This window comes from Camellia sinensis, chromosome 11, assembly GCF_055761805.1.
Source record: "Camellia sinensis isolate YWXY chromosome 11, ASM5576180v1, whole genome shotgun sequence".
Classification (NCBI taxonomy): Eukaryota; Viridiplantae; Streptophyta; class Magnoliopsida; order Ericales; family Theaceae; genus Camellia; species Camellia sinensis.
The window spans coordinates 14,698,527-14,842,705 of record NC_138971.1 but is presented as its reverse complement, the minus strand read 5'-3'; the positions used below and the strand labels follow the sequence as shown (position 1 = coordinate 14,842,705).

The following is a 144,179-nucleotide window of genomic DNA, read 5'->3' as shown; positions in this document are numbered from 1 at the left end:
TACAAAGCTCAGAGCAAAATAAAGCAAACAGAGCAACAACAGAAGTGCAAGATCTAGAAGAACTCTCTAATTCATCTCCAACAAACTTCAATTGCAACTTGCAGGTGATCACATAAATACATATTTTCATTACCAAAACACAAAATGATAAATACCCATTGTTGGAATACAAACACAATACCCATATACTTCACTTTTTGTGAGAAACTGCAAATGAATCCAGCTGACCAAGATTGATTGTCACAAAAAACATAAACAAATAAAAGAAATCCCCAAATTACAACCAACGAAAACATATGCAAATCCCCAACCTATATATGCGATTTTAAATCTAGTTCAGTGGGAGTGTAAGGATTAAAGCCTCCATATAATCTAATTTTAGGGTTTTGGGTTAAAGAAAATCTCAAAAAAAGCGAAATCTTTGGAAGAAGATAGATGGAACTAAATATAACTAGACATAGCAGGTTTTCCACTTACTAAAATTCCAAGCAAAATAGCAGAGACCCGCAATGCAACAAAATAGCAGGTTTTCCACTTACTGAAATTCCAAGCAAAATCCAATTCCACTAATCCTAGTTTGAGGAGGCAGCAGTGAAACTATAGAGAAATTGGAGCAACACTACACTACAACCAGTAGACGTAGATCCCCTACACAACCCGTAGGGATAGGTGGAGGCAAAACAAAATCAATATGGATAGCACCTGGTGCGGTTCAATAGAAACACGGTTCCTCAACTGCATACCTGCAGGGTATATTACAAAATAGCTAATAGAAAAAATAACAAACATCGGACATTCTCTATGAGGGATAACATTTAGACTGGCACACTCCTATAGCCTGGTCCTCATGATTGCTAAACTAGTTAAAAGGGTGGAATGTTCAAAGTTTTATGTTTGATGATAAATGTTCTTTAATTATGTCTTTAGATTCAAAAAAAAAAAAAAAAGGTGTACATAAATGTTGAATTTCCTCTAATCACATTATTAAGCCAACAAAACATTACAAGCTGTGCATTAAATTCATGGACAACAATTTTCTCCATTGTGGCATTTTATCAAATACCTAGCATACATAATAGACAGAGATGACCCACCTCTAGCCCAACTCAAACCCAACAAAATGCAAAACAAATCAAAAGCTAAGTTTCAAAAAAAAAAAAAAAAAAACTTTAAAAGCACTGTAATGTATTACCAATTCCATAGACCTTTTTGTTAGTTTTACTCACTAATAGTATTTGGTGGTTGGGTGAGTATGGATTTAGACTTCGTTCATCACAAGCAAACAATATATATGGACTAAATGTAATGTTGTTTGATACTAGTATATATATTTTCATCTCTGTCTATTAGATTTCTCGGCATTGATATATTCTTATTCAAACACCTTTGCTTTAAATTTCAACCTACAAATCCATGAAAATCTGTGGGTTAAAATAATTTTGAAATTTCTTTTTGTTTGTTTGTATTTTAAACAAGGCCACAACATTACCTGATGAATATCATAGATGAAACAGAGACTAGAAGAAAGCAGAGAGGGGTAGAGAGAGAAACAGAGAGACCAGAAGAAAGAGAGAGGGGTAGAGAGAGAAACTGAGAGACCAGAAGAAAGAGACGGGCAGAGAAAGAGAAATAGAGAAAGCAGACTGACCTTCAAATCACAGTGGTGCTGTAGCTTGACGCCGTTGATACACCGGTGGAGAATGAACGAAGGCTCAATGATGAAGTGTTGCAACTAGGGCACACAATCGAGGCTTGAAGGAGTTGAACGGTTTTTTTTGGGACTGATTCTGATATGTTATTCACCCCAAAAAAAAAAAAAAACAACACAAAACAAAACAAATCAGAGCGCGAAATTAGATTTATTTTGGCGCCCGTTGATTTTCCTTGGCTTATTGTAGCGGTTGAGTCCAAACTGTCACTACAAAAAAATATATAGCAGCACTTTAGCGAAAAACTGTGACTAAAATTGGATTTTTTAACAGTGGTCAACAACCGTTACAATAGCCCATTTATAGCAGCGTTTTTCGGGCTGCTGCAATAAAAAACGCTGGTAAAACTCGATTTTCTTGTAGTGATTGTTATATAATATGATGAAGCCTTCACAATTGTATCAATTGAACTTTATAAATTATTTTAGGCTATAAGTGAGAAATTCAAAAAGATAATGTGAGATAGATAATAAATCCTTAACTTGTGTTTTGCTCTTGTATGTTCGATTAGGTGATATATTGGCAGTGGATTTGAAATGCTGTAATCCAACTCAATTTTGTTTGCTCGTCCATGTGGCACATTTTTACTTAATAACTAGCTCACACACTAACCCAAATCTTGTGTCAAAGCATCAACTCTAGCGAGGATACTCTCCATTATGCACCAATAACCATTTTTTTTGTGTTGATTGATTTACTCAAGTAATCTCATTAATTTGACACTCTTTTAAATTAAATTAAAGTTATTGACCTGAAAATTAATTATTTGTGTATTCTTGAATGATATCATCTTTTTTTTTTTCTTTTTTGTTTTTTTCCATTTGGTATTAAACCAAAGTCGAATCCCTTGTGATTGTGGATTGTTTAATTATTCACCCTTAGTTTTTAAACGCCTTTAATTTATTATTCTTTCACAATTGCCATCGTTATTCACCCTTAATTTTTAAACGCCTTTAATTTATTATTCCTTCACAGTTGCTATCGCGAAGAGGGATCAAATTTGTTTAAGAAGCAAGCTTGAAGGATGAGAAATTTGTAGGTAAAGAAGTGGGGTATTCGATAGAGGTGGTTATTTTGATTTTTAGGTGGCTACATTTGGAAGTTAAGTTGTTTATTTTTATTTTGGTACATTACACAGACAACGTAATTACTTTGGATGGATTTGTTATCCATTAATTATGATGGTACTATTTTTTATGCCATGGATGATAATATATATATATTTTTATAATATTGTGAGTTCCAGGCTTTTCAATGTTGATGTTGAATGGAATAGGATATTTTTACAACTATGCTATCATAGGGGCTTTCTATAGCATCACAAAAATGCTAACACTAAAAGTGTTGGTACACTTTATTATAAGATAGTATTTATTGCATGTTGTAAAAAAGGTAAATTATGCCAATGGTCCTTGAAATTTACACGATGTGTCAATTTGATCTTTATTGTTTTAATTTGTTCAATTTTGTCATTTAATTTAATAGATTGTGTCATATTGGTCCAATAAACAACGACCGTTAAGTTTGGTGGACGGAAAATCGTCACGTGCTCAAATGCTGTGTCAATTTGGTCCCTGTTATTTTAATTTACTCGATTTTTACGGGAATCAAATTGTAGGGACTAAATTAACACATCGTTTGAGTTTCCGTTCACCAAACCTAACAACTATTATTTATTAGACTAATATGACACAATTCGTTAAATTAAAGAGGAAAATTGAACAAATTAAAACAATAAAGACTAAATTGGCACATCATGTAAATTATAAGGACCATTCGTATAATTTATCCTTGTAAAAAGTGATATTTGTTGTAGTGTTCTTCAATGTAAGCCCATGTCATTGCAAATTGTTCAGCTACAGTACCCTCAAAAACCTTAATTTTTGTGCTTCTAACTTTCTGTATGTCAACCTTCATATTGTGCTTACTTGAAATTGTCTCTGCCAATTACTGAATTGGCCAAGTAGGATTTAACCTTAGGTTTCGTTTGGCAATATCACTTTTTAGCCAAAAAGTCACTATCAAAAAGCCAACAACCTATATCAAAAAGTCAAAGATTCTTTTTTTTTTCTCTACTTTTTACACATCTTTTCATAAAAAATTATAAAATCATCCCAAACATACTACTAATTTTTTTTACCTTATATTTTAGTTAAAAAATAAAAAATTTCTAAAATAACTTATTTCCAAATGAGCCCTTATTATCTCAAAATACCTGTTCACAGTCCATTTGCAGCTCACATGTGGTACATCAATGTTTTGACCTTCTACGCCCCATCACCTTTTACATAAAAAGCATAACAAACCCAACCCAGCAAAAACATTAACCTTGTAGTAATAGTTATTAGATGCACTGTATCCTAATTCCTTGGCCATAGCACACAACTCCACTCCATAATAGAAATTTCATGAGAATGACAAAAGTCAAAATAACTTACCAATCCACCAATATAAACCTTCTGAAGATTATAGCTAACTACACTCACATGATGCATTTTGATGGTGAAATAACATGATCATTTCTCTACATTTTTAAATAGTAAATAATGCTATTATAGAGTGATTACGCTAATAGAACAATAAAATTACTATTAAACTAGTCCATATAAAAAAGAAACAGACAAGATTTTATTCCCAAAAAAATAAATGGCACATTAAATTAGTATTAAATCACAAATCGATTTTCAAGAACCATAAAATCAAGAAATAAATTAATATTTAACATAAATACCATAAACAGGTTTCTTCCACCGCCATTATTCTCTATTTGAATCCAAACCATCATTCAATACCAAATTTCAATGTGACTTTGTGACCTTATTAGTTGAATGCTACCTTGATTCTGATATTGTGAGATAAATTTGAAAACCCTAATTTTGATTTAGAAGACAAAGGAACCCTAGTTTCTACCGTTGAATTTTGTGAGCGAAAAGCCTTTTATATCTCTAAAAGTTTAGATATAAAATTAAAATAATCAAAAGTTCTAGGGTCAAATTGATTTTCACGCAATAATTTGGAAGTGAAATAATTTTCCTCTACTTAAAAATACTTAAAGTGATACCAACCAAAAAGAATTAAAAATACTTAACTATTGCTTGTTATAACTTTATCTTCTTCCACTGAATAACGTTACTTTGCCTCCTTAGAGTATTGAAATTTAAAGTTGGAAAAATTAAGTGATCCAATTAACAATTGACATGTTGCTGTTGTATTTATTCTATTGTCTTCAGTTTGACTTAGTTCATTCTGAAAAGGCAATGGTGGCATTATAATTAAGTTGCCTTGTTCTTTTCATGACTAATGTACATATGAGACATCTTAATTTCCTACATCACATTGTGGAGTCAGCTATAGGGTTGGGGAATGCTGATATTTTATTTGAACATTTTGATTTCTTTTAATTTTTGTATGCTTTGACATTTGGTAAAAAAAAATGTTTTTAAAAACTTCACCAATACTTTATAATTGTACTAATTATATCAGATATTACACAATTTAGACAAGGTATTCTTCTTTTCTTTTTGGGAAATACACATAATATAAGCAAATAGAATTTCACCAATCTACTAGAGCCAACAGTCAAGGTCCATAAGTCTTGCTTCTTATTTTGAAGAATATTAATAATAATATTAATAATTGCATGAATGAGGTAAGACATCATCACGTCACACTTTATTAACGAAAAATAGTTAATGAATGGTTAATTAAAAAACAAAAATGATTTGAACCCACACAGGGGAGGCACCCCCACGACCCCATATGGCTGTGATTGGCTAGTTTTCTTTTTTTTTCTTTTCCTCCAATCATCAGCCCCCACGTGTATGTGGGGGTGGTGGAGATGGTGATTAGAGGGATCTCAATCACTTCTCATTAAAAAAAACTCAAAAAAAATTACAATGGGTGCAATTGCTGCAGTCAATCAAGTGTTCCTCTTTTCTGTATTGCCCCTTGTAAATGGTTCTTCAATTTGAAGAACATCTAAATGCCCCATTTGTTTGATTAGAGTGAAAAATATAATGAAAAAGTGAAAGTGATAAAAAGTGAAGTGAAAAAAAAAATATATTAAATTATTTTCTAGTATGCATTTGGGTAGGATGAAATTTTTGTGAGAAAGTTATAACAGTTGACTACTTTGATGATATACATATATTGCTCAAAAAGTTGTCATGTTGATATGGGTTATACAAGAAATTTATTTTCTTGCATTTTTCACTACTCTCATATTGAATAAATGCAAGTGAAGTTTCAGTTTTTTTTTTTTTTTTTTTTTTTTTTCTGCCTCACACTTTCCAGCACTTTCATCCTAATCAAACTCAACCCAAGAGAGATAAATAAAAGACTTGATATGTTGGTCAACCGATCTAAAAGAGTAATCTGTGTGGTCACCATCTTAGATGTGTTTGTATAAGTTGTAAGATGCCTGGAGTTTTAATCAATTAGAGTGTTTCCCAGTTCAAAAGTAGTAGTTAAATATGTTGCATATATATATACAAAATTTACAGCCAAAACACATACCTCAATTTTCATGGAATCAAAGGTTATGGCAGGCTAGTGTTAACCCAATAACAACAATGGAAGTAAGATTATTTATTTATTTTTGTCTTCAAATATGCAAGTTGATAAGAATTATTGGAAATCTATTAAATTTGTAATTTTGTGTATTCTATTGGTGGCATTTATCAAATTGTCATATACTTTTCAGAATTAATTTATACGTATTAGGAATTGTAATTTCTTCCTTCACATTGTGGAGTCAGTTTTGGGGTTAGGAAATGTTGATAATACATTCAAAGATTAATTTCTTCCAATTTTTGTGTGTTTTGACATTTGGGAACAAAAGGTTTTCTGTAGGAATCCGGATCCTCGGCCGCCCTACCCAGCAGCCCTACCCGGCAAGCCCCCAAAACGACGTCGTTTTGGGGGTTTTTTGTTTTTTTGTTTTTCTTTTCTTCTTCTTCGTTTTGGCTTTCTCTCTCTTCGAAACCAGAGGGGAGGGGAGAGGGAGAAGAGGGAGGAAGGAGGAGGGAGGAGGCTGCGAGCTCGCCATCGCAGCTCGTCGCCTCACCGCCGGCCGTCGCAGCCGTCCTATTGTCGCCCGATCCGGATCGTCGCAGCAGCTGCACCGCCGTCGCCGCAGCTGCACCGCCGTCGCCTCCGCCTCCGCCTCCTCCTCCTCCTCCTTCCCCACTGGTTATGGCCCCCTCCAGTCCGGCCCTTCCCTCCCTCCTCCTCCTCCTCCTCCTCCCTCCTCCTTCCTCCCTCTTCCTCTCCTTCCTCCCTCTCTTCCTCTGCGTCTTTTTTTTTTCGAAAATTTGCCCCCAAAACGACGTCGTTTTGGGGGCTGCCGGGTAGGACGGCCGAGAATCCGGACTCTTTTGTGTAGTGCTTTATTATTGTACTATTATATCAGACATGACATAAAGCCCAGGATTATCCTCAACTAACAGAGGAACATGTCAGAGCTTAGGCAAGTTTTACCCACAAAAATAAATATTTTCTTCTTTTATTTTTGGTGAAGACAAAAATAAATAAACTTCAACCAATCTACTGGAGTCAACAATCAATGTCCAATAGTCTTGTTTCTAATTTTGAAGAATACTAATAAATAATCATAATAATATTAACAATGAAAGGGATGAAACAAGACATCACCACATTGATCTATTCGCATGAATATAAATTAATGAATGATTATTTCAAAAAAAAAAAACAAAACTCGCAATCATGACAGATATAAAGGCTACAATTAACCAGGTGTACCTCTGTTTGCATTGTCCCCAGTTGGTATTGATCACAAAGCTATTTAATTTGATGAACATCTAAAGTCATCTAGGGACAAAATTAGAAGACTTGATCTATTAGTCAATCGATCTAAAAGAATACTGTGTGTGGTCATTACCAGTAAATTGTTATAAGGTGCTAGGTATTTTAGTAATTAGACTGTTTTCCCATATTAGAAGTAGTAGTCAAATTTGTTGCCTATATATACACAACATGATTTAGAACCAAAACATACAGCAACTTTTTTACTTTCAAATGGCACAACGTTTTTTGAGTTTAAGCCTGATCTTCCCCCCATCCTTGCTAGTTGTTTTTTTCTTGATCCTAGACTTGTTACTTTCAGAGTCTGTCTTGACAAACTTACTCTCAAACCAAACTGATAAACTTGCACTGCTCGAGTTTAAATCCCTAATAAATTATCAAACTGTAGGAGCATTGGCCTCTTGGAATGATTCAACGCCACTTTGCCAGTGGGTTGGAGTCACATGTGGCCTCAAACACCAAAGGGTCACCAGCTTGAACCTGTTTGATCAGATGTTGGTTGGGACTATATCACCCAACATCGGAAATCTCTCTTTCCTCCACTCCCTCAACCTCGGAACCAATACCTTCTATGGTGAAATCCCCTTAGAAGTTGGCCGCTTGATTAGGCTGCGAGATTTGATCTTGACCAATAACTTTTTGCAAGGACAAATCCCTGTCAATTTGTCTCAATGTACCAACCTCATCAATCTTGCATTAGACAACAACCGCCTTGAAGGTCCAATTCCTTTCGAGCTTGGATCATTGTCAAGGCTTGTGACATTCTCACTCTATCACAACAATCTGACAGGAAAAATTCCAACTTCCATTGGTAATCTATCGGCTCTCCAAGTGTTTATAATAGCAAATAACAATTTGGAGGGAGAAATTCCGGATGCAATTTCCCAAATGACAAGTTTAAAAGATTTCCAAGTGGGAGTAAATAAATTTTCCGGTCCGTTTCCTCCTCTTTACAATCTTTCATCACTCATAGCACTAACTTTGCCTTTTATCATTTTTTATGGTAAACTCAGGGTCGACATGGGCTTTCTTCTTCCAAATCTTTAATTCTTCTTTCGTCAAGTAATCGATTACTGGACCTATACCAGTTTCTTTATCCAACGCTTCAAATCTTCAAGAAGTTTAGTTTGGTGGAAACATATTTATTAGAAACATACCCATAAATCTTTGCAATTTAAAGATTTTATATCGACTTTCCCTCGCAAATAATATTCTTGGAACTGGGTTAGATGATATGAGTTTTCTCACTTTTTTGACCAATTGCAGCCAACTGTAATATATTGATATAAGCAAAATCAGTTCGAGGGTGCATTGCCTAACTCAATTTCCAATATGTCAATCCAATTGACTTGGCTACATGTTGGAGAGAACATTATTAGTGAAAGTAGGGATGATCACGGGTGAGGTTTGGGACAGGTTTGTTGTAATTCGCCCCTGCCCCGTTTCATATCGGGTGCAAGGCAAATTGGGGGTGGTGGTAATGGGGCGAGGACGGGTTTTTTTATAAGTTGAAAATTAAAAATATTAATTAAAATTGTAGTAAATTATGGATAATAATTTATACTTAATAAGAATTATAACAAATAAAAATATATATATATGATTAAAAATTAATATTAAGTATAACATTCTAGTGTTTTAATTTTATTATAATGAAAAAAAATTAAATTATATATTATATACATATAAATATATTTAATAAATCTAATCGGGGAGGGAGAAGCAAAACCCCGTCCCCACTTCACTTCCTCGATGGGGCAGGAAAACCCATGCGGGGCGGGGGATGCGATTTGTGGGGCGGAGTGGGAGAAAATGCCCATCCCTAGGTGGAAGCATTCCTAACGAGATTCAAAATCTTATTAACCTAAATGTACTAGGGATGGAATATAATTTGTTGATAGGTATCATGGGGAAACTTTCAAACTTGAAAAGTTTGTATTTAAGAGGGAACCATCTAATGGGGGAAATCCCCTCTAACATCGGTAACATGACTCAACTTTTTCATCTTCTTTTGAATAATAATAGCTTACAAGGAAACATACCTGAAAATAAACTCAATGACACCATACCTGAACTTCTCATGAATCTCTCATCACTTTCTGTAGGCCTTGACATATTATACAATTCCTTAACAGGCACATTGCCCGTAGAAGTTGGAAACTTGAAGGAACTTCTTATCCTAGATGTTTCATACAATAAATTGTCTGGCGAGATTCCTAGCGCACTAGGGAGATGTTTGGCCTTGGTGCAATTGTATATGCAACAAAACCTCTTCCATGGGATCATTCCTTCAATTAGTCAGTTAACGGGCCTTCAATATTTAGATCTCTCTAGCAATAAATTTTCAGGCCAAATTCCACAATACATGGTGAATCTTTCCTTTCTTCTAAATTTGAATTTGTCCAACAACAATCTTGAAGGTGAGGTACCCACACAAGGAGTTTTCAGCAATGCAAGTGCTGTTGAAATCTACAACAACGTTAAGCTTTGTGGGGGAATCCCAAAGCTGCACCTACACCGATGCCCTACTCAAGAACTTCAAAAACCAGGGAAGCATACTACTTTAAAGTTAGTACTGGTGATTGTCATTCCTATTTTTTTAATAGGCTTGACGTTGTTTTTGCTTTCATTTTACCCGATAAGAAAATTGAAGCAAAAATCTCTAGAAACATATTCATTTGGACGCTTCTTTCCAAAAATCTCTTACACAGATCTCCTCAAAGCAACTGATGGATTCTCTACTGAGAATTTGATTGGATCTGGTCATCATGGAAGAGTGTACAAAGGAATGCTCAGTCCTGATGAAACAACTGTGGCGGTTAAAGTACTCAATCTTCATCAACAAGGAGCAGCCAAAAGCTTCGTGGCTGAATGCCAAGTTTTGAGAAACATTAGACACCGTAACCTTGTCAAGGTCCTGACTGCTTGCTCCAGTACTGATTATGAAGGCAATGAATTTAAAGCTCTAGTATATGAGTTCATGCCAAATGGAACTTTAGAAAGCTGGTTGCATCCAAGAGATGGTCAATCGCAAACAAGAAAATTAAACTTTCTCCAGAGGATAAACATTGCAATAGATGTGGCTTTCGCATTGCATTATCTTCATAATGAATGTCAAATGCCTATTGTTCACTGTGATATAAAGCCAAGCAATATTCTTCTTGACAATGACCTTACAGCTCATGTAAGTGATTTTGGTTTGGCAAGGCTTCTAAATGTGTATGTACCTATAGGTATACTTCTCTCTCTCTCTCACACACACACACACACACACACATTGGATTTATTTTCTATATTGAAACTTCTATCATAAGATGCATTTAAATTTCAAAAGAATTAGAGCTTCACAGAAAAGAATGGCCTCTTATCATGATTAAGAAAAAAATTCAGTATATCATTTATTACAAAGTATTTGTATGGTTGACCAATTTCATGACTTCTATCACATTGTTTAAGACATGAGTAAAGCTATAAGATCAAAATTTTTATACAAAATTCTCATATAGAATGATTTGCAATTTTGTAAAAAAAAAAATTCAAACTAAAACATCCATTATTGTGGCTCACAATTTCAAAATGTCATTACAATATCTAGTTGAGTTTTTATGTATAAAAAATTAGTTTGTTGATCACTTTTCTTAGCCAGTATGAGATAATTATAAAACTATGTTATGGGTGAAGAGGTGTCAACTCGTGGGGACACGTATAGCTTTGGAATCCTCTTGTTGGAGATGTTTACTGGTAGAAGGCCTACTGACGAGCTATTCAAAGACGATTTGAACCTTCACAACTTTGCTAAAATGGCATTGTGTGGGCGAGTAACAGAGACTGTTGACCAATTCCTATCAAGTGAGGTGACGCAAGGAGTTCATGATTGCACTGGAAGTTCGAGTGAGCATACAAGGATAGAATGCTTAGTTTCTGTATTTCAAATTGGAGTGGCATGCTCATATGATTTTCCAATAGATAGAATGAACATGAGTGATGTTGTCTTGGAATTGCTCTTAGTCAAAGACAAATTTCTTGGAAATGGAGTGCGCGATAACACAACCCAGTTTACAAGTGAAATCTCTGAAGCTATAGTATAGTATGGTCGGTAGATTAATTTGTTCTGTTTTGTTTTGTTTACTAGGCATAAATTTCTTAAATTCTTATTTTCCTTTCAATTTCAAAGGTTTTGTTTGCATGTAATAAGGTTTTGTTTGTATGTAAAGTTTCCTATATAAATGGGTTTCTCTTTGTGGAGTATCGCGTATCAATGTCAAGAACGCTATAAGTTGTTGATTAAAATTGAAATTCTCCTCATGTTTTAATCTTGTCAGTTTCTTATTTTTGTTTAGTTAAATTACACCAATAGCCTTTATAGTTTATAGTTTAGCGAAGTGTAACTTTAGTCCCTGCAGATTTGAAAAAATGTAACCCCTACACTTTCAATTTTGTTGCAACGTAGTGGTCCATCTGTGACTCATTGTTAACGTTTTGAACGGAAAAGATCACGTGCAAAATTAGAGAGACCAAAGTGAATTCAAAACAAACGATAGGGACCACTGGTATGTTGATATACAAGGCAAATTACGCTAATAGTCTCTGTATTTTGGTCTTTCTGTCATTTTGGTCCCTATAATTCTAATTAGCTCGATTTTGATTCTAAATTTATAATTTTGTCTCAATTTAATCCAATTACTTACAATTGTTATTTTTTTTAATAAAAAAAATATGCAAGTGACATACGTCATGCTTTTAAAGGCAAAATTATAAATATGCTCAACTTAGTGTGTTAACCTTAGCCAATTTAGTGATCAATTTTTGCCAAACACACTAACAACGTTATCAATTACATCAAATTGACACTGAGAGAATAAATTTCACTACAAGAACTATGGAATCCCAACAATGTCACATGGCATAGTTATGGATTATCCCGCATAAGGCAATGGTTAAGACCTAATCAAACACTACAACAATATTATACGTGGAGTAGTTTTCATCATGAGATGATATTGTATTAATACAGAAGTCCTAAACAATCGGAAATTGTTTGAGAAATGACTTCTGCAGCACTTAAACTACTTGCTAGATAAGACCACACCCCCATGGATTAAGGTACGTTATTTTCTCTATTTAATTTGTCCACTAAATATTTTTTTAATATTGGAGGACAAACTTGGGCGTCGAAAGACCCCTAACCATTCAATGGATGTAGTGTGGGGTCAAAATTGAACCAATTGAAAGTGTATAGACCAAAATGACACGAGACAAAATGTAGGGATTACCGGTATAATTTTTCCTTTTTCTAATATTTTTTAATGGGTTATAATTTATGAAATTTTTTTTTCAAAAAATATAGTTTGTGTTTAGTTATGATCTTGAAACTAATATACTAGTGATGGTTTTGGTGGTAATAGTGAGGTGGTGGTGGTGGTGGTGGTGGTGGTGGTTGATGTGATGGTGGTGATGGTAGCAGTGGCAGTTGTGAAGTGATGGATGTGAGGTGGTGGTGGTAGTAATGTGGTGGTATTGGAAGAATTTTAGTCTAGAAAATATTTTCTACATTTCAAAAGTGAAAATCATTTATTTATTTTTAGTAGGGATGAGTAAAAAATTTGAAAAATCATTTTTGTATGTCAACTTTCATATTGTGCTCACTTGAAATTGTCTCTGCCAATGACTGAATTGGCCATGTAGGATTTAACCTTCAGTTTCGTTTGGCAATATCACTTTTTAGCCAAAAAGTCACTAAATTAATAGGCCAACAACTTATACCAAAAAGTCAAAGATTTTCTTTTTTCTCTACTTTTTGCACATCTTTTTATAAAAAACTAAAAAGTCATCTCAAACATACTAATTTTTTTTACCTTATATTTTAACCAAAAAGTCAAAAAATTACTAAAATAACATATTTCCAAATGAGGCCTTATTCTTTCAAAATACCTCTTCACAATCCATTTGGAACTCACATATGGTACATCAATGTTTTGATCTTCTACACCCCATCACCTTTTACATAAAAAGCATGACAAACCCAACCCAGCAAAAACATTAACCCTGTAGTAATAGTTATTGGATGCACTATATCCTAATTCCTTGGCCATAGCACAGAACTCCATAATTGAAATTTCATGAGAATGACATAAGTCAAAATAACTTACCAATACACCAAGATAAACCTTCTAAGGATTATAGCTAACTACACCCGCATGATACATTTTGATTGTGAAATAACAAGATCATTTCTCTACATTTTTTAATAGTAAATAATGCTATTATAGAGTGATTACGCTAATAGAACAATAAAATTACTATTAAACTAGTCCATATAAAAAAGAAACAGACAAGATTTTATTCCCCCCAAAAAAAAATGGCACATTAAATTAGTATTAAATCACAAATCGATTTTCAAGAACCATAAAGTCAAGAAATAAATTAATATTTAACATAAATACCATAAACAGGTTTCTTCCACCGCCATTATTCTCTATTTGAATCCAAACCATCATTCAATACCAAATTTCAATGTGACTTTGTGACCTTATTAGTTGAATGTTAAACCTTGATTATGATATTGTGAGATAAATTTGAAAACCCTAATTTTGATTTGAAAGACAAAGGAACCCTAGTTTCTACCGTTGAATTTTGTGAGCGAAGAGCCTTTTATATCTCTAAAAGTTTAGGTATAAAATTAAAATAATCAAAAGTTCAAGAGTCAAATTGATTTTCACGCAATAATTTGGAAGTGAAATAATTTTCCTCTACTTAAAAATACTTAAAGTGATACCAAGCAAAAAGAATTAAAAATATTGCTTGTTATAACTTTATCTTCTTCCACTGAATAACGTTACTTTTCCTCCTTAGAGTATTGAAATTTAAAGTTGGAAAAATTAAGTGACCCAATTAACAATTGACATGTTGCTTTTATTGTATTTATTATTGTCTTCAGTTTGACTTAGTTCATTCTGAAAAGGCAATGGTGGCATTAATTAAGTTGCCTTGTTCTTTTCATGACTAATGTACATATGAGACATCTTAATTTCCTACATCACATTGTGGAGTCAGCTATAGGGTTGGGGAATGCTGATATTTTATTTGAACATTTTGATTTCTTTTAATTTTTGTATGTTTTGACATTTGGTAAAAAAAAATGTTTTTAAAAACTTCACCAATACTTTATAATTGTACTAATTATATCAGACATTACACAATTTAGACAAGGTATTCTTCTTTTCTTTTTGGGGAATACATATAATATAAGCAAATAGAATTTCACCAATCTACTGGAGCTAACAGTCAAGGTCCATAAGTCTCGCTTCTTATTTTGAAGAATATTAATAATAATATTAATAATTGCATGAATGAGGTAAGACATCATCACGTCACACTTTATTAACGAAAAATAGTTAATGAATGGTTAATTAAAAAACAAAAATGATTTGAACCCCCACAGGGGAGGCACCCCCACGACCTCATCTGGCTGTGATTGGCTAGTTTTCTTTTTTTTTTCTTCTCCTCCAATCATCAACCCTCACGTGTATGTGGTGGTGGTGGGGGTGGTGATTGGAGGGGTCTCAATCACTTCTCATTAAAAAAAACTCAAAAAAAATTACAATGGGTGCAATTGCTGCGGTCAATCAAGTGTTCCTCTTTTCCGTATTGCCCCTTATAAATGGTTCTTCAATTTGAAGAACATCTAAATGCCCCATTTGTTTGATTAGAGTGAAAAATATAATGAAAAAGTGAAAGTGATAAAAAGTGAAGTGAAAAAAAAAAAATATTAAATTATTTTCTAGTATGCATTTGGGTAGGATGAAATTTTTGTGAGAAAGTTATAACAGTTGACTACTTTGATGATAAACATATATTGCTCAAAAAGTTGTCATGTTGATATGGGTTATACAAGAAATTTATTTTCTTGCATTTTTCACTACTCTCATATTAAATAAATGCAAGTGAAGTTTCAGTTTTTTTTTTTTTTTTCCTGCCTCACACTTTCCACCACTTTCATCCTAATCAAACTCAACCCAAGAGAGATAAATAAAAGACTTGATATGTTGGTCAACTGATCTAAAAGAGTAATCTGTGTGGTCACCATCTTAGATGTGTTTGTATAAGTTGTAAGATGCCTGGAATTTTAATCAATTAGAGTGTTTCCCAGTTCAAAAGTAATAGTTAAATATGTTGCATATATATACACACAAAATTTACAGCCAAAACACATTCCTCAACTTTCATGGAATCAAAGGTTATGGCAGGCTAGTGTTAACCCAATAACAACACTGGAAGTAAGATTATTTATTTATTTTTGTCTTCAAATATGTAAGTTGATAAGAATTATTGGAAATCTATTAAATTTGTAATTGTGTATTCTATTGGTGGCATTTGTCAAATTGTCTTATACTTTTCAGAATTAATTTATACGTATTAGGAATCGTAATTTCTTGCTTCACATTGTGGAGTCAGTTTTGGGGTTAGGAAATTTTGATAATACATTCAAAGATTAATTTCTTCCAATTTTTGTGTGTTTTGACATTTGGGAACAAAAAGTTTTTGTATGGTGCTTTATTACTGTACTATTATATCAGACATGATATAAAGCCCAGGATTATCCTCAACTAACAGAGGAATATGTCAGAGCTTAGGCAAGTTTTACCCACAAAAATAAATATTTTCTTCTTTTATTTTTGGTGAAGACAAAAATAAATAGACATCAACCAATCTACTAGAGTCAACAGTTAATGTCCAATAGTCTTGTTTCTGTTGGGTATATCTCTTTATTGAAATGTGGGACCTAATTGATTTACTAAAAGAGTTTTAATTTGATTTGATTTAGGTATAATATATTTTTATATATTATATCTAATTTTGTGGAGACCCAATTCAATTTGGAAACAACTAAGATTTGATAAAAAACCCTAAATTCAATATATTATTGGGATTTTGGTTTTGCCAAAGAAAAAAAAGGAGAAGACAGTCGTTTGGCTTTGGTGAAAAAGCAACACATGTTTTTGATGATCTTTGGAGACAGTGCCTTGCTAATTCAATTTGTTGAATCATAGTGGCGGTGTGTATTCACTTTTTGGTGGCTAAGATTGGTCCGAGGTTTTGACCGATTTGGAGTTGTTATTTTAGGTCTTCTTCAATTTTGGTTCTGAAGATTTTGATTCTTCTATTTAGTGAGGTTTTTCCTCTTTGTTTATTTGTGATTATTTGGAATTCACCTAAGGATGGTTTTGTGAGACCATTAGTGTCTTGTTTGTAATCGTTTGAAACTTATTTGGTTGATACTGGAATCAGATTTCGATCCCGTGGACGTACCTCACATTGAGGGAACCACGTAAAAATTCTTGTGTTGCCTTTGATTTCATTTTTCCGCATTAGTTTTTATTCCCATTGATTGATTTACTTGTGGGGAATCATTGATTTTCCCTAACAACTGGTATCAGAGCATACGGTTTATTTGGGTTTAATTATTTGTGTAAATTAATGGAGGGGAATGGGGGTCGTATGTCTAGCTTCAATGGAAGCAATTGGGTAACTTGGAAAACTAAAATGGAGGACCTATTATTTTGTAAAGATTTGTATGGACCCATTGAGGGTGATTCTGGCAAACCCGAGGGTATGAAAGATGATGAATGGAATAGGCTTAATCGAAAAGCCGTTGATATTATCCGTCAATGGATTGATGACAGTGTGTTTCATCATGTTGCTACTGAAACTTCAGCACATGATTTATGGAAAAAATTAGAGGGCCTTTATGATAGAAAATCAGCTACAAATAAAGCTTTTCTGTTTCGTAAGTTGGTTAATTTAAAATATAAAGAGAGCAGCCCTATTCTGGAACATCTGAATGAAATAAAGAGTATTGTTAACCAACTTGCTTCTATGAAAATTGTTTTTGATGATGAGTTGCAGGCTTTGATACTACTTAGTTCTTTGCCCGAAAGTTGGGAGACTTTGGTTGTGACGGTTAGTAATTCGGCGCCCGATGGAGTTGTCACAATGGGCCAAGTCACTAGTAGCCTGTTGAATGAAGAAACTAGAAGAAAATCAGCGAGTTCCTCTCATTCGGAAGCATTTGTTGTGAGAGGCCGAAGCAAAACAAGGGGGAGGAATAAGACTCCTCATGGTCGTGATCAAAGCCGTGACAAATCAAGAGATGGTTCTTTTTCAAAGAAAGACATTGAGTGCTATTATTGTCATGAGAAAGGGCACATGAAGCGAGAATGCCGAAAACTTAAGAACAAGGAGAAAAGGCGTGATAAAAGTGTGGATAAGAAGCAAGAAGACACAACAGCAGTTATTACCAATGGTGATCTCATGGTCGTTTGTGAAGATGATTGTATTAATTTTGTGGGCCAAGAGAGCAATTGGGTGATTGATTCCGGTGCTTCTTTTCATGTGACTTCTCAAGTTGATTTCTTCACTATCTACACCGAAGGAGATTGTGGTTTTGTTCGAATGGGTAATGAAGGTTTGTCCAAGATTATTGGCATGGGTGATGTTTGCTTAGAAACAAATTTGGGCTGCAAGTTGTTACTTAAAGATGTGAGGCATGTTCCCGACATTCGCTTCAATTTGATCTCTATTGGAAAGCTAGATGATGAAGGCTTCAACAACAAATTTGGTGATGGAATATGGAAGCTCACAAAGGGTTCTTTGGTGGTGGCTAAATGCAAGAAGACTCATACACTTTATTCGGTGTAAGGAAAAATTTGTAAAGGTGTTGTCAATGCACTTGAAGAAGATACTTCTACCGAATTGTGGCACAAGCGGCTTGGCCATATGAGTGAAAAAGGGATGCAAGTTTTGTTCAAGAAAGAGCTTCTACCTGGTTTGAAAGGTACACATCTTAAAACTTGTGTTCATTGTTTGGCGGGTAAACAACATAGAGTTTCTTTTCATAAAAATGTTGCTTCTAGAAAAGAAAATGTTTTGGAGTTGATTCATTTGGCTGTTTGTGGTCCTTTAAAAGTTAGAACACATGGTGGTGCACTTTATTTTGTTACTTTCATTGATGATTATTCAAGGAAAGTTTGGGCTTTTCTATTAAAAGCTAAAGATCAAGTTCTAGAAGTATTTAAGCATTTTCAGGCCATGGTTGAAAGAGAAATAGGGCAGAAATTGAAGTGCATCCGATCAGATAATGGTGGTGAATACATTGGGCCATTTGATGAGTATTGTCGCAGCCAAGGTATTCGGCCCCAAAAGACAGTTAAGAAGACTCCTCAATAAAATGGAGTTGCCGAGAGAATGAACCGCACAATTGTGAAAAGAACAAGGTGTTTGCTTTCACAAGCTAAATTGCCAAGATCCTTTTGGGGTGAGGCATTGAGGACAGTGGTTGACGTGATCAATTTGTCTCCTTCATATCCTTTGAATGGTGATGTTCCAGAAAGAGTTTGGACCGGTAAAGATGTGTCTTATGAGCACTTGAAAGTGTTTGGTTGTCGAGCCTTTGTTCACATTCCAAAGGATGAGAGGTCCAAGCTTGACAGCAAGTCAAGACAATGTATCTTTCTTGGCTATGGGTGTGATGAATTTGGATATAGATTGTGGGATCCGGTCGACAAGAAAGTCATTCGAAGCCGTGATGTTGTGTTTCTTGAAGACCAAACAATTGAAGACTTTGGCAAAGGTGATCAACCGGAGCCAAAAACTAGTGATCTCATTGATGTGGATCCATCTCCTTCATCTTCAGTTGATGATGAAAACGGGGGAGATGTGCAACCACCTATTGAAGATGTAGAGGATGATGCTAATCCTAATGAAGTTGAGCCAGAAATTGAAGAAGAGCATCCAATTCAAGAACTACCACCACAACTTGAGTTGAGGAAATCTACAAGGGACCGGCAACCTTCAAGAAAGTATCCTCCCAATGAATTTGTGTTGATTTCTGATCAAGGGAAGCCTGAGAGCTACCAAGAAGCAATTGAGCATGCAAAGAAAGGTGATTGGAAAAAGGCCATGGACGAGGAGATGAATTCCTTGCTTGAAAACCAAACTTATGATTTAGTGAAGTTGCCTAAAGGGAGGAAAATTCTGAAAAATAAGTGGGTTTTCAAATTGAAGAATGATGGCAAGAATCTGAGGTACAAGGCACGTCTTGTTGTGAAAGGCTTTGGGCAAAAGAAAGGTATTGACTTTGATGAGATTTTCTCGCTAGTTGTGAAGATGTCTTCTATTTGGGTTGTACTTGGCATGACTGCAAGTATGAACCTTGAAGTTGAACAACTTGATGTGAAGACCGCATTTCTTCATGGTGATCTTGAAGAATAAATTTACATGGAGCAACCGGAAGGCTTTGTGGAAAAAGGGAAAGAGAAATTTGTTTGCAGATTGAAGAAAAGTTTGTATGGCCTCAAGCAAGCCCCGCGGCAATGGTACAAAAAATTTGACTCTTTCATGATGAATAATGGTTTTTCTAAAACCACTTCGGACCATTGTGTGTTTGTGAAAAAAATTTCGGATGGTAAATTTATTATTCTTTTGCTTTATGTTGATGACATGCTAATTGTGGGTCAAGATTCTACCATGATAAACAGGTTGAAATTGGAGTTGAGCAAGTCTTTTGCTATGAAAGATTTGGGACCGGCAAAGCAAATACTTGGTATGAAAATTGTTCGTGATCGCAAAGAGGGGCTGATTTGGTTGTCTCAAGAAAGCTACATTGAGAAAGTTCTTGAGAGGTTCAACATGAATAAAGCAAAGCCGGTTGGTTGTCCACTTGCGGGTCACTTCAAGCTTAGTTCGAATCAATGTCCTACAAGTGAGAAAGACAAGGAAGAGATGCTGAAAGTTCCTTATGCTTCAGCAGTTGGTTCTTTGATGTACGCTATGGTTTGTACAAGGCCGGATATTGCTTACGCCGTTGGTGTGGTGAGTCGTTTTCTCTCTAATCCGGGTAAAGAACATTGGGCAGCGGTAAAATGGATTCTAAGGTATCTTCGAGGGACTTCGAAGGTGTGTTTGTGTTTTGGGGATGGTAAGCCGATGCTTGATGGGTTCACAGATTCTGACATGGTTGGTGATGTTGATTCTAGGAAATCTACTTCGGGGTATTTGATGACATTTGCAGGGGGAGCTGTGGCATGGCAATCTAAATTACAAAATTGTGTTGCTCTCTCAACTACCGAAGCTGAATTTATTGCCATTACGGAAGCTTGCAAAGAAGAGTTATGGTTGAAGAAATTTTTGCAAGAGTTGGGTTTGAAGCAAGAAAAGTATGTGCTTTATTGTGATAGTCAAAGTGCTATTCACTTGAGTAAAAATTCTACTTTTCATTCGAGATCGAAACACATTGATGTGAGATACCATTGGATTCGTGATGTGTTAGATTCGAAATTGTTACAACTCGAAAAGGTTCACACGGATGATAATATTTCAGATATGTTGACTAAGACTTTGTCGAGGGACAAACATTTGAAGTGTCGAACTTTGGCGGGTATGGTTGATATCTCCACCTAAGTTGGTAGGGGGAGAATTGTTGGGTATACCTCCTTATTGGAGTGTGGGACCCAATTGGTTTACTAAAAGAGTTTTAATTTGGTTTGGTTCAGGTATAATATATTTTTATATATTATATCTAATTTTGTGGAGACCCAATCCAATTTGAAAACAACTAAGGTTTGATAAAAAAACCCTAGATTCAATATATTATTGGGATTTTGGTTTTGCCAAAGAAAAAAAAGGAGAAGACAGCCGTTTGGCTTTGGTGAAAAAGCAACACATGTTTTTGATGATCTTTGGAGACAGTGCCTTGCTAATTCAATTTGTTGAATCATAGTGGCAGTGTGTATTCACTTTTTGGTGGCTAAGATTGGTCCGAGGTTTTGACCGATTTGGAGTTGTTATTTTGGGTCTTCTTCAATTCTGGTTTTGAAGATTTTGATTCTTCTATTTGGTGAGGTTTTTCCTCTTTGTTTATTTGTGATTATTTGGAATTCACCTAAGGGTGGTTTTGTGAGACCATTAGTGTCTCGTTTGTAATCATTTGAAACTTATTTGGTTGATAGTGGAATCGGATTTCGATCCCGTGGACGTACCTCACATTGAGGGAACCACGTAAAAATTCTTGTGTTGCCTTTGATTTAATTTTTCCGCATTAGTTTTTATTCCCATTGATTGATTTACTTGTAAGGAATCATTGATTTTCCTTAACAGTTTCTAATTTTGAAGAATATTAATAAATAATCATAATAATATTAACAATGAAAGGGACGAAACAAGACATCACCACATTGATCTATGCGATCTATTCGCATGAATATAAATTAATGAATGATTATTTCAAAAAAAAAAAAACAAAACAAAACTCGCAATCATGACGGATATAAAGGCTACAATTAACCAGGTGTACCTCTGTTTATATTGTCCCCAGTTGGTATTGATCATAAAGCTATTTTAATTTGATGAACATCTAAAGTCATCTAGGGACAAAATTAGAAGACTTGTTCTGTTAGTAAATTGATCTAAAAGAATACCGTGTGTGGTCACTACCAATAAATTATAAGGTGCTAGGCATTTTAGTGATTAGACTATGTGGGAGTTGAATATCAGGGGACGCAGATAGGCCGAGTACATAATTAGAAAATCAGGATACATATTATATTTACTCCCGTCTCGTACGTTCCAGATGCCAAGTATCCTAATCGGCCATAAAGCCAGTTGAGCGAGGAGCTGAGTAAAAGTTGGAATACGACAAAGGAAGGGCCGAGTGAACAATCACACGACAGATTAAGAGTGGGACCTACCCTGAGGACCAGGAGCGTTTATAAATAGAGGAACAACAGCTAAGGAGAGGTATGCGAGAATAAGTAAGTATAACTTGAGATATAAGCAACCAAGAGAGTATACACTGACTTATTCGTCGGAGTGCTAATTCCGGCACTCCCGACCGGAGTGTTCATTCCTTTTCAGGTGACTAGCTGAGGGTCATGAGCGTCCCCCACGATCCAAAGAGTATTTTCGAACCACTTCTCCACAATTCGCGCCGTCTGTGGGAATACTCCAGCATATCCATGGCGGGCATGACAGAAGATCCTCCGGTAGTCGCTGACGACCTTACACCACGAGATGATACCACTCCAAGCAACATGCTTGGACCAGAGAATATTACCGCACGAAGGGCCTGAACTTCGACTCACCTTTGACTTCAGTGCATGAGACAATGCAAGCGATTATGGATGAGGCGAAGCAAAACGAACAGAGGTTGGAAAACATGACGGCTAAGAACAAACGCCTTCGACAGGATTTGGCCTTCGACATCAATTAAGAGCTTTCATCAACTCCAAAAATCCTTCAGGGCAAGGTTCATCACCAATGAGATCCAGCCGAAGCAAGCCGATTCTCTCTGGGCAATGCAAATCCAACCAGGAGAAACCTTACGTGCGTATTTGGCGTGCTATTGGGAATGCTTTAATCTCGTAGATGATGTCTGCAATGACTCCATGGCCATCACAGCCTTTAAAATGGGATTGCATCCTGATAATGTCCTCCGCAGTTCCTTGACCAAAAGGCCCCCTAAAATAGTCTGGTCGTTAATGAAGAAAGTCGAGGAATACTGCAAAGTGGAAGATGACGCCTTACGGGTGAAAGCCGGGCACAAGGCCAACAAGACGGCCCCATCTGAAATCGTTCAGCCGATAAATTCTGTACCATCACGGAGCCCTGAACCACGAAATTGGGCTAAACGAGACAAAAGACGAGATTCACGCCGATCAAATGACCAATGTTCCCACCGAGCTAATGAATAGCTTCAAGTGGATAGCAGGCGCACAAGGCGCACAGACAAGAAATATACGAAGTTGTCAGAACCGATCAGCACGGTTATGTCTAAAGTTCAACACCTTCCGTTCTTCAAATGGCCGCCCAAAATGGTGGGACCTCCTGACACGAGGAGACGGGATAGGCGGTGCGAATATCACAAGGACCACGATCATGATACCGACAGTTGTTATGCATTAAAGGATCACCTTGAGGAGTTGGTACAAGACGGTCGGCTTAAGCAATGTGTCCGAAAGAACAATTCAACCAAAACAGTTACTTTACGGCAGGATTCACCTCTACTCGGCGTCATTCATATGATATGCAGCTTGCCGACGGCATCTGCGGTACATACAATTCAGTCGCAGCCTAACCTCCAAAAGCAAATCACACCAGCGAAAAGGCCCCATGAAGTTGTGAATATTTCTTTCGATGATTCTGATTTGGTCAGCGTAACGCTCCCCTACATTGATCCCTTGGTCATCGAACTACGCGTAAACTGATTCGTCGTTGAACGTGTTCTCATTGACCAGGGGAGTACCTTGGAAGTTATGTACTACAAGACCTTCATCAAACTCGGCTTCACTGATTCGGACCTGTCCCCAGCTCCTTATCCATTATTCAGCTTCAACGCTAATCCAGAATATCTGTTGGGCAAAATCACGCTTCTAGTTCGAATGGGCTCCCGATCAGTGGATGTGGAATTTTTGGGTGTCAAGCTTCCTTCGCCATATAATCTCATCATGGGACGAACTTGGCTACATACCATGCAGGCCATGCCAAGCACCTATCGTCAACTACTTCTTTCCCAACTGAACGCGGCATTGAACAAATTCGTGGTTCCCAGAAATCGGCACAAGCATGTTATCGTCTTGCCGCAAAGACACCAAAAGAGCTGGAAGTGAATTCCATTGAGGTGCCGGATCGAGAGAGCCTCGACGATGTTGGGCGACTCCCAAGTGAAAAGGCAACTGAGGCCCTGGATCGAGTTAAAATTGACGGGAATCTTGACAAGTTCTTCATGGTCGGCGCTACCCTGAATAAAGTCGACAGGCAGCAGCTAATTTCCTTCTTACTTGGCAACCTTGATGTATTTGCATGGTCACCATATAAAATGCCAGGTGGTGGATCCATCTGTTTCTCAGCACCATTTAAACGTTGACCCCAAATGTAAATCGATTATTCATAAAAGCCGGGGGTCAGGCGCAGAACACATTGTTGCCGTTGTTGAAGATGTTGACCGGTTGCTTGATGTCGGGGCGATCCGGGAAGTGACCTATCCCACATGGTTGTCGAGCACTATGGTTGTAAAGAAGAAAAATGGGACTTGGCATGTTTGTGCGGATTTCCCGGACTTAAACAAAGCTTGTCCCAAGGATTGCTTTCCCCTCCCCAGAATAGACTAACTCGTCGATGCCACGGCACATCATCAACGTATGAGCTTCCTGGATGCCTACAAGGGCTACCATCAAATTGTCATGCACCCGGAGGACCAAGACAAAACTGCGTTCTTCACCCCAAGAGGAACCTATTGCTATAAAGTTATACCTTTTGAGCTGAAGAATGTGGAGGCAACTTATCAAAGACTAGTCACTACTATGTTCAAGGAGCAGCTCGGCCCTATGGAAGTGTATATTGACGATATGGTGGTCAAGTCCAAAGAAGAGCAAACTCACCTAGCCGATCTGAAAGAGACATTTGGCATTCTATGCAAGTACAAAATGAAACTGAACGCCTCCAAATGTGCATTTGGGATCGGATCCGGCAAATTTCTTGGCTTCATTGTTAACCACCGCAGAATTGAAGCCAACCCGAGGCAAATCACAGTAATCCTAGAACTCGGCTCTCTTCGGTCGGTCAAAGAGGTTCAAAAGCTGATGGAGATGGCCGCCACACTCAACAGGTTCATCAGTCATTCCACAGATCACTGCCGACAATTCTTTCATACCCTTTGGCAGGGTAAAGCCTTTGAATGGACCTCCGAGTGCGAAGCCGCTTTGAACGGTTTGAAGACTTACCTCCGATCAGTTCCACTCTTGATAACACCTTTGGTAGGTGATCCGCTCATTTTATATCTGGCAGTTTCCGACCGGGCTGTCAGCACCGTACTGATAAAGGAAGAACTTGGGGAGCAGCGGCCAATTTATTATGTGAGCAAAACAATGGTTGACGCCAAAACCCGTTACCTTCTGTTGGAGAAACTCGTCCTTGCTCTCGTTATGGCAGCAAGAAAATTGATGCATTACTTTCAGGGGCATACCATTTGGGTACTAACAGACTACCCCCTCTGGTCAGTACTTCGTAGTACGGAAGCATCAGGGCGCATTTCAAAGTGGGCTCTCGAACTCGGCCAGTACAATATTCAATTTCTGCCTAGGACCTCAATCAAGGGGCAAGTGCTTGCCGACTTTGTGGCCGAATTCACTAGAGGCCTCGCCGACTTTAAGTATGATCAAATTTAACTTAAACCGATTTGGAGAATTTATGTTGGGAATATTTGTCAGTTGTATTATGACGGGTCGTCCAACCAACGAGGCAGTAGGGCGGGCGTAGTGATCATGGCTCCTGACGGGGCAATAATCGAGCAGGTTGTCAAACTAGGCTTCGAAGCATCGAACAATGAGGCCGAATATGAAGCATTGTTCACCGGCTTACGGAATGCACATCTCCTTGGTGCTCGGCGATTGCTTGTCTTCTGCGACTCAAAGCTGGTCATCAACTAATTGAAAGGGGAATACGCAGCTAAAAATGACCGTATGGCAGCTTACATGAAAACGACGAATTCTTTGCTGGCAAAATTCGACCATCATGAACTAAATCAAATAACCCAGGATCAAAATACACACGCCGACTGTAGACACCCCATTTTTGACTGACCTTAAGACTAATACGTCACCGACTGAGCACTCAGTGATGTTGCATATCGTACTCGTTCTGAGGTTGCGGAGTCTCGGCTGCGAGCCTTGCCTCCAGACTTCGAGGCTCTTTTGTGCTTTGCCTCGGTTTGCGAACCAGATCCTGTTTTCTCTGTTTTCTCTTCCTGAAGGGAGGGAGAGGTCTCGTAGACCATCTTTTAGTGGCCGTAGGCTACGTTTCGTGGTCGTAGGCCATTTTTCCCGTTTGGAGCCCTGTTTTCGATTTTCGGAGCCATCGGCCGTGCGGCTCGGTTCGCGACCGCTTAACTACCTCCGTTTGCTCCGATTTTTGGCACACACCTTGTTTCCTCCCTTTTGAGGGACACTGTGGCCCAGGAGACCACCTTCGTGGTCATGCGCCACTTCCGGTGCCTAACAGCCTGTTTTCGGGTCCTAGACTGCGCGTTTTGGCCCCCGAACCTTCGTTTTGCATCCATCTTGGTCCATTTTTGGTAGGGACCCTATTTTCATTGTTAGAGAGGTGGTAGGATGGTGGCCGGCCATATTTTCCCCTGAAAAGCCAGTTTTCTCATTTTCTCTTCAAAAGCCGATTTTTCTGACAGAAAGCTGGTTTTTCTCACTTTTGAGCCACATTTTCTGGCTTTTCTTACCAGCATTGTGTTATACTCACCTGGGAGGCCACCAATATGGGTAGGCCGACCAGTAATTCTTCTTGACCCTTTTGAACCCCTCTAAAAAGCTAGCTTTTCTCTCTCCTAGGTCACTTTTTTTGGTTTTTCTCCACAGGGTTGTGTTATGCTCATCTGGGAGGCCACCTTTCTGGGTAGGCTGACCAACAATTTTGCTTGACCCTTTTGACCCCTGGTCGGTCGACCAGGGGGAGTGGCCGGCCGGCCACCTCAACTGGCCGGCCTGCTTCCTGCTTTTTGCTCTCTCTGAATGCATCACAGTTGTGCCAGCTGTGAGGTAATTGGACCATCCTCCATACACGTGTATGGAGGATATGTGAGGCCTCTTGGAGATATTTTAAGGCCTCTCCTCTATAAAGGAGAGGCTTGGCTTTAATTGCAAGGGTTAGACATTTGGCCAAGGCACATACAGTCCACCCTCCATAGCCTTATTCTGCAAAGCTCCAAACCCTAATATTCTTGCACCATTTGCACACCAACCCTTAGTATAACACCTCCATCATCCATTCCAACACTTTGGGACTGATTTGAAAGGGTTGAAGGTTCACCAACTTGGTCCAGAAGCTGCTGGAAACCTGCTCTTCAAGGGTAAGTCTCTATTTCCCCTTTTCTTTCTTTTTCTTGCTTCATCTATGAGCTACACTTGCAAGCATTTCTAGGTTTCGACCTGAACTAAAAATAGTTTTATTTTGAGCTCATATTCATGTTTGATTAAAGACCATTTTCTGTTTGAGGTCTTCTACTCCCCCTTTGTGCCTTATTTCTCTTTTAGGGCTTATTTTGCATGATACATTAGCCTTATTTGTGAGCATTTCTGGGCTTCGAGCCAATATGTAAAATATCTTATTTTGAGCCCCTCTTCAACTTTGTTGAAGGACTCTTTTCTTTTTGAGGCCATCTACTACCCCTTGCCCTCTATCTTTCTTTTAGGGCCATTTTTGCATCATGTTTTAGCCTTACTTGTGAGCATTTTAGAGATTTTCTATAAAGTGGAAAAAGTCTTGTTTTGGCATCCTCTTCAAGTTTGGTTAAGGTCCCATTTATGTTTGGGGTCATCTTTCCCCTATGCATGCTTCATCTCTTCATGATTAGGGCCATGCATTAGAGCACTTGCATCGGCCATGGTTTGGACTCTTAGCCACTGAAATCCAGTGGATTTTCAGTGGCTTGGGTGTATTTGTGAGGGCCAAAAGAAGAGGGGGGTGACCCCCTCTCTCCTTGTTTTGTTTGGTGGTCTTTTGGGCCTTCCAAAGGGACCCTATTTTGCATGCATCGAAGTCACTTTCCAGGCCTCATTCTATGAGTTTTGAGGTCTGCCTTGGTGCTGTCCAAGGCCCTTTTGGCCATATTTCATGTCTACAATACATGTGTAGAGGAATCCTATTCAAGGCCTTTCAAAGAGGCCCTTCTTTTCATGTTTTCGAGACTGATTCCAGGGCCTATTTGGTGGGTTTTATGGCTATCATAACCCATTTCTAGAGTTGGTTTGGTCTTGCTAAGTGTCCATCTTGTATGTGCTTAATAATCCCTTGTATGGCCCTCTAAAGGAGCTCCTCATTTTTGCATGCATTGACTGCATTTCAGTGATTATTTAGACATATTTTGGCATGTTTTATTCACTGTTTTTGGCTGGTTTGATGAGTTCTCATTTGCTTCATATACATGCCATGTAAACCATGCTTGCTAGCCAATGTTGCATGCTATTTTTGTCCATCATGTTAGCATCTTTTGGCCATTCTTTAAACTAGAAATGTGCATGTTTTGGGACTGCCTTGGCTCTGTCTTTTGACTTCATGATCAAATAATGCTTGCTTTGTATACTTGTGGTTCAATGCATGTGCCTAGCTTTGGGTTTCGGGTTTTGTTTCATGCATCGGGTGCCATATTTCCATGTTTCGAGACCATTTAGCATCATGTTTCAGTGTTGGAAATTACATGTTTGTATGTCATCTTTCATGCTTTGCCATGCCTTGTTAGAGTTGCATGTTGTGCCTTAGGTCTGGTCCTCGGTTTGCGTGCATGTGTGCACGCATTTCGGTTGTCTCATTTTCATCTAATGGCTACTGATGCAGGTGTGGCTGAGGTCCACCCATGTTGGTGTAAGTCTATTATGCATTGTGTATGCCATTTCATAGCATTGCGTATGGTAGGTTGTATGTTAGAGCATTGTGTATGTCATGTTGCATCGTGCATTGTGTATGCCATTTCATAGCATTGTGTATGCTAGGTTGTATGTTAGTCGCATTGTGTATGCCATCTCATTTGCATTGTGTTTGGGATGGAAGTTAGCCCAAGCACGGGAAACGAGGGACGTTTCGTACTCCGAGTGACGGAACGTGTCTCAATTCCCGGTCGCCGGCACTCCGGATTACCCATGATGGAGTTTAGGTCTTTTTGTGTTTTCATGTGCATTCATTTCACATTGAGTCATGCAATTCGACCCCTCGGCCATCATGTATCGAGATGCGTGATTGGTGGCACGAGGATCGAGGACTACACTCCCTGAAGAGTAGTCATGCATACATATGTGAAAATACCTTGCCATGCCCCTTTGTTGCTCTCTGTTGCAGTAAATTAGAAATTAGCGGCCTTCTGGAGCATTGCGCGATATTCCAAGAACAATTGCAAACAGAGACAAACCAGGGCATCGCAATGGATTTCCGCGCCAGGCAACTCAAGCATGCATCATTCCATCATTCGGAACAGAGCTGGGGCAGTCTATAGGCTTGCATGCTAGTTTACTGCTTTCCTAGTTAAATTGATTAATTAATTAGGGTTTTGTAATATGTAATTATTCATTTGGACTGTAACTATTTATTCGGACTGTATATTATTTATTCGGACCCTCTGCGCGAGGGCAATGCTGTAATAAGTGTGCGTGTGTGTGATGTATGTCTTCCAACCCCACGTCTTTCTCCCTTTTATTTACCAGCTTATGATGGTTAGATTAGGGCATGTTTCAATTAGCATACTTATGGTCGCATGTTTGCATCATTCATCTGTCTTGCATGCACTGGGTTCGGCGCATCATACTAACTGCATTGTATTTCAAATTCCAAATTGAATACGTGTTAGCTGTAGCATCTCATATGTCATTCTCAGAATAGCCGAACTTATTGTAGTTACATTTTTGCGTGTGTTGCATTAGGCATTTATGTATAGTTAGGATCATGTATGGATTTCTAACATAGCTTCTATTTTTGGCTTGGAGTACTCGGTAAGTACTTATGCTTTAGCATCCTTGCATGCGTGTGTGTGACTGCCCTGATAGCATGCTTACCATGAGGCTACGTGTTTATGTGATATATCTGCCTGAATGCCTATGGGTGAAGGTTGGTTTATTTAGATTGGAACAATTCAATAAATATGAGTTTTAAGCCTACTAGATAGTGGCAAAATCATGTTTTCTAAGCCCACCCGAGGGTGGCAAAATCTGCATTTTAAGCCTACTTGGGAGTAGTAAACCGCTTTCAAAAACAAACATGAGATGTTTTGTTCCAATTCAGGAGATCCAGTCTATATTTGTATGTTGTGCGCATCACATAGTAATTCTAGGCTAATAACCGGAATAAGAACGCATAATGTTTTCAAAACTAGATATCATGGTTAGTAGAGGCCGATCTTTGATCGAGCGAGCGGAGGTGCTCACGAAGTGACCTTCCCTAATCGTACTCAAGTTCCCGAGCCGAGGCAACTTTGGTGATGACGGACACGTGACCTTAGGCAACGAGCCAGGGTTTCCTAAATTTTCCCAAAATAAAATATTTAGGTGGCGACTCTGTATCTGGCAAAGCAGTCCATGTTTGGCACTTCTTTCAAAAAATCTATTTTCAAAAACGATTTGCCGGATTTGGACTCTTTGATGATTCATCGGTCTTGCATTGCACTCCACGAGATTAGATACAGGACCGTGACACAAATTGAGTCCGAACTGTAGCGAGGCCCGAGGGCGCGTCTACAGTTTCTGGCGACTCTGCTGGGGAGTTTGGAGAACTTGACTCGAGCTCATGATATCTTGTTTTGACTACACTTATGTGTTTCTTTGCATTGCATTTTGCATTGGTGTGCCTAGGACACTGTGTTTGCCGTATGTTATTCCTGAACGGTTTGCCGGAGGCTTGCTTTGAGAAACGTGCCATAAGGCTGATCGGTTGCGGGCTCTGCCACGACGAGAACACAAACCCCGGTTTTACCGCGGCACCCTTTTTGACCATTCGACCTAGTGCATATTCGGAATCCGTAGTGACCATTCCAAGCTAGGACAGGTTGCTTACCTGATTGTAGGTTGTTTGAAACCGCTGTGTGGGTAGTGAAACCCTAGCTCCTGACAAAATAGGACAGGGAAGCCCTACCCCTCCATAGGGGTGTTTTGGCTCTTACTTGCTTGATACGTGCTGTTAAAGTGTGTCTCTACAGGTTGTATGTGTCAGTTTGCAAGTCTGGGTATCAGGCCTGCGGGCATCAGTATTTGGAAGAATCAGTTTTACCTGAAGGTATCAGTTTACTGGCAGAATTTTGGGCAGAATTCAGTAGAGAGCACACTCATTCAACTATGCTCATATCTGTTCAGGTGAAATCAGGCTGAGATGCTGTCTGTTTTCTCTTTTGCTAGGTAGTCTTGGAACCATAGCTTCTGAAGGCTCCAATATTCCCCGGGTACACCGAACTTGTGTTGATAGACTTTGTCGGGTCAGAGATTCAGTTCAAGGGCAATCAGTGTTCCTTTACTAGAGGCAGGGTGAAAAGGTCGGTTAGGCACAGACCACCAATATAGCAGCTACCAGCTCAGTGGTCTTTGAACAGCCAGGTTGAGGTTTCCGAGTCTACTGCAGAGATAGATATACTGGTGGTTCAATCAGATCAGGACAGTATGTCAGGCTTAGAAGAGATGGTGCACTAGCTCTAGGATAGTATGAAAGCCATGCAGCAAGATGTTGTCCGTCAAGCGGAATTCGCCAAGCAACAGGCCGTGGTCATAGCCCAACAGGTAGAGACAATTGCCAGGTTAGAGCAGCAAACTGGAGTATCTACTTCACACCAGGCTCCTCCCCCACCAAGAGTCCCCATACTCAGGGAGGCAACCCACGTCCAGGATGATGCGGACATTCCAGGCGGGCCAGCTCCGCCCCCGGTTCTACCCCAGCTATCTAAAACACCTACCAACCTACTAGACTCCCCCTTTGAGTTCGAGACGGACCCCACAGCATTGAAAGTGAGCAAGCTTGAGAAATTGTTCAAAAAGTCTCAGGGGGCCCACTCTATTCCTGATATAGAGGATGGTTATACTGACTTAGTGGTGACATTACCAGATCGGTTCAAGATGCCACATATCGGTCGATTCGATGGTTCTGAAGACCCAATGGTGCACCTCCAACTATTTTATGATATCTTGAGGCCAATGGGTTTGACCACAGCCCAGAAATTGTCACTATTCGGCCGAACCCTGTCTGGGATAGCCGTAATCTGGTATGCAAAATTGGAGAACTCTGTGAAACAGAACTGGGAAGAGCTGGCTGAGGCCTTCATTACTCAATACTCCTACAACACACAGATTGAGGTCACAACTCGTGATCTTGAAGTCACCCGCCAAGAGCCAAAGGAGGGTTTCTCAGAGTTCGTGACGAGATGGAGAGCAAAGGCCTCAATGATGACTACAAAACCTTCCGAAAAAGATCAGATCAGGATGATTGTTTGGAATCTGCATGGTAAGTTAATGCAAAAGATGGTCGTTCTACCTCTGTTTACCTTTCCAGCCCTTCATGAAATGGGGGTTCAAATTGAGGATGCCATCAGATAAGGGATCTTTGCAGAAGATAATGAGCCTTTGAAGAGGAATGTTGCTCGCAGTTCCAATGCTACTACTGATGGTAGCACAGCTGCGAAATGCTCAGAAGTAGACACTGTCACCACTTCCCTCAATGGCCAAAAACCAACCACTTCAACTCGGACCCAAGCCCGAAAATTCCATCCTCTTTACATGAGTCTCTCTCAAGCTTTGAAAAAGCTGCAAAAAGGACACCTAGAACTTCTAGAACCCCAACCCCTTCCAAACCCTCTTTCACCAAAATATGACCCAGCTAAATACTGTGCTTATCATCAACAGTACGGTCATGATACAAATCGTTGCATCTGCCTCCGTCATAAGATTCAGGATCTTATTGACGAAGAGACCCTAGCTCCACCAAAAGGACCTCAGGTTAGTACTGACCCGTCACCTCTACATCTCAACCTCATCCATATACTGCCATCCACCTACGACCCCAGCGTATACATCACCTCGGCCCATCTACCCAAGCCTGAGGTGTTTATCCCGGAAAGCATGGACTTATGCATGATGGGTGCATTTGAACCCCAATCATCCCAAACCCATGAACCCACTACTTCTGAGTTGATGAGGATGATCGAAGATCTTCAGAGAACTGTGGCAGATCTGGCCTTTGGAGTTTTGGCTCCGTCATCAACTACATCACATACCAGGGAGTTCATGTCAAAAAGCTCCCCAACCTTGGGACGGGCTACATTGGAAGAAGGCCGATCCCTTGGCAAAATGGAGGCAAGTGGTAAGAGAAAGGTAGGGGCAAGCATTAGTCCCCATGAACATCTTTTGTGGACTGTTGAGGCTTTGAAAGCCGAAGGGTTGAACAAATAGCAAATGCTTGCAGTGGTTGCAAAAACTGTGGATGATACTTTCGCCACTCAAGTTGAGAGCAGTTTAAGCCAAGGGGAAAATCGGGAGAAGGGCCATCGTACCAGAAATGATCCTATTAGCTCTAATCCTCCACTCAGAAGAGATCAGCAAACCAGGCCAACACCTGCCAATCCCTTTGCTGGTGCGTTCAGCAAAAATCCACAAACCTTGAAGTACCAACCCCGAGGCCGGAGGGTCTTCCATGCCCTCTATATGCCTTTGTCCAAAGCTCTCCAAATCCTTGTTGGACAAGGCCATCTCAAACCCTTTGAGCCTCGGCCTCTCCCAAATCCTCTTCCGACTATGCATGATGCTGCCCAATACTGTGCCTTCCATCAACAAACCGGTCATGGTACTGACAATTGCTCTCGTCTTCACCACGAAGTGCAAGATCTGATTGACAACAAGGTCATCGCCGCACCAGTCCAGCAAAGTCTATCGGCACTGGATCAGTGAACTTGTGAGGGATAATGTGATTATGTGATCGGGGGATGAACCACCTGCGGGCGACGCTCAGTTTACTCCGGATGTGGCGTATGGCACGCACTGTTTTGAGCATTTTGCAAATGCTAGTTTTTGTGCTTTCTGACTTGGGTATTGGGTCAGTCTTGTCGTTTTGTTTTGAGTCAGTTTTTTTTTCATACTGAGTCAGTTGGGTCTGTCTTTTTGTATCGAGTCAGTCCTGTTTTGTTAGAGTCGGGTGATTTCGGGGGTGTTACCTTGGACATCACTTGCTTGTTTTGTGTTTGTCTTTTCATTTTCTTTTGAGTCTGTTTCTGCCTTGGAGCCAGTAATGCCAACAGATCTGAATGAACAACAGTGGTTTTTCATGCTTTTGTGCTTGCTTCTGCCTTGTGCCAGAACGTTTGAATGAAACGGCAGTACTTTTCGCCTACTTTTCTGTGCCTCGAACTCATTATATTGACCTAAGTTTTTTAAAACTTTTTGAACATTGTGATGAAAATGAAGAGGAAGGAATTCCTCGGGATTTGCAAAATTTGATCAACTGAGAAAAAGAGAGGCATGCTAAGCCCTTAATGAATGAAATCATGTTTGTTAATGTGAGTACTGGGAAGGATCCTGGCTTGATCCAGATTGGTTCTACATTGTCCTCCGCGCTAGCGATTAGTCGCTTTCTTAAAAGGTTTCAAAAAAATATTTTGCGTAGTCCTACGAAGACCTGTGTAGAATCGCTCTTGAGATCGTACAGCTTAGGATCGCTCTCAGTCTCGAGACTCGTCCCCCCCTTGCTTTCAAACCTTGAACCTTAACTCAGAACGTTCAACGGTCAACCGCAATGTGAGGCCTGTGTGGCCAGATTTGAAGCAGTCCTCGAACTAGGGGCAAGAAAGTCAGATTAAGAAGATCAAGTGTTTTCAAAGGAAGCTTGCGAAGCTAGATCAAAAGCCCTCAAACTAGGGGCAAAACTGTCAGATGTGCTCGAAGAGTCAAAAAAATGGGGATGTTTCTCAAGCTAACAAAGATCGGCAAGAATGCCAAATCCCAGAAGGGAAGAAAGAAGAAAGTATTGCTGAAGGATAACCGAGTTCCTATCCACAACACTAGGGGCAAATTCAGCCCCCATGGGATGGACTCCTGCATCGTCAGCCAACAGCAGCCGTTCTCCTGGATTCAGATGGCTTCGAGATCTTAAACCGATCAACGTGGACAAAGGTACACTTTTACCCTTGAGAGACTCGCTGGGCCAAAAACCCGGAAGGGCGGCCCAGGCAAAAGTTAGAGCAAGAAAAGAAGAAAAAGAACAAAAAAAAAGAAAAATGCAAAGAAAAGAACAAAAAAAGAAAATAAAAAAAAGAAATGAAAAGAAATGAAATGAAAAGAAAGGAAAAACAGAGCTTGCAAGGTTGAAAACCCGGAAGGGCGGCCTTGGCAAAAGTTAGAGCACAAAAGGAGATGTTAAATACCCGAGTGTACCTTAACCCCGAACTACGTAAGGCTTGATTCCCATGTTTGGGATACGTAGGCAACTTTATTCTGAAGTCCAACCATAAACACTTCCAAATCGACTGTGTCCATTTAATGGTTTTGATCATCTTCGCTTTCTCTGAATTTGAGAATTTGGTTGTGTTTGTCACTCTGAGGATTGACTACAATACGCTGCGGTGCCATGCAAACAAGGGGCAACTTTCCGTTGCCATTCAATGCGCTGCGGTGCCGTTCAAACAAAGGGCAACTCTCCATTGCCATGCATCTCTCTTCGTGTAAGGGGCAATTTTCCTTCGGATCTGAGGTTGTGCATCTCAAGAGTAGGTTCCGTGCTCGTTGAGCAGTCACCGTTTGCAAAAACAATTTTTGAGAATTTTTACGGAGGTCGACTAATTTTCTCTCAAAAAGTATTCCATCTTTTCCAAAACTGGACCATTTCTTGGACCCGAAAAAGAAAAATTTTCAGTGCTCATAACCTGACTTGCATGATTTCAAATCAGAAAATCGAACAAGCGTGTTAATCTAACTCTCATTTTGGTTAAAATTGTTTTAGCAGAAGCAAAAAAACAAAAAATGGTCAAAATGATGAACTAGGGGCACAGTTGAGTCAGGCTTCCTGTCTTTTCCCTGTTGACAATGCATTTGCCAGAAAGGGCACTATACTTGCCAAGAAGGGCATCATACCTGCCGAAAAAGGGCACCACTGAAGCTAACTGCAAAAGGGCTAAAAGCTCTATCACCCTCCAAGCAGCGAGGTATCAAGCTAAGTGTGAAGCACGAATTGGAATGGATCAAGATATTCCACTTCCTCATCTGGATAGATCTGATCACGTCCAAACTCCCCAGCAAAGCATCATCAACCGATGTCAGCTGCAGATTTGCTACACACCCAGTTGTAGCGCAACCCTCTGTGGAAGAAACTCACTGTTGTGAACAAGAATAAGAATCTGGTAGAATGCCAGGGGCAAGAGCCCACAACTTCCTGCTTACCCATCAACCACCGAGGGGAGGGATTTAAAATGAGAGATTGAAGAATAGAGAGGTGTGCGCTGAGAGAAAAAGTGAGGAAAAGGACTTTTTCAAAAAAACAGAGCCTGACGGCCGAGTGATGTGAGAATCACAAATGAGAATGGGTGGGAAACAATGCCCGGAGAAACTAGCTCCTCGCGAACTGAGAGGTCTCTCGTCTTTGTAACACGTCTGGGTGTCGTGTCTTTTGTGTTGTTTGTCTCGATTCTTGCTTTAAGTCATTCCGAGTGTGTCTCGATGCGTTTAGGTTGTTTACCTTTTGTTTTCTGTTGTTCAGTCTTTTTCGCTGTGTTTAGTCGTAGGCTCAATACCTAGTTAAGAATTCATTTCTCAATTTCAAAATGATTCGTTTTGTGCTCAGGAGTGCCGTGCCGTTCTCCACATTTGTGCAAAACAAGATTTGTTCTTTCACAAAACCGCAGGGTTCAACCCAGATCGTGTGAAAATAGTAAAACCAGGACCTATCTGAGGCTATGAAAGTTTCGGGTTGCAAAGCAAAAGAAAAGAGGGAAAATGTCAGGCATCTGAGATTGTTGCAACTTCTGCAAGTTCCGTCATTGCCTCTTGTATGTTCAGAATGAGCAGTGTCTTGTATGAGCTGTGTGCCGAATAAACCAAATACTATGTTATAAGCTCCATGTTCAGAATAAGCAGTATGCTGATACGAGCTGTGTGTTCAAAGTGAACAGAATACTGTGTTGACTGTTTCACTATTTCAAGCCAGAATGGCGATCAGAAGTGCTCTCCCTGAGTACCATTCCCCGTCAAAGTAAAGCGGTTTACCGCCACTCACTCCATGAGGTACTTTCTAGAGTTCCGCTTTGTCTATTTATTGCATTCCCTAAACATCATGCTCTACATTGCTTGTAACATGTGTTGTATCATCGCACTTGTTATGTTTATTTGCATCTTGTGTTATCTTATATCCGTTTGCACCGTGTTGCGTTTAGAATCGTTGTCCTCCGGGACTTTCCCAGGATGCGTTGTAGACGTGGTGGGCGGATTGTTTGGACCTCCTCTCACGATTTCAGCGTGGTTTGAGTGTCCCCTTTCCTCACACGATTTCAGCGTGTTTGGAATTCATTTCAGGTTGCGTTGTGTACAAACCTGGGCAGTTGTTTTCAGGCCTCCTCTCACGATTTCAGCGTGGTTTGAGCGTCCCCTTTCCTCACACGATTTCAGCGTGTTTGGAATTTATCTCAGGTTACGTTGTGTACGAACCTGGGCGGTTGTTTTCAGGCCTCCTCTCACGATTTCAGCGTGGTTTGAGTGTCCCATTTCCTCACACGATTTCAGCGTGTTTGGAATTCATCTCAGGTTGCGTTGTGTACGCACCTGGGCGGTTGTTTTCAGGCCACCTCTCACAATTTCAGCGTGGTTTGAGTGTCCCCTTTCCTCACACGATTTCAGCGTGTTTGGAATTTATCTCAGGTTGCGTTGTGTATGCACCTGGGCGGTTGTTTTCAGGCCTCCTCTCACGATTTCAGCGTGGTTTGAGTGTCCCTTTTCCTCACACGATTTCAGCGTGTTTGGATTCATCTCAGGTTGCGTTGTGTACGCACCTGGGCGGTTGTTTTCAGGCCTCCTCTCACGATTTTAGCGTGGTTTGAGTGTCCCGTTCCTTACGCGATTTCAGCATGTTTGGAATTTATCTCAGGTTGCGTTGTGTACGAACATGGGCTGTTGTTTTCAGGCCTCCTCTCACGATTTCAGCGTGGTTTGAGTGTCCCGTTCCTTACGCGATTTCAGCGTGTTTGGAATTTATCTCGGGTTACGTTGTGCGCGCACCTAGGCGGTTGTTGTTTGGACCTCCTCTCACGACTTCAGCGTGGTTTGAGTGTCCCGTTCCTTACGCGATTTCAGCGTGTTTGGAATTTATCTCAGGTTGCGTTGTGCGCACACCTGGGCGGTTGTTGTTTGGACCTCCTCTCACGACTTCAGCGTGGTTTGAGTGTCCCGTTCCTTACGCGATTTCAGCGTGTTTGGAATTTATCTCAGGTTGCATTGTGCGCGCACCTGGGCAGTTGTTGTTTGGACCTCCTCTCACGATTTCAGCGTGGTTTGAGTGTCCCGATCCTTACGTGATTTTAGTGTATTTGGAATTTATCTCAGGTTGCGTTGTGCACGCACCTGGGCGGTTGTTGTTTGGACCTCCTCTCACGATTTCAGCGTGGTTTGAGTGTCCCGTTCCTTACGCGATTTCAGCGTGTTTGGAATTTATCTCAGGTTACGTTGTGCACGCACTTGGGCGGTTGTTGTTGGACCTCCTCTCACGATTTCAGCGTGGTTTGAGTGTCCCTTTCCTCACACGCTTTCAACGTATTTGGGATTCATCTCAGTTTGTGTTTGGTACACGCGCTGGGCGGGTTGTTTTGGACCTCCTTTCACGATTTCAGCGTGGTTTGAGTGCCCATTTCCTCACACGATTTCAGCGTGTTTGGAATTTGACTTAGGTTACGTCGTGTGCGTGCTTGATTGTTTGATTTTCCTCCTCTCATGATCCCAGCATGGTTGGAGTATTTTCCCCATTGCATTGTTCGCACTTTCGTGCGCATCTTACCTGCACTCATTTGTGCATTACATCGCACTGTTTTATGCACTTTATTTTTTTGTATCATTTGTACTGTCTTGTGCACTCACCTGGTCTAGAACACCTTAAATCCTCTGGTCTGGGAGACCTTAAATCATGCATCTTCATTCGCACTGTCTTGTGCATTCGCCGGTCTAGGAGACCTTAAATCCTCTAAAGGTACAATTCCTTTGGTGTTTGTCGTACCCGAACGACTTCTGGTGGTCTGGTATAGCCACCTGCCTGTGTTTGCGGTGAGTTCCTAGGAGACCAACTGAGACGGTGGAAACTAGAGTTCGAATGGCTCATGCCTAGAACGCAAAGGTTTGGGATTTCCGAGACTAAAGTTTGGTTTAAATACCCAGGGGTATATCCTCGGCTTGAAATCTGTATGGCAGCCCCATAGATTGAGATAGCATATGTATGCGCCTCAATTCTGGATATTGAATCAACCTAGTCTGTCACCCTGTTGGAGAATAGGGAAAGTTGCGACCATAGTCAGGGAGAAAAGTAGTACCTGCGGTTCAACCGAAAAGAAGGGGAAGGTCCCCGGCAACATGGGGCACGATATTGTATGTACGGTTCATTTGAAGCTAGCGCGACCAGACGAACCAGGTAGGTATTGTGTGTACTCTGCGTGAGACGCGGCGAGAATTGGATAATTCTCTTACATCCTTTCTGCATGTAATATAGTTTGTTTTGCATTCACCTGCTTAAAACTGTTGCATCTATTGTGAATATTTGCTTCATTACAGCTTGTTGTTTTGCATGATTATGAGTTATGCCCGGCTTTGTGCATATAATTTTGCATCTTGCCCCCTGCCTGCGGGCACATCTTTGTTATCTTACCTGTTTGTCTAAGTCTTCGGCCTTGTCAAAAATGGTTCGTCTTTGGGCTTTGACAATCACTCCCGTCAATTACGACTTTCGAGTTCTGTCAAAGAGGGGCAACTGTAGACACTCCATTTTTAACCGACCTTAAGACTCAGATGTCACCGACTGAGCGCTCGGTGATGTTGCATATCGTGCTCGTTCTGAGGTTGCAGAGTCTCGGCTGCGAGCCTTGCCTCCAGACTTCGGGGCTCTTTTGTGCTTTGCCTCGGTTTGCGAACCAGGCCCTATTTTCTCTGTTTTCTCTTCCCGAAGGAAGGGAGAGGTCTCGTAGACCATCTCTCAGTGGCCGTAGGCTACATTTCGTGGTCGTAGGCCATTTTTTCCGTTTGGAGCCCAGTTTTCAGTTTTCGGAGCCGTCGGCCGTGTGCCTCGGTTCGGGACTGCTTAATTACCTCCGTTTGCTCCGATTTTTGGCACACACCTTGTTTCCTCCCTTTTGAGGGACACTGTGGCTCAGGAGACCACCTTCGTGGTCATGTGCCACTTCCGGTGCCTAACAGCCTGTTTTCGAGGCCCCAGACTGCGCGTTTTGGCCCCCGAACCTTCGTTTTGCATCCATCTTGGTCCATTTTTGGTAGGGACCCTATTTTCATTGTTAGAGAGGTGGTAGGATGGTGGCCGGCCATATTTTCCCCTGAAAAGCCAGTTTTCTCATTTTCTCTCTCCAAAAGCCGATTTTTCTGACAGAAAGCTGGTTTTTCTCACTTTTGAGCCACATTTTCTGGCTTTTCTTACCAGCATTGTGTTGTACTCACCTGGGAGGCCACCAATATGGGTAGGCTGACCAGTAATTCTTCTTGACCCTTTTGAACCCCTCTAAAAAGCTGGCTTTTCTCTCTGCTAGGTCACTTTTTCTAGTTTTTCTCCACAGGGTTGTGTTGTGCTCATCTGGGAGGCCACCTTTCTGGGTAGGCCGACCAGCAATTTTGCTTGACCCTTTTGACCCCTGGTCGGCCGACCAGGGGGAGTGGCCGGCCGGCCACCTCAACTGGCCGGCCTGCTTCCTGCTTTTTGCTCTCTCTGAATGCATCATAGCTGTGCCAGCTGTGAGGCAATTGGACCATCCTCCATACATGTGTATGGAGGATATGTGAGGCCTCTTGGAGATATTTTAAGGCCTCTCCTCTATAAAGGAGAGGCTTGGCTTCATTTGCAAGGGTTAGACATTTGGCCAAGGCACATACACTCCACCCTCCATAGCCTTCTTCTCCAAAGCTCTAAACCCTAATATTCTTGCACCATTTGCACACCAACCCTTAGTATAACACCTCCATCATCCATTCCAACACTTTGGGACTGATTTGCAAGGGTTGAAGGTTCACCAACTTGGTCCAGAAGCTGCTGGAAACCTGCTCTTCAAGGGTAAGTCTCTATTTCCCCTTTTCTTGCCTTTTCTTGCTTTATCTATAAGCTATACTTGCAAGCATTTCTAGGTTTCGACCTGAACTGAAGATAGTTTTATTTTGAGCTCAACTTCATGTTTGATTAAGGACCTTTTTCTGTTTGAGGTCTTCTACTCCCTCTTTGTGCCTTATTTCTCTTTTAGGGCTTATTTTGCATGATACATTAGCCTTATTTGTGAGCATTTCTGGGCTTCGAGCCAAACTGTAAAATATCTTATTTTGAGCCCCTCTTCAACTTTGTTGAAGGACTCTTTGCTGTTTGAGGCCATATACTACCCCTTGCCCTCTATCTCTCTTTTAGGGCCATGTTTGCATCATGTTTTAGCCTTACTTGTGAGCATTTTCGAGATTTGATATAAAATGAAAAAAGTCTTTTTTTGACATCCTATTCAAGTTTGGTTAAGGTCCCATTTATGTTTGGGGTCATCTTCTCCCTATGCATGCTTCATCTCTTCATGATTAGGGCCATGCATTAGAGCACTTGCATCGGCCATGGTTTGGACTCTTAGCCACTGAAATCCAGTGGATTTTCAGTGGCTTGGATGTATTTGTGAGGGCCAAAATTAGAGGGGGGTGACCCCCTCTCTCCTTGTCTTGTTTGGTGGTCTTTTGGGCCTTCCAAAGGGACCCTATTTTGCATGCATCAAAGTCACTTTCCAGGCCTCATTCTGTGAGTTTTGAGGTCTACCTTGGTGCTATCCAAGGCCCTTTTGGCCATATCTCATGTCTACAATACATGTGTAGAGGAATCCTATTCAAGGCCTTTCAAAGAGGCCCTTCTTTTCATGTTTCCGGGACTGATTCCAGGGCCTATTTGGTGGGTTTTAGGGCTATCATAACCCATTTCCAGAGTTGGTTTGGTCTTCCTAAGTGTCCATCTTGTATGTGCTTAATAATCCCTTGTATGGCCCTCTAAAGGAGCTCATCATTTTTGCATGCATTGGCCGCATTTCAGTGATTATTTGGGCATATTTTGGCATGTTTTATTCACTGTTTTTGGCTGGTTTGATGAGTTCTCATTTGCTTCATATATATGCCATGTAAACCATGCTTGCTAGCCAATGTTGCATGCTATTTTTGTCCATCATGTTAGCATCTTTTGGCCATGCTTTAAACTAGAAATGTGCATGTTTTGGGATTTCCTTGGCTCTGTCTTTTGACTTCATGATCAAATAATGCTTGCTTTGTATACTTGTGGTTCAATGCATGTGCCTAGCTTTGGGTTTCGGATTTTGTTTCATGCATCGGGTGCCATATTTCCATGTTTTGAGACCATTTAGCATCATGTTTCAGTGCTGGAAATTACATGTTTGTATGCCATCTTTCATGCCTTGCCATGCCTTGTTAGAGTTGCATGTTGTGCCTTAGGTCCGGTCCTCGGTTTGCATGCATGTGTGCACACATTTCGGTTGTCTCATTTTCATCTAATGGCTACTGATGCGAGTGTGGCTGAGGTCCACTCATGTTGGTGTAAGTCTATTATGCATTGTGTATGCCATTTCATAGCATTGCGTATGGTAGGTTGTATGTTAGAGCATTGTGTATGTCATGTTGCATCGTGCATTGTGTATGCCATTTCATAGCATTGTGTATGCTAGGTTGTATGTTAGTCGCATTGTGTATGCCATCTCATTTGCATTGTGTTTGGGATGGGAGTTAGCCCAAGCACGGGAAACGAGGGACGTTTCGTACTCCGAGTGACGGAACATGTCTCAATTCCTGGTCGCCGGCACTCCGGATTACCCATGATGGAGTTTAGGTCTTTTTGTGTTTTCATGTGCATTCATTTCACATCGAGACATGCAATTCGACCCCTCGGCCATCATGTATCGAGATGCGTGATTGGTGGCACGAGGATCGAGGACTACACTCCCTGAAGAGTAGTCATGCATACATATGTGAAAATACCTTGCCATGCCCCTTTGTTGCTCTCTGTTGCAGTAAATCAGAAATCAGCGGCCTTTTGGAGTATTGCGCGATATTCCAATAACAATTGCAAACAGAGACAAACCAGGGCATCGCAATGGATTTCCGCGCCAGGCAACTCAAGCATGCATCATTCCATCATTCGGAACAGAGCTGGGGCAGTCTATAGGCTTGCATGCTAGTTTACTGCTTTCCTAGTTAAATTGATTAATTAATTAGGGTTTTGTATTATTTAATTATTCATTTGGACTGTAACTATTTATTCAGACTGTATATTATTTATTCGGACCCTCTGCGCGAGGGCAATGCTGTAATAAATGTGCGTGTGTGTGATGTATGTCTTCCAACCCCACGTCTTTCTCCCTTTTATTTACCAGCTTATGATGGTTAGATTAGGGCATGTTTCAATTAGCATTCTTATGGTCGCATGTTTGCATTCATTCATCTGTCTTGCATGCACCGGGCTCGGCGCATCATACTAACTGCATTGTATTTCAAATTCCAAGTTGAATACGTGTTAGCTGTAGCATCTCATATGTCATTCTTAGAATAGCCGAGCTTATTGTAGTTACATTTTTGCATGTGTTGCATTAGGCATTTCTGTATAGTTAGGATCATGCATGGATTTCTAACATAGCTTCTATTTTTGGCTTGGAGTACTCGGTAAGTACTGATGTTTTAGCATCCTTGCATGCGTGTGAGTGACTGCCATGATAGCATGCTTACCATGAGGCTACGTGCTTATGTGATATATCTGCCTGAATGCCTGTGGGTGAAGGTTGGGTTATTTGGATTGGAACAATTCATTAAATGTGAGTTTTAAGCCTACTAGATAGTGGCAAAATCATGTTTTCTAAGCCCACCCGAGGGTGGCAAAATCTGCATTTTAAGCCTACTTGCGAGTAGCAAACCGCTTTCAAAAACAAACATGAGATGTTTTGTTCCAATTCAGGCGATCCAGTCTATATTTGTATGTTGTGCGCATCACATAGTAATTCTAGGCTAATAACCAGAATAAGAACGCATAATGTTTTCAAAACTAGATATCATGGTTAGTAGAGGCCGATCTTTGATCGGGCGAGCGAGGGTGCTCACGAATTGACCTTCCCCAATCGTACCCAAGTTCCCGAGCCGAGGCAACTTTGGTGATGACGGACACGTGGCCTTAGGCTACGAGTCAGGGTTTTCTAAATTTTTCCAAAATAAAATATTTAGATGGCGACTCTGTATCTGGCAAAACAGTCCATGTTTGGCACTTCTTTCAAAAAATCTGTTTTCAAAACTGATTTGTCAGATTTGGACTCTTTGATGATTCATCGGTCCTGCATTGCACTCCGCGAGATTAGATACAGGACCGTGACACAAATTGAGTCCGAACTGTAGTGAGGCCCGAGGGCGCGTCTACACCAACACCCTGGCTTGCCTAGCCTCCGCCATCAACTCATAAATTAAACAGACAATTGAGGTAGGATTCATCCCTGAGCCGAGCATTGCCTCCTCAGAGTCAAGTCAGATCAATATCATAGAATCAAGTCCAAGTTGGATGGACCCTATCACTGCATTTCTATCTTCTGAACAGCTCCCGACGGACAAGAAAGAAGCGCACAAACTGCGAAACAAAGCCCTGTGGTATTACCTAGATCCACAGGGAAAGCTCTACAAAAAATCCCCTTCTGGTCTATACCTAAAATGCGTTCATTTGGATAAAGTCGAAGAACTCTTGACTGAAATACATTAAGGTAGTTGCGGTGCCCATTCCAGTGGGCGTTCTTTGGCTTATCGAGCCATAACTCAGGGGTACTACTGGCTGACCATGAGAGCTGATGCCGAGTGTTACGTCAAAAAATGTGAACAGTGGCAGAAGTTTTCCTCTTTAACACATTTGCTTGCTGAGGAGTTGAGCTCAATCATCAGCCCTTGGCCGTTTGCTCAATGGGGGCTTGATATCATCGGGCCATTGCCACAGGCCCCAGGGAATAGGCGATTCTTGATAGTCGCGACAGATTACTTCACAAAATGGGTCGAAGCGGAGGCACTAACACACATTCGAGATACTGATGTTAGGCGTTTTGTATGGAAGAATATCATAACGCGATTCGGCATTCCAAGAGCACTCATTTCAGACAATGGCACCCAGTTTGATTGTGGAGTCTACAGAGAATTATGCAACACGTATGGTATTTGGCCCTATTTGTCCATCCCGGCTTACCCACAGAGCAATGGTCAAGCTGAAGCCTCCAACAAAGTCATCTTGGACAGTATCAAGAAGAGGCTGGAGAAAGCTAAAGGCAGATGGCTCAAAGAATTGCCGAGTGTATTGTGGGCTCATCGCACTACTCCGAGGCGATCCACTGGAGAAACGCCATTTGCTTTATGCTTCGGAACCCAGGCAATCATTCCCCTGGAGATCGGCCTCCCAACCTTGAAATCGAAAGTTTTTTATATGGGCCGAAATGATATGATATTGGCCTTGGATTTGACTCTGATTGAAGAACGACGAGATCGTGCCCTTGCATCCATGTCACGGTATCAACAACAGCTTGCTAAGTCGTATAATCAACGTGTTCATCTACGCCGTTATACATCAGGAGAATTGGTCCTCAAGAAAGTACTCCCAGTTGCCAGGAATCCGGCTGACACTAGGACGACCTTTATCAAATCGATTCCATCGCGAGAATAGGGGCATATCGGCTCAAAGACATGTCCGGGAGGAATCTGCCGCGTCCTTGGAATTCCACACATTTGCGTAAATTCTATCATTAACCCAACTTGTGGGGCATGATAACTTCTTTTGAATGTTCGCTGTGTACAAACTTTCACTTTTATAATGCAAGATTACTTATCTCACTATATGAAATTTTATTTTGAATTTAAAAGCCTCCGGATTCGGAGCCCCATCCGTGCAAGACATGTTTGGACCGGATAAGCCTCCGAATTCGGAGCGCTTTCGTGGAAATCACGATTGGCCAAGTTTAAAGCCTCCAGATTCGGAGCCCCATCCGTGCAAGACACGTTTGGACCGAGTAAGCCTCCGGATTCGGAGCGCCCTTCGTGGAAATCACGATTGGCCAAGTTAAAAGCCTCTGAATTCGAAGCCCCATTCAAGCAAGACAGGTTTGGGCCGAGTAAGCCTCCGAATTCAGAGTGCCCTTCGTGGAAATCACGATTGGCCAAGTTAAAAGCCTCTGGATTCAGAGCCCCATCCGTGCAAGACACGTTTGGGCCGAGTAAGCCTCCGGATTCGGAGCGCCCTTCGTGGAAATCACGATTGGCCAAGTTAAAAGCCTCCAAATTTGGAGCCCCATCCGTGCAAGACATGTTTGGGCTGTGAAAGCCTCCGGATTCAGAGCGCCCTTCGTGGAAATCACGATTGGCCAAGTTAAAGCCTCTGGATTCGGAGCCCCATCCGTGCAAGACACGTTTGGGCCGAGTAAGCCTCTGGATTCGGAGCGCCCTTCGTGGAAATCACAATTAGCCAAGTTAAAAGCCTCTGAATTTAGAGCCCCATTCGTGCAAGACACGTTTGGGCCGAGTAAGCCTCCGAATTCGGAGCGCCCTTCATGGAAATCAGAGCCCCATTCAGAGCCCCATTCGTGCAAGACACGTTTGGGCCGAGTAAGCCTCCGGATTCAGAGCGCTCTTCATAGAAATCACGATTGGCCAAGTTAAAAGCCTCCGAATTCGGAACCCCATCGGAGCAAGACACGTTTGGGCCGAGTAAGCCTCCGAATTCAGAGCGCCATTCGTGGAATTCACGATTAGCCAGGTTAAAAGCCTCCGAATTCAGAGCCCCATCCGTGTAAGACATGTTTGGGCTGAGTAAGTCTCCGAATTCGGAGCGCCCTTCGTGGAAATCACGATTGGCCAAGTTAAAATCCTCCAAATTTGGAGCCCTATTCGTGCAAGACACATTTGGGCCGAGTAAGCCTCCGGATTCGGAGCGCCCCTTGTGGAATTCACGATTGGCCAAGTTAAAAGCCTCCGAATTCGGAGCCCCATCCGTGCAAGACATGTTTGGGCCGAGTAAGCCTCCAGATTCGGTGCGCCCTTCGTAGAATTCACGATTGGCCAAGTTAAAAGCCTTCGAATTCGGAGCCCCATATGTGAAAGACACGTTTGGGCCGAGTAAGCCTCCAGACTCAGAGCGCCCCTCGTGGAATTCACGATCAGCAAAGCTAGAAGCCTCCGAATTCGGGTCCTCCTCAGTCGGCATACTTTTCATATATTATGACTAACAAACATAAACGCAGTTGACAAAAAATGGAAGATTATCGATAATATGTTTAGGCATAAATTGAAACAACATGCAAACATTTAAAATAATATGTTTTATTGAATTCACTGAATTAATCGATAATACAAAATTCGCTCCCAATCTACGTTGGAGCGGTACAATATCTTAGGTTTTATTCGGCTTCCCCCTCGTCATTGCTCTTCTTGACTTCGAAAGTCGCAAAGGGAAAATGATGATTCTGATATAACGGCAACACCGAATCAACGCCTGCTACCCGAAGAGCCTCTGCGGCCTGAAGAGCCTTGATCCACCTGTGCTTAAATCCACGGTTCTCACATCAGCAGACCTCCTCGGCGAGCTTTTCCTTAGTCTTCTGTATCCTGACTTTTCGGCCATCGTGGAAGCCTTGTTCATAAGATCTGGCCTTTGCGGCCTCTATTGCAAACATGCTCGCCGTATCACGATCGGCAATTGTATTACTTATAAGTCGTTGGGTCACCCTTTCATCCACAATCGGGTTAGCTTGGCTGGCCGATTGAGTCTCCACGGTCTTGACTTTTCTTAACTCACATTCGGCCCTCTCCGGGCGAGCCTCTAAATTACGAATGCGTTCATCCTTCTGTTCGATCTCCCGCTGCGCGGCACGAAGGCGCATGCCGATCTCATAGGCGGTGTGCAGTCCTTTCACCGCTCCGTGAACGCCCTCTCGAAACACTTCGAAGTCTGATCAACCAACCATCGATTGCTGGACTTCTGAAGGGAAAATCTGTCGTGCAAATTCAACTGCCATATTTGGGTCGCGCACAATTGAATCCGCTTCCGTCATCGGTTTGTTCCCCACAAAAACTGAAAAACTCAACAGACGCGGAGTCGCACTGGTTTCTCCTCTCCAGCGTGGTTGAGGGGAGCTGCCCCGTTGCTGTTTTTCCCTTCTGGGTGATCTACTTCGGTGACACGGGGACCGGCATTTTTCACAATCCCTCGACGTCCTGCTCCCCGTGTGCGTTGGCTCGCCACCCTAGTTCATCTCTACGTCCAACTCCGCGAGTGTCCTCTCTTCTCCCATGCTGTTGAAGAATAATCTTCTTGCCATCCACAAATTGTCCACACTGCTCTTTCCCTCTCTAAATTTATTGACTATGAACGCAACAATGACCCCTCCGTGCACTCACCACCCGACCCATTTATACCTTACAGGTGCAGCACCCCCGAGGCGACATCATCAATGCTAAATTTCAAAACCTAGTGCCAATAATATCCTGTGCCCCAACCCCGTCATGAGCTAATATTGTTCGGCGTTCAAGTTCATACACCAGTTGGGGCAAGGGCAAATTCATTAATCTAATCGGCCATAGGGCAAGCCCTTGCGCCGATCGGGTTGAGTGCCCCAGCCGCTCCATGAGCTAATATTATTTGGCGTCCAAGTTCATGCACCAACTGGGGCAAGGGCAGATTCATTAATCTAATTGGCCATAGGGTAAGCCCTCGCACCGATCGGGTTGAGTGCCCCAGTCGCTCTATGAGCTAATGTCATTTGGCATTCAAGTTCATGCACCAGCTGGGGCAAGGGTAGATTCATTAATCTAATCGGCCATAGGGCAAGCCCTTGCGCTGATCAGGTTGAGTGCCCCAGCTGCTCCATGAGCTAATGTCATTCGGCGTTCAAGTTCATGCACTGTAGACACCCCATTTTTGACCGTCCTCAAGACTTGGATGTCACCGTTTGAACACTCGGTGATCATCCATGTCCGTGTTTGTTTTGAGTTTCCCGGAGGTCTTGGCTACGCGCCTTGCCTCAGGATCTCTGGACTTGCTTGCTCTGTGCTTGGTTTTACACCAAGGACTTGTTTGTTTTTGCACTTGAGGGTAGAGAGTAGCTTGTTAGCTACCCCTGGCACCCACCGGCCCTGGCTTGAGACCACCGGCCGTGTCTTCTTGCTACCAGCCATTAGTGAAATATACCATTGGCCGGTCGGCATTTGGTGTGGTCGGCCGACCATCTGTTTGGCCAATGGCCTCATTTTCTGGCCGATACCACCTTTTTGCCTTTTTTAGGCATAATGCATGCCAGCTGTGCCAGCTAGAATGCACGAACCCTGCCCCCCATGCACGAGTGTGGCTGTTTTGAACCTTTGCACCCTTTTGGTCCAAGCTCCCTAGAGAAGATTACACCTTTTGCTCAAGCTTCTTGAGGAAGCTTGACCCTTTGTCATAGCTTCCTCAAGAAGCTTGCACCCTTAGCTTAGCTTCCCTTGGAAGCCTTGACCCTTTTTGAATAGCTTCCCTTGGAAACTTAGTCTTGGCATTGTCTATATAAGAGCCCCATCCTCCTCCTTTGGGGAGGCTTAGCAAAAATCAGACCTAGAACATATATTTTCTGATACATATATCTTCTCTCTATATCTCTCCCTCTCTCTCTTCATTTGTGTGTGTTTAAGGACCTAAAAGGGTGATTTGTTATTACTTTTGCACTAAAACACACACCATTACACCATACCTTGACTTTGGGAGGTGTTGAGGGTTTATTCTTGAGGTTTTGAGCTGGTTTTGATAAGAAAAAGGTGGCTGGACTTGCTGTTCTTGAGGTGTTCTTCAAGGGTAACACTTTTGCTTTATATTCCCCAATCTTGCACTAGCTTTTGACCTGCTTTGCATACTAATTTGAGCTTCGTGTATAACTAAAAAAATTCTTGTATTTGCATTCTTAAGATACTTCATTAAGGTCATTTTGTTGTTTGGGGTCGATCCCCCTTCTTAGGCCTTGTTTGGCCCTTTTTTGTACTCTCTTTGTTAAGCCTTGGTTATCTTTGTGTATTGGCCTTCTCACTACTGAAATCCAGTGGATTTTTAGTGGTAAAGAAGAGGTTTTGAGGTCTTGCATAGGGGAGGGGCACCCCTCTCCCTTTGTCTCTCTTTTGTCCTTGTTTTTGGCTCATAAAGGTAGCATGCATGATTAGTTGTTCTTGGCTTCATTTCAGAGTTTTTTTGGGTGTTGTTGGGTCATATTATGCCTCTGTTTTGGCCGGATTAATGGCCCCTTTCATGTTTAATATACTTGCTTTGCATTCCTCTCTTTGGCCTAAAAGTGCATCATGCATTTAACCTACCATGCTCTCATGTTTTGGCCTAACTTTGTGAAGTTCTTAGCCATATCTTACCATGCTTGAGACCTGTTGGGTGCTATTTTGATCATATTTTCCATGTTTGGTATAGCCTCTTTGCATTTTGGCTCGTGAGCCTTGAGGGTGTGAGCCATGAGCATGCTTGAGTTGGGTTGTTTCAGTGGTTTGGAGTCATTTCCCATGCTATTTCAGTCCATAACCCATGCTCGTATGATTGCATTTATCATCCCTTTCATGCCTTGAAGAGTTGTTTTGTTGTGCCTTGAAATGAGCATTGTGCATGCTTAAGGGTTTAAGTCTTTGGGGCTGCCATATCAGTGGGTTTTGGGGGCTCATTTTGCATGTTGAAACTTTGTTTTTGGTTGTTTAATTCGTACCATGTGTGGTCATGATAGTGGTGGTAGAATGCTCTTTTTTTGTGCCTTAGTCTTAGGCTCATTGATGTGCATGTTTGCATGAACATTTGTCCACCATTTACACCATCTTTGGCCACTATTTTGGAGAGGGCTATGGCCTTCTCATTTCAGTATAAGTCCATCCTCGCATACTTTGCATGTTTGGCATGTTATATTGTATTGGTTGCATGCTTACATTGCATTACATTTGCATGTTTGCATGTTGTTTAGCTAGTTGCATTGCATGTTTGGACATTGCATGCTTGCATGATAGATTGCATTGCACTTGACATGTTTTACATCTTAACCTCATGTTGCATAACTTGAGCCATGTTTGTATACATGCATTGCATTGCTTGGTTTGGGGTGTCAAACCAAGCACGAGGGATGAGGTGTGTTCATACTCAAAGTGACGAAACACGTCTCAACCCTTGGGTCGCCAATGCCCTTGACCTCAATATGATAGGGTGTTGGCATTCATTTGTTTGTTCCATGCATTTACATTAAGAGGCAAACTTGGCCTCTTAGGCCATCACGCATCAAAATGCATAACTGATGGCCTGAGGGTTGAGGGTCATGCTCCCTTGAGTCCATTGCATGATAGGGAGTGTGGCCATGCTCACCTTCGCTAGAGAATTCCATGCCATACACTGCTTGTCCTCTGCTGCTGTCAACTGTAGGATTCTGCAGGAAGAAATAGCCGGCCGGCTACTTGGAGTGCCGACCGACCAAATACAATTAGTCGATAGCTCAACCTATGGTCGATGACCATTCCCTTCAGCCGATGATGTTCCCACTTGGTCGGTGATGCTCCCCAGTATTCAGAGAAGCATCATTGGGACTTGCGCAAATTTTCAGAAGAGCAAGGCAGTGTAAACAGAGGCAACAGTGGCATGGTACGGGTTTTCGGCGAGACGAGTCAAGCATGCACCATTCGCGCATTCCGAGGCAGGGCTGCGGCCATCTTCTTTCTATATTTTATTCGTTAATTAATTAGTTCTGTAATAATTAATTTAGCAGTATTCATTTGGTTGTGTAATATTATTTGGACCCTCCGAGCGGGGGCAATTGTGTAATAAGTGTGTGTGAGTGTGTGTATGTCTTTCAACCCCACTTCTTTCTTCCCTTTTATTTACTAGCTTTCGATGGTTAGTATTAGGACATTTAAATTAGCATACCTTATGTTATGCATGCGTGCATTTATACATTTGTCTTACATGCACCGGGCTCGGCGCATCATACTAACTGCATTCGTGTTTTAATCCCAAATTGAATACGTGTTAGTTGTAGCATTTCGCATGTCATTTTAGAATAGTCGAGCCTATTGTATTCGCATTCCTTCATGTGTTGCATTAGGCATTTCTGTATAGTTAGGATCACGCTTGGATTTCTAACATAGCTTTTGTTTTGGCTTGGAGTACTCGGTAAGCCTTTACGCTTTAGCATCCTTGCATGCGTGTGAAGGTTGCCATGACAGCATGATTACCATGAGGCTATTTGCTTATGTGATATAACTGCTTGAATGCCTGTGGATAGAGGTTGAATTACCTGAATTGGAATAATGCATTAAAACCGTGAGTTTTAAGCCCACTTGATAGTGGCAAAAACCATCTTTTCTAAAGCCCACTCGAGGGTGGCAAAACCTGCATTTTAGCCTACTTACGAGTAGCAAACTGCTTTAAAAAACAAACATGAAATGTTTTGTTCTAACTCAGGTGATTCAGTCTATACTAGTATGTTGTGCGTATCATATAGTAAATCTAGGCTAATAACCGGAATAAGAACGCATAATGTTTTCAAAACAAGATATCATGATTAGTAGAGGCCGATCTTTGGATCGGGCGAGAGGGAGTGCTCATAGCTGACCTTCCCCAATCGTACCCAAGTTCCCGAGCCGAGGCAACTCTGGTGATGACGAACACGTGGCCTTAGGCAAACGAGTCAGGGTTTCCTAAATTCTCCCAAAATAAAATATTTAGGTGGCGACTCTGTATTTGGCAAAGCAGTTCATGTTTGGCACTTCTTTACAAAAATCTATTTTTCAAAGCGATTTGTCAGATTTGGACTCTTTGGTTCAGATTAAGAACCGTGACAATTAGAGTCCGAACTGTAGTAAGCCCAAAACGAACAAAACGGGACTCATCCTCCCGGGGCGTTCGGGGACGTCTACATGCACCAACTGGGGCAAGGGAGGATTCATTAATCTAATCGGCCATAGGGGAAGCCCTTGCGCCGATCGGGTTGAGTGCCCAGCCGTTCCATGAGCTAATGTCATTCGGCGTTCCAATTCATGCACCAGCTAAGGGAAGGGCAAATTCAGTAATATAATTGGCCAGACGTTAAAGCCTTGAGCCGTTTTACTTGTTAGTTTATCGAAGTTTCATGCACCTTTCCAAATTGTTACCTGTTGATTCTTTTAGTTATTCGGCTAAATAGCAAAGAGGCAGAGGATGTTTAACTGATTCGGTTAACTTATCAGATATACTATTTACTCATAGCAAACAGAAAAGCATAAGGAATAGTCATTAACGCATTAAAGACAAATAGTATATGCAGTAAACTTGAGAGGATAGAAAATTTTCATTAATAAATTGAGCGCTAATAGCAGTCATTTTACACATGAAAATTAGCTTACATTTAAAGAAATGAAAATCTACTAACAAAAACCTACAAAAACTATGCATCTAAGATGCCTACCGTAAACCAAAATATGCCTTAATCAATCTTCAGGGTCAGATGTCAGCGGCTCAACGTCCACTTGCCGTATGGAATCGGCAGCGCCAATGTCACATTCGCAGCAGTGAGGGCTTTGACCCAGCCGTGTTTGAAACCCCGATTCTCAAACTTCGGCACTTCTTCCATGTAGTTTTCCAAGGCGGCATCCTTCCCAGCTTAGACCACTTTGGAAATCTCGAAGTCGGCTATTTCCTTTGCCTTCTTCGATTCTTCCAAGTCGGCTTCCAGCTTGGTGATCACCTCCTTGGCTAACTTAAACGCATCTTCACTCGCCTTTGCCCTCTCCTCGGCGGCAAACCTTAATTGGTCGGAATTCCTCCCTCGCTCGGCCTCAGAGTCGACCCTCGCTCTTTCCTCCGCTGCTTGCGCTGCCTCATAATCGGCCCTTTGAGAGGCTACCACAACCTTGTCCTTTTCACTGTCAATTTCAGCTTTCAAGGAGCCGATTTGTTCTATGGCGTCATGTTGACGGCAGCCGATCTCGGCTATCCTGCCCACCGTCTACAAAACAAGGAAATAAAGTTGCAACAAACAAATAATAAGAAAAATATTTATATATATATATATATATGTATGTATTTAGAAGGAAGACTGCAGATAAGGCAAGTAATGTACCAATAAAGCCGACTGAGCGGCCAAAGCAATTAGCATTAAATCTGGCTCTGCGCGAAATGTGGCTCTGTCAGCCAACAGGGATATTGAGGAGGCCATACTCGAGGCTACAACTGGGTCCTTCAAAGCTGACGCATCAGAGGCAATCGGCATATTCCTTATCCTTGGCTAAACAGTGAACGGAACAACCAAGTCCGATTCCTCAATGCGCGGCCGTTTGTCACTTTGGTCCTCATCATGCACGGCTTCTTTCTCAGCGAGGCGCTTTTCTCCCCTTTGCTTAGCCTCATCTGCCCGTTCTACTTGCTCCATCTCGACCGTTTCAGTCTGAGTCATTTCTTCCGCAATAACAGGCGGGGAAGACTCAGTGACCATGGCGGGTGGAGTTTCCGATCGGACGGCCTCGGCTCTCCTCCTGGCGGCCATCCTTTCGGCGTTTTTCCTCCGGGCATGTTGCGTGAGTGATTCCCCAGCCATATCCTCAGGATAAGCGCCGGGAAGGTCTCTGAAGTTCATAAAAATGTCTTCAAAGGAGACATCTTCTCGGCCTGATGTCGATGGAGGGTCGGACATATTGAGTCCGGCTTCCTCAAAGGCCAAGTTAAGAGCATCATCTACCTCGGCTTCCAACTAGTTCGGGTCCTCGGCGACCGGTTCGGTTGCTTGTTCTTCCATGTGTTCCGAATCGAAGGCTTCTAAACCAATCTGCCTTAGGTTTTTTAAACTGGGGAAAATAAAGGTTGTAAGATGATCTTCGCCTCTCGAAATTGGAATGTGGTCTACCGCCGAAAATGTTGCGTAAGTCAGTTCGTATTGCAAGAGAATGTGGGCCGCCCTCCTTTGTTTCTGAAGGTTTGGACGGCCAACGAATTGTAGTGCGATTTTAATTTCCGCAAGTACAGCATCGTCGGCTGAAGCCAACACTTTCTTAAAATTGTTGCCTGCATAAACAAAATGGTAAGTACATGGAAGGAGAGCCGAATACATAGACAGTAATAAAAAAAACAAAAATGAGCTATACGGCCACCTGGTTTGCATTTTCGCCTTGGCACGGGTTCTAGGCGATCTTCACCCTCGTCGAATTCCCAGTTGCCTCGGACAACGACCATCATGTCGTCAACACGCTTGCCAGAGCTGGCAAGCATAGTCACTAAGTGATGATCGGTATCCTTGGCCCTGAGAAAATAGCGTCTCAGCCGGCCAGTAGACTTGGCTAAGGCATAACAATGCCGAATTGCAGGTGTACCTAGGTTAATCCTAAGACAATGGTTCAACTCTATAATCCCCATTATGATGCGGAAAAAATTCACGTTAGGCTGGGAAGGAATTAGACCCCAGTGTCGAAGGACAACCCTTAAAAACGGGTGAAGGGGAAAACAGACTCTGCCCTCAGCAATTGATAGGAGAGGAAAGATGATTATACTCTCACCGGTCCTCTCCATATCAGTGGTGCTGTCTGCTATGAGTGACAGATAGACGTCATCAGGGATGGAATAATGGCGTCGGAAGCCAAAAATTCAATCCGCAAAAAGGAGCTCTTTCAGATGTTTTGCCATCCTAGCCAGCCTAAGGATTATGCAAAACTAAAAGTAAACAAGGAAATGGGATTGGAAGTGAAGGAGAAGAAAACTTACAAGGAGCAGAAGAGATAATGAGAAACATGAGGAAGTTACAGAGGTCACGAAGTGAAGCAGTTCCACTAGAAGGTGAACCAGAAACTTTGAGTATTCAAAACATACATTCGAAGAGACAGTTTTAAATCACATTAAATGAAGGAAGCGTACGAAGAGGCGGGAAATTGTAATAATGACCAAAAAGCGTGTGCGTTCTGACACACGTTGGAATGAGGGTAACCGCTGAATTTTTGACTTTTCAAGTTCGAAACCAAACACGCCGACTAACTGGTGTTAGTGGGGTGTTTGGGGGGCAATTGTGGGAGCCGAATATCAGGGGACACAAATAGGCCGAGTACATAATTAGAAAATCAGGATATATATTATATTCGCTCCACTCTCGTACGTTCTAGATGCCGAGTATCCTAATCGGCCATAAAGCCAGTTGAGCGAGGAGCCGAGTAAAAGTTGGAATACGACAAAGGAAGGGCTGAGTGAACAATCACACGACAGATTAAGAATGGGCCCTACCCTGATGACCAGGAGCGTACATAAATAGAGGAACAACAACTAAGGAGAGGTATGTGAGAACAAGTAAGTATAACTTGAGATATAAGCAACCAAGAGAGTATACATTGACTTATCCGTCAGAGTGCTAATTCCGGCACCCCCAACCGGAGTGTTCATTCCTTTTTAGGTGACTAACTGAGGGTCACGAACGTCCCCCAGGATCCAAAGAGTATTTCTGAACCACTTCTCCACAAACTGTTTTCCCATATTAGCAGTAGTAGTCAAATTTGTTGCCTATATATACACAACATGATTTAGAACCAAAGCAAACCTCAACTTTTCATTTCATATAACAATTCCTTTCTCTGTCCTAAATGGCATAACCTTTTTTGAGTTTAAGCTTGATCTTCCCCCCAACCTTGCTAGTTATCTATTTCTTGCTCCTAAACTTGTTACTTTTAGAGTCTGTCTTAACAAACTTACTCTCAAACCAAACTGATAAATTTGCACTGCTTAAGTTTAAATCCCTAATAAATTATCAAACTGTAGGAGCATTGGCCTCTTGGAATGATTCAATGCCACTTTGCCAGTGGGTTGGACTCACATGTGGCCTCAAACACCAAAGGGTCACCAGCTTGAACCTGTTTGATCAAATGTTAGTTGGGACCATATCACCCAACATGGGAAATCTCTTTTTCCTCCACTCCCTCAACCTTGGAACCAATTCCTTCTATGGTGAAATCCCCCTAGAAGTTGGCCGCTTGATTAGGCTACGAGATTTGACCTTGACCAATAACTTTTTGCAAGGACAAATCCCTGTCAATTTGTCTCAATGTTCCAACCTCATCAATCTTGCACTGGACAACAGCCGCCTTGAAGGTCCAATTCCTTTCGAGCTTGGATCATTGTCAAGGCTTGTGACATTCTCACTCTATCACAACAATCTGATAGGAAAAATCCTAACTTCCATTGGTAATCTATCAGCTCTCCGAGTGTTTATAATAGAAAATAACAATTTGGAGGGAGAAATTTCGGATGCAATTTCCCAAATGACAAGTTTAACAGATTTCCAAGTGGAAGTAAATAAATTTTCTGGTCCGTTTCCTTCTTTACAATCTTTCATCACTCATAACACTAACTTTGCCTTTTAACATTTTTTATGGTAAACTCAGGGTCAACATGGGCTTTCTTCTTCCAAATCTTTAATTCTTCTTTCGTCAAGTAATCGATTTACTGGACCTATACCAGTTTCTTTATCCAACGCTTCAAGTCTTCAAGAAGTTGAGTTTGGTAGAAACATATTTATTGGAAACATACCCATAAATCTTTGCAATTTAAAGATTTTATATCGGCTTTCCTTCACAAATTATATTCTTGGAACTGGGTTTGATGATACGAGTTTTCTCACTTTTTTGACCAATTGCAGCCAACTACAATATATTGATATAAGCAAAATCAGTTCGAGGGTGCACTGCCTAACTCAATTTCCAATATGTCAATCCAATTGACTTGGCTACATGTTGGAGAGAACATTATTAGTGGAAGTAGGGATGGTCACGGTCCGATTTGAGGCGAGTTTGTCGTAATCCGCCCCTGCCCCGTTTCATATTGGGTGCAGGGCAAATTGGGGGTGGTGGTAATGGGACGGTGGACAGTTTTTTTTATAAGTTGAAAAATAAAAATATTAATAAAAATTGTAGTGAATTATGGATAATAATTCATACTTAATAAGAATTACAACAAATGAAATAGAAAATAAATGATTAAAAATTAATATTAAGTATAACATTCTAGTGTTTTAATTTTATTATAATGAAAAAAATTAAATTATATATTATATACATATAAATATAAATATATTTAATAAATATAATCGAGGAGGGAGAAGCAAAACTCATCCCCGCCTCACTTCCTCGATTGGGCAGGAAAACCCATGCGGGGCGGGGGATGCGGATGCGGGGCGAAGCGAGAGAAAATGCCCATCCCTAGGTGGAAGCATTCCTAATGAGATTCAAAACCTTATTAACCTAAATGTACTCGGGATGGAGTATAATTTGTTGACCAGTATCGTCCCTGCTTCAATGGGGAAACTTTTAAACTTGAAAAGCCTGTATTTAAGAAGATACCATCTGATAGGGAAAATCCCCTCTAACATCAGTAACATGACTCAACTTTTTCATCTTCTTTTGAATAATAATAGCTTACAAGGAAACATACCTTCAACTTTGAAGAATTGTAGAAAACTACAATTGTCGATCCTCTCTCAAAATAAACTCAATGGCACCATACCTGAACTTCTCATGAATCTCTCATCACTTTCTGTAGGCCCTAACGTATTATACAATTCTTTAATAGGCACATTGCCTGTAGAAATTAGAAACCTGAAGGAACTTCTTATCCTAGATGTTGCATACAATAAATTGTCTGGCGAGATTCTTAGTGCACTAGGGAGATGTTTGGCCTTGGTGCAATTGTATATGCAACAAAACCTCTTCCATGGGACTATTCCTTCAATTGGTCAGTTGGCGGGCCTTCAATATTTAGATCTCTCTAGCTATAAATTTTCAAGCCAAATTCCACAATACATGGTGAATCTTTCCTTTCTTCTAAATTTGAATTTGTCCAACAACAATCTTGAAAGTGAGGTACCCACACAAAGAGTTTTCAACAATGCAAGTTCTTTTCAAATCTACAACAATGTTAAGCTTTGTGGGGGAATCCCAAAGCTGCTCCTACACCGATGCCCTACTCAAGAACTTCAAAAACCAGGGAAGCATACTACTCTAAAGTTAGTACTGGTGATTGTGATTCCTATTTTTTTAATAGGCTTGACGTTGTCTCTGCTTTCATTTTACCCAATAAGAAAATTGAAGCAAAAATCTCTAGAAACATATTCATTTGTGTTAGTGTCCAGCACCATTTCTCCACTGCCCAAATGGAGAACCCACTTGAAGAGAAGTGGGGTGGTAAGTGGGGGTGGCACCTCCCCATTAATGTGGGTGGCGGTGGCCACCTCCTCACTAATTGTTTGTGGCTCTCCTCTTCCTTAATTGTGTATAAATTGAGGTGAGGAGGAGAGGTTCAGAACACACAGAGATATAGAGATTGTGAGAGTTCAAGTGTAGTGAGAGTGCTATAGTGAGTGAGTGAGGTTTGAGTGGTGTAAACTCCCTCAGGGAAAATTCTATAGTGGATAGCTCTCCGTGGACGTAGGCAATTGCCGAACCACGTAAATATTCTTATGTTATTGTGTGTGATTGATTTCTGGTGTCTCACAGTCCCAACAAGTGGTATCAGAGCCGAATCGGTTGTGTTTCGGAAAAACAGAGTGCGTTTCTTCGAAACTGTCAGAAATCAAGTTGCTAAAAATCAGGTTTTGAGCATACTAGGAGGAAGCCCTCGACGAGAGGAGTTCGGCAGTGCAAAGAAGAACCCAAGAATATTATCCACGCGCCCTCACGCCCGGTTTGAAGCATGCGAGTGAATCTCATTCGCGACACGCGCTCTACGCGCCGTCCAGATCGCCGGCGCGTCATCCCAGTCACAGCACGCGCGTGATACGTGGCGGAACGAGGAAGATGAGCCACGTTGGTGACACTCCAGAGCCACGTCAGCGCCATGTGTTCGCCACGTCAGCGCCACGTGTTTGACACGTCATCTGCCACGTCAATGACTCGTGTCAGTGTATCAGCCACTTGGCAGCCACGTCATCACATCCCCATTGACCAGTCAACTACCAGAGGAATGATCCAGTGATTTGCGGCTAAGGTACACCTGCAGATCTGAACTGTCCAAACTGTTTTGGCTTGATCTGAGCCATTCGAAATCCGTTTCTGACAATCCAATAGTGCTTTCCAACTATTTGGAATATTCCGGACACATCTGTACGGTCAGATTTTTTCAAATCATATTTCAAAAATTTACAGTTTTTATTTGCACAATCCGAAGTGTTTTTTCGAGTAATTTAACTAGTCCAGACTCAACAGTGCAGCCTATTTTTCAGACAGAGATCATTTTCTGTATAGACAAGTGTTGATAGAGGAATCAACGTCGACTTCAGGATCTATGTTCAAGTTGACTCCTTCCAATTATGCAATTTAGAAGTCACGGATGGAAGACACGTTGTATTATAAAGACCTATTTGACCCTATTTTTATAAAAGGGGTTAAACCAGAAGCAGTGAAAGATGATGACTGGATAAAGATGAACCGCAAGACTATTGGTTGTATCAGACAATGGATAGACCACGGTGTGTACCATCACGTCGCCGAGGGGACAGATGCCTATGCTCTATGAACAATGTTAGACGACATGTATCGGTCAAAGACCACTCGGAACAAAGCCTTGGTGATGAGAAGGCTTGTCAATTTGAAATTAAAGAATGGTATGTCTGTCACTGAGCACACTAGTGAATTCAAATGTCTGGTGAATCAGCTTGCAACTGTCAAGATGCACTTAGACGATGAAATGCAAGCTATTCTACTGCTCAGTTCTTTACCGGATAGTTGGGAGACGTTGGTGGTTTCTCTCAGCAACTCTGCACCAGAAGGGAAACTGACCATGAGCATGGTCACTGACGCCATGTACAATGAAGAAACAAGGCGGAAAGACTTGGGTGGAGATCAATCCCATGCCCTCGTCACAGAAAATAAAGGTAGAGGCAGAGACAGAGGAAGAAGCAAAAGTAGAGGACGCAGCAATGGAAGATTTCAAGACAGATGGAAATCCAAAGAAGGTACGAGCCGGCCGAAGTTCAAGTGTTACCATTGTGGCCAAGAGGGCCACATAAAGAAATATTGCTATGCCTTGAAGGGAGAACAAAAACAAGGCAATAGACAGCCAAAGACAGAAGATGGGAACACTGCAGTTACCAGCTCAGAGGATATTGCACTATTCTCTATTGAAGAAGAAGAATGCCTCCATATGTCAGACAACGACACCGAGTGGGTGGTAGATACAGCAGCTTCCTACCACGCCACACCCCAGAAGGAGTTCTTCAGTACGTACCAAGCTGGAGATTTTGGTACAGTGAAGATGGGCAACTCCAGTTTTTCAAAGATTGTGAGAGTCGATGATGTTCGCATCCAAACCAAAGTTGGGTGCACGACTGTGTTGAAAGATGTTAGGCATGTTCCCGATTTACGCCTAAATCTTATCTCGGGGATAGCCTTAGATCGACAAGGCTATGAGAACTACTTCGGCAAAGGCATGTGGAAGTTGAAAAATGGATCTCTGGTGGTAGCCAGAGGATAGGCAAATGGCACGTTGTACAAGACTCGTATGGAGGTGCATTCAGATAGCCTCAACGCAGCAGAAGATGAGGCATCACCAAATTTGTGGCACAAAAGGCTGGGTCACATGAGTGAGAAAGGGTTGCAAATTCTAGAAAAGAAGTCACTTATTCCCTTTGCCAAAGATGCGAAATTGAACCCTTGTGACAACTGCTTGTTTGGGAAGCAACATAGAGTCGCTTTCCATTCATCATCCAGAAGACAATCAGAGTTGTTGAGTAGAGTATACTCTGATGTATGCGGTCCCATAGAAGTGGAATCTTGGGGTGGCAGAAAATACTTCCTAACGTTTATTGATAACGCATCACGGAAGGTATGAGTTTATGTCCTAAGAACCAAAGCTAAGGTGTTCCAGCATTTTCAAACATTTCATGCTATGATGGAAAGGGAGACCGGAAAGAAGCTGAAGTGTCTCCGAACAGACAATGGAGGCGAGTACACGTCAAAGAAGTTTGAAGCCTACTGTGCTACTCGCGATATCCGACATGAGAAGACTGTTCCTGGAACCCCACAACACAATGGTGTAGCCGAAAGAATGAACCGGACCATTGTGGAGAAGGTTAGATGTATGCTAAAAATGACAAAGCTGCCAAAGCCATTTTGGGGAGAAGCTATTCGTGTTGCATGCTATTTGATCAATAGATCGCCATCAGTTCCATTGAATTTTGAAATTCCAGAGAAAGTATGGTCTGGAAGGGAGATTTCTTACTCTCACTTGAGAGTGTTTGGGTGCAAAGCATTTGCACATGTATCCAAGAAGCACAGACAACAGCTAGATGATAAAGCTACTCAATGCATCTTTATTGGCTATGGAGATGAAGAATTTGGATACAGATTATGGGATCCGAAAAATAAAAAGGTCATTCAAAGCCGAGATATGGTATTTCAAGAAGGCCAGACCTTAGAAGACTTTGGGCAACCGGCCAAACCCAAAGTTAATGATGTTTTAGAAATTGTTCCCAATCCTACACCATCATAGCATGTCACTGATAAAGAAGAGCTCCCGCAGCATGCAGCTAATGATGTAGAGTTGCAGGATGAATTGCCAGAAGAAGAAGATCCAGAAGAAGAGGGTGTGGAGCAGGGGGAGCCATAACCCCCTCCGCCAGAGACTGTTAGTCCACAATTGCGAAGATCAACAAGAGAGTCTAAGCTGTCGTCAAAATACCCTACTGCTAATTATATTTTTCTTACAGATGAGGGGGAGCCAGAAAGTTTTCAAGAAGCTTAGAATCATAAGGAAAAGAGTAACTGGCATCAAGTTATGCAAGAAGAGATGCAGTCCTTGTAGAATAATCAGACTTATAATTTGGTAAAACCTCCCCAGGGTCGAAAACCATTGCAGAACAAATGGGTGTTCAAGTTGAAGAAAGATGGCAGCGGAAAGCTAGTCAAGTATAAGGCTCGATTAGTTGTCAAAGGTTTCGAGCAGAAGAAAGGTATTGATTTTGATGAAATCTTCTCGCCAGTTGTGAAAATGACATCCATTTGAGTAGTTTTGGGACTTGCAGCTAGTTTGAATTTGGAACTTGAACAGATGGATGTAAAGACGGCATTTCTCCATGGAGATCTGAAGGAAGAAATTTACATGGAGCAGCCAGAAGGTTTTGAAGTAAAAAGGAAAGAAAACTTAGTCTGCAGATTGAAGAAGAGTCTTTATGGCCTCAAACAAGCGCCTAGACAATGGTACGAGAAGTTTGACACATTCATGGTGGGTCATGAGTACAAGAGAACTGCTGCAGACCAGTGTGTCTATGTCAGGAAATTTCCCGATAGAAACTTCATCATACTCCTGCTTTATGTTGATGACATGCTGATTGTTGGATAGGATGCCACAGCAATCAGATCACTGAAGAAGGAGTTATCACAGTCCTTTAACATGAAGGACCTAGGCCTTGCATAGCAAATATTGGGCATGCAAATTGTGCGTGACAAGAAAGCCAAGAAATTATGGCTGTCACAGGAGAAGTACGTTGAATAGGTGATTGCAAAGTTCAACATGAAAGATTCCAAGCCAGTCAATACTCCGCTGGCTAATCATTTCAAGCTGAGCAAGAGTTCTTGTCCCTCCTCTACTAAAGAAAGAGAAGAGATGGAGGCTATTCCCTACTCATCCACCGTAGGGAGTTTCATGTATGCAATGGTGTCTACCTGACTAGATATTGCTCATACTGTTGGAGTAGTAAGCAGATTCCTTTCCAATCCAGGAAAAGAGCATTAGGAAGCAGTCAAGTGGATTCTGAGGTACCTCAAGGGTACAGCAAAAATGTGTTTGTGCTTTAGAGATGCTAAACCAGTCTTGGAAGGCTATACGGATTCCGATATGGCGGGAGATCTTGATGGTAGAAAATCTACATCAGGATTTCTGTTCACTTTCGCAGGGAGAGCGGTGTCTTGACAGCCCAAGTTGCAGAAGTGTGTTGCTTTATCCACAATCAAGGCAGAATATATTGCTGCAACGGAAGCTAGGAAAGAGATGTTGTGGTTTCAACGGTTTCTCCAGGAGTTGGGATTAAAACAAGAAAAGTTCATGGTACATTGTGATAGCCAGAGTGCCATAGACCTAAGCAAGAATTCAATGTACCATTCTCGCACAAAGCACATTGATATTCGGTATCATTGGATAAGCGAAGTGATGGAAAAACAGTTATTGGAACTGATCAAGATCCATACAGATAAGAATCCAGCTGACATACTGACAAAGGTGATCTCGAGAAACAAACTCGAAATCTGCAGAGACATTGCCGGGATGGACTTCAAGTGAGAAGTCAGTTCTCCATATGGGCGTGGAGGGGGAGAATTGTTAGTGTCCAGCACCATTTCTCCACTGCCCAAATGGAGAACCCACTTGAAGAGAAGTGGGGTGGTAAGTGGGGGTGGCACCTCCCCATTAATGTGGGTGGGGGTGGCCACCTCCCCACTAATTGTTTGTGGTTCTCCTCTTCTTCAATTGTGTATAAATTGAGGTGAGGAGGAGAGGTTCAGAACACACAGAGATATAGAGATTGTGAGAGTTCAAGTGTAGTGAGAGTGCTATAGTGAGTGAGTGAGGTTTGAGTGGTGTAAACTCCCTCCGAGAAAATTCTATAGTGGATAGCTCTCCGTGGACGTAGGCAATTGCTGAACCACGTAAATATTCTTGTGTTATTATGTGTGATTGATTTTTGGTGTCTCACAGTCCCAACAATTTGGGCACTTCTTTCCGAAAATCTCTTACACAGATCTCCTCAAAGCAACTGATGGATTCTCTACTGAGAATTTGATTGGATCTGGTCATTATGGAAGAGTGTACAAAGGAATGCTCAGTCCTGATGAAACAACTGTGGCGGTTAAAGTACTCAATCTTCATCAACGAGGAGCAGCCAAAAGCTTCATAACTGAATGCCAAGTTTTGAGAAACATTAGACACCGTAACCTTGTCAAGGTCCTGACTGCTTGCTCCAGTACTGATTATGAAGGCAATGAATTTAAAGCTCTAGTATATGAGTTCATGCCAAATGGAACTTTAGAAAGCTGGCTGCATCCAAGAGATGGTCAATTGCAAACCAGAAAATTAAACTTTTTCCAGAGGATAAACATTGCAATAGATGTGGCTTTCACACTGCATTATCTTCATAATGAATGTCAAATGCCTATTGTTCACTGTGATATAAAGCCAAGCAATATTCTTCTTGACAATGACCTTACAGCTCATGTAAGTGATTTTGGTTAGGCAAGGCTTCTAAATGTGTATGTACCTATAGGTATACTTCTCTCTCTCTCTCTCTCTCTCTCACACACACACACACACACACATACACATACATTGGATTTATTTCTATATTGAAACTTCTATCATAAGATGCATTTAAAACATACACATACATTGGATTTATTTTCTATATTGAAACTTCTATCATAAGATGCATTTAAATTTCAATAGAATTGGAGCTTCACATAAAAGAATGGCCTCTTACCATGATTAAGAAAAAAATTCAGTATATCATTTATTACATAGTATTTGTGTAGTTGACCAATTTCATGACTTCTATCACATTGTTTAAGACATGAGTAAAGCTATAAGATCAAAATTTTTATACAAAATTCTCATATAGAATGATTTGCTATTTTGTAAAAATTTTATTTCAAACTAAAACATCCATTATTGTGGCTCACAATTTCAAAATGTCATTATCACATTGGCCCTGTTTGGTAGAGCTGTGGGAAAGTGATTATAAATTATAGCCTAACAGCTTATAACTTATAGCTGTGAACATAAGCTGATTTTTGACTTATAAATTAAGCTTCTCCTCCCCCACTCAAAGAATAACTTGATTTTTGACTTACAAAAAGTTATAAGCTGTATTGTTAAGCTGAACCAAACACATCAAAATAGCTTAAATTAAGCTAAAAGCTGAAATAAGCTGGAAATAAGCCCTACCAAATAGGGCCATTATCTAGTTGAGTTTTTATGTATAAAAATTTAGTTTGTTGATCACTTTTCTTAACCAGTATGAGGTAATTACAAAACTATGTTATGGGTGAAGAGGTGTCAACTCGTGGGGACACGTATAGCTTTGGAATCCTCTTGTTGGAGATGTTTACTGGTAGAAGGCCTACTGACGAGCTATTCAAAGACGATTTGAACCTTCACAACTTTGCTAAAATGGCATTGTGTGGGCGAGTAACAGAGATTGTTGATCAATTCCTATCAAGTGAGGTGATGCAAGGAGTTCAAGATTGCATTGGAAGTTTGAGTGAGCATACAAGGATAGAATGCTTAGTTTCTGTATTTCAAATTGGAGTGGCATGCTCATATGATTTTCCAATAGATAGAATGAACATGAGTGATGTTGTCTTGGAATTTCTCTTAGTCAAAGACAAATTTCTTGGAAATGGAGTGCGCGATAACACAACCCAGTTTACAAGTGAAATCTCTGAAGCTATAGTATAGTATGGTCGACAAATTAATTTGTTTTGTTTTGTTTTTTTTTGTTTACTAGGCATAAATATCTTAAATTCTCATTTTCCTTTCAATTTCAAAGGTTTTGTTTGTATGTAAAGTTTAAGGTTTTGTTTGTATGTAAAGTTTCCTATATAAATGGGTTTCTCTTTGTGGAGTATCGCGTATCAATGTCAAGAACGCTAGAAGTTGTTGATTAAAATTGAAATTCTCCTCATGTTTTTAATCTTGTTTAGTTAAATTATACCAATAGCCTTTATAGTTTATAGTTTAGTGAATTGTAACTTTAGTCCCTGCAAATTTGAAAAAATATAACCCCTACACTTTCAATTTTGTTGCAATGTAGTGGTCCATTTGTGATTCATTGTTAACGTTTTGAACGGAAAAAATCACGTGCAAAATTAGAGAGACCAAAGTGAATTCAAAACAAACTATAGGGATCATTGGTATGTTGAATACAGTCCAATCTGACAGGTTTGGTGTGGTTTTCTTAATTCATGTTTTGATTCTGGCTTGAAAAATAAGGGAATCGGTCTCCATGAATCCATTCTGGATTTAAGTCGACAGTTCTGGATTGGAATCGAACCAGACCGTATATAACTTATGTCATATACCTACCATGCACCCTGATACATATAATCCTACCCTCTTATGTATAAATCAAACCAAAATCCATATCATTTCAGTTTTCTTTTCTCTTCTCTATGTTGCTAGAACTGATTTTTTAATTATTCAGCATAATTTTAGTTTTGTAATTGTTATTAATAGGGCAATCTTTATTTGATGGGAGTTTTATATTTGTTACATGTTGAACAAAATGTTTATTTACTAGATATTATGTTTGTTTAAGCTATGGTAGATCAATATGTTTATGTTTTGAAAAATCATGGATAGATTGGTTTATTAGTTTATTTGGTGAATGTTATATGATTTTTCTTGTGAATATATTATGTGAAATTGTGGTTTCAAACTGAATCAAAATGCTTTTAAATGGTTTGGTTCAGATTGGTTCTACGATTTAAATAGATTGGTTTGATTCCAATTTTTATAGAACCATAGATAACGGATTGGTTCTGACTTTATTCCAATCTAGACTATGCTCACCCCTAATTTTCAATTGATAACAAAAAATATTTTTCGTTACCTTAGCTTTTTTGAGGTTTAATTACTCAAAAGTCATATTTATAAGGTTGGCGCTCCATTAAATCCTATTTCATTATTTTAATCAATAAGGTCCCATGTTCAAAATATTTATATATATATGACTATTTTACACTTATTAAAAGGCAAAAGGAATTGAAAAGTGTCAATTCGATAAGTGTTAATAAAAAATTATTAGATGCTCCAAGTGCATTACATGACAATATTTTTTACCAATCACCAAGCATTATGTTTCATGTCCCAACACAAAATTGTGGGTCTCACCCTCTCCACCAACCATAAATCTTCTAGTAACCACCTGACCATATTCTAAAAGCACTAGATAATTTTTCATAGTTCAAATGGATACTACCGTTGTGATATTTACTTTTTTGAATTGTTATTTCAATATTTTAAAACTTTTATTATACACATCTATTTTTAATAAAAAAAAAATTATATTTGGAGTCTACACAACGAGACCTATCAAATAAGACCACTATTGAATATAAAACTTTATAAAAATAAAATATTATTTTTTTACCTATACAAAACTAACAATATCTTTGTTTCCGAAACGATCCAGTAAAACTCATAAATTTCTCAACTTTTTGCAGTGTTAAATGAGAAAATTATCAGTGATGGGCATGACCCGCATGGCCCAGGAAAGCCCAACCCACAACTGTCTTGGGTGACCCAAGTGGTCATTTAGTCATGGCCCAGTAGGTGAAACTCAACAGCAGGCCCACTCAAGACCCTACACTAGTCCAGGCCCTATGACATTTTGACACCTGTTAGATAGGGAGTTAGCCACGTAGCAGACAAAGATCCTGCATAGTTATTGAGCCCAGGTATCAGGTATTAAATAAGGTTGTCATGGCATAAAATGCAACACGATTTCTCATTCTCTAGTATGGTGAAACCACCATGACCGACGGTGGGTAGGCCATAGACTTTTGACCAATAAGACAACTTGAATGGACAAATAAATGATATAAGGATGCCGTGATCATGTTCACATGCATGCTCATATTCAAAACGACCTTTGGTCCAGTCAATTCTTCATTCAAAATGACCTTAAGTCCATTTAACAATCATACAAAGCGACCTTCAATCCAATTCATATGTAAGATAACCTTATGTCTATCTTGTCAAATATTCTAAATGGCCTTAGGCCCATTTCGTATCATTGTCAAATACATCAAACGGCTTCAGGCCCATTTCATATTCTCATCAAGCATACCAAATGGCCTTAAGCCCATTATGTATTCATACAAAATGACCTTTAGTCCAATCTTATAATTTCGTGCTTATCAAGCATGTTTCAAGTCCTTTACGAATCAGACAGGTAGAATATTCATTCATGATACAAATTCATGAGTTCGGAAAACTTACCACATAGGTAGTATTTAGAAAATAACATACATGAAAATATCTTTACTAAGATACTACTCACAGTATTCAATCGGCTGATTCGTCCTCAGAGTTGACCCTACACAATTTGTAACACATACAAAAATTGGATCACAATACAATTCAATCTGCTCTTTAATTCATTTATCTTTCTTAGGCTTCTTTCTAACTCTTTTGTTCATTTGGAATGCTCAATGTATGCCTAAGAATGCTCAGAAATGAAATAGAACGAAAATTGAAATATAAAACAGCTTTTCAAAGTTTCCTGAAACAGGGTACTTCGCTCAAGCGCACACTTGGTCGCTCAAGCAGTTTAACAATATGTAGAGGGTTCGCTCCAGCTCGCACTTGGTCACTCGAGCCGTCTGTAAAGATTGAAAAAGTACAAGATGCATGCGAAGTGCGCTCGAGCGACAAATTGTTCACTCAAGCGGTGAGGCAGAATTCTAGAATTTCTATAACAGAGTTAAAATTCAAACACATAGTTTAAAATCATGAATTTGCATGGCTTATCCACAACTTCAAAGCATACGTAGAAATTCTTTCAAAAACATGGATTACAAGGTTCATGCTCAAAGGATGAAACTCAACGTTCAAACCGAATGAATCTTTCCTCTCTTTTCTAATCATTCACTTATGTTGTTTCTTAGCTTATTGGTCCTTAGTAAGTCATAATTTACGCTTAAGAATGCTCGGAAAGAGATGGGACAAATATATGAACTTAAAGTGCCTTTTTGAAAACATGCTAAAAATGAACTGATGGCTAGAGCCATCTTTTGGTCGCTCGAGCCATCATTGGCTCGAGCTAACTTTTAGTTGCTTGAACCATCGTTCGCTCGAGCTAACTTTCGGTCGCTCGAGCCAACTTTTGCATAGTGAAAAATACTGTGAGCCATCTATGAAATTTTTGGGTTTCAAAGTACAAAGTTTGGCTTCCAAACACAAATTCAAAGCCTTGGGTCATGCTTGGATCATTCAAAAACATAAAATTACTTTAGAAAACATATATATATATATATATATATATGACCCCTTAAAAACCATTTGCTTTAAAACCTCATCAATTTGGCAAAATTGAGCTTAAAACCCTCATGTATGCAAGATTTTCAAACTCTTATATCAAAACTCAACTCCAAAGTGTATAAGCTTGCATGTTTAAACCAAACTCTTGAAATCACATGGAAATACATATGGATGAGCTCAACTTGAAACCATGAGCTCAAAAGTGTTATGAATTGCCAACATAAAACTTCTATACATGCATCAATTCAACTTCAATTCCCTTCCAAGACTTTCAAAACATGGAATTAATCTTCATAACTTTATAATTCATGATGCATGTAAGTGACAACTCCCAATTGAACATGGATTACAAAGTTCATGCATGCATAGCACCAATTTCCTCATTCCAAGCTCAATTCTTACATTCTGGTTCATTATCTTCTTGAATACACATAATAATTGACTTAAGCTCATAAATTAAGGTTCAAAAACCTACCTAGAGGCCTCAAGAACAATAATTCTAGCAAGATTATGAGTTGTCTTCTTCAATTCTTCAATCCTTGAGCAATTCTTAAAAGTTTTTGTTCTTTCTCTCTCCACAAGGATGATTCTCTCTTTTTCTAGAGCTCCAGCAGATTTTGTGTCTAAGTGTGAGTTCAAATAACATTGCTTATCATATATATAGTATGTAATTAGCTTAAGCTAATTAATTAAGGATTAGCCTAATTAATCAAGGCTCATTCTACTTAATTTAATCTAATTAATTTAATCAGAATCAATTTTTAATTAAACTTCACAATAGGCTCTAAAAATTACGTTGATCACAATAAATTCATCAATTTCGGTTTCTGTTACCTTTACGGCCCTCAATTTCATATTATGGCAGAGATTGTAACAGATTTTTCTACAATCAACAGATAAACATCAAAAAATCATATAGAACACATAATTAGCATTCAGATTAGACATGTAAACACATATATACTTAATGAATTAAAAGCTTAATACGGAACAGGGTTGTCACAATATTGCCCTACACTGCCCCACTCATACTCCCTTCCCATTATTTGAAATCGTAATACCTAGTTCAAAAAACCAATGTCGAACAAACGATGGTAGTTTGGATGTAAATCACTGAACTAGATTTTGGGAGATCGCTAAGGGATGTAGTTGTCACAAAGGTCAGTGGGGGAAATAATTGGATTTATGAAGACAAACTAAGAGATCACGATGTAATTTGAGTAAGAAGAGAGAGATCGAGATTGAAATGTGGGGTTTAGGTTTATGGTTTGATATGAGACAAAGAGCAAGGGAACGATGGCGACAGGCTATAGAGAATGAGGGGGAAGTAGCTACAGGTTGTAAAGACGAAGATAAGGTGGTTACAAGCTACGAGGAGGAAAATGGAAAGGGCTAATTGTTGCCAGAAATTGTGGTACTACAAAATATATATTTGGTGGCACGAAAGGTGGGGGGAGGTTGTGGTGGTGAGGGGCAAAGCTGGAATTAATTAGGATGCTTAAAAAAAATTGTAAAAATTTATCAAAGAAATGAGATGTCTAACAATAAATTTGGAGCCTCCTTTTTATTCATTTAACTAGTTTTCTACTCACGCTACGCACAGGTTGTGTTTGAATCTTCACTTTACGTAAATTTAGTTTTAACTTATGATTTTTTTAGTATGATTTTTTTTTTCTTCTTCTTTTTTTATTTATTTATTTATTTTATTTTTTTTGTTACAGGAAAATCCTTCCTACCCTCCCGCAGGTCCAAGGCAGCGCCCCTTGCAGAGATCACCAGGATGTCCTGTTAGCCGTTCCGAACGAGGAGACTATAACCTGGGAACTTGCCCCGATCTCCCAAGACAAGCTCCGCTTAAGTCAGGACTCACACAGTGGGGGAGCATTGAACACACACTAAGTGCTGATTAGACAACTTTAGGTCCAACTTCCTAACCAGCTGTACTTCGCCTAAGAGATTGGTTCAGGGGAGAGGGAATTGAACCTGTGACCTTGGGGCTTAAACCCCAAGCCTTAACCAAGTATGATTTTTTTCAATTAATTTTTTTTTTCAATTATAATATGTATGATTCTATTTTCATAAATAATAAAAAATAAATATAAATATTTTAGGCATGAACAAATATATTTTTTAATTTATGTTTTAAAAAAATTTCAAATATTTTATTCAAACCAAACGCGTTTGTAATTTATATATATTTTTTTAAAATAAACAAAAACCAGTTTATAAATTTTTTATAAACATAAACAAAAAAGTGTAAACGTTACTAAATATTACATAAGTAAATCAATTTTAATTTTTTTAAGATTGCATTTTGCTAGTAAATTTTTTTTTTAGGGGGGAGGTTGTTGACACCCAAGCTGATTAAAATGGAGGGCGTTCCATTCAAACCTCTAAAATTAAATTTTAAAAATATTACATATTTTTAAAAAATTATTAAAAATTTTATCAAATATTTTATATGAATATGAAATCCGCACAATATAAATTTCACACTTATATAAAATATTTGATAAAAACTTTTATAAAATTTTTAAAATCTCTAATAACACCCTTTAAATTTTGTTTGATCAAGATTTAAATATTAAAATATTTTGTTTAAAAAAATAAATTTAAACAAAATGACCAAATCAATACCCTCACCACCTGTTTTATTTCTATCTGACTCTTAAGAGCATCTCCAACGGTTCATCAAAATTTTCATCAAATCTGAATAAAAAAATGACTTTTTTCTCATTCTGATACGAAGGACTCCAATGGTTCATCAAATCAAATTTTCATCAAATCTGCACCGGGACAACCGGTTGGTTGACCGGCTGGTCGATCGGCTGGTCGACCAGTGAAGGCAAATTTTTTTTTTTTTTTTGAATTGTTTAAACCTTTTCAGTGAACTGTCTGAACCTTTTTCTGGGATGACCGGTTGGTCGACTGGTAAGACAAACTTTTTTTTTTTTAACTGTTTGAACTTTTTTTTTTGAACTGTTTAAACCCTTTAGTGGTCGACCAGTTGGCCAACCGGCTGGTCGACCGGTTGGTCTCCCCCCAACGGTCAGGAACAGTGATTTGATGAAATGCTGCGCCTGTTCTCATTTTAGTGAAAAGTTTGATGAATTCTCGATTTGATATCGATTTGGTGAAACCATTGGAGCTCAAAAAAGTGTTCAAAAAAAAAAATTGGTGAAAAGTCACTTTTTTGAGCTCCAATGGTTTCACCAAATCGATATCACATCGAGAATTCACCAAATCTTTCACCAAAATGAGAACAGTCGCAGCATTTCACCAAATCACTGTTCCTGACCGTTGGGGGAGACCAACCGGTCGACCAGTTGGTTGACCACTAAAGGGTTTAAACAGTTCAAGCAGTTACAAAAAAAAAAAAAAAAAAAAAAATTCCCTTACCAGTCAACCAACCGGTCGTCCCAGAAAAAGGTTCAAACAATTCAAAAAAAAAAAAATTTGCCTTCACTGGTCAACCAGCCGGTCGATCAATCGGTTGTCCCGGCGCAGATTTGATAAAAATTTAATTTGATGAACCATTGAAGTCCTTCGGATGAAAAATTTGATGCCAGATTTAGTAAAACGTTAAAGATGGTCTAACATCTCTCTCATCAGATCTCTCACTCCTCAGTTCTCTCTCTCTCCCTCCTCCGCTGATGGCGTAGTCCTCCCTCTTCCGCCCCTTCTATCCGGCCAGAAAGTCTCCATCTACGTCAGCAACAATAGTGCCGCCGCCAGCAATGGCGGAGCTTCGCCACTGACCACCGCCGGAGGAGCAACTCTCTCTCATTTGATCTCACTCGCACCCTCTCTCACTCTCACTCCTCAGATCTCTCTCTCTCCCTCTCTGCCGATGGCGCTGTCCTCCCTCCCGCGCCCCTCCTCCAGCCTCCGCTCCGGCCCACGTTCTTCAAATCTTTGGCCGATGTGATCGTAACCTCGGTTTCGTAATGGTACACCATTGGATCTGGCACCGCCTCGTCCAGATCGGTGTTTCTCTCCTTCTCTTTCTCTCTCTCTCTCCGGCGGTGTCTCCAGGCGGCGCGTGATGTGTGTGTATGTGTGTGCGTGTGTTGATATTGTTGAACTGTCACTTGAAACATCCTTATTTAAGTCTCCTGCATAGACCTTGCGAATCTCAGCGCCAATTCAGATCTGATGTTCTGAGTGATCTCACCGAACACCAAGAAACAGGTTCGACAGCGGGTCATCATCTGAAGCTTTGCAATAAGCTTCAATTATATTCATTAGTTTATTATTTTTTTACATATCTATATAATAAAACCAGGTGATTTTTGAATTTATCTTACGTACATTTGTCTTATTAAGATATTTAGATAATTTAAATTTATTCAAATTATAAAATAATAATTGAGATATATTTTTTAAAAAATATCTTACATATACATTTTTTATTTTTTTACTTCTCTCTTATTTTTTTTTCTTTTCTCACTCATCTTTTTATGATACGTGATCTCACTCTCCTCTCTCTTTTCTTTTTATTTTTTTCTTTTATTTTTATTTTTCTCTCTATTAGTTTATTATTTTTATTTTCTCCGTTTTGTTCACTTATTTTTATTATATTATTAAGACATTTGGATATCTCAGATCTATTTAAATCATAAAACAATGACTGAAATATATTTTTTAAAAAATGTTCTATATATACGTTTTCTATTTTTCTGCTTTTCTCTCTCTCTCTCTTACTTTTTCTTTTTCTCACACACCTCCTCCTATGATCTCATGTTCCTGCCTTTCTCTCTTTTCTTTTTAATTTTTTTTATTTTCTCTTGTTTTTATTTCTCTCTCTATTTGTTTATTTTTTTTATTTTCTCCTTTTCATTCAATATATTTTACACATATTTTCATACAATGTTTGTATGCCAATAATGTACTAGGACATTACAGGTATACATACAATTTTCATATAATTATATAAACAAAAGCAGTATTGTGTGTATGCCTGTGGAAATTGTATGTATGCCAAGCATATCTATCTATCTAACTATATATTATATAAGTAAGAGCGAGTTTTCGTGAAGAGTTTTGTGAGAATTTCAAAATTTTATAATAAATTTGTGATTTTATCAAATTAAAAAAAAAATTAAATGGTGTTGGAACTACAATTATATTCTAATCCTAATATTATTTACACCGTGCCTTCAGGCACGGGCATACACTAGTCTATATAATAAGGGAGAACGATTTTTTAATCTCTCCAAGAATATAAGAATATATCAAAAATACATTTCATTTAAATGGCTGAAATGATTCCTAATTAATATCTAACAATTGAAGTATGTGTAGTGATTTTAGGATTGGAGATGTGTTCTTCTTGCTGATTAATTTTTTATTTTTGTTGGTGTTGTGATGATCTGGGTGTTGTGAGTGCATATTGTTGTTATTGTTGTGAGTGCATGTTGTTGTTATTGTTGTTGGGGTTGTGAGTGCATCTTCTTCTTGTTGTTGATGATGAATGATGATGAAACAGATAAGATATATGTATAAGACTTGATCTGTGCAAACTAAATTTTTATAATTAAAATTTGTACATATAAAAGGCTCTGATCTGTCCAAATTAATGGTGATGATGCACATACAAATATGTTTTATTTTTAATTTTGTGATTTTTTTTTTATGACGATGATCAACAGATAGGATTTGGTGATTATGTTGTTATTGATGAACAAATATGATTTGTTGTTGATGATAATGATTTTGAACAGATGAGTGCGTGAGAGAGAAGAAATATTTAAGCAGAGAGAAATTTTTAACAGATAAGATTTGGTTCGGCTTGATATTTCAATAGAGAAAAAATAAATAAATAAAAAATTGAACAGATAAAATTTTAACATATAAAATTCAAAAAAAAAAAAAACTTAATAGATAGAAACAAATTTTGAATTAAAAAGATTAAAAAATTAAACAGATAGGGAAAAAATGAACAGATAGATATAAATTTGAATAGATAGTCAACAAAATGTCAAACAGAAAGAAGAAAAGAAAAAAAAATTTCATTGGGTAAAATTGGAAACAAAATGGTTGCGTTTGGTAGAGTTTTGTAAATGAGATTTGAAAATATGAGTTGTATTTTGAGTTTGTGAGTTGTGAAATTATGATTCGAGTGTAGAAAATTTGTTTGGTTATGGTTTTTAAATAGAGTTTTGAATTGTGTTTTGAAAATGTATGTTGAATTAAGTTTTGAAAGTTTGATGTGACATGTAAAATAAGAAAATTTATTTGGTGATGAGTTTCGAAAATAATTTTCAAAACTTAATTCAATCAATAATTTATAATCAAACACACAACTCATATATCGATATCCGTATTTTTTATCAACAGTAATAACCAAATTATTTTTAAAATATTGAAATTAAAAATTGATTTTTTTTTCAATTAATTGTTTTTCAATAATTTTTTTGAATAATTTTTTTTTCAAATAATTTTTTCATTTTAACTTACTTCTATGTCAATTATTTTGTGTCAATTAATTTTTCTATCAATTCATTTTTTAGGCCTGTACAAACATCTTGTACAATACGTTTTTTATTTTTTTCTAAAATTTTGTTAAAGTCAACAACTTTTGAGAATACATATTAATAAACATTAACATAAATAAGTATGTTTAATATTTTAAAATACAAATCATAGCGTAAACCTTATAAAACATTATCAATTTTTTTTTTCCATTTATTACATTTTATTAATTTAGTAAAAGAATCATAACAGTTTAGACATGTATTATTGTACTTCGCAAATCAGCACCCGTGAAACTCATATAATTGGGGGTGATATTGGTGTGCAAAATGACTACTTTGCCCCTGTTGATTTAAATGAGAAGTTGTTACATAAGAACAAAATAAAAAGGGTAATATAGTAATTTCACTTATCCAATACCTACCACCTATTCTATTGTAGCTGTGTGTTCAACACTGTGGGGTAAAGAAAAAGGAAGACGATGCAGATGATGCCAAAAACCTGCAAATTTATCAGTATACGGATGTAATTAAATTAAAAAATTAAATTGGAAAAAAAATAATAGATAAGAAATGAAAAGTAAATAAAAAAAATAAAAAATAACCTTTTGAACCTTCTGAACCTCAGCCTTTCTATAAAATCTGAATTCGCATTCCTTTAACCACACCATCTTCACCATCTCATTGCAACACCTTCAGCAGCTCCATCAAAGAACAACATTAATTAAATTCAGTATATCCGTGTGAAGGAAGAATTCAATTACAGGTTAGTTTTCATCCTAGTTCATATTAGCTTCACATTTCATATTAGCTTCAGAGTGTAGGAAGGGGAAGTGTAGTCGAAGAGCAGCACCAAGACAATCGGGCGGTCATCCGGCCGGTCATCTCATCCCAGGCACCAATTTGCCCTCCGCACTCAGTTTCCCTATCTGTTGCCGATCTGTTCCTTTTTTTCATATCTGTTCCATTTTTTCACACCAACATCATACTGTTTGATATATTTTTCATACATTTTTCTTAACTCATATGTTTTAATATACATTTTTCTTTCACTTTTGCAGTCATCATGCCAAGAACAAAACGAACCAGACCTAAGCGTGGTGAATCCTCAAACCCTGTACAACATCAACCACAGCAACAACATCATGACTATCCAAATAATGATTTTTTCACGTATTATCATGAACAAGCCTATTCACATTTTATTAATCGACCAATTATTACAGGGATAAATATAAAACTACCTTCTCAATATGATCCACTCTTGCTTGGCAAATTAGATACAATGAGATGGTTATCTTTAACTAATTTACCAAATAAGATATATCCCCGTCTTGTACAATTATTTTATGTTCACTTGACACCTGGTGACCAACAAAATGACCTCTTGTGTGAAGGGGAAAACAATCACACTCAGTTTCCGCGCTTTCGCACAAATTATTGGAGTTGAAACAGGAGATTTACAATGCTATTTTCAAAATGAGGCTGCCTTAGAAAAAATTGTTGATGATGTCACTGAGGTTTATACCACAATTTGTGACAACCGATTCAGCGGCAGTAATTTACAAGCCAGACATTTAAAACCACACATTCGTATTCTTCATCGATGGATAGTTGAAAATGTCACTCCCAAAAAAGGTCGTTATGATACTGTTTCATGTTTTAATGTTTATTTGTTATATTGTTTTGAAATTGGACAAAAATTAGCTTTATGTTTCATATTACTGAAAGAAATGATGGTTGCAAAATTTGATACTCTGAGTGGCCGGTCACTACCTTTTGGAACTTTGTTAACCATAATTTTCAAAGCGCATGATGTCAACCTTGAAGGTGAAGTAGATGTTAGAATCACTTCACTAATTTTTGAGTACACACTGACCCGAGCTGGTGGTGCTGACACCTTGATGGGCTCTATTAATTTTGAAAATAAACCAATACCTGATGAGGAAAAACCCAATGACAATGCCATGCCACCAAATGAACAACCCCATTACTGGACTATAGAGACCCTAAGTTTTTTGTAATTACACTTGAAACCCTGAGCCTTAGGTTAATAGCATTTAGCCCTAATTCCGTAAAAGTCTGCATAAGGGCCCAAATAAAGAATAATTTTTCCGTGTATTACCATATTTGGAAATACCCTAAAACTTGGTTTTATTTATTTTACCTCCTAATTTCTAAATTAACTCACACATTTTATTTTTATTTCTATTTTTTTTGTTTTGTTGTTCTTTCATTTATTGTTTATTTGAATAGAATACTATTATTTATTTGAATATGTACATAGTTTAAAAATATATATATATATATATATATATTATTTTGGCGGAAAAGTTGGTTAGATAACAACAAACACAAAAAAAATAATAATAATAAAATAAAATAAAAAATATCTAGATATTTAGCTTTCCATAGTCATTAAGCTAAGATCCCTTATACTTTATAAATTGAGAGCTTGTCCCAAATTCACTCTCACGTTTTCAAAAGCCCAAGGAGAGGGTGAGAGAGGGAGAGTTGGCTTAAGAGAAGTAGAGAAGTAGGAAGAAAAAAAAAAAGAAGAGAAAAAGAAGGAATCAAAGGTGATTCAAGAAGGTAAAGGTAAGAACATACCTCTCTGTTATCTACGCCAATCCTTTTACCATCTCATCCTATTGTCTAGTATGCCTCTTGTGTTACAAATTAATGGTAAATAGGGTTTTTGGTGTGTGTGAAAGTGTGGGTATGATATAGTGTCATTGTCTTACAAATTTGTGAAATTAGGCATTGCTGCAACTTCTCTAATTTAAAAGAAATATCAAATCTATCTAATTCTCAAATCTGAATTTATTGTAGGATATTTTGTGTGTTTAGAGCTTGTGATAATTTTATTAGCTCCTAATTGTGTGTTGTTAGGGCTTGGATAATTTGTTGAAAAATATGGTCCTGAGTCTTTGAAAAATAGTCCACTTTTAGAAATTTTATAAAATTCTAGAAAAATCATCTCCTGTTGGTTCTTCTGTCAAAATTTGGAACTCTGAGTCCTCTTTCCAACAGATTTTATTTGAGTGAAAACCATCGGGTAGATGGAGAGAAAAGCTAGTTTTCCCAAAGGGTGACAAATCTGGACAGATTTTCGAATATAGTTTGTAGATGAATTTTTGGAGGTGCTGTGCAACTTCTGAAAATTGGAACTGAAACTAGACAGATTGAATATTGTTTCTGTGCAATTTCAGCCCCTAATTTGACCTAGAAGTATTTTTACTAAAGCGTTCTTGTTAGCCTTGCAGAACCGAACAGTGCTGGAAATTGTGTTCTATTATGTTATTTGTCTCTAAGTGTTTCAAAGCATTCCTAATGTTGTTTTCTTGCCTTACTATACTTATGTATGATGATCATGGACTATATTTCCTCTCATATGTTTTTCTCATACTCTTTTATATGACCGAATTACCGAATGTGACTAACTTACTTAGCAAAAGATCTAATAAACGGGAAATGATAAGGGTTGGCAATGGGTGACGTTCGTCTTAGTGTTTTAGAACAATTTTATACATATGAATGACATGAATTATGATGGGATTAATACCAAATGAGTTAAGTCTTGCGTAAGCAGTTTAAGCGAGCCCTTAGGTTGACCTGGATGTATTCAGACTCTATGCGGTGGTTTCAGGGTGTAAACGAGCCCTAGGCACGATTTGGGTGTAAGCGAGCCCACTTGTTGGTCGTTCCTTTTGAGGTCCATCAATGCCACTAACAGGTAAATAATCGGAAGGTGGGCATAGGTGGTAAGGTTTGCAAAGCAGCAAAAGGGAGAGTTCTGAATAGTCCGGTGTTCAACCCTTGTGGTTGGGTAGAAGGATCTTTTTGGGGGGATTTTAAATGTCTAATCTAACTACTAATCCATAGATCCTTGTTGGAAGATTGTATGTTATGTTAACTGATTTGTTCTGTGTATGGTTGATCGATTGATAGAAGATATGGGGGTGTGTATGTTTTTACTGGGCATTCCAAGCTCATGGCGTGTCATGCCAGGTGAGGAAGCAGCTTACGACGGGGAAGGTTATTCCGGAGACAATCAAGATGAAGTGTTGGAGCCGTGGTTCACTTGAAAATTTGGATTAGTAGTTTGTTTTTGTTTTCCCTTTTCTTTTATCTTTTGGTTTGACAGTGTTTTGTAAACCTCTAGTGGAACTCAAATAAGCTATTTATGCTATAACTCTGCTTATATGTGTATATTAAAATATTGTGATTATCTCTCTCGTTTGAGTTGTACTTTACATATATTCTTTTACAGTCTCAAATTTTGAGGCGTGACATGGGCTGATTATTTAGCCTTGGAACAAGAACAGTACAATCAGCGCCTACAATAGGAATAACAAATGGCTAATCAACTCAATACATTGGGTACTCGGTTCGATGAATTTGCCGCCGCTCAGAACTCACTAATTCAACAATTTGGTGAGTTTCGTGTAGACTCAGGGAGACGTGATGAAGTGACAAGGAATCACATTGATCAGATTGACCATCGAGTCACTCAGCTGTACCATCACTATTTCCCTCCACCTCCAACACCACCTGACACTGATGCTTAACTTATTCAAAAATCAGTTTAAATGGTTCACAGATGTAGTGGTTACATTTTTTTTTCTTTTTTTGTTTTGTTATTTGTTTTCTCATTTTGTTGTGATTATTTTATTTTGTTATTTTGTTATAATCTTTTGTATTCACGTAATGAATAACAAAGCTTTTTTTTTTTTTTTTTCTGCATTGTAAAATTAACCAGTCACAACGTTATAATAATGTGTGAGTTAGATTATGCATTGGAAAAAAGATTTGTACAAAAATTAATAAAAAGAACTTAATAAATGTCTAACAAATCCTTCATTTCAATAAAATGAGAAAATTAAACAATTAAAAAATAATTGGTGTGTATTAATTAATAAAAAAAATTAAATTAATAACAAAACCAAAAACTTAACAAAGTCAAAAAAAACAAATTAACAAAAATAATGTTCTGAAATGAAATAAAACACGTTAAAAATTAATAATTATACTTTTTTTTTAACGAAAAGGAAAAAAAAAGTTAATATAAACTTGCCTACAGAAACTTAAAAAGAACAAAAAATTTTAAATTCATAAACCGAATTAATAACAAAACCTTCAAATTGTTTAAAATTTAACAAAAAGTCAAAAAGACGGATATGTCATGTACAAATCAATTATACAAAATTTAAATTAATAACAAAACCATTATTTTAATAAAATGGAAAAAACCAGTTAAAATGAGAAAAAAATTCCAAGCTAACATTAAATAAAATTTAAAACGAAAAATAATAATTACACATTTTGTTTAATGACAAGGAAAAAACAATTTGGCATGGTTTGAGATCTCACAAAAAAAGCCAAAAAGTTAAACAAGTTACTCAAAAATTAAAAAAATTATGACATTCACCAAAAATAAATATATTTAAAATAATGGGTCACAAAACAAATTCTCAATCATTGGTGAGTTTTTCAACAGAGGCAAATTGGTGAGTTTTTCAAATGAGCTTCTGTTCAGTTTCTGTTTTTCAAATGAGCTTCTGGGCCAAATAGTAACAAAACCATTATGTTATTAGTAAAAAAAAAAATTAAATTAAATTCACAATACGAAGACATTTAAGTTAATAACAAAGCCAAAATTGAAATAAAATAAAAAAAATAAAGTTATAAAAAAATGTCAAATACAATTTAGGTGCAATAAAATTATTAAAATTAATAACACATGTATCCATGCCGAACAATTTTTTTTAATACAAAGTTAATGAACATCATAAACTGAATGAATATTATAAACTAACAAGTTTTGCATGCATCATTGAACCATCAAATTGAATAAAATACATAAAATTGCATAATACACATTGCATGAACATATTTAATTGTCTTCGTTACTAACAAAACCATTATCTTGATTGACTATGTGATGATCTTTGTGTTTCCTTTCGTTTCATTGGAATTTAGCCCAATTGTTGTCCGCAGTATTAGTTATCCTACAAAAAGATAAAAGAAGTCAGTAAATCACAGTTACATAAAGTGGGCAAAGTTATGTAATAAAGGTGTCATAATGATTGCAATTAGTAAAATAATTACACATTTAAAGCCATTAGTCAGTACGATATTCACTTGCCTTGTTGACATCCCTTTTTTATCCATGGCCAACATGATTTTGCCACATAGCAGTAGCAATTGCATACCTAACGTTCGATTGATATGTTAACCCATGTTGTGACATGTCAACATAGTCAGCTTGGTCTCCAACAAGCCCGTCTGCTTCTGCTTCTGCGGCCATTTCATTATCAGCTTTCATAAAGAATAGGTCCATATCTGCATGCAAACGGATCCAATTGTGCACTACACAACATGCAATCACGAGAGGCCCTTCTCTTGTAGATTTGTAATTTGGCATGGACCGCAATATTGGGAAGCGCTTCTTTAGAACACCAAATGTTCTTTCTATGACATTGCGTAACGACGAATGTCCATGGTTAAACAATTCCTTAGGTCCTGAATAATGACGGCCATGAAACTCTTACAAGTGATACCGTTGAGACCGAAATGGGGCAAGAAATCCAGGCATGTTCGTGAAACTAGTATCAACTAAATAGTATTTGCCTACATGTAAATAATGAATACACTGTTCTGTTAATTGATATGTACAAAAAAAGCAATCCGAAAAGTGTACCATATGTTATTTGGGGACAGTCACCATTGGGTGGGTGTGGGAACTGTAGATCAGCTCGTGTAATAGAGTCAACCAAAATAGTGTTGTCGTGAGCGCTACCTTCCTATCCAGAATTAATAAGTGTGAACAACATATCGAAGTCGCAAGCTGCGAGTACGTTTTGCGATACCGTTGATTTCCAACCGTGGAATGTATTTTGTCTTGAAGTAGAGACCCATGTATCCACTAATGTGCCATCGATAGCACCGACACAATCCTAATTGACAGATATTTGTTTGACATTAAAAGCGAAACAAACTTGGATATTACTTTTAAACAAAAAATAATATATCGTCCCTTATTGATATATACAACTTACAGGACAGTCATTAAATTTGTACCTTGAACCAGGGAAAAAACCTCATGTCATTTAAATTTTTTTCCAATATGTTGTCTTGGTTACGTGGTTTGATAACCGTTGATGCAAGCTTGCACAATACCCGCATAACAATTTTTATGTGCCGACAAATTGTTTCCGTGGAGTGTTCTATCTGCCAGTACTCAATGGCGATCATTTTGTGCAAAAGTGTATAAAAAAATTCCGAGCGATTCCTCTACACTGATATGCATATGTTCAGTATCGATAAAGCCATTTTGGAGTAAAGTGTCTTTCAATAAAATGAATGTTTGTGCATCCTTTCGCATAATGTTCATCATTGTTTCTGGATGGCCATTTAATAGGCTGAAGATGTAATAATCACCTTTGAATGGACACATTCGCTGCGGTCGACGACTACTTGACGCATTGATATGGTCATGCATGAAAGCAATCATCAAAAAATCCATAAAATCTTCAATAATCTTATCCTCCTCTAATGAGATCTCCATTGTATTGTTTTCTCTGTTGGATGACATATGGTTTTGTTTACATCATAGTAAAAGCATAATTATAAAATAATGTTTGACAAATTGTAACACTTACCATTATTAGTGAAACAGAATTAAAAAGTGAGTACATGAATAGTCGGCCGTAGTCATTTACCAGCGTACAATAAAATTCATACGAGAACAAAATTTGTTTAATACGTAGTCATATTGAACAATAACACAACATATTTTTAATAAAACAGAAACTACTTAAAAGTTCAACCAAAAAAAAAAAAAAAACATACGAAGATAGAAAAGGAAAGAGGATATCATGGAATAAAAAAAAAGAATAAAAAGCAAATCAGGAATCATGAAATCATCAAACAGTTCAGACAAGGAAATTCGCTAACACAACCAAAACAGAACTTTTCACTTCACTGCAAAGTGAGGATCATGGCTAGGCGTAAATGGGTAGGAGTGCGCATAAAAAACCTTCGTAATTCCTTATTCTTGAACAGTGTCAGTGCTCTAACGTACTGCACCGGTGGTATGTCCCCAAGCTTTGGCAATGCATCTTGACATGCATCAAGGGAATAATCATCACCACCTGCACTTATAGCCTCTGTCTCATTTTCTCGTGCACGTGAATGTCCTGTTTTTGCCTGTACGTAGGATGTGAAAACTGCGCACACATCATCGAACCCACTTGACCGTGACTTTTTGGAACGACCACTATCAGTCTGGCTGGTTGTAGGGCCCCTCTTGTGACTTTTGCCCTTTGTTGGATCCATGTACTCATCGCCGAATAAGTCAACAGGAATGGCCTTAGCAGCATTACTCCTACCAACATCAGGGTTCCAAAATTTATTTAACATTTCATCTTCTTCATCTGAGTCAAGGGCTCTTTATGTGGATGCACGAGACAAGGCCCCTGTGGCACAACAATTTTCAACAATTTCTGCCATTTCTTGAAAATATTCAAATCCTTTTGTCCTAAACTTCTTCACATTTCTGCTAGCCTACAACAATTACAAATATAGAATTAAGCATTGTATGTATCATGAAATGTTTAAAATAAAATTTGAAAATAGTACAGATTACTGAAAAACCTTATCTCAAAATTCATCGGGTGCAACAACAGTGCCTACAATGGGATCCCATCCCAGACCAGTCTGTGTCTGGAGACGCTTAAATGTCTGGTAATCAGCTTTCAATCGCTGATATTTTTGTCGCACCTGCTTTCCTGTATACCGAAATCCATACATGTTGTGCAACTGATTTGCATAATGATTCCAATGCTTAATTGTCCATGAAGTAGTACGATCCGTTGTTTGATTTTTTCTAACCTCATCTCTCAACATATTTATTAATTTCGTTTCAATTCTGGGCATCTACATTTTTGTATCTTGATTGTCATCGGAATTATTTCCATCCATCTCTAAACATACAAATTATATTTAAACTAGTCTAGGGTGGATATACAAGAATAACACAACAAAATTGTTTGAAGGAGAACACAGATAAAAAATAAAATGCAGATGATTTTATTCCAAGGAAAAAAATACGTAACAGATTATTTGAATTTAAATAGTAGAAATATAATCACAAATAATAAAAAAAATCAGGTAACATTGTCTTTAAATAGTAAAAAAAAAAAAAACAGTAGAAGAAGAAGCCCACGAAAACAGAAGAAAGAAATAAAGGAAAAAATAAGCAGAAGAAGCAGCGGACGAAGAGAAGTACAGATAAGTCGACCGGCCGGTCGATCGGCCGGATGACTAGGGGGAAGACCGGCCGGGTATCCCAGGTACTCCCGGCTCAACTACTCTTCATGGCAAAGGGTTCAAACAGTTCAGAATTTATCACAAAAGATCTGAAATAAAAAATACACGTCTACAAATTCTCAGAAATCAACTGATTTCCACTTCTCTGAAATCATTTGCACATAACAGATAAAGGATTTATTTACCAGATTAGTGGCTATTCTTCTTGGCAAAAGGTTGAAACAGTTTAGACAAATCACAAAAGATCTGAAACTAAAAAAATACTCGGCTACACTTCTCAGAAATCATTTGAGAATTGATTTCGACTCGTCTGAAATCATTTGCACATAACAGATGAAGGATTTATTTACCAGATTAGTGGGAGTTGAATAGTTATCGCCGGTGATGAAATATGTATATTGACTGAATGTGCCACTCTTTGCTCGTCTGATTCAACAATAGATTTGATAAATTTGACCTGGAAAAAAAAATTTAAATAAAATTAGGGATGAATTTTTCAAATCATTTACCTATAACAAAATATCTAAATAAATTTGTGAGTTATTTCACCTCGCACTCGTCGTTGTTTGGTTGCCTGTAATAGGAATCTTCCACAACTCACAAATTGTAAGTTAGTCAATTTCTGAAAGATGATACGAGTAGGGAGCAGGTTCACAGGATTCATTATTTATAAAATGAGTCTGACTTCTCTGTGAAGCCTACCCGTGACGAATCTTCAGTACTGATGTTTGATACAGAGAAAGAAAGATGAGGTTCATGTGAAATTTTCAGAGACGATGGAGATGGACATGGAAGCTTTTCAGATCAAAAAAGGAAGAAGGCAGAAACGTTGAAAGTGGAGAACTGAAGCACAAGCTGCCAAACGGGTTTTCAAACTGTAGTTTGAATTATATCGCGGAATTGTATTTTGAACGTGCTATCCAAACGTGAAGCGGGAGTTCACGTGTTGAAACTTAATTTGAAAACACAAACAAACAGAGCCAATGTCTTTTAGGATTTCTCATCAAATTATTTTTCAAAGTGTGGACTTTTCATCTATAAAAAATAATCACTGGACCTAATGCTTTATACCCTCTTTAAATTGGATTTATCACCAATTTTTTCTAAAATAAAAATTTCAAATTAAATTTGATATTTTATCTTATTTTTATTTATTATAATATCTTTTTTAAATAAATAGGCTATTTCAAATGTCATATAAAATTTCATACATTTAGAATTATGAATATTTTTTCCCTCCATTTTATTAATTTTATATGATAAAGATTATACAAGATGCTTAGATTAAATTTTTATTTTTTTTATTTTGTGTGTAAACTCTTTATTAATATTAATATTAAGTAAATACAAAATAAGAAGACCGAGTAACTTTTAAAGAGAAGTTGTAATATTTTTTAACAAAAAAGTCACAAAGAGAGAATATATGAAGAAACTAAAAAAATAAAAAAGTTTGAGATTCAAAGCAAAATATGATGAAAATTAGTGAAACATCCCTATTCAATTTTGTCTAGTAAGAGAGATCCAAGATATTTTTTTATTAGTTAAGATTGCTCGAAAAAAATTTTCTGTGATTATACCCGTTTTCTATAAAATCAGAGAAATTTCTTTGTAAAAATTAAAATTTCTTTTGTGTTGGGTTGAAATTTCTCTGAGTCGGACACAAATTTGTCTAAGTCGAATTTTTTCTATGAAAATATTGAGAGATTTCAACTATTATGAAAATATTGTATGACTTTTATCTTATAAAATCTTAATATAAGAGACCTTAAAAAAAAATTCTCCCAAAATATGGAGGGTGCTATAGTATTTTTTAACAAATAAAAAATAAAAAGACCATAAAAGATAAAGAGAAAAGTCTTAAAGAAAAAGTCTCTTCTTTGGGAAGTGCTAAATTAGTATATTTTTTGATTTTTTTATTAAAAAAAAAGTGAAAAAAAAACCTTACGTACCTTACACAGTTCTAATATTTTTTTTAAATGTTACATGCAACTTGCTTATCCCTAAAGAAGTTATATCATGCAAGACAATATTACACCATTTTTATTTTTATTTTTTTCTAAGATTGTTAAATGTTAGTCAATTTTTAATTTGTTTTTCCTACTCATTACATTTATATTTTTCAACAATACTATTTATTCATTCTCTTACACCATATCACTTTCAATCTCTTTTTTTTTGCTTGAAGATCTATATTATATTATATTGTATATATAAGCAAATGTAGTAGATGTGCACTTAAGCCTCCAAATCTCTATTCTTAATTTCTTATAAAATTTAAAATTTTAAAAAAATTATGTGGCACTTAAGTTTTAAACTCACTCCTCTCCCATCACTTCCCTTTAAAATAAAAATTATTTTTTTAATAATTTCATAATATATGCTATTAGAATAATAGTTATCCGAATATAAACTTATCAACAAGAAGAAGAAAAAAATAAAAGAGAAAGCTATCACAAAATTTAAAAATATTTGAATTGAAAATTTATATAAAGATACTCTATATCTATCAACAAAATTCAAAATAAACATAATTTATATTTGAATTTATAATAAATATAATCTATATTTGTCTATCTAATTTCACATCTCTCTCATCCTATATAAACAGTTATATTTCAATTAATTATAAACACATACAAAATTATTATGTTACTCTTTCTCTTGCACCCTCTCTCTTTCTCTCTCTATATATAATTTTATATTATTATAGGTATGGCTAAAAAGTTTTACACATTTGTATTCTTCCTCTCTTTTTCTCTCAATATATAATTTTATATTGTTATAGGTATGGCTGAAATGCTTTACACATTTGTAAAATTTTTCTAATTTTTTTTTATTATTTTTATTATTTTTTGTAGTTGACATCATAAATATAATACCAAACCTGACGACTAGAGAATTTTTGAATTTATTTTTATTGCATCAATGTTAAATATTATGTACCAAAATCGCAAAAAAGAAAAAAAAGAAAAAAAGAAAAGAAAAAAAAAAAAAAGAAAGTGTAAGAAAATTATTTGTGTGTATCATTCTCATAATAAATTTTCCATCAAATTAAAAAACTCTTTCCTATTTGAGAATTTCAGAGTAATTTTACAAGGCCATTGAGTATCCACTATATTTTTTTGCTTAAAATTTTATCTTTCGATGATATTTTGGTGATAGATTCACATAGTTTATATGTTTTTATGTAATATTTAATTTTACTCTTTTACATTTGATATCAAAATTATTTTTTTAATAAGAAATGTGAATAATTTAGTCTTTTGTTTTGTTTTGTTTGTGGGTTGGCAGTAGAATATTATTTTTATCATGGCAAAACATAGTTATCAATTATATGATACTTATTAATGTTTCACTGCAGTTATTTTTTATTTATTTGTTTGTTTAATTGAATTAGTTTTTATGTTTTTGGTTATCGAAATCTCATCGAAAAGAAATAATAAAAGTCAATCTATGCGGATGATATTGTGACAACCAGTTCCTTAATTAAGTAAATTAATCAAATTGATTATGTGCTTATTGTTGATAATGTGATTGTGTGGTATTGAGTGTTATCATGCCATGTGACTATTTGAATTGTCTTATTGTGGATAGATAGGTTAGAGTGAATATTAAACCTATCTGATTCATTAATTTTAACAAGCTATAATTAAATTATTAAGTAAGCAATTAGAGCCTAATTCACACTAGTTTATTTCAATTTAATTTAATTGAGATTATAATAGGGTGTGAATTAATTTAATGTAAGTAACTTTGGTATTTCAATTAATTAGCCACTTGAATAATTAGAAGCTTATTCCATGTCCTTGAGCCTATTGTATAATCAGCAAGAAAGAGAGTGGGTGCTTGGTGTTAACCTAGGAACAATACACGTAGAGAGAGAGGGATGGAGACTTAGAGAGGTGAGCTCAACAAACAAAGGAAGAGAAGAAAAGAAAGGTGAAAGGAGAAGAACTTAGGAAGAAGTTAGAGAATTGTTTTGAATCCTTACAAATCAATGAGGTAAGGTAGACATTACTCTACTATTTCTTGAAATTGAGACTTACACATTCACATCTCATCATCCTCTTCTAAAATTCAAGGTTAAATTAGTATGAATTGATGATCTATGAGGAGTTTTGCTCATACTACTTAGAGTTAAGACATGCAAGGACATTTTTAGAGAGGTATAGTTCCACTCTACATGGCATAATTCTTGAGCTCCATGATCATATATGTGTTTCCATGATCATATATGTGTTTTCTTACAAGGGTTTTTAACAAATGAAGGAAAGTTCAAGAAATTTAAAGGTGTAAAACTCAAATACATATATATATATATATATATATATATATATATATCTATGTCCATGTTTTTCATTTCAAAGGTTTATTTGGTTTTTATTGGAAAACTTGAGTTGAATTAAAGTCACATTTGTGTTTGATGATAGAGTTTGTAATGTCAAGGTCACCTTCATAGGTTTTGAGATGAAATACATGATGTTAAGGTTGACAGTTGCAAATGGATGCACTGCCATAACAGAGGTATTTCGGATTGAAAAATTTTCCAGCGCCACACGTGCGGAAAACAGGGCAATTTTGTGGAGCATTCTGCTTAAATTGCAGTGCAGGAGGCAGGTGTGGAGGTGGCCCCGCACGTGCGGGGCACGTGCGACAAGGACCCCCGCACGTGCGGCAGTTAGGCTAGTCCGGGTTTTGTTCTTCGCTCCTCTTTTCCACATTCCGGGCCTCCGTTTACATGGTTTTAAACATTTTCATAATCATTTGCATCTCATGAGTGCATTAGAATGAATAAATGAAAGATTAAAACCGAACGAGTATAGACAAATAGTAATTGAATAAGTAAACAATCGAATCAATGGTATTAACCAAGGATTGAATATAATTGTATTGTTGTGCTTGACTTTATTTGTCTAGGTCGGACGCCGAACCAATAGTACGTTTATCGAGAAGCCCACTGTGAGTAATAATGTTGTAAAGATATGTTCAAATTGTATTTATTTTCTGAACGATAAATTATATTATTTTTAAATGGTTACTTTCTATCGATTGAATGATAATCTTCTTTTGAATTGTATTCGTGGCATCTATAGCGTATTGTTATTGTTATTTTTATTGATATCGCTACTATTACAGAGATCTCTGTCAGTTCCAAATCTTAAAACTATTGTTATTGTTTGATGGCCTTCAATTGATTGTTCGGTCTTTAAGACCTATTGTATTGTATTATTGCTATTGGATGTATCACATATGACCTATATGAATATGAATATGATTGAAAATGATTGAACGATTGATTGACAAAGGATATTGATTGAAATCAATTGTTTCAAAAACTATAATACATCATTCTTAACCTCTTTACACATTTGCTATTCACTAGGTTTTAGCCCATAGTTTGTTATATATATGTAGGTGACCGATCACCGGAGACCCGAATCCTTTTTTTGTCAAGCCAGCTATTGTGCCTTATAGTGAGGTTCCAAACTTGCATGTGTCAAGGCTTTTTTTTGGGTGGTTCAAATCCATCCTTTTGATTTTGCCAAGTGTAAAGAATGTTTAAGACTTTTGTTTATACTGTTTTTGATGATGTGATTAATTCCCTAACTTGCATATTGTCATATATATATATATATATGTGTGTGTGTGTGTGTGTGTTTATGGCATAAGTGGTTATGAATATGGTTATGTATATGAAAGTTTATTTTCACCAGGGTCCTTACAGTTCATTGGACATTCTCTTTTATTGATTGGCTTCCGCCTGTCCCTTTATATTGTATTATTGTCATTATCGTTAAACAAGCCTTTGGTAATCATAGATTACTGGCTGATTACGACACTAAACCCATAGAGACGAGTTTGGGTCGTGACAGATATTAAACCTAAAACTATAACACATCATACGTTTTGCAATCCTATTTTGAAGTTATTCATTTTAAATCATATACACATGCATCGCATGAGTTACCATTAGTAGGATAATATGCTAAAATATCATGTGCTATTTTAGCACATGCTAAACAAAACTTTAGTAATGACACATGTCAATCATTTAGATTGACACACGGTAGCCTTTTAGAACATTCTAATGTAAGGCTCTACTTCACTTATACTAGCAATTCCAATAAGTAAGAATAAAAAAATAAATATTATAATTTGTATGATACCCAAGTGATAAGAGTTTTCTTAATGAAATCGAAGGTTTTGGATTCAAACCTTGTTTTGTTTATTTATTTATTTATTTATTTTTTATTAGGATAAAAAAATATGCCAGGTGACCTGAGAAAAAGGCTTGGATACCAGGTTATAGTATAGATAGATAGATAGGTAGGTATATTATATATGATTTTTTTTTTCCTATTTTCATTTATGTATTACTGTGTACTATCCACAAGACGGGGCATGTTTCTTCATAATACATCATTTGGATTGGAGGATGTTGGCTGGTCCCTCATAAATTCTATTTTGATAATTTGAACTGTTAATTTTGTCGGATGCCTATATATAATCTATAAAATAAAAAATTAAATTAATTTGATATTTATAACACATACATTTTGTTGCATTTGTACCAAAAAAATGGATGATCTATTTTTAAAAATATATTGATCATTAATTTTTTTAGAGACAAATTTAATAAAATAAAGAAATTATGAATATCAAATCGATTTAATTTTTTTATATAAATAATATACAAGGTCAAATAAAATAAAAATTTGAATCATCAAAATCATACCGATGATAAACTTTACGTTACCCGATAAGATCCTTCGGTCTAGACCAAAGGGAAGGCCAACTCCACACCACAATGAATTAGGGATGTTTTGGAAAAATAGTTAAAAGTTAACTTTTAACTAAGCTTTTTTGCTTTTTTAGAAAGTGATTTGAGAAGTTGATAAAAAACTAGTTTTGGTTTTTTGATTAATATTTCTTTATGATGTCACATCACAATAAAATGACCAAAATGTCCCCACCCAATTTAGAAAATTTATAATTTCACCCATGTGGCTCATTTTACAACTGGAGGGTAGTTGATGTAATTTCACCTGTTGGGTTTTGCTACCTTCACAAATGATTTGTTGCCAAAAAAACCAAGCTGTTGGCTGTATTTTGAAGCTGCAAAATGCAACTTTTTACTTGGTTCCCAAAACAACCCTTAGAGCTTGCGAAGGAGAAGCATGACACCAAAGCACAAGAAAAGGAGCAATGTTCTCATCTTCTATCACATAATGTGCGTGGTAGTTGTGGTACTTGTAGGTTTCAGAAGCTTATCAATTTTTTATTAATTTTTTAATTAAATTCAAATTTAATAAATAAAAAATAACTAAACAAGTTTCAATTATTTCATTAAATTTATATCAAATCAAATCTTCTTAAATCAAAACGAGTTTTTTTTATTAATTTTTTTATAAATATTCTAAGAAATAAATTATTTATCAAAATAACTCACTTTTAAAACTATTTATCAAACAAGATTACTTTTTAAAAAAATGCAAGTTCAAAATGTAACTTTATCATGAAATCATATGTTCAAAATGCGATTTCATGGTGAAATCGTATCATATGTAATTTCATATTAACTTGACTTAGCCTTCGTTTGGCATTTCAATCTTGGGCTAAAATAGCTACAAAATAAGCTAAAAAGTTAATAAGACAAAATGTCACATTCAAATAATAATTATTTCATTTTTTTTTTCACAAAAATCAAAAAAGTCAAAAAGCCCATCCCAAACGAAATTTTTTAGCCCAGGCTAAAATAACCAAAAAGTCAACCCACATCCGAACCCTTACTAGTATATAGATGTGGGTCATGTCAATATGAAATCGCATGCTTAAGATGCGATTTTAAAAAGTGAGTTAGTTTGATAAATAGTTTAAAAAGTTAGTTATTTACACAAATAAATTAATTTTTTGGAATATTCTCACAAAAAAAAAAAAAACAAACAAACAAACAAACAAACAAAAGCTCAATCAAAAGCGAAACAAACTATTCACCAATTTTTCGACAATTTGGTTTTACATTTTTTAAAGCAAAAACTACCATTCAATGATGGTATAAAAAAATTACTATAAATTCTACAAAAATTTATGATTTTAATTATTAATATTTATAAAATTTATCACTTATTTGTAATTATTTTTTTTAAAATTTTGACATCACTAGATTTTTCATTTTATTTAAAAACAGAGTTTTCAATTCGTATTTTTTTTTAATGAATTTTTTTATTATATTTTAATCAATTTTTTTTACTCTTTAGATCCACTTAATCAGTAAAAAGTATAAAATTTATGAATTTTATTTTTTAAAAATTTAATAGAAACAAAAAATACAAATAAACAATTAACTACATTTTCATTTTTTTTGTTGTATTTATTGATTTTTGTTTTTTAAAGATTTTTTCATGAATATTTTATTTTTCAAATAAATTTAGAATTAGGTACATCTAAAAAAAATTAAAAAAGACTTATTAAAATAATAGAAAAGTTTACAAAAAATAACAAATCACAAAACAAAACAAAAACTCAAATTGTTTTTGAAAATTTAATACCAAACAGATTGATTATTACTCAATTTTTCAAAAAATAAAAATTGCAGATGGCTTCATTTCATAAAAATTAATTAAAATAAATTCCTAAGATACGTTTGAAATTTTTTTAAAAGATTTGATTGCAAGTAAGAGTTGAAATGTTTTGTATCAAATTAAGTTTTTGATACAAAATTTGCACTCAGATTTATTGAAAAGAAAGAGAGAGTGTAATTTGCAAAAGTAAAAACAGTCGTGAAACAACTTATTTAAAAAATTGAGTAAATTAGGATAAATCCTCTTAACTTATAAAACATTTGCACTTTATCCTATTAAATTTCAAATTTAACAGATGACACCTTGAACTATTAACTTGTTATGATTAACAATTTTGATTAGGATTTTATTAGGAATTTAAACGGAATCAGGTTATATATAAAATATATAACACTTATTATTTTTTAGAACAATACTACTCATTATCACTTTGCCTCCCTTGGTGGCAAAATGTAAATGGAATGACCAGATAATGATATTATTGTCCTAAAACTTCAATAAATATGTCATGTACTGTAATTTATCTTAAAAAATGTACGGAACAGAATTTTAACAAAAAAAAGGATAACGATAACAAGATAATACTTTGAGGTGATTGTTATTTTAAGGTGGTTAACTGCTGAGTTTTAAAGTTCAGGAGGTAAAATGCAAATGATTCATAATTTAATATAATTTATCTTAAAAAATTATGTGAAATTTAAATTGTTATAGTTATTAATCTATAAAATTCTAAAATTCTAAGTATTTGGCTATTTTTTCATCATGTCTGTAACCGTTATAGGCCCTGACCCCTTTGTGAAGGAAGTAGTCCTCTGTTCTGGCGAGTACTGTAGTGGGAAAAGAAGATGAGAAGACTTTCTTCGTCAATGGGAGTATGTGATTCTTTTTCATTGGGTCTAAAAAGAACTCTGCTTTGTTCCCTTTTCTTATGCTTTCTCACTTGTCATTGGATTTTTGTTAACTTTATTTGTATATATAGTATACAGATCATCTTATACATACAGACAGAGAGATTTTAGCAGACAAGTGCTTGCACTGAGAGATTCCTAGGTTCTTTTCCTTTTCCTTTTCCTTTACCTTTTCACTTCCTTCCTTCATAAGTGCTTGTACTGAGAGATTCCTAGGTTCTTTTCCCTTTCCTTTTTCACTTCCTTCCTTCATAACTAACAAAACCCATTTCTTTCTCATGCTATGTTAATACCCTTTATATCTCATTGACATTGTTTTGAGGTTTCATACAACGGTTTAAAGTGAAATGGGGTTTGGTACATCTCTCTCCCTCTCTCATTGTTGTGAGGTTTTATAGAAGGGTTTAAAGTGAAATGGGGTTTTGATTTTTTGTTGTTTCAGATAAGCAATACATTACCAAGTGGAAGAAAGGAGATAGAAAAGAGTGAGAAATTGATGATGATAGGGGTTCCTTATGATTCAAGCTTCACTGATTTGATGTTTTCATGGTCTCTTGAAGACATCTACAATGAGAATCTTTACAAGAACCAGGTGTGCCTTATGCTCCATTTTTCACCATTCCACTGTACACTGACATGGTAGATACGTAAAATCACATATTTTGTAGTTCTGTTGCAAATACAGTAACCGATCACAAAACAGGACAAAATTTATTTATGGGATTCATGTATAAAAAATCTTATCGCCAATCTTATAGGCATATACATTATTTGTTTGATTCTGTGATTGGTTGTTCAACTTATTTTTATTTTTTTCAAGTTTTTGGGACTAAATTATTAATATGTGTAAATATAATATTATGGTGGTTGATTCTCAAAATGGAAAAAAGCAGTTAAATATGATTGTTTGCCTAACCCCAGTTCTGCTTCGAGGTCTGGGCTGTTTCTGTGCCAGGCCCTTCAAAAATTTCAATCCAATGCAGCAATTAATGTACAACTATAGATGTTAGCCTCTTATTTTTTTGGTTGATATCTGGTTTGATATTTGATTTGTTGATGTATCTGAATTTATTGCGCATCTCTGGTTTCTTTTATGTCTTTTGAATTGACATATTGCATTAATTTACTGGTTAACTTTCGAAATTTTTGATTTTGAAATAAATTTTCATTAAACCTTTGTTTTTTTTTTTTTCATCAGCAAAAATTCATTAAATCTTAATCACTGGATCATAAGAACAAATGTTCGTTTTTTTGTAGTATTGGATATGGACACGAGTATGCACAATGCACATTCCAATACATTGCATACAAGATTATGTATTTTACAATGCTATCATTTGTTATGAATATATTTTACAAAATTCAACCCCATGGCATGTGGAAAGGAGATTTTTTATATTTGTTTTTCTATGTAAGAGATGCAGAGAGTTTTGCATGGTCATGGGACTCAAACCCCAAAGCTAGCTGAGGCGAGGGTGCTCTCATGCTCATATAGTGCACCTTGCTTTTGTACCCAGACAATATGGGATTTCGCTTCACACTCTCTGGCACACTTAGGGTGCTCACTTGGTTGCACCTACCACTTGTATTCCAAGGACATGCACTCTATCCATCTCTGGATTTTGTGGCTTTTGATGCCATGTTACACGTTCTTGGGTAGAATGCAACCCCAAAAGGTAGCTTTTGGGGTGACGGTACGCCTCATGCTTCTATATTGCACATTAATTTGGTACCTAGGCAATGTGAGATGTCACTTTGTAGAAAGCCCTCCTGATATAAAATATAATAGCTTTGTCTTCTTATTTTATTATCAGCCGGTCCTTCTCTTCACTCAAGAAGCACTCCATTAGTCTACCATAGTAGTTGCTATAGCTAAAATTTGGCAAGAGTTGAAGTAAAGAGCTCTTCAAATCACGAAAATGTTTACAATGTCTAACCTTGTGCCAAAGCAATTGCCAAATTTGCCACCTCAACTTCTTAACTGTATTCCCAGTCTTCCACCCCATCTTTCTTTGGGAAAAAAGCAAAAAAGAAACTACTACAACAAATTTCATAACTAGAAATCAATAACCCAAAATTTCAACAAATTTCACAACAAAAACTTCACAAAAATTAACACATCCTTCTAAAATTTAACACGTCTTCACATATGCATTTCTCTTGATCAAGAAATAGAAAGATCACAAAATTCAAATTGACCTACTTGTGTGAATGGGTGTGTGTTTGTGATGAAGACCATGTTAAGATTGTGATGAAAGTTGTGTCCTCTATGTAATGCCTTTAAAGATTAGAACTATATGCATCTTTGTATTTGATTTGATATTTTGGGAGAAATGGAGATTGGTTGTTGGCGATGGAGACAAAGATGTAAGTTGGAGATTGATTGTTGAAATGCAAAGATAGATCGTGAGAGATAGAGAGAGAGATGCATATTGTAAGAGACTAGATCTTTTTCTTTTTGGATGTCATGAAATAAAAAAAATGCACTTATAGATTTACAAGGGGAATACCCTAGGCCCTAACCAACTAAACAGAGGAGCTTTGTGAAGCTGAGAAAACAAAATAAACAAGCTAACAAACTACTAAACCTAAAAACCCCAGGGCACCGCAAAAGTGTTCAAGGGCCACATATGAAGACACATGGGGGCCTTGAATAACTCAACATCCTAGGGAACAATCAAAGAAGCAAATCTTCCTTCCAACATCAGAAGACAGCCAACAAGAAGAAAGAAAGCTTCCAAAGCACTACCCGCAAGGTAGGTTACAAAAAGAAAAAACAGAAGCTGCAGTACTAGAGCAACTTAACATGAAAGGGGGCCTTGGACAGACACCAAAGCATGGACACACTATATGAGGCAACAAACAGAGGTATACTATTTTATACACCCCGAAAGAGGAGGAAAAGCCCAACAAAAGGCTATAAAAGCTATATAGAACTATACAACCAAAATGACCCTAAAAACAGAAAATTGGAAGTAAGAAAGGTATAATAGAGTGTCACCAATTGTGTGAGGTGGGGTGGGGGGGGGGGGGGGGGGGAGAGAGTTTGAGTGTGAGTGTGTGTGTCATTGTGAAAGAGTTAGAAATGGTGACAAGGTTGGGTGAAATTTTTTGGGATGTGATGATGGGGTCAATGGATGAGATCAATGATAGAGAGGGGATCAGATCAATGAGTGAGGGAATCCATGTGATCAACGGTAATAAAAGTGGCTAGCAAAAAATGATTGTGCTTGTCATTTGCATCAATGGTCCAATATTGCAAAATTTGACATTTTGGCACTATAGCATGCCAAATTATAGTTTTGGCATTTGCCATTTTGGCAATGCCCACTGGAATAGCTCTAACTTAACTATTTAGCGTAAATAGGTTTCATAATGTAGTGTGATTAGATCCTTTTCTGAATGTTGGTGTAGTTGCTACACAATTGGAATTCTTTTAGTTTGTTAAGAAGTTAAATTGATTTATAGATTGTTGTAAAGGAAAAAAATTAGAAGGAAAGAAAATTTTAATTTTTGTTTCTTTCAATTCTTTGATGTAGTGAAGCATGGTTTCCAGGCTGTTTGCCCTGGATGGTTTGGGTTCAAGTCAGATTGGTTTATTCTGAATAGTATAAAAGAAAAGGGCATCTTAGTACATGAGACTCTTGCTAAAGCAAGGTCTGGGGAGGAAAATATGTATGCAGTTTTAGCCCTAATTCATGAATAGTATCTGAAGGTTGAGGATGAGGATGACTGAGTTGTTGAACTTTAATCCTTGTGCTGTCAAATTAATCTATATTAATTCATGTGTTGTCAAATTTTTGTCTAAGCAAGTGCTTGAGGATGACTGAATGCTTAAGTGATTAAGCATGCTACAAAAAATAGTTCCAAGTATCTTAAAGTTCATAAAATTTTGGTGTTGAAGTTGTATTAGTCTAGGCATTGCATCGGATTGTGAGAGCACACTTTTGATCGTGGCATATAGGATTTATGACATATCTAATGTAATAGCCCAGGAGGGAACTTGTGAGTGACATTTTGAGTGGTAGTAGATTTTATAAGTAACTTCATGTTCTATATGGAAAGGATATATTATGTGGATAGAAATACAAGCTCACTTTGCCTGCCTATTGTCTATTAGTCGTGGCTCTACTCAGCTTGGCTGTGGTTGCCTCTAGAGGTCTATGCCCAAATAAAGAAGAAATGTTTCCAAAGGGAAACAAAGACAACGAAACCAAAAGATAATCTTTAGAGAACCTTGTATTCCAAGGTAAATTGAGTTTGTTTATTTTTCAGCATCTATATGTATATCTCACTTGCAAGGACCTTTAGTTTTTGTGGTGATTTCACTTTAGAATAGCAACTTCAGTTCCTTCTTGAGAAGCTTGTAGGGGGGACTTCATTTACAAGCTCTTCAAATGTATTTCTACTTAGTTTGTAAGTTTTGTTTAAATTGTAGTAAGTACATTTTAAAATCTTTATGGTCTTCAACATTTGTATGAACTAATGAATGTTTTCTTCTTTGGTTACTAGTTATATGTATATAAAAAACAACGCCCAATTAGTACACATTAATGTGTGTTTGGGAGAGGAAAGATTGAGTACACACCTAACTTTTTGTATAATACATAAAGTGGTGGTCACAAGACTTGAATCCATAACCTCAAGGTTATTAGGCCAAGTCTTAACCATTGAACCAATGTATATACGATTATATATATGCATATTCAAGCCTTTATTTGATATCAAAGTAGATTTTACTCAAATGTAATTACTTTATTTGTTATTGTGCCTTTCAAAAAATAACTGCCCTATTACAGTTTTATGTGTTGGCGTTTGCGGCCAGTGGTGCAATCAAGAATTTTACTTAGTGGGTTCAAATTTGAACTTAATATCCTTGATTTTATTTTATTTTATTTTTTCTATTTCTATAAATTTAGTAGTTGTTGACAATATGTAATTATAAACCTAATTTCATATGAATTGATAAAATTATTCTATGTAATTAGAAGTTACTTTAAAATTTTAATTTCACAGAAAATGATTACATTGTCACGGGATAAAGTAATAATAAGTTGAATCTGTTTCACGGCCTCAAAATACACTAAAATTCAATCATATATTAAGAAAATTTATAAGCTAAGAAGCACAGACACGGATACAGATGCGGATGCGGGACACTGTGATTTCAAAAAAATAGAGACACGGACACGGCGGGGACATGGCGGGAACACGACAATAAAATATGTTTTCATATATCTGTATTTGCTACCTAGATTAATATTACATCCACAAATAATCAATATTAACAAAAACTAACTCTAATTCTATATATATATATATATATATTATTTTTTGTAAAGAAAAAGTACTTGTAAATTAACACTTACAGTTTATATCTTGTTTTATGGATGATCTATTAAGTATTGAAATCTATGAAAAAAATAATAAACATTTAACATTCAACATTCATTAAAAGTACTAAATAAAATAGAGGAAAAGATAACTTGGCATGTCCTTGGTATGTCCCTGGGGTGGTGGTCTCCTAAAAATAAATTAATTAAATAAGTAGACATGCCATGTAATGTGTCCTATACATGTCCCCAAAGTGTCCGCGTGTCCCCGAAGTGTCCATTTGTCCGATGCGGATATGGCACTTGTTTTGAAGTGTCAGTGTTTCATAGTTTATAAGTTATAGTACTCCTCCAAACTTGAAGAAAATTTGTAAGTATTTCTTAGTTGGTGGAATGTGTGCCAATAAAACGTTCTTGAGTACCAAAGGAAATTAAGGGAATGTACCTGACTTGCAAAACTTCTAATCAAAAATCAAAATATAAACAATTTATTTTATAAAAATAATTAATATTATCTCTAACAAAGATAATCAAGCATAGACTTTTGAATGGTTAATCATATTTTTGAACAATAAATTTATAAAATAAAATAAAAAGAATTTGAACCCTTTTATTTTAGTTTTAGTAAAATTTTAGTTGTCAATTTTAAAAAATCTTAAAATAATGAATTATATTCAATTATGAGTATTTTTTTTTTCAAATTTTAATAGGTGTCAAGTGAGCGTGCTTAACTCTGTTTTATGCTCTTCGATTCTGTTGTATTATCTTGCCTTCATTATGGTTTTTACATAGAAATATTGATTATTGAACTTTTTTTGCCTTTGGCGACTTAACGTTAAACTTTCATTACTTTATTTCACCTCCATTAAACTTTCATTGCTTTATTTTTAGGTGGATAAGATTCCAGAATCATTTCAGTCAGTCAAGCATTACTTTGGTTCATTCGTTTTTCCTTTATTGGAGGAAACACGGGCAGACTTGGCTTCAAGCATGGAGATCATTCATGAAGCACCTTTTGCTGAAGTGATCTCACTCAATGTGTGCGAGCCGTATGAAACTTTGCATTATTATATTAAGGTTGATTACTGGAGAAACAGATTTAGTGACCGTGGCAAGGATCCTTACAAAACCTTGCCCGGAGATGTTTTTATAGTTTCAGATGCAAAACCCGAAACTGTATCTGATTTACAACAGGGTGGAAGGACGTGGACTTTTGCAACAGTCACTAATATCACAGAGGATGAGATTGAAGGAGGTAATAATTCATCCACTTTTTTTAAAGTCAAAGCATTGAGAGACATTGAAGTCAAAGGTGGAATGCGGCAATCACTGTTTGTGGTTTTTTTGAGAAATATAACTACAAACAGAAGAATATGGAGTGCGCTACGCAAGTTTGGAAATCTGAAGATCATCGAGGAAGTTCTTTGTGCTGATTCCAAGGTAGAATTGTGACAAAAGATTATTATGCATGCAATTGTTTTGTTTGAGTTTCATGTCCTTGTTTTTAATTTTTAAGATGATCGTACCTTGTGTATACGAAGTTAATGTTTGTAAACATTTTGCATCCTATGTTTTGTCTTTTCATTTAGACTCTGTTAACTGGAATGCAAACCGTTCTGGTAAGAGGAATGAGACGAAAATGAGGATTGCCACATGCACTGAAATGTGGTACAATAAGGATTGGAGGGTTGTATAAATCACACTACTAGAATATCAAAAACAGTGCTGGAATCATGTTGAAAAGCTAGGAAAATCAAACCAAAAAAAGAAGAGAATAAAGCCACTAAGCAAACCTAAGGAAGGGTGGCTAACCCTTTCACTTTTAGGACTTTAAAATCACATGTTTTAGCCTCTGAAAACTCAGAAAATAAGTAGCTAAAAGTTGAGAAACAAGTGGGTAAAAACAAGGATTTAAGCCATTGGATAAGGCTCAAGAAAGGGTGGTTAACCCCTCCACCTTTGGTAGCTTTTTAATCACAAGTTTCAGCACTTGAAAACAGCCCAAAACAGTGTATAAAAGAGAAGTGCAAATAAGAGAGAAGATGGCAAAAGCTATACCTCTTGAAGAGAGGATGCTCATGCTCTTTGGTTCATAAACCACAAAGTGTTCACTCTCAAGGGTAAAAATTTTGGCTTAATAATTTCAGCAAGGAGCCTCAAAAATTTGGTTTAGGAAGTGTATGTATATTGCAAGATAGAAAGGGAGAGTGTTTGGCAAGTTTTTGATTCTTGGCAAATTTTTCTAACCTAAAACTATGAGGGATGGTCCTCTATTTATAGAAAAACAGGTTCCCTTGTCGGAAATATCTGTATTGACCCAGCTGGTGTAGTGCATGTACATAGGGGGACAACTTGGCAGCAAAATATCTGCCTGTCGAGAAACATGGCCGGCCGGCCATGGAGGGGGACGGCCGGCCAATAAAATTTGGCCTGCCGCCCACCTGTTGGCCAGCAAGCCTCTAAGTGGTTAGGCTAGAAAAAATTATGTTTTAGTCCAACGGGGGTGTAAGGTTTTAGGCTTTGAAACTCCAAAACTGAAGCTTCTTGCTGAAGAAATTGAACGATTGTACAGCGTAGTATTTCATCATCGAGTGTTCAATCTGAGTCGCCCAAGTCTTAAGGGCGGTAAAAAATGGGGTGTCTATAGTACCACTTAGCATAATTTAATTAATTCTATGAGTAAAATATATACTTCACTTTTGGTGGATCTTATTGACATTGACTTTGAAAAACAGGTTCAGGAGGATTGCGAACTTTGTTGTGTCCATAGTAGGTCCCAATTGCCCGAAAGATTTGGTACAAGTCTACTAGCTATGTTGAATGAATCCCAAACAGAGGCAGTCTTGGCTGCTCTTCTTAGAATGGAATGTATTCACAAGCCTACTGCAAAACTTATATGGGGCCCACCAGGGACGGGAAAAACTAAAACTGTCAGTGTTATGCTCTTTGCTTTTTTGAGGATGAATTGCCGGACTCTTACTTGTTCTCCTACAAATGTAGCTATAAATGAAGTGGCTTCGAGGGTGTTACGGTTGGTGAGGGAATCTGCAAAGGATGCTTTATTTTGTTCTTTGGGAGATATTCTTTTGTTTGGGAATAAGGATCGGCTGAAAATGGATTCTGACATTGAAGATATCTATCTGGATTATCGTGTTGAAATGCTTGAGGAGGGTTTAGGACCAGTGTCTGGCTGGAGGCATTGTTTTACTTCCATGATAGATTTGCTTGAAGATTGTGTTTCTCAATACCAAGTTTTTGTGGAAAATCAAAAGATCATAGAAAAAGAACACAGCGATCAAGAGGAAGTCGAAAAGGAAGAATTCAAATCATTTCTCGAGTTTGTGAGAGCCAGATTTAAATCTACTGAATCATTGCTGAGAAGATGTATGTTTATATTCGGTACTCATTTACCAAGAAGTTACATTTTGGAACATAATTTCCAGAAAATGGTAACTCTCATTGACTTGCTTGATTATTTGAAAAGTTTGTTGTTTCAAGAGAGTGTTGTTTCCGACGAACTCAAGGATATTTTTTCACACCAATATCCAATTGAAGATTTTTCTGAATCTTTTGTGAATAAACAATCTCTGATATACACAAGGAGCAAGTGTCTTTCTGTTCTAAAATCTCTTGAACATTCTTTTGAAGACCTTGACCTGCCAAGTGTTATGATCGAAGGTTCAATTAAGGACTTCTGTTTTCGAGCGGCTTCCTTAATTTTCTGCACTGCTTCTAGTTCATATAAGCTATATTCAGTGGAAATGGAACCACTAAACTTGCTGGTTATTGATGAAGCTGCACAATTGAAGGAGTCTGAATCGACAATACCCCTTCAACTTCCCGGTCTGAGACATGCCATTCTCGTTGGCGATGAGTGCCAATTACCAGCAACGGTTATTAGTAATGTGAGTTAATGCTATTGGCCTTATTACCCTACAAATATAAATAGGCAAGGATTCATTTTTCATAAATTGAACATTATGTCGATTGATAGGTTTCGAGTGAAGCTGGATTTGGAAGAAGCTTGTTCAAAAGGTTGAGTTCGTTGGGTCATTCGAAGCACCTTCTAAACATGCAGTACAGGATGCATCCATCGATAAGTTTCTTCCCAAATTCAAATTTCTATTTCAACCAAATCATGGATGCACCATATGTTATGAAGAAAAGTTACGAAAGACGCTATCTTTCAGAGCCAATGTTTGGTCCCTATTCTTTCATAAATGTTGTTGGTGGTAAAGAGGAATTTGATGATGTCGGGCGTAGCCGGAGAAATTTGATAGAGGTTGCTGTTGTTGTGAAGATAGTGCAGAAATTATACAAAGGTATGTCAAGTGGGATTTAATTGTGACTGTATTTTGACTTTGTTGTTTTGATATGCACTATATTTTACAGAAAGGTTTACCATATGTATCTTATTTTTTATGAGCATTATTGTATACATCTCATGATTATATATGTGGTTTTTGAAATTAGATTTTTTACTTTTTAAACCATTATTTCATAGTACTGCAGCACCCAAAGGATACTACTTACAATCCTTTTTATTGTTGTCAAGACCCATATAATCAATCAAAAGACAACTGGAGGTGTATAGAGATCTTTGGTTTTCTTGGTCCTTCTTGAATTTGGTGGCATTCCCTTGATTCCTTTTTGAAATATATATATATATTTTTTCTTTATTTACCTAAAAGAAAAGGTAAGTTGATATGCATTCTGCGTTGTTTTCATTGTTCTGTTTTCAAGAACTCCAGGCAGTTTTCAGAAACATTTAATGCCTTTTTGAAATAAAATTTTCTTTCTACTTATCAAAAAGAAAAAGTATTTTGATATGCATTTCTGCGTTGTTTTCATTTTTCTAGTTTCAATTACACAAGGCAGTTTTCGGAACCATTACCAAACAGTAGTGAAGCACTTTTATCAAATGTTGTGTTCACACCATTTTCCTTCACTCTTTTGTAGAAGGCGCTCAACAGACTGTAAACACAGAGGAAAAAAAAAAGAACAAGAAAGCAAAGATAGCATGAAGAAATGAAAATAAAATACTGAAAATTACCTGTTATGCTTACCTTGCTTGACAATTTTGATGGAATCATTCCCTCAATCTTAAACGTCACCATTAGAGAAATTAACTTTCTGTTGAATTATTAAAATTGTAAAACTTTTTTTCACATACTAAATGATTTGCTTTGTTTTTTTTTTTTTTTGGTTGGTTGATGTTATGTACAGCATGGGAAGGCTACAAAAAGAAGCTTAGCGTTGGTGTGATATCTCCTTACGCCGCTCAAGTTGTGGCTATCAAAGACAAAATTGAACAAAAATATGACAACCTCGAGGGATTCACAGTGAAGGTGAAGTCAGTTGATGGGTTTCAAGGTGGAGAGGCAGATGTCATAATAATTTCTACTGTAAGATCAAATAAAGGTGGATTTGTTGGCTTCATGTCCAGTTCCCAGAGAACCAATGTTGCATTGACAAGAGCTCGGTATTGATTCAAACAGACTCCCCTCTTAAGTTCACTTCTTAATCTTTTTGCTTTTAAGATGATGAATATTCATGTCCTTTGATTTCCAGGCACTGTCTTTGGATTTTGGGAAATGAAAAGACACTAGCTAGTAGTGAATCAGTTTGGGAAGCGATAGTCCGTGATGCTAGGGATCGCCAATGTTTCTTTGATGCAGATTTAGATAAAGATTTGGCCAAAGCAATAATAGATGTCAAGAAAGAGCTTGATCAAATGGATGATTTGTTCAATAAGGATAGTATACTTTTCAAAAGTGCAAGATGGAAGGTATTTAACTTCTAGTGATTAAATGATGTTATTATCCTTCTATGTATCTCTAAAATCACAGAACTTTTAATCTTTAGATTGCATGTAATTTGATTTGACATTTTTTTTCCCATTGGTTCACCCCAGGTTTTTTTCAGCGACAACTTCAGAAAATCATTTGGAAAACTTACTTCAATCCGTCTTAAAAAGTCAGTTATGAACCTATTACTGAAGCTTTCAAGTGGTTGGCGACCTAAAAAGAAGAATGTGGACTCAGTTTGTGAGAGCTCTGCACAGATCTTGAAACAATTCATGGTTGAAGGGCTCTATGTTGTTTGCACCATTGACATTGTAAAGGATTCGATTTACAAACAAGTTTTGAAGGTTTGGGATATATTGCCTTTGGAAGAGATCCCAAAATTGGTTAAACGCCTTGATGGCATGTTTGCTAGGTACACCGATGATTATATCGATCACTGTAAGCAGAAATGCTTCCAAGGGTATGTTTGTTTTTTTTTACTAAATTTGAACATATGAAATATATTATATATATTATATATTTGAATTTCAAAGGTTAATTAACTTTTTTGATTGGTTTTTTGTGTTCAGGTATTTGGAAGTTCCAAAGAGTTGGGTGAAATCTGTTGACATTGTCCAGTTCAAGAATCTTGACAACCATGTACATGGGAATGAGTCAAGTGGCAGTACTATTGATGGTAGGGGTTATGTTGAGAATTCAAAGGTTAGTGAGAGCCTGTTGTTGATGAAATTCTACTCCTTGTCGTCCGGTGTGGTGAGCCACTTACTTTCTGACCGCGATGGTAAAGAAATGGACTTACCTTTTGAAGTAACAGACCAGGAATTAGAGATTATCTTGTTCCCTAGAAGCACGTTTATACTTGGACGGTCAGGAACCGGTAAAACCACAGTTTTGACAATGAAATTGTTTCAGAAGGAGCAACACCACCATATTGCTTCAAAAGGAATTTATGCAGATGAGGCCAGTACCAGTACAGATGTGAGCCAGAGGAACGATGTTAGTGACTGCGTTGTAGAGATTAAGGATAGTGTCTTGCGCCAACTTTTCGTAACAGTCAGTCCGAAACTGTGTTATGCTATCAAACAACACGTTTCTGGGCTGAAAAGGTGTGTAAGAAGCTCAATTATGGGGTTGTTACAACCTGTTCCTTTTTTGTATTTTGTTTTTACTGTCTTAGTTGCAAATTAGTGATCAGCAAACTAAAGTGAATGTTTTTTGGTTTTAGATGACTGAGTGTGCAACAGGTCTTATAAAAGTTCTCAGAAGTTTTTATACTATACAAATAAATTGACAGTCATACAATGGATGGAGGTTATGTTATCAAATTGGTTTCCTATAGTTTGTATGATTGATCTCTAAATTAATGCATTAATTGGTCTGCCTTGATCTCTGTTAATTGTTATTGTTGACCTAAGATGACATTTACTCTTTCTGCGTTAACTGCCTAAGGGTAATACTTTTTTTTTTGCCCCCCCTCTCTCTTAACTATCAGCCTTATTTTATGTTTAGGTTTGCTGATGGCGGGAATTTTTCTGGAAAAAACAGTACAACTGATATGGATGATACAGCACAATTTATGGATATCCCAGATTCTTTTCTTGACATTGCTCCTAACAAATACCCTCTTGTCATCACATTTCATAAGTTCTTAATGATGCTCGATGGAACATTGGGCAATTCATACTTTGAAAGGTTCCTTGGTGTAAGCGGACTTTCTCATTGTAGAACTAGTGGTTCAAGATCAGTTGCTTTGGAAACTTTCTTAAGAACAAAGGAGGTTAACTATGAGAGGTTCTGTTCATTGTACTGGCCCCATTTCAGTTCTATGCTAACAAAGAAGCTTGATCCTTCCAAAGTGTTTACTGAGATAATTTCTCATATAAAAGGTGGATTGGGAGTGGGTGAGGCTCGTGATGGTAGACTTAGTCAAGAGGATTATATCCACCTGTCTGAGGGTCGGGCATCTACTTTGAGTGAGCAGAAGAGAGAGAAAATTTATGATATCTTTCTGGATTATGAGAAAACAAAGATGGAAAAGGGTGAATATGATTTAGCTGATTTAGTGAATGATCTTCATTATCGACTAAGAAATGTAATACTTGAGGGTGACAAAATGGATTTTGTGTATATTGATGAAGTGCAAGATCTTACAATGAGACAAATTTCTCTTTTCAAATATATTTGCCGAAATGTGGACGAGGGCTTTGTTTTTGCAGGTGACACAGCACAGACTATTGCAAGGGGAATTGATTTTAGGTTCGAAGATATACGATCTTTATTCTACAATGAGTTTGTAATGGAATCAAGAGCCAATGCATTTGTTGGAACAAAGGAGAAAGGATATATATCAAAGATTTTTGGCCTTCACCAGAACTTTCGTACCCATGATGGTGTGCTTAGATTAGCACAAAGTGTCATTAACCTTCTTTACCGTTACTTTTGTCATTCTGTTGATGTTTTGGAACCTGAGACAAGTCTTATATACGGTGAAGCTCCAGTTCTTCTTGAGTCTGGAAATGATGAAAATGCAATTGTAACTATTTTTGGAAAGAGTGGAAATGTCAGTGGGGACATAGTTGGCTTTGGCGCCGAGCAGGTCATATTAGTACGAGATGATTGTGCCAGGAAGGAAATATCTGACTATGTTGGAAAGCAGGCACTTGTTTTGACTATTGTGGAATGTAAGGGCCTAGAGTTTCAGGTGACTATTAGTTTTTATTCATATGTTTCTTCTTTTTATATATCTTTCATATTTTACTTATTTGATTCATTTCTTATCATTCATAGGATGTGTTATTGTACAACTTTTTTGGCTCGTCACCTCTGAAAAATCAATGGAGAGTAATATATGAATTTATGGAAGAACAAGAGATGCTTGATGGTACTTGCAGGTCCTTTCCGAAATTCGATCAGGCAAGACATAATGTCTTGTGTTCTGAACTGAAGCAACTCTATGTGGCAATTACTCGTACGAGGCAAAGGTTGTGGATTTGTGAGAATACTGAGGAGCTCTCGAAGCCTATGTTTGACTATTGGAAGAAGTTGTGCCTTGTCCAAGTAAGGAAATTGGACGATTCACTTGCACAGGCAATGCAAGTTGCAAGTAGCCCAGAAGAGTGGCAGAAAAGGGGTATCAAGGTCTGCTTGATTGCTCCATATATTAATTTTAGCACACTGTTTTTCTTTTTAAAATCATATCATAATTTTTCTTACACGTGTATTGTTTTTGTGTTCTTTAGCTCTATCATGAGAATAACTATGAGATGGCAACAATGTGCTTTGAAAGGGCTGGAGACACAATGTGGGGAAAAAGGGCCAAGGCTTCAGGCCTTAAAGCAAATGCAGATCGTATGCGTGGTTCGAATCCTGAAGGGGCTTGCACGGCTCTTAGGGAAGCTGCTGAGTTATTTGATTCTATTGGTATGGCTAAGTCAGCTGCCGAATGTTTTTGTGACTTGGGGGAGTATGAAAGAGCAGGTATCGTTTTCTGTTCATTTGTTTTTCAATTAATTTTTTTGTTAATTTGAAAATATTGTTTGCAATATGAACTGTTATGCAACTTAACACTATTTAGTGGCTTATGATTTTTAGATTTCATAAGATGGTACGTACCTTGAAAAATACCAACAAATCGTGACTTTTAACTAATCAGATAATTTGACCTATACTATACTAGTACATGTTAGGATAATGGGTAGATTTCTTTCAGTGGAGAATCACAAATGCATAACCCTTTGAGTCCTGAAATACCAAACCAAGTCTTAAGTCCCATCTAATGGGGTCGGCTACATGAATCCTTCTTTTTCACTCGACTCTATCAATGGCCATTTGATTAGTTAAATTAAGGAGATTCATATCTCTATTTATTATATTAGCCCACGTCAATCTAAGTCTGTCCCTTTCCCTAATACTTCCATCTACCGTCACTGTATCGCATCTCTTCACTACTGCCTTTGTTGATCTCCGTTGTATACGACTAAACCATCTTAATCTATTCTCTCCCAACTTATCTTCTATCGGTACTACTCCTACCCATTCACAAATATACTCATTCCTGTTTTATTTTTTCTCAAAAATTTATATCCTAAATTATTGTTTTTGATAAGCAATTAACTGATGAATTTTTTTTCTTTAAAATTTTCTTTGGGTTTAAGGTTTTCGTTATTTACCAATATGAATTTTTCTTGATTATGTTGTACACAAGAAGATCATTGGACAGAATGTTTGAATGATGGCCTTTTTTTTTGTATTTTTTATTTTAGTAATTCTCCTTTTTTTTCTCTGTTTGTGTGCACTTGCAAATTAATATATTTTGTTTGGCATAAGCAGTTATTTTTACATGGCCAAATATAGAGGCTAATGTGGAGTGTGAATATCATTTCCCAATAATGTTGCTGAAAAAACTAAGATAAACCTTGAGGTTTTCTTGCTTGCCAAATTTCTAGGTCATTACTATGCTCCAAAACAAGTGCACTCAAATTTCATCTCGTGTCTTTCCTTTGTAAGGTTGGAACTCATTTCTAAAGCTGGAATACTTCTAGACAATTTACAACAGCATTATTTGCCTGCTTTATTTTGTCTTCATCTTGTTTTGCCGTTCTAGTTATATTTTCCAAGTCTCCAACATTTAACTTTGAAGTTTAAATGCACTTTTGGGTTAGCAAAGTTTTGACATCTAGGTTGTAATTTTTTTAACTTTGCAGGAAGAATTTATTTGGAAAAGTGTGGGGAAACTGAGCTGAACAAAGCTGGGGAATGTTTCTCTCTGGCAGGTAGTTATAAACTTGCAGCTGAAGTGTATGCCCGTGGAAAATATTTTTCAGAGTGCTTGTCTGTTTGCACCAAAGGAAATTTTTTTGACATGGGTTTACAATACATTCAATGCTGGAAACAAGATGCCCGTAGAGACAATGGTATAATGGTCAAAAGAAGTGAAGAAATCAACAAAATTGAACAACAGTTCCTTGAGAGTTGTGCACTTAATTACTATGAACTGAAAGATAATAGATCCATGATGAAATTTGTGAGAGCTTTTCACTCGATGGATTCAGTTCGCAACTTCTTGAAGTCTTTGGATTGCCTTGATGAGCTTTTAGTGATGGAAGAAGAATCGGGAAATTTTTTGGAGGCTGCGGAGGTTGCAGAGCTAAGAGGAGATGTTCTACGCAAGGCTGATCTGATTGGGAAGGCTGGACAATTTAAAGAGGCATCGAAGCTTATTTTAAGGTATGTTTTCTCCAATTCTCTGTGGGCATCTGGAAGCAGAGGTTGGCCACTAAAGTGCTTTTCGCAAAAGGAGGAGATTTTAGCTAAAGCCAAGTCGTTTGCAAAGAAAGATTCAGACATCTTCTATGAGTTTGTTTGCACTGAGGCTAACATTTTATCAACTGAACAATCTAACTTGTTCCAGTTGAGTCAGTGTTTGAACGCTTCCCGTGGTAATAAAAGCCTCAGAGGTGAAATCTTATCCATAAGAAAAATTCTGGATATTCATCTGCAGCCAAGTACCTCGAAGTATGATTGGGAACATGAATTAGTAGTGGATTTGATGAAGCATTCACAAGAAAGCATTTCACATAACCGGGTGTCTGTTGTAACGCTGATTTGCTTTTGGAATCTTTGGAAAGAGAAGGTTGAGTATATCTTCAAGTACCTGGCTTGTCTTGAAACTCATGATGCTGATGAATATTATAGCTATGGCGACTTCTGTTTGAATTACTTTGGTGTGCGGAAGAGACAGTTGAATAATGTTAATACCAGTTTCCTTTTTCTGAATGCTGATGCTGATTGGGTGAGAGAAATTGATGACAGATTTCTTCGGAGAAATGGAAAGTTGGTTTCTGCTGATGTACGCCATTTTGTTTCAGCCGCTCAGACTCATTGGCACTCAGAATTGCTTTCTGTTGGTATTAAGGTGCTGGAAACTCTGAAGGCACTTCATAAGTTTGCAATTTCAAATTCAATGTCTGTTTTTTGCCGAAGCATGCCTCTTGTTTATATCTTTGAGTTAACAAAATCTTTTTTGGGGTCCAAGTATGTTTCATACAAGAACCATGAAACTCAAACTTTGCAACGTTTTCTCAGCCTATCTACTGCATACTTTGAGAATGTGTTTCCTTTAGATTGGCGGGAATCATTAACAGAGAGTATGATTTCTCTAAGAGGGAGTGAGCTTTCCCGGAACGTTCTTGAGGAGGTTATTCTTGATAACCTTGTAAACATCAAGGGTGACCTAACCTATGGCCAAATTGGGAGGATTTTAATGATAAGGCTTGGTTCAGGAAAGCCAACTGATGAACTATACAAGAAGATTGCAAAGAGTTTTGAAAAGTATTCACCTTGGGGCGGGTTCATTAAGGAGCTAAGTGGAAACATAAAATCAGAATTTGCACAGGAATCTGTAACAGGCAATTCCTGTGAGGCTCCAAGAGCGGTGTCTTCTGTATACAAGTTTTACGAAGCTTTGAAAGATACTTATTATAATGCCAACTGGAGACAAGCTGACTATATATCGCCTAGTTGTTTCTTGTATCTTATAGAGCGACTTTTGATATTTGCATCTGGCTTTCAGGGATTCCTTCTCACCACAAAATCTTCGTTTGTTGAATGGCTTATTTGCGAGCAATCAAATGCCGTTGGAACTGCTAATTTAGTAACTGACAATCGATTTTCTGTGAGCTGCATTTATGATTTTGTCGCTTCCATAATCAAGGATTTCTTGTACAACAAGCAAGATACAGCAGAATGGATTAAAAAATCTCATATCAATTTCAATCATTACTATCCACTGCTGTTGTTGAGATTGATGGTTGCATTGTGCTTGCTTTGTGTGAACTGTGGAACTGGAAAGTATCTTGATTTACTTGTTGATTTGATGGGGAGAAGTGATATTACTAAGGGGCTACCGCCGGAATTCTATGATGTCCTTAGGAGGAGGAGACACAATCATGTGAAAATAGATGTAAATGTACTTGCAGAAGCGTGCAAGAAGATTGGGAATCCTCTTGTTATAGCGAGCTTGGGAGAAAATTGTTCGACATTTTCATGTCCTGATGCCATTTTTGTCGACATGAGAGTTTCCCGGAGCAGAGAGGACATCATGAGATTGTTGTTTCCTATTAACAACAAAGCTCCTCGAGGTCAAACTGTAGCGGTTGAAGTGGATAGAGCGAAGAATTCTAAGGCTCCACCTTCAAACTTAGCTGCCATGGCAGATCAGAAGATGAACAGTCAGAATATAAATGAAGGCGACGTGCAAATGAATTGTGGAATCTTTGTGCAAATATCTGATACTTTAATGTTGGTAGAGAGCGTAGGAAATGGAAACATTACAAAATTTGTGTCTAGTGCCTCGAAGTTAAAGGTAAATGCCAAATTGATTGACATCATTGAATGTTAAAGGATTAGGATCTAAATTTGATTTCCCCCCCCCTTGTATATCTATTATAGGTCAAGGTAGAGAATGGTATAAGCTTTGTTTCTGCTGCTTTGTTTAAAGCCTTTGAGAAGAAGACTTGTGATGATGAGGATGGAAAGCTTCTTGTTGAAGCAAACTGCATGCTTGATGAATTGAAGCAGCTATCTTCTGCACTGGATATGAGGTCGGTTTAAATGTAACTTTTCATTTTTTAAAGCCTTCCTAGATTTACTTCTATTCATAAATATTTATCAATTTATTTATTTGGTATTTATGGATAAATATTTGCATGTGGTTTGTTTATAATTTCATTTGAAATGGGCATAATTTGCTTCACTCTAACGTGGATAATGCCATTCATTTCCCCGTAGTTTTGAATTCTAGTGGGACATGAATATTCTATTAATTCTTGATTTTGGCGCTGTAACTCTGCATCTTATGATAAGATTTTGTTCTTGTAATATGGTCCTCTTTTAGTGGCTTGTTGAAAACACTAGAATAAAATTTACATTTTACTGCATCATACTTTGCATAGGCTTTTCTAATCATATTGTTTTTTTTTTTTTTTTTTTTAAATTTTAAAAATCAATCATGCCATGTGATCATGCTTGTGCTACGTAGATTGTAACCATTTTCATGTTATGGTGTGCACAATTATTGGATTTTTTTTTATTATTAATCTTTCAGTGAAAGGGAACTAGAAGAAAACATTTCAACAATTGCCCAACTCTTGGAAAGCTTGCACTTGAGAAGGCCAAGGCTGGAAACATTCTTGAACCAGCTGTTCGTTCTTAACAATACGAATGCTGATGAAAAGGAAGCTCATCATAGCAATGTGGAGGAAACTAGCAACAATAGTGAGGAGGAGACTAGCAACAATGTTGAGGAAGAAACCAGCAATTCTGACAAAGGGAAGGCGTTGCAGGTTACTGGTGATTCTTCGGGAACCAAAAACAATGGCAATGGTGGCGATGCTGAAAGCAACAAGGGGAAGGGAAATAGCAAGTCGAAGAAGGGTAAAAAAGGAAATAACAAGTCGAAGAAGGGTAAAAAGGGGAAATAGCAGCTCTAAATTTCGGGAAATTCTATTTCCACACACCAAATTATCTATGTGTACATCTTTTCTCAATCCACACATTTAATAATTTGATTTTTACTTCTTTATCTCAGTCTACACACTTCACATTTCAAATATACCCTCACCTTGTGTACATCCTCTTTTATGATAGTTGATTTCCTGAATAGGTGTGATATTTCATATACCATATCATAATGAGTATGAACTGATGTGAAATGTCAAGTGAAAACGAGTTTGGATCCTCTGCCACCTTTTCATCATCGTAATCTCTTTGATTTAAGCATTGCATCATTTTTTTTTTGTTGCTGCGTCTCAACAGTCATTCAACAGCAGCGAGTTATAATACAGAGCAACCATGGGGACAAGCTTGTGGGGATATTGCATGAAATAGGTTCTAAAGAACTTGTAATCTTGTGCCATGTATTTAGATCCTCAAAGGTTGGTAATAGTAATTGGAGCTGTGTTTTGATTTGGCAGATAATATGAATTGAATAGCAACTGTTGGTATTGTTATTTTATTTTTATTTTTGATGGTTGTCCTTTGTTATGATTTTTAGGATCGCATTCTTATGGTAATTCTTGCTGTTGTTCTAGGGAAAGCAAGAATTAGTGCCTTCCGCTTTGACTTTGCTGGCAATAGGTAAGTTGTTGGGAGTGAAATTCAGTAGAATTATGGAGAAATTATGAGATGGTGGTGGGTGAGATGGTAATTTTGTTAAAGGATAATTTTAAAAAATTTATTAAATGCGTGTAGTAAGGAAACTTAGGCCAAGTTTGGCTAAACTAAAAAAGTACACTTATTTCATCTTTTTATCTTTTTTGGGTTACATCAATCAACATCTCTTCTCTACTTTTTCTACACATAATACAAAAAAAAGTCAAAAAGTACACTTATTTAGTCTTTCCAAACTTGGCCTTAGTGTTTGGAAATAAAATTTCCCCTAAATTTCTAATGGCTTGGCTTTTTTAAATAAAAAAATATATATTATTGGGTAAATTGCTTTGTTTTTGTAATCTTCTTATATCTTATTTTCACTGGGCAAATCAACTGAGAATTTTGTTCAATCAAGTATTCTTAACATCAGTGTCTATAAAACAGAATTCTATATAGAATTTAGATGGTGGTGACATATTTTTAATTGGCCAAATCATTTGGTAACAATATTTGAATCCAAATCATGAGGTTCATTCATTTTACATTATTTTTATAGCTACTAAATTGTAAGAAGAGATTGCTACATTTGAGTAATTACCTTTTTTTTTTAATTTTTTATTTCTTTTTCTTTTTAATTTTGTACAATGCATGATGCGAGTGATGAACAAGCTTGAACATTAAATGGTGAAGGTGGAAGGTGATGCAAACTAACCATCAGTTGTGCTATGAACACATAAGATTTTTTACAGAATAAGGCTCATCCTCTATTGCCTTCGAATTCGAATCGAGAAATTGCGACAAGGGTGTAGAAGAATCTGAAGATTGATCTTGAAATTCTTCTTCTTCTTGCTGCTGCTGATCTTGGACTTGCTCTTCCTCTATCACAGTTGTTGGGGTCTCAGCTCTCGCCGGCAAGGGGTGGAATTTTCCGGCCATGGAGGCGGCGGCGGTTTTGAGGTTGTGGAAGATGGGATTTTGGGAGGAACCGCCATTTACAGGGGTGGAATTAATTAGAGGAAGCTCTGAGTCTAAATTGGGGATTGGAAGAGGGGTTTCTTGGGGAATGGAGGTAGGGAGGGACAGAGAGTGGTGGTGGTGATTTTAGGTGGGGTTTAAAAGTGGTGGTGTTGAGGTGGAAGATGGATGATCTTAACCCTATGGTCAGAGTTGAGTCCATTTGGTTGGTAAGGAAATTTTGTTTTCTTTTTCGACAATGGTTAGTAATGCCAATTTTTATAGCTTTGTTTTCTTTTTCAACAATGGTTATTAATTCAAATTTTTATGATTCGAATGTTTTAAAATAATATCATTCTAAAGATAAAATAATATCATTTTAAAGATAAAATAATATTAATTATTCAAATCACATAAATTTAAGTTATCAAACATTTTTCTTTCTTTTTCTTTCTTTGGCTCTGTTTGGTAGAGTTGTGGGAAAGTACTTATAGCTTATGCCTTAACAGCTTATAGTTTATAACTACGAACATAAGCTGATTTCTGACTTATAAAATAAGCTTCTCCTGCCCTACTCAAAGAATAAGCTGATTTTTGACTTACAAAAAGTTATAAGCTGTATTGTTAAGCTAAATCAAACACATCAAAATAGTTTAAATTAAGCTGAAAGCTGAAATAAACAGAAAAAAACTGTACCAAACAGGCCTTTGTGGGTTTGGGAATCACATAAATTCAAATTACCAAACATTTTTCTTTCTAGGGTTTTCAGAGTTTTAGGTGTGGGGGTGGGTGGTTGGGTGCAATGGTTTTTATTAAGGTTTTTGGGGGTGGTTGAGAGGAGGAGGTGGGGGTCAAGAGGAAGGGATCACAAGTGGTTGTGTTTTTTTTTTTTTTTTTTTCACATCACCTAAAAGTCATATGTAATTTTTTTTGAATTAATTATACAACGGTGGTGTTATATGCACTAATTAATATACGCACTAGTGTTATGCTATTATTCTGATCATATTTATTATACAAATTATAAACACTCAAAACTTTTAAAATTATACCACATTATCTGTTAGTATACTAGTTAGTGCATATAATATTATTCATTACCGAAATATGTCTTTAATTATTAATAAATATCATTTTATTCTTTTGTCTATAAATTTGTATGTTTTAATCCCTTAATTATTAAAAACAAAAAGTTAGAGATGAATTATCAATTTTATATACCCTAATGACATGCCAATATGTATTTTTCACTTTAAAACAAAATATTTATAAATATAAATTTATTTATAAAAATGATATTTTTACATTACTCTTGTCATTTTTTTTTTTTTTTTTTTTTTGTGTGAAATTTATGTTTGATTAGAATTTTCAAAGGATTATAAAAATTGTTCAAATGCTTTCATTTTGGAGACGGTCAGGAGAGGATGAAAATATTACATTTTTATTGAAGATCGTCGAGTTTTTTTTTTATTTTTTTTTTCTTTTTGAGTTTTCTCCTATATAGTCAAAAATATATATTATGGTAAGAGAATTGTTAGAAATCTATAATTTTAAATTAAAAAATTCACTTACAAGAATATGATAAACGAATTGATCCTTATATCATTGGTTGTGTAAAAAATCAAAAGTTGACACTTGTCATATTATATTAGTATGGGTCAAATTGTAAAAACATTTTAAAAGTCTCAAATATTTTCATAATATTTACTCCGAAAATATCTCAAATTAAGGTGTAATTTAAAGTCAGTGTTATACAAATCACACTAAGGCTTATTTTGGCAACTCAAGTTTTAATCAAAAAATTAAAAAGTTAATACAAAAAAATAAATTCTTCTTTTTTTTTACATGTTTTTTCATAAATAATTAAAAAGTCTAAAAAAAATTAATATTCAAAACAATCTTAAAAATCCAATTGGATCAACAGTGATTCTGTTGTAATAACAACAAAACCTTTTCTGGTTACTATTGCCAGAAAGCATTTACTATTGTGCTTTTGAAGTATCTTGAAACCATTCATATTAAGGGTGTTTAAAATATCCAGAGAAACCAGTTAAAAAATAATATCTAAAGAATCGAATAAAATTGACCTCTTTGGGTCAGTTTGGTTTAGTTTTTTAGTGCATTAATTTGGTTCCAGTCTTCAAATTGTCAAACTCATAGGATTGAGTTAGTTCTTGGTTTAAATCTTGTCTAAACCGAACCAACTCGAGTATCAAACCAATATATGTATATATAATTTTTTTAAATATTTTTTTATGTTGACATGTCTTAATATTACCGTGATCTTGTATGTTACATCAAATTCCTATTTTCATGAAGTTTGTGCAATTGAACAAATTTGAATTATTGGTCCAAGAGTAATAGACTTTGCATCAAGATAAATGATTTAGCCTACTGACAAGGCAAATGATTTAGTATAGAAAATAAGAGAACTCATAAACCGTATGTAAGTGCATTATGAAATACTACACTCTGCTTTAAGTTCTTCTTTAAATACGATGAGTCAAAATTCAAATGAAATGGGTTGACAAGTTCTTCAATATGAATTTTTAAAGCACTTGGAAGAAGAGAAAAATGTTGATGCAAAGTCAAAGACAAATCTTCGAGGAAAATGTTGATGTAAAATCAGAGAGATAGGCAAATTAGAAGAAAATGTTAATTTAATTATTTTTAATATAATAAAACCGTGGTTTCAAACCGAACAAATCCGAGCTATATTGGGTTTGTTCAGGTTAGTTCTAGTGTATGATTAATTTAGTTCTAAGTTCAAAAATTTAAAACTAATCATAATTGAATTTATCCCAAAGTTAGTGCCAAACAAATTAAACCGACCCACGAATATTCCTATTTCATACATCTACAATGTGATCCACGTAACACACGATCAATTTAATGTTGTTATTAAAATGTATGTATCATTATGATCATAGATTTTTTTTTTTCTCCAAAAAAAAAAAAAAAAAATGGTGGATGTACTTTTATAAATACTTATAAGCATATAGTATTATAGAACATACATATAAAAGTCTGTTTAATAATATAATATTTTTTATATTTATAATTACTTTTTTTATTGATTGATAATAAAATAAAATTAAAAAAACTCTATTTAATTGAATCTAAAAAGCAAATATATGTTATTGATCTTAATAGATTATAATTAACAAAGACTTTTAAGCAAGACATTTAGCTTAATGATTGAGTAACACTTTTTGTACCTTGAGATTTCAAGTTCAACTCTTATAATTATTTTGTGAAACATTATAATAGATTACGCTATCGTAATAGCCAAAAATCATATATTATGACTAAACACATTTATAACTTTTCACTCAAACTTAAATTTGAATAAAAAGTGTCCAAAATTTCCTTTACTCATATTTATATCAAATTGAATTTTATTTAAATTTTGACTTAAATCAAGGTAGATCCATTGTCTTTACTCAAATTTTATTCCAATCAAAACTTAACACAAAAATACTTTTATCCAAAATTTTCAAATTCTTCCCTTCTCCAAATTAGCAACCACCTGTTTTTACTTAAATTTCAATTTATTCATTGAAATACTTCATAGCAAATGTAACTTTTTACTCAAAACTTCAAAGTAAAATTTATTCATTGAAATACTTCGTAGCAAATGTAACTTTTTACGCAAAACTTCAAAGTAAAAATATAAGGATTGAAGATTGCCTAACATGATTCACTGGCTTCGTTTGAAAAGTGAGTTAGCTTTTTAAATTTTTTTAACTTGGCCTAATAAGTCTTGTTTAGGTTAAGTTTTTTAATTTTTATGAGAGAAAAAATGAAATGATTATAATTTAAATGTGACATTTTATCTTATTATTTTTTAGTCTAATTTGTCTTTTGTGACTATTTTAATCTTTTAGCTCCAAAAACTAACATGCCAAACGACAACACAATTTATTTTACATATAATGTGTCAGAAAAATATGTATTGTAACATAAATATTATTCAGGCCTCGTTTGGGAACAGGTTATTTTAGTAACTTTTTGAATTTTTACGAAAAGATGTGCAGAAAAGTAGAGAGGTGATGTGACTAGTTTTAGTTGGCTTTTTGGCTTTTTGGTTTGGTTTGAGTTTTCTAGATTAAATTTTTTGAAAACTGACTTTTTCAGTTTTCGTGTTTTTTTTTTGTTTTTAGTGAATATTTTTTAAATTTTAAACATTTTTTTTACTTTTTTAAATGCACCTTACTTAGATGTATCTAAAAAGTAAAAAAATTGTGAAAAATTATTTTAACAAATTAATAAAAACATAAAAATACAAAAAATGTATTGAATTCTTCTTTTTTTTTTTTTTTGTTTTTTTGGTATTTAGTGAATTTTTAAAAGATTTTTTTTTACAATTTTTTTTACTTTTTAGGTATATTTATGTTAGGTGTGTCTAAAAAGTAAAAAAACTGGTTAAAATATTTTAAAAAATTCAGTAAAAATAAAAAAATACAGAAAATAAGAAAGTAAAACTTTCTGAAAAATATTTTTTGAAAAGTGTATTTATTATTATCATTTTTTCTTTTAGTGCTCTTAGCTTTTGGGTGTGACTTTCTTAGTGCTTTATTAATACAACATGCCGCCCAAAAAATATATATTTTTTTTTTTATAAAAAACAACAACGAATATTAATTTCAAATTTTGAATCGAATAATAAACACTAGATGTTCATTCTTTTAGAAGGGCTGCTGGCTGCACACGACAAAAGAGGAAATAACAATACAAGATAAGTTTAGAATAAAAATTACAAATTAATGACAAAATTTACAAATTTTAATAATTAAAATGTTACCACTGAATTCTAATTTTCTCAACGACAATGCTACGTAACTCAAATTTTGTGGCTCAAAAGTGGCTCAAATGGCCAAAACGACGTCGTTTTGAGTACAGAATAACATAAAAATGGCCAAAATGACGTCGTTTTGGCCATTTGAGTCACTTTTGAGCCACAAAATTTGAGGTACAAGACATTTTCCTTTTCTCAAAACCATTAGGTGCTCGAGAGTTGTGACATGTCCATTCCCCAATCAATTAATAATTGTCATGCGCTCATAGTTTTTCCCCAATCAATCATAGAAATTAGTGAGTTATATCATCTCCACCAATTACATTTGATTTAGGAGTATCACGTGACTATGCCCATGGACCACCAAATTACATTAATTTTGTATTTTAAAATTTTACATTGAATTAATTTAGTTCAATTAATAATATTTGCTTTAGTAATTGTACTTAAATCAATGAACAAAATAATTTATTCACTCTCTAAAGTAATTTAGGAGTTGATGTCCAATTTGTAAAGGTACTTCTATTTACACCACAAATGTTTGTGAAAAAGTAGAGTGAGTGAGAAAAATAATTAATTTGGAACTGCTAATGAAAAACGGATAAGATAAACAGTTTTTTTTTTTGATCGACAAAAGAAAAGACTTTATTGATGATAAACACATACAAAGTATTATATATTACATCAATAAAGAGGAGCTAGAAGCTAAATGAGCTCCAACCTCATAGTTGGTGAGAGACCAACAAGAAAAAACAAAAACCAGAGCAAATTCACCAAGAGTATGCAGTCACAAAACTATAACAGACCAGCAGCCTAACAGCATAACAACCAGAGGGGCATAGAAGACCAACAACATGACTACAACAGAGCATAGCAGCAGGCAGAACAAAACTCCCACAACAGCAGGCAAATAGTCAATAATACATTATCTATACAGTAGGGAGCCAAATCACCAGCAGATCAAAAAACTCCCTCAGCAGCCCAAGACTCCTTAGACTATACAACATCAGCCCATTACTCCACATAGTGATGCCCAATCTGAAGTTGAGAAATTCAACCCATAGAGCTATCCTAACTTATAGTAACTCCACCATCTATAATCACCAGCAACAAACCAATTGCATCCCAACTGATATACCTATCTGACCAAGAGCAACCTAGCAGACAAAACAATAGCAACCTAATAGAATCTGACCAAGAGCAACCTAACAGAACAGTCCACTACTGAGGGAATTAGGCAACTACTGAGCAAAACATTCTAACAACCACCATAGCAGTTCACCTCTCCCTTTTATCAATCAGCAAGACCTGGAGGTACAAAGCAATGCCTCACTACAGCTACTGCTGAGCTTAACAGTCCAATGTACTCCCTTATGTAGTCCTGATAATCGCATCTGTAAAATAAATTGATGTATTATTATTGATTGATGTGTATTGAATTACAAGATTGTTGTTTGATTTTGTACAAGAATTCCTATTATATAGGAGATGATTCTGGAGTAGGTGAGCAGTGAGTGGTGGAGGTAGGTGAGGAGTGAGTGGTGGAGGTAGGTTTGGTGGAGTGTAGTAGGTGATAGGAGTGAGTGGTGGAGGTAGGTTTGGTGGAGTGTAGTAGGTGATTTACATTTACATTAACAGCCCCCCTCAAACTCAAGGAGGATAGGTACTAGCCAACTTGAGTTTGGAGAGAGGAACAAAACAGAAAAAATAAACTGAAAAATAAAACAGGATAGGAGACACGGTATGGTCGTGTCAGACCGTTGTAGCAGACAGTTTACGGGGTCATGTCGGACCGTTGTAGCAGACACTGTGTGGTCGTGTCAGACCGATGTAGAAGACAGTTTATGGGGTCATGTCGGACCGTTGTAGCAGGACAGTTTACGGGGTCATGTCGGACCGTTGGAGAAGACAGTTTATGGGGTCATGTCGGACCGATGTAGAAGCTGACCGGAATCAATGTCGGGACAGTTTATGGGGTCATGTCGGACCGGTGTAGAAGACAGTTTACGGGGTCATGTCGGACCGTTGTAGAAGACAGTTTACGGGGTCATGTCGGACCGATGTAGAAGACAGTTTACGGGGTCATGTCGGACCGTTGTAGCAGACACTGTGTGGTCGTGTCAGACCGTTGTTGAAGCTTGTGGTGGTGCACCAAGGGAGTGACTTAGGGAGTGCGCCATGGGGTGACTTGAACATGATACTGTGTATAACCCCCCCTCAAACTCAAATAGGTGTGAAGATAGAAACCTATTTGAGGTTGAAACAAAGGGATTGATAAAGCTGACCGGTGTAAAAGACACTGTATGAGTGTGTATATAGGCTGCCCAAAAAAAAAAAAAATACATGGATGTAGATATCGAGCCCTCAAAAGTCGTGCCCTCAAAAGGCGTGCCATCAAAAGGCGTGCCCGAATGCATCAAAAGGCGTGCCTGTTTGTCGGCGAGAAGAGGCGTGCGATGCGCGTGGCTGCCTCGGCTATTTAACCAAGACAGAGCTGAGGCAGAGGCGAAGACAAACAATTGGCGAAAATCCTCTGAAAAACTCTTCGGTTTGCTGAGAAGGTTTGGCTGAGAAGATACTCTGTAACACTCTCTATAACACTCAGGTGCCCAGAAAAAAATGGCTTCGTCTTCCCGCGGGCTGCTTACCCTCTTTCCCGACCTCAACGAGTCTACAGGAGAGAGAACTGGTGCGGTGGCCAGTGAACCTCAACCAAACACTGCTGGGTTTGCTCCGCTGAACTTTCCGATGCGGTCTGTGGAGCAAAAAATGGCGGTGCAGTCGGATGTGGAGGCCAATCAGTATACGTTGAAGGCATGTGTGGAGTCCATGACGGCGGTCACAAATCTGTCGCACCGGCTACAGAGTAGGACAAATGAGGTGCAACAGTTAAACTCCCAGCTGGCTCTGCTTCAACGCATGTATAAGGATGCGCGAGCAGAGATGAGCGTGCTAAGGGCAGAAAACAAAGAGCTGAAGCGGAAGGCCACCGTGATGTTCCGATTTGGAGGGCCGCCATATGCTGCAGTGGAGGAGCAAGGAATAGTGGTCATGCCCAGTGGAGTGGGAAACACGGAGGCAACACCGTCAAGGGCTGCTCAGGACGGAGGCAAGAAGAAGAGACCTGCAGCAGAGTAGAGAAGCAAAATCCCGCCTGTGGATGTGGTTGTTTGGTTGTGTGATATATTTGTTTTTTTTTTTTTTTTTTTTGTTTTTTTTTTTTTGTTTTTTGTTTTTTTTGTTTTTTTTTTTTTTGTGTGTGTGTAAAATGGTGATCGGGGTGAGCCCCGACATGAATAAAAGGAAATGAGTTTGGTGTTCGTTTTCTTCTTCTTCTTCTTCTTCTTCTTCTTTTTTTTTTTTTTTTTTTTTTTTTTTTTTGTGCAAAGAAATAAAGAAAATAAATAAAAATAATGAATTGGGAATCAAAACGGAGGAGAGAGGGGACAAGACACATGGGTGTCGTGGTGTAAAGGAAATAAAAGAAAAAAATAAAGAAATTGAGTGGGTGACTCAGTGGATGGCCGTGAGGAGAGAGGGAGAGATTCGAAAAAGGTGAGAAAAATGTGAGTGGTGTGCGTCTTTAGAGAGAGAGAAACCGTGAGTGGTGTGTGTGTATGAATCTGAGTGTGTTTGTCGGGTGAGTGGAGTGTATGTTGTAGGGTATTGGGGTGAGAATGTGAGGTGTGTATCTGGGTGTGGAAGGAGAGAACCAGCCCTAGAGAGAGAGCTTCGAAAAATGTGTGTTCTCAGTATCTCAGTGTGTGAGTGTCTTGTGTATGGTGAAGCTGCCGTGGTGAAGCTAACATGTGGTGTGTTGTTCTGTATGTGGGTTCTTCCCCCCCTCCTCTCTCACCCGAGTGTGCTGTGTGTCTCTGTGGAACGCCAACCGGATCGAGGTGTGCAGAAACTCCAGAGCCGTCAGGATCGGCAGCAACCCCTCGTCAAATCTCACATCGACGACGGCGCCGATGACCTGGCAGAACTTCCCGATGGAGCCATCACTTGTGAACTCGTCGGTGATCGTTCCGCTGGGGCCGCCTGTTTTCGGGAGAGGTGGTGTCGCCGCCGTCGGCGACGGAGCGGCCGCGGTGGTGGCGTAGTCGAGGATACGGTTAAGGAGGAAGCCCTTGGGGGAAGGGCGGTGGGAGGTGCGCGGTGGGAGGTGCATGGTGAGGGAGCTCAGTCATGGTTTCCACTGAGCGGAGCAATACCATGGACGGGTCGGAGCTTGATCATCCGAAAAGAAATTACAAGCCTTACAAGTATGATTTCTATCTATCTGGGAATTTGTGTGTTTCAGTGAGGTGCCGAGAGGGAGAGGGAGGTGTGAATGGGTTGAGACCCGGCGGGCGGTCAAGGCAAAGTTGCCGCCCGCCAGAAGGCGAAGAGCACCAAGAGCTTAACCTATAGCTCTGATACCATGTAAAATAAATTGATGTATTATTATTGATTGATGTGTATTGAATTACAAGATTGTTGTTTGATTTTGTACAAGAATTCCTATTATATAGGAGATGATTCTGGAGTAGGTGAGCAGTGAGTGGTGGAGGTAGGTGAGGAGTGAGTGGTGGAGGTAGGTTTGGTGGAGTGTAGTAGGTGATAGGAGTGAGTGGTGGAGGTAGGTTTGGTGGAGTGTAGTAGGTGATTTACATTTACATTAACAGCATCCAATGTACAACCACTGTGCTCTCCAAATCCACCATATTCAAACTGAGGCATGATTCCTTTTCAAAGCCACATCCAGGTCCTGCTCTTCTTTATAGTTGAAAGCCTCATCAAATCTAAACTTGTTCTTTAACAAATCAACCTTTTCCTTGGATCCAGCACTTCCCACAACAAAACAACCGAACAACTTTGCAAAATGCCTAACAAGTTGTCCAACTGCTCCAGAAGCTGCTGAAATGTAAACTAGGCATACTAGAGCAAAGCATCAATATAAACCAGAGAGGCAGCACAACAACATCACATTAGCAGCAGCAGACCCCATTAGTGCAACAGCAGCAAGAGAGGCTCCAATAAACCCCATCAGTGCAGCAGCAGCAGCAAGAGAGTGCAGCAGTTCACAGGTTATACCCCATCAGTGCATGATGCAGAATTTCACATTTTGCAAATTGAACACTAAATCATTGACTGAATAACAAAAAGAAGGACTGTAAGCTCTGAACCACGATGCAATCCATGTTTTGATAAGTTCACACAACTTTTCCAAGTCCATCTGTGAGTCATTAAAAATGTTTTCATTCCTCTGCTTCTGTGAGAACCCGAATATAAAAATTAAGTAAATAATTAAATAATAATATTACAATCTCAAATATTTTTGTGGTGAATTCTAAGGTGCAAATTAAATATTATTGGAGAATGTTTTAATTAATTTTAAACTTAAAATAAATTTGTGGTGAAAGCATTTAATTTAGAGGCAAGATTTATTATAAAAAATATATATATAGAGAGAGAGAGAGGAGGGTGTGACTTGAACTCTAGACCACAAGGTTAATATATAAGACTCCTACCATTTGAGTTACATATAACTTATACATATATTTTGTATATTTATTTATTTATTCGACCTATGTGTGCCCACTACTAGTATAAAATAAAATACACACAAACCCTACTCTATTATTTGTTCACCACATAGGGCAACAACACAGCAGCCACGGGAGAAGGTTTGAGAGAAGGAAAAAAAAAGAAGAAGATGTTGCAATCAAAGAACTTTTGGGTGTGTTGTGTTGTGTGTGATCATCAAAGGTTAGCCCTCTTAGGTTTTCTTCTCTTCTTTCTTTGTTCTATCCTTATTCTATAATTATTTTATTCATTCATGGAGAGGTTGTAGGTTTATGTATTGTGTATATAGATATCCTATTAAGAAACTTGAGGAGCTAAATTTATGTGTAAAGATTGGGTGTAATTTTCAGTCCAAAAAATTCTGCACAGAATCGCAAACTTTAAAAATCAAGAAACCATATCAAACGGATGAATTTTAATCTGAAATTTTTACAGTAGATCAATTACACATTGAATTGGATATCTGAATTTTTTCATAATTTTTGGGAGTCGAAATCCATATAGATTGAGGTATTCAAATCTGTCCAGGAAACCAGTCCGAAACAGTAAATTCGGGATTGTTGTTCTCTTTGGGTATAAATCCAAAAATTATCAAATTAGTGTCATTAGAACCGGTTACGAGACTAGTTTCGTATGTTTTTGGCCTTGCATTGATTGCTCGGTATATTAAGAGAACCGTCAATTTCTTTAAAGTGCTGCAGAAAACAACCTGTTTGGATATAATTAATTGTAGAAAATTATTTTGATAAGCAAATCAAGTGAAACCAATTGGGTTTGAAACTTAGGATATATTAGATCATATCTTGAGGTTATTAGAATTTTTCGAATAGCGTGGAGTGGGTTTTGAAATTTTCAAAGTTAGCGAATAGATTGGGAAAACTTGTTTAAAACACTGTTTCATCTTAAAGTTATTTTTAGTTAAGTTTCGATCGGCATCTATGTCTTGGGTGATTTTAGACCTTGAAGAATATGAACTTAGGTAATATTTAAGAGTAACGGTGAGTTGGGTTGAGCCGTGTTAGTGCGTTTTAGTTTGAGATTACTTAGTTCCTATTTTTTTTTTTAGTATTTTTAAATTAGTTGTGACGCGTAGTTTTTATACTTGGTTCAGGCCACTAGTTGGACTTTTACACTGTATTCGAGGATTATATTATTGCGTTTCAGGTGAGTAGTTTCATGCTACGTATTTTTATAAATGTTCCCCTACCCTGAACTGTTGAAAAATTAAATTGTTGTTTCATGATTAAACTGTTTTGATAAATTATTATATTATCAATTGAATCAAATTATTTCTGAAACTTGTGTGAACTTGGCATACTGTAAACTATTTGTTTTGGTCTCATGTTTATAATGATGAACTACCATGTTTTGCGAAACTGATGTGTATTGATTATTGGGACCATGTGTGTATTTAGTCCAGGGAAATTATTCCACTGTGTGTGGTGACTCTGGCCACTAGGGAACAGATCCGGGTTGGGCCATGATGACTCTAGTGCTCAACGATTGTAAGGAACAGACCTTTAAAAACAACTAGGTGACCTTCAATCGGATCGTCTTTGAGAAAAGGCCCAGGTGCCACCCTGAAGATGACTCTTAGTTCGGTATTGGATCCAACGGGGCTTATAGCCTGAGAAATGTGTGGCAGATTATTTGTTTTTATTGGTACCCAAAAAATTATTAGTGTTCATGTTATAATCTGTTTTAAGTGAACAATGTCGTTTATCATGTTCTTGCGAGACATGAGTATTTTAAGTGTTGAATTGTGGAACCTTCTTTTTGAAACAGATTGTATTTACCAAACTGTATGCCAATCTAGTTTCTGTGATATATATCTTATTTTGGAATTGAACCCTGTTTTCAAAACTGTATTTACTATCCATGTTGCTACTCACTGAGCTATCAGCTGACTTAGTTGTTACCATTTCCAGGTGTTAGAAGGACTTAGAGTGGACTCATGGCGTAGCGGGGACTCAATTGCATGGACCTCTAGGGCATTCATTTAGTTTAGAGTGTTATGTCAAGTTTGTGCATATTTATATTTATTCTTATCAAAGTTCATTTAGGATTATTTTTGATATGTGGGTTGTTTATATCCCATAAGTTTGGATGGCTTTTTATTACGGTTGATTTTGCCGTTTATAATTGTGGCATGTCTGGATTGAGTTTTGGTTATTTATTATTGGACTATTGTTCAGTTGTTCAATGTGATTGGATTCGTGTTTAGGCTTACGTGTGCCTTGGGCTAAGTCCCTGTGGGCCACGGCCGGTCATGCCCGGATTTGGGGTGTGACAATTGTGGTATCAGAGCTGTAGATTTATCAAGTTACATACCTTGCATTTCATCATTTAGACGAGGTCCAAGTCCCTATAGTCCTTAGTAGTGTTTGGCTTAGTTCGTTTTGTTTAAACTTGTGTTGAATCTTTCTTGATTTAATTTTGGAGATTAAGAGTTAGTACCTAGATATCTATTTGGATTGTCTATTCCTGGTGAGCCTTTGATGTTTGTATTACCTTGTCTACTCCATTAGGTGGAACAGTAGTATTAGGAGAAATAGTAGTATTGGGAGATGTTTGTAGATCTTGTGAGATAAAGATGGATGGTAGGATTTTTCCAGCGGATTTGATTTCTTTAGAGATGAATGATTTTGATGTGATTTTGGAGATAGATTTGTTGACGAAGCATCATGCTTCTATTGATTGTTTTAGAATGGGGGTAGTTTTTGCTATGTTGGGACAACTTGAGTTTTTCTTTCAGGGGGATAGGAAATGGTCTTCTATCTGTTTTACTTCTTTCCTTTAGGCTGTTAAGTAAAGGGTGTCATGATTATTTAGCTTGTGTGGTGAGTATCGAACAACCAGAGTAGAAGTTAGAGGAGTTTCCTGTAGTAAGTGATGTGTTGATGTTTTTCTAAAGGATCTACCTGGTCTTCCTCCAGACCGTGAGGTCGAATTTTCCGTTGACTTGACCCCTAATACAACACCTATCTCTAAAGCACCCTATAGAATGGCACCATTGGAGTTGAGGGAGTTACAAACTCAGTTATAGGAGTTGTTAGACAAATGTTTAATTAAGGCTAGTGTTTTACCTTGGGGAGCACCTGTGTTGTTTGTGAAGAAGAATGATGGGTCTATGAGGTTGTGTATTGATTATAGAGAACCAAACAAAGTCAAAGTGAAGAATATGTATCCTTTGCCACGTATTGATGACCTATTTGACCAATTGTAGGGAGTTCAAGTATTCTCTAAGATTGAATTGAGGTTAGGCTATCACTAGTTGAAAGTAAGGGATGAGGATTTTCCTAAGACTGCTTTTAGAACCCGTTATGGGCATTATGAGTTTTTGGCGATGCCTTTTGGTCTCACAAATGCAACAGCCGCATTCATGGATTTAATGAACATAGTATTTAAACCCCAACTACATAAATTTGTGGTAGTGTTTATTGATGACATCCTAATTTAATCGAGTAAGGAGGAGCATGAGCAGCATTTGAGGGTAGTACTGCAGATCCTTAGGGAGAAGAGATTGTGTGCAAAATTTAAGAAGTGTTAATTCTGGTTGAGCAGTGTATCCTTTTTGGGTCATGTGGTGAGTAAAGATAGGGTATCTGTGGATAGCACAAAGGTGGTAGAAAATCGTTGATTTGGCCACGACCTACTTCTGTGATAGAGGTACGTAGCTTTCTAGGGTTTGCTGGATATTATAGACAGTTTATGGAAGGATTCTGCTGTATTGCTTTGCCATTTATAAACCTCACTAGGAAAGAGGTAAGTTTGAGTGGAATAATGATTGTGAGTGTAGTTTCCAAGAGTTTAAACAGAGATTGACATCAGCTCCAATCATTGCCTTACTTACAGATGGAGGTGGTTTTGTGATTTATAGTGATGCTTCACGACAGGGTTTAGGATGTGTGCTCATGCAGCATGGGAAGGTGATTGCTTATGCGTCACGACAGTTGAAAGTACATGAGAGAAATTATCCTACGCATGACTTGGAGTTAGCAATAGTGATTTTCACTCTTAAGATCTAGCGACATTATTTGTATGGAGAGTCATGTGAGATTTACACTGATCATAAGAGTTTGAAGTATATTTTCACACAGAAGGAACTAAATTTGAGGCAAAAAAGATGGCTTGAGTTACTAAAAGATTTCGATGTGAATGTTTTATATAATTCGGTGAAGGCAAATGTGGTAGCAGATGCCTTGAGTAGGAAGGTCGCAGTTGGAGATGTAGCAGCTTTTTCTATTGAGAGTTGTTTGGTGGAAGACATGAGACGTTTGAGGCTTGAGGTTGTTACGCCTGGTGATAGGGCTTATTGTAGTCAATTGATAGTTCAACCAACCTTGAGAGAACGGATTCGTTTAGCACAGGAGATTGACCACCAGTGTGAGCGTATTAAAGGAGAGATGGCAGAGGGTAAGAATGTAGACTTTGTGGTTAGTGATGACGGGTTGCTTAGATTCCGTAGCCGAATTTGTGTTTCTGTTGGTTGTGATTTGAGCAAGGAGATTATGGTAGAGGCACATAGTTCTAGTTATAGTTATAGCATTCATCTTGGAAGTACTAAGATGTATCGGGATCTTTATGAACATTTTTGGTGGAATGGTATAATGGGAGATATTGCAGAATTTGTGGCTCAGTGTTTGGTGAGTCAATAAGTTAAAGTAGAATATTAGAAACCTGCGGGGAAACTACAACCCTTACCTATACCGGAGTGGAAGTGGGATCATGTTACCATGGACTTTGTGTGTGGTTTACCTCGTACTAGTAGTAATCACGATGCAGTTTGGGTAGTTGTTGATATATTAACCAAGTCAGCACATTTTATTGCAGTATGGATGACCTATTCTCTAGCTCAATTTGCACAGTTGTATGTGAAGGAGATTGTTAGATTGCATGGTGCACCTGTGTCAATAGTGTCAGATTGGGACCCTCGTTTTGTGTCTAAGTTTTGGGGTGCGTTACAGTCAGTTATTGGTACTTGGTTAAATTTTAGTTCAGCTTATCACCCTTAGACAGATGGGGTATCGGAGAGGACTATTCAAATCCTTGAGGATATGTTGAGGGCTTATGCTTTGTAGTGGAGAGGTAATTGGGATGATTATTTGCTGCTCATGGAGTTTGCGTATAATAATAGTTATCATTTTAGTTTGGGAGTAACTCCTTATGAGGCTTTGTATGTGAGGAAGTGTAGGTCTCCTTTGTGCTGGTATGAGGTTGGTAAGAGGCAAATGTTGGGACTTGATTTGGTGGAGGATGCTACACAGAAAATTATAATCATTAGAGAGAGATTATTGACTGCTCAGAGTAAACAAAAAAGTTATGCTGATCATCATAGGAGAGATTTAGAGTTTCATGTGGGGGATATGGTATTCTTGAAAGTATCACCATGGAAAGGAGTCATCAGGTTTGGAAAGGAATGAAAGTTGAGTTCTAGATACGTTGGACCATTTGAGGTATTAGAAAAGGTTAGTGAGGTTGTGTACCGTGTTGTTTTACCCCCTAGGTTGGCAGGAGTGCATAATGTGTTTTACGCGTCTATGTTGAGGAAATATGTGCACAGTCCGTCGTATGTGATAGATTATGAGCCGCTTCAGATTAGAGAGGATTTTTCGTATGAGGAGATGCCTGTTCAGATTTTGTATTCAGAAGAGAAAATGTTGCGTACAAACGCCATTAAATTGGTTAAGGTACTGTGGCGTAATCATCTAGTTGAAGAGGCAACTTGGGAACGCGAGGATGAGATGAGCAAGAAGTACCCACATCTATTCTCATGATTTACTCAGGTTAGTTTCGAGGACGAAACTTTTTTTTAGGAGGGGAGAATGTGAGAACCCGAATATAAAAATTAAGTAAATAATTAAATAATAATATTACAATCTCAAATATTTTTGTGGTGAATTCTAAGGTGCAAATTAAATATTATTGGAGAATGTTTTAATTAATTTTAAACTTAAAATAAATTTGTGGTGAAAACATTTAATTTAGAGGCAAGATTTATTATAAAAAATATATATATATAGAGAGAGAGAGGAGGGTGTGACTTGAACTCTAGACCACAAGGTTAATATATAAGACTCCTACCATTCGAGTTACATATAACTTATACATATATTTTGTATATTTATTTATTTATTTGACCTATGTGTGCCCACTACTAGTATAAAATAAAATAAACACAAACCCTACTCTATTATTTGTTCACCACATAGGGCAACAACACAGCAGCCACAGGAGAAGGTTTGAGAGAAGGAAAAAAAAGAAGAAGATGTTGCAATCAAAGAACTTTTGGGTGTGTTGTGTTGTGTGTGATCATCAAAGGTTAGCCCTCTTAGGTTTTCTTCTCTTCTTTCTTTGTTCTATCCTTATTCTATAATTATTTTATTCATTCATGGAGAGGTTGTAGGTTTATGTATTGTGTATATAGATATCCTATTAAGAAACTTGAGGAGCTAAATTTATGTGTAAAGATTGGGTGTAATTTTCAGTCCAAAAAATTCTGCACAGAATCGCAAACTTTAAAAATCAAGAAACCATATCAAACGGATAAATTTTAATCTGAAATTTTTACAGTAGATCAATTACACATTGAATTGCATATCTGAATTTTTTCATAATTTTTGGGAGTCGAAATCCATATAAATTGAGGTATTCAAATCTGTCCAGGAAACCAGTCCGAAACAGTAAATTCGGGATTGTTGTTCTCTTTGGGTATAAATCCAAAAATTATCAAATTAGTGTCATTAGAACCGGTTACGAGACTAGTTTCGTATGTTTTTGGCCTTGCATTGATTGCTCGTGTATATTAAGAGAACCGTCAATTTCTTTAAAGTGCTGCAGAAAGCAACCTGTTTGGATATAATTAATTGTAGAAAATTATTTTAATAAGCAAATCAAGTGAAACCAATTGGCTTTGAAACTTAGGATATATTAGATCATATCTGGAGGTTATTAGAATTTTTCGAATAGCGTGGAGTGGGTTTTGAAATTTTCAAAGTTAGCGAATAGATTGGGAAAACTTGTTTAAAACACTGTTTCATCTTAAAGTTATTTTTAGTTAAGTTTCGATCGGCATCTATGTCTTGGGTGATTTTAGACCTTGAAGAATATGAAATTAGGTAATATTTAAGAGTAACGGTGAGTTGGGTTGAGCCGTGTTAGTGCGTTTTAGTTTGAGATTACTTAGTTTCTATTTTTTTTTTTAGTATTTTTAAATTAGTTGTGACGCATAGTTTTTATACTTGGTTCAGGCCACTAGTTGGACTTTTACACTGTATTCGAGGATTATATTATTGCGTTTCAGGTGAGTAGTTTCATGCTACGTATTTTTATAAATGTTCCCCTACCCTGAACTGTTGAAAAATTAAATTGTTGTTTCATGATTAAACTGTTTTGATAAATTATTATATTATCAATTGAATCAAATTATTTCTGAAACTTGTGTGAACTTGGCATACTGTAAACTATTTGTTTTGGTCTCATGTTTATAATGATGAACTACCATGTTTTGCGAAACTGATGTGTATTGATTATTGGGACCATGTGTGTATTTAGTCCAGGGAAATTATTCCACTGTGTGTGGTGACTCTGGCCACTAGGGAACAGATCCGGGTTGGGCCGTGATGACTCTAGTGCTCAACGATTGTAAGGAACAGACCTTTAAAAACAACTAGGTGACCTTCAATCGGATCGTCTTTGAGAAAAGGCCCAGGTGCCACCCTGAGGATGACTCTTAGTTCGGTATTGGATCCAACGGGGCTTATAGCCTGAGAAATGTGTGGCAGATTATTTGTTTTTATTGGTACCCAGAAAATTATTGGTGTTCATGTTATAATCTGTTTTAAGTGAAAAATGTCGTTTATCATGTTCTTGCGAGACATGAGTATTTTAAGTGTTGAATTGTGGAACCTTCTTTTTGAAATAGATTGTATTTACCAAACTGTATGCCAATCTAGTTTCTGTGATATATATCTTATTTTGGAATTGAACCCTGTTTTCAAAACTGTCTTTACTATCCATGTTGCTACTCACTGAGCTATCAGCTGACTTAGTTGTTACTATTTCCAGGTGTTAGAAGGACTTAGAGTGGACTCATGGCGTAGCGGGGACTCAATTGCATGGACCTCTAGGGCATTCCTTTAGTTTAGAGTGTTATGTCAAGTTTGTGCATATTTATATTTATTCTTATCAAAGTTCATTTAGGATTATTTTTGATATGTGGGTTGTTTATATCCCATAAGTTTGGATGGCTGTTTATTACGGTTGATTTTGCCGTTTATAATTGTGGCATGTCTGGATTGAGTTTTGGTTATTTATTATTGGACTATTGTTTAGTTGTTCAATGTGATTGGATTCGTGTTTAGGCTTACGTGTGCCTTGGGCTAAGTCCCTGTGGGCCACGGCCGGTCATGCCCGGATTTGGGGTGTGACAGCTTCCATAAAGACTAAAGCATTGCCACTGGGACTAACTTCCAAAGCACCTTCAGTCTGTTGTTGCATCTATATCTAGTCCACCACTGAAGAAGTCCAGACAATGACCCAGGCTGCACCCAAGATACACCCTACCACCCAATAATATTGGACCAAACTCTCCAACTAAAAGGACAGCACAACAGCACATGAGTGGCAGTTTCCACTTTTTTTTCTTGCAGAATATACAGTTAACATCTGAATTAGCACTGAGTACTCCAATTCTTTGCAAATAGCTAGAAGTCTTGATCCTCCCTTTCCATGCTAACCAACCAAAAAATTGCACTTTCAGAGGGGCAGTATTCTTCCAGATGAGATCTCTCAAATTTGCAGGCAGAGTAGAAGGTAGCTCACTCCATTTGTAGACAGAAGCATCAGTGAAGACACCAGACTTATCTGCAGCCCAATACAAACCATCTAACACACCAGTCCTGAGATCTGGAGCAGTTTGTAACAACTCCTTCATCCTCCTCAACTCTTCAAGTTCCCATTGAAATAATACTCTTCTGAAAGCCAAATTCCACTCCTCATTTTTATTGCTCTTGCTCTTGACCACTGTCACTGATTCACTTTTATCAATGGACACAGAGAATAATCTAAGAAATAAATTTTTTAAACAGGCATTGCCAACCCATAGATCCAGCCAAAATTTTGTGAGCCTCCTATCCCCAATAATGTTCTTTGAGTTGGCCTTAAAGAACACCAGCAACTCAGGGCACTTAACAGCAACCCCCAATATATCTCTCCACACCATAGATAACCTAGAATTTGCATCTTGGTCTGGCCACCAAAACCTACCAAACTGTGGGTACTTACTAAGAATTACTTGTTTCCAAAGAAAACTAGATTCACACCCAAATCTCCACCACCATTTGAGAAGAAGACATTCATTCATGGTTCTTACCTTTCTAATGCCAAGACCTCCATTACTTTTGCTTTGGGTGATTTCCTCCCATTTTACCATATGAATTTTCCTTCTAAGTTCATCACCCCTCCTCCAAAGAAATCTAGACTGAATTCTATCAATCTCCTTGGCTACCCCTTCAGGCATTCTAAACAAAAATAGGTAGAAAATTGGTAATGAGGACAGCACAAACTTGATCATTGTCAACCGACCAGCGAAAGAAAAAAGCCTTCTCTTCCAAGAAGTTAGCTTTGATTTGAAATTATCAAGGACAGGTTGCCAAGTCCTTCTTCTCCTTGGATTAGCACCCAATGGCATCCCTAAATACTTCAATGGTAACCTATGATGCAAGCAGTTCAACATGGCAGCAAAGTCTTTGGTGAGCTCTTCATCAATTCCAACTCCACACACTACACTCTTATGATAGTTAATCTTCAACCTAGACAAAATTTCAAAACACCTCAATATTCTTTTGATATTAAGCACCTCCTCCCTTTTTGCCTCACAAAACAAAACTGTGTCATCAGCAAATTGTAAGTGAGTGATAATAAGGTCATTTGAACCAACTGATGCACTCTTGATCAATCCAAATTGGATAGCTCTATGTAGCAGAATGTTAAGACCCTCAGCCAACCATGTTAAAGAGAAAAGGGGATAAAGGGACACCTTGTCTAAGCCCCTTTGGGGACTAAACTCAGTTGTAGGTGATCCATTCACCAGGATAGAGACTTTGCCAGTTGAGACACACTCCTTCATCCATTTGATCCATTTGATCCATTTTGAGCCAAATCCAAAATTTGATAACATGGAGAAGAGAAACTCTCAATTAATTGAATCGTATACTTTCTCAAAATCAAGCTTTAAGATGAGGCTTTTCTTTTGCTTCTTCTTCCAACCATCAACTATCTCATTAGCAACTAGGATGCCATCCAGAATACTTCTACCCCCTATAAAAGCTGATTGAGATTCACTAATGATCTTGGGTAATACTACTTTAAGTCTGCTGGATAAAACTTTGGATAGCACTTTGTACAATGATCCAATGAGACTAATAGACCTGAAGTCACTAAGACAAGAAGGATTTTCATTCTTTGGAAGCAAAGCTACAAATGAGCTATTAATACCAAGAACCATCTTTGAGTTGGTATGGAATTCTCTCATGAACTGCATCACATCTCCTTTAATTATTTGCCAGCACTTCTGGAACATCATAAGGTTAAAACCATCAGGCCCAGGAGCCTTGTTACCGTCACAATTATTAAGAGCTGCCACCACTTCAGATTCTGTGAACTCAGTTTCCAAAGAAACTTGCACTGCTTCATCCCCAATAGATTTAAAAGGACCAGATAAGCTTGGTCTGTTGAACCATGATTCTGCAAATAGCCACTGGAAGTGATTAAGTACTTCAATTCTTATTTCCTTCGGATCTTTTTTCAAGGCCCCATTAACCTCAATTGAGCACAATTCATTTCTATTCCTTCTTGCAGAAGCCATAACATGGAAAAATTTGGTATTTCTATCCCCTTTTAATAACCAGTTAGCTCTAGACTTTTGCTACCATAACCATTCTACCATTTTGCTCAAGTTTAATGCTTCACCTTTTACCTCCCTTAGCCTAGATCTCTCTGTATCAGTGAGTAGTCTTTGTTTAGCTACCAAATCCAAGTCATGTATCTCCTCCTCCAGTTGCTTGAGTTTAAAGTCCACCTTACAAAAAACCTCAAGGTTCCATCTTTTCAATGCTACTTTAAGTGATCTCAGTTTCCTTAAGCATTTGAATCCAACCCAGCCATTTATATGAGATTCAACCCATATTTTCTGCACAAAAATTTTAAAATTTGGGTGAAGGGTCCAGGCATTTAGAAACCTAAATGGCTTTGGGCCCCAATTCCTCTCATCTTCCATTAGTAAAATAGGACAATGATCTGAGAGCCTTCTTGGTAATCCCCATAGTTTGAAGTTAAATTTCTACAACCAATCTGGACTGAGTAAAAACCTGTCTAGCCTACTTCATTTGGCACCTTCCTGAGAATTACACCAAGTGAACTTTCTCCCCAACATTGGTATGTCACACACTTCCAGATTATCAATTAGCTCATTGAAATCCTTCATGCCTCCATTCCTTTGGGAACAACCCACCCCCTCAGCTAATTTCCTTACCTCATTGAAATCACCCCCCCAAACACTAAGGGTTGATAAAACTTCTCTTTAAATTCTTCAAAGTTTCCTATACCCCTTTCCTGCTAGCACCATCAGTTGGACCATATACATTTACAATAACACAGGCTAGACTTGTGTAGAGAGTACCAGACAAAATGATAAAATTTCTGTTACTGCAGCAGTCTAGAAGTTGAAACACTTATGGATTCCAGACACACAGTAGACCGCTAGCTGCACCCTCTGAGTCCACAGCCATGTATGCCATTTGATCACCAGGCCAACAAGATTTGACAATCTCCTCCGTGATAACAGGTCTCTTTGTTTCTTGAAATAGTGCCACATCCACCTTCCTCTCAGAAAGAAGTTTTTTGATTTTTCTCCTTTTAATAGACTTACCTAACCCTCTAATGTTTCGGGATAAGATCTTCATTAAAACATATTTACACTCCATGACACCACAGCAGATACGGTTAATTTGCTTTACTACCCCTTTTACCCAGCACCTTCTTATCCTTTACTTCCAGTTCCATCAATTTACTGAGCACTTCCTCGTCATTACCTTTACATTTCAGCCCAAGTAGCTTCCCAATCTGTAAAGATGCTTTTGCCTCATTAAGTAGCAACTGGCCAGAACTCGATTTGCTTGCCATGGATAAAGAAATAGCTGCAGCTGCCGACCTAAATATAGCCCCTTTCTTGAAGTTCATGATTGATCCAACCCCAATTTGTAAGTTTCCTTTTTTCTTTCTCTGGTATTTCGCCATCCCTTTTACTTCCTCTTTTGTGGTGGTTTTCCTTTTTTGAGCTACCACTGCAGTGTTACAATTTACTACACCGTGAGACTCCTCCCCACTGTCTTGGGTTGCCTTCCCTTTACTGGTTTGATCTTCACCCTTCTGTGTTGGCTAATCCTTTGGGTCACTTAACTTAGTTGATCTATGGCCCAGAATGTTTCCACACTTTATGACATGGGCCTTACTTAATAACACCTTTAAATTAAGCCCGGGCACATCTTTCTCTAGCCCACTAAGACTCCTCATAAAACTTGGAGTAACAACTCCATCTTCAATAATCTAGTTTCCTTTATTTTGAAACTGTATAGGGTTTAGCAATAATTTGATTAACTGAGTCCCGCATGCTCTTCATCTACCTCCAGGTTGCTTCTGCAAGCAGTCCGACTGACCTATAGACATGATAGTCTCCTCAACCCTAGACATATTTAGCTCCCTATCTTGTCCATCAATGGCTATATGGTCATTATGACTTACCCTCGGCCCCCTACCTCCTCAGCACCTCTGATGTCCAGCACACCTCCAACCTGGCCCTCCACATCAGCTTTATCTTCACCTTTCTTGCTCCTCACAACAGATCTCTGCTCTTCATCTTGTTCCTCACCATTTGAAATTGAATTTTCCGTTTGGGGCTGTTCACTATAGCATTTGCATTGTTTGTATATCACCTCTGAAATTACCACCTGGTCTTCACAGACTTTGACTGGGTAGGCTATCCCCTTGCAACACAAGGTGATTATTGTGTTTATGGACTCCATACACCTGGTAGCAATTCTCACCTTCCCACTGTGAAAAGACTTCATTTTGGATGTGTCCTCATCAATACCTATGACTTCCCCCCACGACCTTCGAATGCTACTAAATGTTTTGCTACTCCAGAGATTCAGAGGAACTCCATAACAAGTGAGCCAAACAAATCTTTCTTGGTCAAGGATCATCCCTTACTGCCATACCTTGACTGATTTGCTCCATGGCTGGATCTACCCCTCCATTAATTTGAGCTTCTCTTTTCATGGTTCCCACTTACTCAAATGTTAGCACAATATCTTTTCCACCACCATCTCTAATCTGGACATCTCCCATTCCTCTATTCTTTAATTCCTCGTTAAACTCCGCTGCAAGATGTTGAGGTTTCAATAGAACAATCACACTATCATACAGCCAGCCATTTCCTTCCTCGTAAGCTTGTATACTGATGTTCGAAGTTGATACCAGCCCCTGTCCACCCAATATTTGGGCATAAGACTTTCCCCTTTGTAGCAAATTTGGAGCTCTACTGGTTGTGGCAATAACCCTTCTTTCAACTGGTGTGATTAGTGGTCTCTGATTCTCCTCCATTCCTTGAACAAAATCTGCTATTTTCACTTTCAGAGCTCTGTTATCACACCAGATGCCATGAGCTTTTTGGACCGCTATATTCGCTGCCACTGGACAAGCATAACGTACAAAACTAAATCTTGATCTAGTTAACTTTCTCCTTTTGTTAGGGATGAACACATCCTTCACAATCCCATAATTGGTGAATATGTTAAACAACCCTTTTGGATCCATAGATTCTGGTAGGTTATCCACAAAGATCGTATGTATCTCATTATCCAGAGCTAAGTTTCTACCTCCCTTACCACCATGCTTGCGCAGAATCGGCATCTACCCTCTATCTTCCATTCTTTCTCTGTATTACTACTCTTGAAGCTATGTGTGATTCATCCGTATCAACATCGACTTGCTAAAAGAGTATAATCAAAGGATAGGACTCTTTGGTCTCTTCTCTTAGGGATAAGATAAATAGTTAAGTAGTCAAATGGAGATTTGGAGATGGAGGGAATTGAACCCTCACGATTTCTAAAGTCGATGAATTTTCTTTTTACTGTAAATTTCATTGTTGTCGGTATTGACATTTAGAATGGTCAGGATGTGGAATTTAGTTATTGAGATTAGATTAGTGATTAGTCACACCTACCGTCACCTATATTAGTCGGGGTTAAGCACCTGACTTCGCCCCAAGAGACTAGGAGAGTTTTTTTTTTATTAATTTTTTTATTATCGAAGACGAGAAGAGTTGCATGTGATCAATTGCAAACAAGCTCTTGTACACATCTTCAAAGCCCTTCCTAATGTTGATAAGGCTTCAAGAGCAGTTGCGAAGAAAGTGAAGTAAAAATATGCTAGTTAATCTGAGGTATGAGAGAGAAACTCTATTAGGGTTTCTGGTTTTGTGATAGGCGAGTGTTCGACAAGCAGTTCTTTTTCAACAGAGGCTTATTGAAAAAGTCATATGCTTGTCAATTCTTGGTGTAATAATCACTCATAAATAAATGATTGGTGCTAGAATTTTTCACTGATCAGGTGTGATCAGTCTTTATCATCTCAGCGGCATTGCATCTAAGACCACTCTTAGTGCTTCAGAGGTCGTGGGTAGCCAAGAGGGCCCATTTGGAGACTTGGGATCTCAATAGGAAATGTAAAAATTGCTTAAATCTTGCCGACTGATAGGCAAAAGAGAATCAACTAGTTTAGTTTTGATCTTGTTCTATGAAGGTGTAGTAATGGGAATAGGTGTTGGGGTAGGTTGAAGAAGGGCATGGATGGAATTGCTGTTGGCCTAGGTTGTGGTGGGATGGTAATGAAAGCTGGTGCAGGCCATTTTTATTTTTATTTTTTTCCTTTTTTTTTTAATACAACTGTCTTTATTTAAAAGCATCTTTTAAGTTCTCAAATCCTAAAATTTTGAGGATAAATTACCAATAGGTTCTACTTTTGAAACTTATTATCCATCAAGTCTTATTGATAAATCTCTCTTGTTTTTTATAAATAAATTTACAATGATAAATTTATCAGTTAGAACCTGTAAATAAATAAGTTTAGTTAATAAGACTGATTGGCAAGTTGTAGACACCCCATTTTTGACCGACCCTAAGACTCAGACGTCACCAATTGAGCGCTCGGTGATGATGCATATTGTGCTCATTCTGAGGTTGCAGAGTCTCGGCTGCGAGCCTTGCCTCCGGACTTCGGGGCTCTTTTGTGCTTTGCCTCGGTTTGTGAACCAGGTCCTATTTTCTCTGTTTTCTCTTCCCGAAGGGAGGGAGAGGTCTCGTAGACCATCTCTCGGTGGCCGTAGGCTACGTTTCGTGGTCGTAGGCCATTTTTCTCGTTTGGAGCCCAGTTTCTAGTTTTCGGAGCCGTCGGCCGTGTGCCTCGGTTCGGGACCGCTTAACTACCTCCGTTTGCTCTGGTTTTTGGCACACACCTTGTTTCCTCCCTTTAGAGGGACACTGTAGCCTGGGAGACCACCTTCGTGGTCATACGCCACTTCTGGTGCCTAACAGCCTGTTTTCGGGGCCCCAGACTGCGTGTTTTGGCCCCTGAACCCTCGTTTTGCATCCGTCTCGGTCCATTTTTGGTAGGGACCCTATTTTCATTGTTAGGGAGGTGGTAGGATGGTGGGAGGCCACCTTTTCCCCTGAAAAACCAGTTTTCTCATTTTCTCTCTCCAAAAGTCGATTTTTCTGACAGAAAGTTGGTTTTTCTTACTTTTGAGCCACAATTTCTGGTTTTTCACACCACCATTGTGTTGTGCTCATCTGGGAGGCCATCAATATGGGTAGGCCGACCAGTAATTCCTCTTGACCCTTTTGAACCCCTCTAAAAAGCTTGTTTTTCTCTCTCTTGGGTCACATTTTCTGGTTTTTCACCACACAGCTGTGTTGCACTCATCTGGGAGGCCACCTTTTTGGGGTGGCCGGCCATAAATTCTTCTTGAACCTTTTGACCCCTGGTCGGCCAACCATGGGGAGTGGTCGGCCGGCCACTTGAACTGGCCGGCCTGCTTCTTGCTTTTTGCTCTCTCTAAATGCAATCCAGTTGTGCCAGTTGGGAGGCATTTGGACCATCCTCCATACACGTGTATGGAGGATCTTTGAAGCTTCCAAGAGAAGCTTTGGCCTCTCTTCTCTATAAGAGAGGCCCTCCTCTTCCATCTGAAGGGTTGAACCATTTTAGAAGGCTTACAACTCCCTCTCTCTCTATATCTCTACACTTGAGCCTCCAAACCCTAGTTTTCTTGGACCATTTACACTACAACCCTTAGCACCACACCTCCTCCATCCATTCCAGCACTTTGGGACTGACTTTCAGGGGTTTAAGGTTCACCAACTTGGTCGAAAAGCTCCAGCTTTTGCTGCTCTTCAAGGGTAAGCACCTATTTCCCTTAAACTTCCATTTTTTTGCTCCATTGATTAGCCTTACTTGCAAGTATTTCTGGACTTTGTTATAAACTAAAAAGTGTCATATTTTGAGCTCCTCTTGAATATTTATTAAGGACACTTTGCTGTTCGAAGTCATCTACTTCCTTGTTTGCTCAATCTCTCTTGTAGGGCTATTTTTGCATCCTATTTTAGCCTTACTTGTGAACATTTTTGAGATTTTTTATAAACTGGAAAAAGTCTTATTTTGAGCCCCTCTTGGTGTTTGTTTAAGGGAATTTTTCTGTTCGAGGTCATATGCTTTCTTGTATGCTTGATTGCCTTTTGTTTTGAGCCTTGCATCTAAGCCTTTGTTGCATACTTTGTTTGGCCATCTAGCCACTGAAAATCCACTGGATTTTTTG

General features: G+C 37.6%; 4 protein-coding genes across 6 annotated transcripts in view; 2 read left to right on the top strand and 2 right to left on the bottom strand.

Annotated features, from left to right (window-relative positions):
- LOC145803070 (uncharacterized) overlaps positions 1-1,922 on the bottom strand; it is a 3,794-nt gene extending 1,872 nt beyond the window's left edge. Inside the window, exon 1 of the mRNA XM_082896420.1 lies at positions 1,649-1,922. The gene's annotated coding sequence lies outside the window, so the exon portion shown is untranslated. The remainder of the gene's footprint in view (positions 1-1,648) is intronic.
- A 64,416-nt stretch (positions 1,923-66,338) lies between these two features.
- LOC145802168 (putative receptor-like protein kinase At3g47110) lies at positions 66,339-66,755 on the top strand. Its single transcript, XM_082894837.1, has one exon. The coding sequence runs from the start codon at positions 66,339-66,341 to the stop codon at positions 66,753-66,755; it is 417 nt and encodes a 138-aa protein (XP_082750963.1).
- Positions 66,756-84,796: 18,041 nt separating this feature from the next.
- LOC145802167 (uncharacterized) lies at positions 84,797-85,627 on the bottom strand. Its single transcript, XM_082894836.1, has 3 exons — positions 85,502-85,627; positions 85,287-85,381; positions 84,797-85,202 (listed from the first exon to the last, which is right to left on the bottom strand). The coding sequence occupies exons 1-3, from the start codon at positions 85,625-85,627 to the stop codon at positions 84,797-84,799; spliced, it is 627 nt and encodes a 208-aa protein (XP_082750962.1).
- A 10,104-nt stretch (positions 85,628-95,731) lies between these two features.
- Positions 95,732-115,520, top strand: LOC114298212 (uncharacterized). Of its 3 annotated transcripts, none has more exons than XM_082893633.1 (15): positions 95,732-95,993; positions 96,079-96,228; positions 101,861-102,409; positions 103,705-104,874; positions 104,964-105,291; positions 106,196-106,451; positions 106,541-106,757; positions 106,884-107,236; positions 107,346-107,882; positions 108,286-109,477; positions 109,564-109,914; positions 110,016-110,253; positions 111,480-114,139; positions 114,275-114,377; positions 114,881-115,520. In XM_082893633.1, the coding sequence occupies exons 2-14, from the start codon at positions 96,133-96,135 to the stop codon at positions 114,347-114,349; spliced, it is 8,022 nt and encodes a 2,673-aa protein (XP_082749759.1). In that variant the 5' UTR covers positions 95,732-95,993; positions 96,079-96,132; the 3' UTR covers positions 114,350-114,377; positions 114,881-115,520. The 3 variants fall into 3 exon arrangements, with proteins under 3 accessions (XP_082749759.1, XP_082749756.1, XP_082749757.1); XM_082893630.1 differs by having other exon boundaries at positions 114,226-114,377; XM_082893631.1 differs by lacking the exon at positions 95,732-95,993 and having other exon boundaries at positions 96,027-96,228; positions 114,226-114,377.
- The last annotated feature ends 28,659 nt before the right edge of the window (positions 115,521-144,179 follow it).

What these genes read in the sequence shown, in the direction of transcription:
- LOC145802168 (XM_082894837.1), top strand. Translation starts at nt 66,339, where the DNA reads ATGGGTGAAGAGGTGTCAACTCGTGGGGACACGTATAGCTTTGGAATC.
- LOC114298212 (XM_082893630.1), top strand. Translation starts at nt 96,133, where the DNA reads ATGATGATAGGGGTTCCTTATGATTCAAGCTTCACTGATTTGATGTTT. An exon ending in CACGTTTCTGGGCTGAAAAG is followed by an intron (nt 107,883 to 108,285) that starts GTGTGTAAGAAG and finishes TTTTATGTTTAG; the next exon opens with GTTTGCTGATGGCGGGAATT. An exon ending in GGCAGAAAAGGGGTATCAAG is followed by an intron (nt 109,915 to 110,015) that starts GTCTGCTTGATT and finishes TGTGTTCTTTAG; the next exon opens with CTCTATCATGAGAATAACTA.
- LOC145802167 (XM_082894836.1), bottom strand. Translation starts at nt 85,627, where the DNA reads ATGTATGGATTTCGGTATACAGGAAAGCAGGTGCGACAAAAATATCAG. An exon ending in GGGATCCCATTGTAGGCACT is followed by an intron (nt 85,382 to 85,501) that starts GTTGTTGCACCC and finishes TAATTGTTGTAG; the next exon opens with GCTAGCAGAAATGTGAAGAA. An exon ending in TGTTGTGCCACAGGGGCCTT is followed by an intron (nt 85,203 to 85,286) that starts GTCTCGTGCATC and finishes TGATGTTGGTAG; the next exon opens with GAGTAATGCTGCTAAGGCCA.